The sequence below is a fragment of the Muntiacus reevesi genome, chromosome 22 (genome assembly GCF_963930625.1).
Source record: "Muntiacus reevesi chromosome 22, mMunRee1.1, whole genome shotgun sequence".
In the NCBI taxonomy this organism is placed as follows: domain Eukaryota; kingdom Metazoa; phylum Chordata; class Mammalia; order Artiodactyla; family Cervidae; genus Muntiacus; species Muntiacus reevesi.
In genome coordinates this window covers 46,565,765-46,709,943 of record NC_089270.1, presented here as the reverse complement: position 1 = coordinate 46,709,943, position 144,179 = coordinate 46,565,765, and the positions used below count along the sequence as shown (strand labels likewise).

Below are 144,179 nucleotides of genomic sequence, written 5' to 3'. Positions count from 1 at the left end.
CAAGTATCTAAACTTTAAGTTGGAGCCTACAACAACTTCTGGGTTTGTTTCTTTGACTCCCAAGAATTGAATGAATTTCGTATTCATTTTAAACAGAAATTTGGAGCTAGGAAGGAACTTAGTATTTATTCCAGCTCCTTCTATTACAGTTGGAACTGAATCCCAGAGATGCTAAATGATTTGCCCCATGGGGACACCCAGTCAATTGCTAGGCGTGGTGTGTTTGTCCCTGGGTCCCACCCCACACCAGGGCTGACTTCGAGCATTAATTCCTCTTTGGCTTCCTGTGGTGGAGACACTGACTTTGGGATCAGATTTACCTACTTCTGCTGCTAACACATAGACAACTCCATCCTGAATGCGTCATACAGATCCTGTGCTTTGTAGTTTGTACAAAAATAGCTTCCTAGTTCTAATGGCTGGCTATTTCTCACTTTTATTACCTGATATAATTACCTCTTGCCCAGTCTTCTGCGTGGTGATGTGATTCATGACTGTTATTAGCAGCAGGCCTGAGTGCACTTTGAAAGGAACATTATGACCAAATATCATCGATCAAATAACATATAATCCTATTTGATTATTTTAGTGTCTCAGGAGGGTGACAGATTTAGGGAGATAAATTTGGAAAGGATTGTTGCTTTTTTTATAGCTTCAAGTCAAGTTGGCTCTGGAGAGTATAACATTGTCCCGTGTTTCAGATTTAAGGGCAGAATTTTTAAGTGCCCACCCGCCTATTTTAGAATTGCATGATGTGACATTGAATGAAAGATCATCATATGAGATTTATGGTGATGTTTTTGAAGTTCTAGTTCTAAAATTGAGTGACTAACTCAAGATTAGGTATATTTAGTATAGAGAGATACTAAAGGAGAGAGAGAGCTCTCTTTCTCAGTTATCTGAATTGATCTGTCCTAACTGTAACTCAAGGGTTTCCGTGGTGGCTCAGACAGTACAGAAGCTGCCTGCAGTGCAGGAGACTCAGGTTCGATCCCTGGATTGGGAAGATCCCCTGGAGAAGGGAATGGCAACGCACTTCAGTATTCTTGCCTGGAGAATCCCATGGACAGAGGAGCCTGGTGGGCTACAGTCCATGAGGTTGCAACGAGTTGGATATGACTGAAATGACTTAGCACGCACGTACCTGTAACTCAGATTATTATTACTAGAAATTAGTCCTTCTCAGGCTGTGCCTTAGTGATTTCTGAACCATTCCCAAGATGCACTTCATGTTTTCTTATTTGTTCCTCCATCTGTGGCCTTGTCTGTGGCTGACCCCCATGGGATTCTTCCCTGTTGGCCGAGGTGTCTCCCGCTGCTAATTGGTTCTATTTCCACCATTGAGCATGGGTGAAGGGGCACTGCCTACACTTCTGCCTCTTCATTCCGTATACCTCCGTTTTGTGGATAGTTTCCTGAAGATTTGATAATAATGAAAGGGAGTAACAGGGACTTCCCTTGTGGTCCAGTGGCTAAGACTCCATTCTCCCAGTGCAGGGGGCCCAGGTTCGATCCCCAGTTGGGGAACTAGATCCCACAGGCCTCAACTAAGAGTCTGTATATCACAACTAAGACCCTGTACATCACAACTAAGACCCTGTACAGCCAAATAGATAAATTTTTAAAATAATTGTTAAAAAAAAAGAGGACTTCCCTGATGGTCCAGTGATTGAGAATCCACCTGCCAATGCAGGGTACGTGGATTAAATCCCTGGTCAGGGAAGATTCCACATGCTGAGGGCAACCAAGCCCAGCGCACCATAACTAGTGAAGCCCAAACTGTAGAGCTCATGCCACTGCAATGGAGAGAAGCCCGAGCATTGCAACTAGAGAGTATCTCCCACTTGCTGCAACTAGAGAAAGCCCTCATGCAGCAATAAAGACCTAGGACAGCCAAAAATAAATAAATTAATTAAAAAAGGAGGGGGGGTACAATACCTGCAGAGAAAAGCCAAGTCAGCACGCCAGTTCTCTAAAAGGTCTAAACCCCTACTAAGCCCAAATCTTGCTTTACAGGCTGTGACAGCTCACTTCTTGTTGGAAACCTCTAAATGTTTCAGGGTTTGTGTCATTTGTCCCCCGTGCCTAGAAAGAAAAACGAAAGAGGTGCTGGGAGTCTGAATGACTGTGATTTGCAGTATGCAAGGCCAGCTTTGACCCGGCACACTAGGATTATCCTTCTTAGAAGAGCCATCAGGCCAGGACTGCCCCTCATATTTGAGGGCCCCAGGGCAAACACAAGCCTGCATACCCACATGTCCAAATCTTCTGAAGTCCTTGTTCCCAACATGACCACAGCACTCCCCAAGGACTGTTCTTACAACCTGGAGGCTGAAGGAGCCACACCCTCCCCTTGCCAACCAGCAGCAGCCCAGCTCTGACCAGGAGGCCAGGACAGATGGGCCAGGGCAGACCGGGGCCTGGGGTCAGACTCCTGTGAGTGAACCCACCTGCCTGACCCAGGGACAGGGGCTGACCTGGGCCCAGCTGCCATGGGCGTTCTCAGTTCTCGGTGCCTCTACCAACAAAGCAGAAGGATTCTATTGTGGAATTGCTTTGGAAAATTCTACAGACCAACTGCGCTGCCCACCCTCTTGGAGACTCACACTTTACATTATAGTATATGGTAAAGGTTTGGAAGGATCACGTGAGAAGAAAATCTGCTTAATTTCATTTAACCCAATGATTCCCAAATGGAGCACTCTGGGGGGACCCTTAAGCCTTATTCCTATCCCAGAGTTCTCCAGCATACCTGGGGCTGCTTTTTTGGGAAGGATTTTTGGACCTCAGATGCAGAGGACCAAGTGAATCTCGCTCCTCAGTCTGAAGCCCAGGATTGCTCCTGGGTCATGACAGACCCTGTTCTTGTTCACTCTCTTGTTTATCCAGAGCTCATTATAATCAGTAAGTGTGGTGCTTTAGGGCTTAAATTACTTTTAGGGGCCCATGAAAATGTTTTAATTTCTTTTAACTCAGAAATAAAAATGTGCTTTCAGGACAAAGATGATGTTTCTCTGTATAATATTAATACATCCACCCTTATTCCAACAGTTGTAAAATATGATTTTTTAATACAGTTTAGATTGATAAAATGATTCAGGAATGCAAAAGGGCTGAGGGCCTCTGGAAATCAGAATGTAGCCCTACATTTCTATGTTCTCTTTGTCTTATATCCCAATCCTAGTGTCCCCAACAAGCAATGCTTTTAATGTGCATATTTCTGTCTATTTGAATGTTTTTGAAAACACGTATTGTTGCTCTGTGGAATGTATTTTTCATTTACATGATATGGTATTGCTCTGTGTCCTGCAGTTTTCACGGAGCACCGTGTTTTTATAATCAACCCATGCTGCTCTAAGGATGTCCAAGTCTCTATCCTTGCTTCTCCCTGCTGTGTAATACTCTGCATGTCTCACCAGTTCACTCTCCCAGTGAGGCAGGCCCAGGACTCCAACGCCATCTCCATACTGCAGCGACCACCATGTCCATGCACATTTCCCTCATGGTCCTGGGTGGGAATGTCCCCTGGAGGCTGAGCAGTCACTTTGGAGTCAGAGGGCACAAACATACTTAATTTGGCAAAGTTACACCAAAAGGCTCTCAGGAAGAAATGTTGCTTTCATATTTTTCCGTTTTTGTGAGCTGGTTATGACAAGGTTTGTTATCCATTATGTTAGCTTCATGAAATAAATTGAGTAGTTCTTATTTTATGGAGCAATTGCATTGGACTTCATCATTCATTGGCAGTGTTAAAACATGGGCAGTATGACTGCTTGTTGTTAAAGCCCACTTATAAAGGCAATTGTCTGAAAATGTTTTCAGTTTCTTCCTTGGATATGGGTTCTAATAACTTTAAGGGCTCTCAGTCTGATGTTGGCACCTAGGCAGGATAACTAGGTCTGTGTGACACCACGATGGGTCTTTCTGGTACTGATGACTGTAACTTGGTGTAGCACCTGATTCGTGAACAGTGGATGCTCGGTGATGCTAGTGATGGGTTTGAAGTCTTTACTTCCCACTGCTGAGCAGGATTTCATTCTCTGGATGTCACATAAGTCTGCCCTGATCAAGGAATTTTTTTTTTTTTTTTTCATGATCTCAAAGTTTTACGTTTAAGTTGACAGAGATGTCATGTAGCTTTTGGTGTAAGGTTTTCTCTCTTTAGGAAAAAGCCAAGGCTGGCAATTGATAACTTATAAATCATATGAATCATTCTCATTACCCAGAGAATATTTCTTTCCTTAATAGTAGACATCCAAAATTGCACTTGTATCACAAAACAGTCCTTTCCTGAATCCTCAGAAACAACTGGTTTGGTGAATGTGTCCCCACTTGCTCTCTAATTACTGCCGTTCAGATTAGCATGTTTTAAAAAAGGAAGCTACCAGTGAAAATGATTTGAGTGCATTTCATTTCTCTAGTTCACGTAGCAAGTTACATTATACAGATATCCTCCGTTTTAAATAAACCCGCTACTCTCCTGACATTAAAATTTATAGAATTATACCAAAAGAGGCTCATGTGTTTCTTAAAGAGCTTTCTCTTGATCTATCAAGAAACGACCCTCCACTCACTCAGGAAATACACCACTAATTTTGTCGGTCATTGAGTGAGTAAGACTTACTCTTCTGATACTGATGTAACTTATTTTGTTGGAATACAACTATTATATAAAAAAAAGATATTACAATTGGATTCTAGGATCCAAAGTGAATCATGGGCCAAATTTTCTTCCTTTTTCTGACATTTTCCAAAAGTAACCTAAAATCTCATAGGCTTAAAATTTTTTTTTTCCCAGAAGAGAAATCCCTGTATGAAAGCAACAGTCTAGACTTCATATCATTAATTCTGGAAAGAAAAGCACAAAGTCCATTTTCTAATCTTAATTTATTGCACTTGAGTATCTTGTGCGGACTTCTGGGATCAGTGGGAGTTCAGTGGTTTAGTCCATTAACTGATTTTATAAGCATTTACTTTATGTCAAGTATATAGTGGTGAACCCTGGGGGCTCAGATGGTGAAGAATCTGCCTGCAATGCAGGATATATGAGTTTGATCCCTGGGTCAGGAAGATCCTCTGGAGGATGGCTACCCACTCTGGTATTCTTGTCTGGAGAATCCCATGGACAGAGGAACCTGGCGGGTTATGGTCCATAGGGTCGCAAAGAGTCAGACACGACTGAAGCGACTTAGCATGGATATGCATAGCAGTGAACAGTTACAACCACAAAGAAGCAGGCCCTGCCTTCCTCAAGCTTACATTCTATGGAGGAAATAGAGAGCCAAGTAACAGAGATGGCTATAAGTCTCTGGGTTGCGTGCAGAGTGGACTGTGTTATAGGGGCGTGGGGGTGAGTCGTGGCAGCGACCGCGGCGGTGGCGGGCTAGTAGCAGGAGCAGTGGAGATGGAAACGCAAGGACAGATGGCGGATAAGGTCTGGAGTGGAGCTACAGACCTCCAGCACACTGTCCGTAAGGCCACTTTGGTCTGACTTCCTGGAAGCAGACTGAGATGGAGGTTTGGGAGCAGGAGTGTTCCTTGAGGAGTGTTCTCAGAGTGCCTGTGATGGAGTGAGGGAAGCAGGAGGGACCAATCAGAGAAGATGAACTGTGCCTACAGCAGAGGCTTTCTCAGCTGATCTCAGAAGGAGGGCTGAAGCTGGGCTGGCCCTTCTAACATGTCCCAAATTGAAGTGAGGATGGGGTGGGTGTTTGTTCTTCTCAAGGACCAGTCATTGGAAATGGGCTGCTCAAGAAGCATGCCCCTGGGCCAGACAGCCCGCTTCTGAACTTCCTGGAGAGGGACTCGGCTGGGAGTTGTCAGGATGGTGCTTTCGGCAGTTAGGCACCTAGGTCCTAATTGGGGAATCTGACGGCACATCACACCATCCACTAGAGAATATATGGCTCTGGCTCCGTAAGACACAGGTAAGATGCTGTGTTCTAACTCAGGCTGATGGTGAAATGCTAATATCTAATTTTTGAATTCTCAAATTCAAGTGAGCATCAGAATCATCTGAGAAGTAAAGTACTGATTCCTGGACCCAATCCCCCCAGTCAGAGGTTTGTGGTGTGACCAGAGATTCTTCAATTTCAATGAGTATTTTAAGTTATTCTGATGTAAGACTTCACACTTAACACTCTTAACTAATCTTGCATTAGGTACAATTCTAAGAAGATGCTGAGATATCCTGTCCCTGGTGTAAATACCCTGCATAATTTCAGGACTGTGAATTGGTGCATTTTGCTCTTGTGATTGGGCTTCCCAAATCCCTGGGAGCAGGGCATGGCAACCCACTCCAGTATTCTTGCCTGGAGAATCCCATGGACAGAGGAGCTGACAGGTTACAGTCCATGGGGGTCACAAAGAGTCAGACACAACTGAAACCACTTAGCACGCACGCCTTCTTGTGATTAGATTGTATCATGTGGCGCAGTGGGTCTTAAGGAAGGGAGACTATCCAGGTGGGCCTGACCTAATTACTTGAACTTTTTTATATCAGGGAGTCTAGCCACGTCAGGTGAAACACTTCACCTACAGAATGGTGAGATAATTCAGTTCAGTTCAGTCACTCAGTCGTGTCTGACTCATTACGACCCTATGAACCGTAGCACGCCAGGCCTCCCTGTCCATCACCAACTCCCAGAGTTTACTCAAACTCAAGTCCATCAAGTCGGTGATGCCATCCAGCCATCTCATCCTCTGTCATCCCCTTCTCCTCCTGCCCCCAGTCCTTCCCAGCATTTGGGTCTTTTCCAATGAGTCAACTCTTCACATGAGGCGGCCAAAGTATTGGAGTTTCAGCTTCAGCATCAGTCCTTCCAATGAACACCCAGGACTGATCTCCTTCAGGATGGACTGGTTGGATCTCCTTGCAGTCCAAGGGACTCTCAAGAGTCTTCTCCAACACCACAGTTCAAAAGCATCAATTCTTCTGCGCTCAGCTTTCTTCACCGTCCAACTCTCTTATCCATACATGACCACTGGAAAAACCATAGCCTTGACTAGACAGACCATTGTTGGCAAAGTAATGTCTCTGCTTTTTAATATACTATCTAGATTGGTCATAACTTTCCTCCCAAGGAGTAAGCGTCTTTTAATTTCATGGCTGCAATCACCATCTGCAGTGATTTTGGAGCCCAAACAAATAAAGTCTGTCACTGTTTCCACTGTCTCCCCATCTATTTCTCATGAAGTGATGGGACCAGTTGCCATGATCTTAGTTTTCTGAATGTTGAGCTTTAAGCCAACTTTTTCACTTTCCTCCTTCACTTTCATCAAGAGGCTTTTTAGTTCCTCTTCACTTTCTGCCATAAAGGTGGTAGTGTCTGCATATCTGAGGTTATTGATATTTCTCCCGGCAATCTTGATTCCAGCTTGTGCTTCTTCCAGCCCAGCGTTTCTCATGATGTACTCTGCATACAAGTTAAATAAACAGGATGACAATATATAGCCTAGACATACTCCTTTTCCTATCTGGAACCAGTCTGTTGTTCCATGTCCAGTTCTAACTGTTGCTTCCTGACCTGCGTACAGGTTTCTCAAGAGGCAGGTCAGGTGGTCTGGTATGCCCATCTCTTTCAGAATTTTCCACAGTTTATTGTGATCCACACAGTCAAAGGCTTTGGTATAGCCAAGCAGAAATAGATGTTTTTCTGGAACTCTCTTCCTTTTTCAATGATCCAGTGAATGTTGGCAATTTGATCTCTGGTTCCTCTGACTTTTCTAAAACCAGCTTGAACATTTGGAAGTTCACAGTTCACATATTGCTGAAGCCTGGCTTGGAGAATTTTGAGCATCACTTTACTAGTGTGTGAGATGAGTACAATTGTGCAGTAGTTTGAGCATTCTTTGGCATTGCCTTTCTTTGGGATTGGAATGAAAACTGGCCTTTTCCAGTCCTGTGGCCACTGCTGAGTTTTCCAAATTTGCTGGCATATTGAGTGCAGCACTTTCATAGCATAGTCTTTTAGGATTTGAAATAGCTTAACTGGAATTCCATCACCTCCACTAGCTTTGTTCGTAGTGATGCTTTCTAAGGCCCACTTGACCTCACATTCCAGGATGTCCGGCTGTAGGTGAGTGTGAGTGATCACACCTTCATGATTATCTGAGTCGTGAAGACCTTTTTTGTATAGTTCTTCTGTGTATTCTTGCCACCTCTTCTTAATATCTTCTGCTTCTGTTAGGTCCATACCATTTCTGTCCTTTATTGGGCCCATTCTTGCATGAAATGTTCCCCTGGTATGTCTAATTTTCTTGAAGAGATCTCTAGTCTTTCCCATTCTGTTATTTTCCTCTATTTCTTTGCATTGATCACTAGGAAGGCTTTTTTATCTCTCCTTGCTATTCTTTGGAACTCTGCATTCAGATGGGAATATCTTCCCTTTTCTTCTTTGCTTTTCGCTTCTCTTCTTTTCACAGCTATTTGTAAGGCCTCCTCAGACAGCCACTTTGCTCTTTTGCATTTCTTTTCCATGGGGATGGTCTTAATCCCTGTCTCCTGTACAATGTCACGAACCTCCGTCCATAGTTCATCAGGCACTCTGCCTATCAGGTCTAGTCCCTTAAATCTATTTCTCACTTCCACTGTATAATCATAGGGATTTGATTTAGGTGAGATAATTAAGGGGTATTTTTTTAAGCCACTGAATTTGTGGTATTTGTTATGCAGTAACAGAAAATGAATTCACAAATGATTGCATTAAGCATATCCTGGAGACATTACAGAGAAGAAATAGACTTGATCTGCTAGTAGCTGGTCCAAGTGAGAGCATGGCAGGAAAGGGAATGGCCCCTTAGAGTCTTCCTAGTTAAATGGAGAGGCTGTGCCCACCCCGCCTTCCCCAGGGGATTCCTTGGGGTGGGGGAGTCCAAATCAAGTATAACAGAGAAGAACTGAACCTTAATTACAACATGAGCTCTAGGGCTTTTATAAGATTCTTTATAGGGATTCTTTCTAATCGAATATATGGATTTTTGAATGAAAAATTTCTTGTGTACCCTAAAGATATATAGAAGGTACTTCCTCTGACTTTGAAACAAATGATAGAGCACCAAGCTACCTGCTGGCTTTCCTGCCAAGTGCCAACGGACGGTGGAAACCAGGTGAGCAGAGATTTGGGGTACACTCCTCTTCCTTGCACATTGCAGGGCTGGGTCAAAACTCTGTTAAGGGGGGGACAGGGGTGGGCAACAGAGAGTGGCATTAATCAGGACCTATCCAGGAAAACAGAAGCCACATTGGGTATTACAGAGGGACTATAACATGCAGAAGAGGTATTGGAGGGCTGATGGGGCAAAAGGGAAGATGATAACTACAGTAAGTACTGACCGCCACTTGGAACTGTGGGAAGGAAAGGAAGAAGTTAGGATTAGCAAAACCTAGAAATTTAGAGGAGGGGCCTCCTGGAGTGGCAGGCAGATCTCTGAGAAAGAAGCCCAGCGGGTGCTGGCACCACAGAAAGGGTAAAGTGAGGCTGGTTCTGGGCATGTTGAAAAAGTTGGAGTCTTGGACAGCTACTGCTGCTGGGGCAAATGCCCACTGCTGGGCTCACAGTCTCTCTAGGACTCGCTGTGGACAGAACCCAGTAGGGGAGCAAGCAGGCAAAAGGAAAAGCTTGCGTGAAGAGTCCTGCCGCAGCATCACAAAGCAGGTTATGAAACGGTGGGTTTGGAACTGAGAAGCAATACCTTAATCACCAGCATAGGTGGTTTCCAATGGGGCCAAGGAAGTCTGATCTCATTTGAAGGACTCAAGACAGTGATTGTGGATGGGAGTGGTGGGAAAGGGCTGGCTTGCTATCAAATTCTCCATTGCCCTAATAAAAGATCCCAAATCCATGATGCCTGAAAGGGACAGTTTTCTCACAATAGAAACCTTGGAATGGAGAGAGGGATGAGATGGGTGGGCAGCAGGCTAGAGAGTACCTGTCAGGGATGTTCATGTGAATGATATTCTCCATTAGAGCTTGACTGGTGGAGTAATCTCCTGATTCTCCAACAGGGTACTTGTCCCCTGCAAGGACATAGAGGAATGTCAGGAAGTGTATGAAACTATTGGGTGAGCATGGTGCATCTTCTTGGAATGTAAACTTTTCTGAAAGGTTTTTCAGGGAAAATATTTTCGCATTGAAAAGTGTACTATGGAATTGCAACCAGAAGTGGGATCCAGCTGCTCACTGCTCAGAAGCCAATAAAGAGGCAAAGTTAGTGGAAAGGAAAGTTTGCTTTATTTTGGATGTGGCAATGGGGTCCAAAAGCTGCCTCCCCTCACCCTGACAATCAGGAGGCGATAACTTTTATAGGTTGAAGGAGGGGGCTGCATGCAGAAACAGCACAGTCAGCTCTGATACTTCTCTTGAAATTGGTCATCGATGGCATGAGCAGTGTCATTTTGATTGTTTTAAGTACAATTAGTCTTTAGTTCCACAGTTGGTTTGTTCCCATTTCCTTGAGGCTGATTCTTGGAATTGTGGCATCTTATGTCATGGCTACATGTAGTTAGCTTCTTCCACTTGGTGGGGCTCTCAGTATCTGTAAGACAGCTCACAGGATATGGCTCAAAATATTATCTATAGCCCTTGAGAAGGATCTAAAGACCCTTAATTATGTTTAATAACTAATCTATTATTATTTCAGGGCTTCTCTGGTGGCTCAGTGGTAAAGAATCTGCCTGCAGTATAGGAGACCTGGGTTTGATCCCTGGATCAGAAAGATCCCCCGGAGAAGGAAATGGTAACCCACTCCAGTATTCTTGCCTGGAGAATCCTATGGACAGAAGACCAGGTGGGCTACAACCCATAGGGTGGCAAAGAGTCAGATACGACTAAGCACGATGATACAGATATATTATTATTTAGTCTTGTTAGACTGTTTTCCTTTGTTTCTGCATTTTCTCAGTTCTCTGATTAAGCTTATTCTTTTTTTTTTTTTTTTTGATTAAACTTATTCTTTGGCTAAAGTTTTTCCACAGACAAAAGGCGGGTGGAGGACATGGGGGCAGTAGATAGGATCCTGCTGTGTTTCAGGATGGTGCAAATTTTACTTCTGGCATTAATATATAAGATGTCAAAGCAAATATATGTTTGCAGTAGACAACGTCAACTGCCACCTATCCTTCCAGAGTCCTTGAAAAAGTCTGGAAAACACTCCAAGTCTTTACAATTTGTCACTTGAGTTTTTTAAAGCTCAAGGAAGGATTTCTTTTTTTTTTTTTTTGGTCCGGAAAAGACGTCTTCTTTTCTATTTGAAATTGCAGACATTTAAATTATAAAAATTAAAACAGTTTTCTTAAGTCTTAATATTAAATTTAGAAATCTTGTTAGACTTTTTACAAACCTAATAAAACAAGAACAGTCATCTTTAATTGTTCTCAGGTTAATGGTGGATTAACTCAGTTTCAGCAGATTAAATCCCCCACATACTGGTCACAGCTATAAACTTAATTAAATTCTCTTAAATATTTTAAATTGAGTTTGTATATTTAACATATTTAATTTTCTTAAGTGCCTCGAATACCCAACAAGACAAATTTATGACCTAACAAGCAAAACCTTTCCAAGTAGTTAGATAACTCATAAATTAGATTTATAAATAGAGTTACCTTTTTGTTCTCTTAAACATTTCAATACTGGTTAAATATTTCTTCAAGGTTTCTTTTGCTTTCAAATTAAAATTAGAAATAAAAAACCAATTACACTTTTCAAACTGAGGTCACAGGCTAAACCATCAGATTTTCTACTTTGCCATGTTCTCTAACCGTTTAAATAAAGTTGGTGATTACAAAATTGATTCCAAAAGTGAACATAAAGCTATTAGATGTATGAGTTCAATTTGCTTCTTCATCTCTATTCAATTCTAATTTTTTCCAGGGCTAAAAATGTATTTTCCCACCTACAAGAAAACAATTGTACCACCTTGGGTGGGTCCATATGATAAGATTAACCATCCCTGATTAAGTCATGGTTGGGATTTTGATCAGGGTACAGATCTGTGGGCTCCATGCCTCACAAATGATCATCTTGGATTATTTTTGAGGATGGAGGTTTGAAGGCCCCTTTTCTGGCTATTTCTATTCTATGTACATTTCTTTTTAAAAATGAGACATGAAAAAAAAATGAGACATGATTTACACGTAATAAGTTAAGTTATTTATATGTAATAAGTTAATGGTATACCAAGTGTTGACTCCAAACATTCATATGTGTGGAGTGTGATTACCATTGGTAGCATTGTGTAGCATTGGTAGCATTGGCTAACAGCTCTATCATGGCACAGAGTAACCATCTCTTTTTTGTGGTGGAAACAGTTAAGGTATATATTCTTTCACTTTCTCCTCTGGCCTGATATGTTAGTGCTTGTCTTGTCTGAGTCTGTTCACCACGTAAAGACATTTTCATTGCTTATCTTCTGATTCTCCCAGCAGAGCATTATTCTGCAGCAAGATGGCGGGTGTGGGTCCATAGGGAGGAGGCTTTCCATCTCTCCCTCTGGATACAACTGCAAACACAAAAAATGAACAGTTACTCAGTGATAATGAGCCAGTGCATGTATAGGAGGAGACAGGAGGAGGGGCAGTCAACTTCCCTCCTGCTCTCACTTCCCTTCTGCTGTTGCCACTGAAGGGACATAAAAGGTGTGCTGACCAGGCAGGGGGCGCTTTCAAACTCGGGGCAAGGCTTCAGACAGGTTTGGACTTGAATCTCGCCTCCACAATTGAAGAAAAGCACAGTTATTGAAAGGTTACCTGACTTCTCTGATCCCCAACTTATGAATGATGGTTATCATCCTTTGAGATTGTGTACATAAAGCAGACAGCATGGTGCTGGCACATGGCTCACTATAATTGCCCGTTTGTTGATTTGTTTGTACCGTCCATCTCTGTCTTGCTCAGTGTTCTGTCTCTCTCAGGTGCCCAGCACAGGGCCTGGCACCAGGACTGCTGGGTGGATGACTTCCTACCCATGACAGTATTTGGACCACTTCTCCTCGGCTGCTAGAACTCTGAGCATTGGACACCACGGGGACCTGAGTGACGTGCTTGGGTTGTGCATGGAGCATTGGTGTTATAGGAATGCTATGGTGATTGTTTTGTGTATTTATGCTGTTGCCTCTCAGGGTAAAGCCACAGTCATCTGCATACAGAGTTAGGTCAGACCTGAAGGATGAGAAAAATCATTGTGTCATCAATTAGGTAAGAGCCTCTATTACAGAACTGGGTGTGAGAAGTATAGGTGGGTAATAGAATGAGACTCTTTCTCTTGGACTTGACAGCTGAGATGTCAAGATGACCGGGGAGAGATTGTGAGGAGGTCCTCTTTACATGACACCCTTCACAGATAGCCACTTTCTGCGTGTCAATCCTGTCTTACTCTAATTGCCTTCCAAGATAGCTACCCTCTGCCTCCCAAAAGGCTGGGATCTCTCCTTCTCTTGGTTCTTAGCCTGTCACCAGGGATTCTTAATTTCCTCACTGTTGACACTTGGGCCTGGATAATCCTTCACTGCAGTGGCTGTCCTGAGTACCGTAGGATGACCAGCAGCATTGTATTGTAGGTACAGTAACTGGGAGCTATTTGTGACAATAACAAATGTTTGCAGACATTGCTGAATGTCTCCTAGGGAAGCTCATTTGCAAACCACTGAACTGGCCTCTCTCTTATGCTTTTGTATTTACTTCCCTTGTGTGCCCTTTGGCATCCTGCTCATTCATTGCACCTCTGCTATTTCGGATGGTTAAATGTTTCAAATATAACCCCTGGGTACATGGGTACATTTTAAAATGTTAATGGTTATATTCAACTGTGAGTTTCAAAACTGCAGTACAATACAAAAATTTCTCTTAAAATACATTTATTTAAGAAGAAAAAGTGGGTTAATTTAAAGAGAAAATTAAATAATACGTACATAAGCAAGTCCTGAAGATGTCATGTGAATGAGTGAAGTCTGGGAAACACGACCAGAGGCATGAGGGATTAGAGGCAGAGGACTGGTCAAGAGCCGTTGGACTGACTGTCTGTGCAGTCAGCTAGATCATGATCGGTATTTGACCTGTGGTATAACAGGTGTCTAGTACTGAGCCCACGCATCATTTACAGTGTTAGCCTTTTACCTTTCTACTTAACTTCATTATGTATGAAAAGTAATAGTCCAGTTAAAGGGATTTTCCAAAAAGTATATCCAAAATTTGCTAAGCCTATAATTCTACTTCTGTAAATATTTTGAGCATTTCCTTCTAATCTTTTCTCTGCTTATCCAGGCTTATATTTGATGAAGTTGGGGTCATACTTTGTATACAGTTTGTATCTTCTTTGACCATCTATGGTAACTTCTTGAACGTTTTCCCATATTCCTTTAGATTCCCTCAAAAATATTTTTTCTATTTGAAGGGATGTACCATGATTTAATCATCTTTAATGTTTGACTTTTAGCTTGTATTCAGTTGTTTGGACAGATAACAAAGCTTTGGAAATAGCCTTTTTATGGCTGTCACCAAAAAGTTTACAAATACTAAATACTGGAGAGGTTGGGGACAAAAGGAAGCCTTCCTACATTACTGGTGGGAATGTAAATGGGGTACAGCCACTATGGAGAACAGTATGGAGATTTTAAAAAAACTGAAAATAGAAATTCCCTGATAGTTCAGTGGTTAGGACACCACATTTTCACTGCCTAGCGTACGAGTTCAATCCCTGGTTGGGGAAATAAGATCCCACAAGCTGCAAGACATGGTCAAAAAAATTCCCTGAAAATAGAGTTAGCATATGATCCAGCAATTCCACTCCTAGGCACATATCTGGAAAAGACAAAAATTTGAATTTTGAAAGATACATGAACCCCAATGTTCGTAGGAGCAATATTTACAATAGCCAAGACATGGAAGCGATCTAAATGTCCATGGACAGATGAATGGATAAAGATGTATATATATTTCATTTGTACAATGGAATTTTACTCAGCTATAAAAAGAAATGAAAACTTGCCGTTTGCAGCAACATGAATGGACCTAGAGATTATCATATTAAGTGTAGTAAGTCATAAAGAAAGACAAATATTATATGATATCACTTATATGTGGAATCTTAATAAATGACACAAATGCACTTATTTATATAGCAGACAGATATAGAAAAGAAACTTATGGCTACCAAAGGAGAAGGGGGGAGGGGTAAATAGAGAGTATGGAGTTAACAGATGCACACCACTGTGTATAAAATAGATAAACAACAAGGGCCTACTGTACAGCACAAGGACCTGTATTCATCATCTTGTAATAATCTATAAAGGAAAAGGATCCAGAAAAAGAATATAGAGGTACACATACACATACACAGCTGAGTCATTTTCTGCATACCTGAAACTAAAATAGTATTTAAAATCAACCATATTTCAATGAAAAAAGGAAGAGCCTCTCCTTCTTAAAATGTACAGTTCACAGACTAGTCCAACTATCAACATTCATTCCGCAACATTTACATCACCCAAGAAAGAAACCCCGTAACCCATTTGCAGTCACGTCTATTTCCTCCTCCCTCAGCAGTCACAAACTTGGCTTCTGTCTCTACAGACACTTCATATAAACAGAATCGCATAATATGTGGCCTTTTGTGACCAGCTTCTTTCACTTACTATAATGTTTTCAAAGTTTGCCCAGACTGTAGAATATGTTAAGAAAGCACTAAAAATCCACTGTGTATAAAATATCCAGGAGAAGGCAATGGCAACCCACTCCAGTATTCTTGCCTGGAGAATCCCAGGGATGGCGGAGCCTGGTGGGCTGCCGTCTGTGGGATCACATGGAGTCGAACATGACTGAAGTGACTTAGCAGCAGCAGCAGCATAGGAACCTGGAATGTTAGGTCCATGAATCAAGGCAAATTGGAAGTGGTCAAACAGGAGATAACAAGAGTGAACATCAACATTCTAGGAATCAGAGAACTAAAATGGACTGGAATGGGTGAATTTAACTCAGATGACCATTATATCTACTACTGTGGGCAGGAATCCCTTAGAAGAAATGGAGTAGCCATCTTAGTCAACAAATGAGTCCAAAATGCAGTACTTGGATACAATCTCAAAAATGACAGAATGATCTCTGTTCATTTCCAAGGTAAACCATTCAGTATCATGGTAATCCAAGTCTATGCCCCGACCAGTAACGCTGAAGAAGCTGAAGGTGAACAGTTCTATGAAGACCTACAAGACCTTCTAGAACTAACACCCAAAAAAAGATGTCATTTTCTTTATAGGGGACTGGAATGCAAAAGTAGGAAGTCAAGAACTACCTGGAGTAACAGGCAAATTTGGCCTTGGAGTACAGAATGAAGCGGGGCAAAGGCTAATAGAGTTTTGCCAAGAGAACCCACTGGTCATAGCAAACACCCTGTTCCAACAACACAAGAGAAGACTCTACACATGGACATCACCAGATGGTCGACACTGAAATCAGATTGATTATATTCTTTGCAGCCAAAGTTGGAGAAGCTCTATACAGTCAGCAAAAACAAGGCTGGGAGCTGACTGTGGCTCAGGTCATGAACTCCTTATTGCCAAATTCAGACTGAAATTTAAGAAAGTGGGGAAAACCAATAGACGATTCAGGTATGACCTAAATCAAATCCCTATGATTATACAGTAGAAGTGAGAAATAGATTTAAGGGACTAGATCTGATAGAGTGCCTGATGAACTATGGATGGAGGTTCATGACATTGTACAGGAGACAGGAATCAAGACCATCCCCAAGAAAAAGAAATGCAAAAAAGCAAAGTGGCTGTCTGAGAAGGCCTTACAAATAGCTGTGAAAAGAAGAGAAGTGAAAAGCAAAGGAGAAAAGGAAAAATATTTCCATTTGAATGCATAGTTCCAAAGAATAGCAAGGAGAGATAAGAAAGCCTTCCTCAGTGATCAACGCAAAGAAATAGAGGAAAACAACAGAATGGGAAAGACTAGAGATCTGTTCAAGAAAATTAGAGATGTCAAGGGAACATTTCATGCAAAGATGGGTTCGATAAAGGACAGAAATGGATGGTATGGACCTAACAGAAGCAGAAGATATTAAGAAGATGTGGCAAGAATACACAGAACTGTACAAAAAAGATCTTCATGACCCAGATAATCATGATGGTGTGGTCACTCACCTAGAGCCAGACATCCTGGAATGTGAAGTCAAATGGGCCTTAGGAAGCATCACTATGAACAAAGCTAGTGGAGGTGAGGGAATTCCAGTTAAGCTATTTCAAATCCTAAAAGATGACGCTGTGAAAGTGCTGCACTCAATATGCCAGCAAATTTGGAAAACTCAGCAATGACCACAGGACTGGAAAAACTGTTATGGAAAAGATGTGCATTCCAACCAGTGCGTGTGGCACCGCCAAGTTCCTTCCCCAGCAACTACTCGCTGTATCTTGGCATCAAGCTTCATGAGTTTGAACTGTTTCTGTGATTATCTGTGCTTTATCTTTTCCACTGAAGTATAGTTGATTTACAATGTGTTAATAACTGCTGCACAGAAAATTGTTCAGTTATACATGTTAATATGTATACTTTCTTTTTTAATATACTCTCCCATTATGGCTTATCATAGGATATTGAATAAAGTTTTCTGTGTTATATAGTAAAAAAAAAATCCAGTATATTTAGTATATAAAAGTCCACTGTATATAATATACAGTCTATTGTTTACAGGTAGAAATCAGTAGAATGGGAAGATTAGAGATCTCTTCAAGAAAATTGGAGGTACCAAGGGAAATTTTCATGCAAAGATGGGCCCAATAAAGGACAGAAATCATATGGACCTAACAGAAGCAGAAGACATTAAGAAGAGGTGGCAAGAATACACAGAAGAACTATACAAAAAAGATCTTCATGACCCAGAAAACCATGTGGTATAATCACTCACTCAGAGCCAGACATCCTGGAATGCGAAGTCAAGTGGACCTTAAGAAGCATTACTACAAGCAAAGCTAGTGGAGGTGATGGAATTTCAAATTCCAAATCCTAAAAATGATGCTGTGAAAGTGCTGCACTCAATATGCCAGCAAATTCGGAAAACTCAGAAGTGGCCACAGGACTGCAGAAGGTCAGCTATCATTCCAATCCCAAAGAAAGGCAATGCCAAAAACTGTTCAAACTACTGTGCAATTGCATTCATCTCACACGCTAGCAAAGCAAAGCTCAAAATTCTCCAACCAGACTTCAACAGTACATGAACCGCGAACTTCCAGATGTTCAAATAGAATTTAGAAAATGGAGAGGAACCAGAGATCAAATTGCCAACCTCCACTGGATCATTGAAAAAGCAAGAGTTCCAGAAAAACATCTACTTCTGTTTTATTAACTATGCCAAAACCTTTGACTGTGGGTCATAACAAACTGTGGAAAATTCTTGAAGAGATGGGAATACCAGATCACCTGACATGTCTCCTGAGAAATCTGTATGCAGGTCAAGAAGCAACAGTTAGGACTGAAGATGGAACAGCAGACTGGTTCCAAATAGGGAAAGGAGTACGTCAAGGCTGTATATTTTCACCCTGCTTCAGTTCACTTCAGTCACTCAGTCATGTCTGACTCTTTGTGACCCCATGAACCACAGCACGCCAGGCCTCCCTGTCCATCACCAACTCTCAGAGTTTACCCAAACTCATGTCCATTGAGTCGGTGATGTCATCTAACCATCTCATCCTCTGTCGTCCCCTTCTCCTCCTGCCCTCAATCTTTCCCAGCATCAGGGTCTTTTGAAGTGAGTCATCTCTTTGCATCAGGTGGCCAAAATATTGGAGTTTCAGCTTCAACACCAGTCCTTCCAATGAACACCCAGGACTGATCTCCTTTAGGATGGACTGGTTGGATCTCCTTGCAGTCCAAGGGACTCTCAAGAGTCTTCTCCAACAACAGAGTTCAACAGCATCAATTCTTGGGTGCTCAGCTTTCTTTATAGTCCAACTCTCACATCCATACATGACCACTGGAAAAACAATAGCCTTGACTAGATGGACCTTTGTTGACAAAGTAATGTCTTTGCTTTTTAATATGCTGTCTAGGTTGGTCTTAACTTTCCTTCCAAGGAGTAAGTGTCTTTTAATTTCATGGTTGCAGTCACCATCTGCAGTGATTTTGGAGCCCCAAAAAATAAAGTCAGCCACTGTTTCCCCATCTATTTGCCATGAAGTGATGGGACCGGATGCCATGAACCTAGTTTTCTAAGTCATCCTGCTTATTTAACTTATATGCAGAGTATATCATGTGAAATACCAGGCTGGATGAAGCACAAGTTGGAATCAAGATTGCCGGGAGAAATATCAATAACCTGAGATAAGCAGATGACACCACCCTTATGGCAGAAAATGAAGAAGAACTAAAGAGCCTCTTGAGGAAAGTGAAAGAGGAGAGTGAAAAAGTTGGCTTAAAACTCAACATTCAGAAAACTAAGATCGTGGCCTGCAGTCCCATCACTTCATGGCAAGTAGATGGGGAAACAATGGAAACAGTGAGAGACTTTATTTGGGGGGAGCTCCAAAATTACTGCAAATGGTGACTACAGCCATGAAACTAAAAGACACCTGCTCCTTGGAAGAAAAGTTATGACCAACTTATAGAGCATATTAAAAAGCAGAGCCATTACTTTGCCAACACAGGTCCATCTAGTCAAAACTATGGTTTTTCCAGTAGTTATGTATGGATGTGAGAGTTGGACTGTAAAGAAAGCTGAGCACCGAAGAATTGATGCTTTTGAACTGTGGTGTTGGAGAAGACTCTTGAGAGTCCCTTGGACTGCAAAGAGATCGAACCAGTTCATCCTAAAGGAGATCAGTCCTGGGTGTTCATTGGAAGAACTGATGCTGAAGTTGAAACTCCAATATTTTGGCCACCTGATGCAAAGAGATGACTCATTTGAAAAGACCCTGATGCTGGGAAAGATGGAAGGCAGGAGGAGAAGGGGATGACCGAGGATGAGATGGTTTGATGGCATCACCGACTTGATGGACATGAGTTTGAATAAACTCTGGAGTTGGTGATGGACAGGGAGGCCTGGCATGCTGCAGTCCATGGGGTTGCAAAGAGTCAGACTCGCCTGAGCGACTGAACTGAACTGAATAATCCACTTATCTTCCTTATTTAAAACAAAATAAAACTTCCTATTAGCTTCTGACAGAAAGGTGTCTCCTTTCCTCTCCTTTTCTTTCCTTACGCCTTTCTCTCTCACTCATACTCTCTCTCTCTCTCTTTCCTTCTTTCTTATGGAGAATATCTGTCTGCCTGCTCTGGCTTCTCCTGATCTTAGCATATCTTAGCTGGGATGTCCTTCATCTCTTTCCCCTTTCTTCAGTCACCATTTCTTCCATTATTAAAAAAAATAAGAAGGGACAATCTCTCTCTCTTTTTTTTAGCCACAGCTTTTGCATTTGTATCTGCTGACTGATCATAAGGAAACTTACCGTATTCTGGGAATGAGAGGGGAAGACTTCCTTTCTGGACAATGTTGTATAAAGGGCAGGCAAGCACTTTTTTTACAGAATTATCTTAAACAACCTAGAAATATGCATTGTCTCAGTACATGGCACCATAGGAGTTGCTCTGTGGAATATGAAGATGGGAGGACCAAAGACCCACTTTAGGTAGCTTGTATTCTAAGAAAGGATCTGAAACATTCTTGATAATACTGCCTGATAGTCACCCACGAAATTATACTCCTTCAAGGGCTAGAACCATGTTCTGTTAACCTTCTCCAAAGCTGCAATGTTTGGCACAAAGCAGGCCTTATTTTTTGTTAGGATGTTTTAAAGGAGATATGCGTAAGATGCTGAGAAAGGTCAGGTGAGGTAGGGGTTACTTCTGGCTGGAGACCCCTAAGAAGGCTTCATGGAGAAAATAGTTTGTGTGGTGAGCAGTGAAGGATGAAAGGATTTAGGCCCGGAGTACTGGAAAGGAACTTCTAGGGAAAGAGAAAATGTATAGAGATGAAACTCTGCGAGGTGTGGAAAGGGAGTGTGAGTCAAGTGAATGAGTTAACCGTTGAAGTAGACAAAGAGGAAGTGGAGAATTTCACATCAGATGCCCCAAACTTCCAAGTAAGGAAAGAAGCAAGAGTGTCTTCAAAACAGGAAAGGAATGGGAGTGGCATCTGGGTCCAAAGGAGTGTGAAAAAGGTTTGGCTGTAGGATGTGCTTGGAAACTCAACTGGACACAAGACTTGAGACCTTGAGGTGTTTGTGGGTCATACATATGGAGATATCGACAAATACTGAATCATCTAGGTTATAATTCAACCAATATCTTAAATATATTGGTACACATATTTTACTTTTTAATAAGTTGCATTCTATTAAAATTAAAATATAGCATACATTCCTTTTCTTACCAACTAGCAACAGATGTTATTAAACACTGTTTTAGACTCCAGAAACATAGCAGTGAACAAGATAGACAAGATTCCTGCCTTTTTGGACATTTACATTCTAGTGGGAAGTGGGGAGACAGAGAAGAACAAAACAAGTAACAGAAAGGTGTGTAATAATAGCAGAGACAAGCATAGCTAAACATCATTAATTCAGAACTGTTTATTCAAAATATTACAGAAACATTAACAAAGACTGTTTTCTAGCTAACTTATCACCATTTTCTAATATAAATATTGGAAAATCCAAACATAGTTTATTTACGCATGTTTTCTCAAACACTTCGTGTGTCAAATTCACAAGGTTTTATTGTACCAAAGTGAAAAATTTATCTAGCACAATATGAAAGGCAATTTGAAAATGTCTGGGACATTTCAACACAGAGTACATCTGTAATTAATTTCCAGAAAACTGTGCTAGGAGTCATAATGTCTTGGTAACAATAGATAACACTGTAATTTTTTCCTTGTGAATGTATTTATGTACATAGTTAGATGCAAAAATACATAAGACTCCGTTCCTACTTTCAAAGAGCTCCCAGCATATAGGAGGAAAGAATCCATTAGAAAGCTAGCAAAATACATGGTAAAAAGCTGGTCCAAGTCCCCTGTGAGGTGTGCTAGGCCTTGCCTTGAACCTTCACTAATGTCACAGAACCTAACCTTGAAGGATTCGGGATGGGGATGCAAGAGGTCTGCATAGTAGAAAGAACTGCATTAACAAAGATGAGGCAGAAGCAGGTGTAGAGAAAAGAACTCATATTTATTGAGTTCCAAGCTCAGCCTTATGTACATAGTAAGTCCTTTGTAAATGTTCGGTGAATAAGTATTCTTGTTGAAAAAGGATCATTAGAGCCATTTTGAAGACAAAGAAACTGAGGCTCAGAGAGATTAAATCGTAGTCTAAAGTCACCTAGCTAAATGTGGGAGAGTTAGATATTGACCCCCTAGGCAGTCTGCCTAACAAGATTTTGTTCTTTGCCCTGTCCAGACGGATGGCTCAAGTCTACGGCATGCAGTGAGGGGGCAGAGTGGGCATTGTAGCCAGAGGGGAACTTAGACACACAGGTTTGGACTGGACTGCAGCTGTCCCTAAATGACGTTCTAGGTAACACACGCTGGTCTTAGAGAAAAGCCACCAAAGATCTTAAAGTGGAAGAGTGATGTCATCAGTCTTGATTTTAGAAACAAAGTCAGTCAGTTCAGTTGCTCAGTTGTGTCCGACTCTTTGCAACCCCATGAACCGCAACACGCCAGGCCTCCATGTCCATCAACAATTCCTGGAGTTTACTCAAACCCATGTCCATTGAGTCGGTGATGCCATTCAACCATCTCATCCTCTGTCGGCCCCTTCTCCTCCCGCCTTCAATCATTCCCAACATCAGGGTCTTTTCCAATGAGTCAGTTTTTTGCATCAGGTGGCCAAAGTATTGGAGTTTCAGCTTCAGCATCAGTCCTTCCAATGAATATTCAGGACTGATTTCCCTTAGGATGGACAGGTTGGATCTCCTTGCTATAAGTGAGATAGGGTGAAAGTAAGAGGGTGGGGATGGAAGCAATGGCTATGAAAGTAGACTAATAAGTTCAAAAATGCTATTGAACAGAGGTGATGAGGAGGAATAGATTTGAGACTGAGCAGGGGCTGTGGAAATGGAGACTCAGGGGGAAAAAGGCCTGGAAACATATCGGAGGAAGTGTAACCACCACTCACAGGCCAGATGGACTTGAGGGGCAGCAAGGGATGCAAGATGGAGTTGGGATGTCTAGCTTTAGTAAAGGGTGATGCTATGAGCTGAAACGGAGAAAATAAGAAAAGAAATGCAGTGGGTGGGCAGAAGATAATATTTTAGACGTTTCTGACTAGAGTCACCCAAAGAGAGATGTATAATGTTCAGCAGGGAATACAAGATGAACAGAAAGGAGAGTGGCCGGAACGAGAACATGTTGGAAGTCATCAGTCTGCAAGAGACAGTTAGGACCGGAAGGATGGGAGGGCCAGGGAGAGGGTTAGAAGGAGAAGAGCGGAGAGGAGCAGGGCACAAGAGGGGAGGTCACAAAGGAATGGCAGAGAGGCCATAGGAGACCCAGAGGGAGAAGACTGTGGGGGCCACGGGAAGAGTCTAGGGGAGCTGGAATTGGCTGCCTGAAGGTTCTCAGAAGAACGGATAGGGGTGAAGTCCGGGGAGGAGTGAAGAGTGAGTGAGTGAATAGGGAGAATAAGCAAGGTGGATTATTTCAGAGTTTCCCAGCAATGAGAGGAGAGACTGGGTAATTTGAAGGGAGTACAGAGGAGAGAGAAACCTTAGCGTGCTCCTGTGGGAAGTCTGTGAGCCCTCAGCTGCCTTGGTCAGCCACCAGACGAGGAAAGTGGGTGAAGCGGAGTTCTTTCTCATCTACTCTTGTGCAAAGCAGCTTTCTTAACAGGGAGGGGGAGAATCTGATTTAGTAGCAGCATCGTCTCTACCACTGTTAAAAGACCAGAGTATTGCAATATCGCTCTTCTCACAGTATAGTCTACTGATTGCTTTATAATGATGTTCTCTTTGGGAGGGGTAAAGATAGAACTGGACTTGTAGCAAAAGGTTATTGGAGGTGGCCAAGTGCTCCGATTCTTGAACCAGGTTGCCTAGACTCAAAGCCCAGCTCTATCACTAGTTATGTGAACTTATCAATTATTTAACTTCTCGGAAGCCCAGTTTCCTCATCTGAAAACAAGAATAATAATAGTGCTGCAATAGTGATGGGTTGTTGTGAGCATTATCCTAGACAATATGAAGAACTTAGAACAATGCCTGGCACACAACCAGCCTCATGGAGGTACTGGCTATTGTCCTTAATGGTTATACCAAGGATCTTGGGCATCAGTGTTGGAAATAACCCAGGGACACTGACCCTGACTTTTCCACCTACCACCAGCTCATAACAGTATAACTGAATAAATAATTATAATACTGGAGAGGAGGGGTCTACATGCTATTGAATATCTGACTCTTATTTCAACTGATTAGGGAAGCTATATTTATGCTTCATACACTTCTTAAAGCATTCTTCCTCTAAAATATTCCAAAGCTCGGAAGTAAAACATCTGGCACCAGGCAGTATGCAAAATAATCTTTTGCTGTTATTTTTCATGGCAGTGTGAGCTCTTGGAATTGTTCTACCTCACTGCCCCCTGCTGGTCGAGACTCCACAAACCAAAGCCCTGTCACCACACTGGTTGACTTTGGATTGTGTGCTCCCCACAGGCAGCAAAAAGATAGCCCAATTTCTTCCTATTAAGAAAATAAATTGCTGGGACTTGCCTGGTGGTCCAGTGGATAGGATTTTGCCTCCCAATGCAGGCGGTGAGAGTACAATCCCTGGTCAAGGAGCTAGGATCCCACATGCCTGGTGGCCAGAAAACCAAAAAACATAAAACAGAGGCAACCTTGTAACACATTCAATAAAGACTTTAAAAACGGTCCACATCAAAAATATCTTTAAAAAAATAAATGAAAAAAGAAAATAGATTGCCATTTTAACTTACATCCTGGTCAAGTACTGGTTTTGTGGAACTTGTAGTTTATTCAATTCGGGGGACCCTCTAAAAGATTGAAGAATATAAAGTAACAAATACAATGTCAAAGGTGGAAGAAAATATCTACTTTAAGAAAAGAAATGACAACGGATTACAGATTTCAAAATGCTGACAGCGGCCACAAGCATTGCACAATCCAGAAAACAAAATATTTTGTATTAACTAGCTGTCTTACACACCTCCCAACCTCTCTTTTACCTTACATTAAAAAATTCTTTGCCTCTTCTTTTTAAAAAAGGTTTTGCAATGTTTTCTGTGGTGGGAATAGAAAGATGATTCAGATTTTCCTCAATCATGGTTCATATATATATTTTTAAACTGTTGAGGGTTGAGAAAAATTTCCCTCAACTTCACAATCCATTTGCAATGTTCTGTGCATTTCAGGTTGATGGTCAAATTTGGTGGTCAGTTTCTTAATCATAAAAAGTCTATGATTCATGCATGTGGTTTCAGGACATTTTCTAGTTTTACTACTACAATATGTAATCTTGAATACTGCTTGAAATAGGTAGCACTTATTAATCAGTTTATCTCTATGTCTCCCTTGCAGTGGATACAATTTCTGTTTTTTAGATGGCAGCATTTCATGTTAAATTAGCAAGATATCTAAATACTTTTCTAATTAAGTGTATTTTCACTTCTCTTCCTTAATGAAATCATCAACCATCAATCAATCAAAAAACTGATTACTTCTGTTTGACACTTGTCTCTTCTTTTTTAAAAATTATTTTTATTTATTTATTTTGCTGTATTAGGTTTAAGTTGCAGCATGTGGGATCTAGTTCCTTGACCAGGGATTGAACCTGGGCCCCCTGCATTGGGAGTGCAGACTCCCAGCCACTGAACCACCAAGGAGGTCCCTGTCTCTTCTTCTTGAAGAATTACTGCTTTTGGTATGATCTGGAATTTTTTGGTCGCAGTTTGTTTTTCAATATCAGGCTAATTTCTCCTGATTTCATTCTTCATAATAACCACTTTTCTTTCATATTCCACTAAATTTACTACCCTAATTTTCTTTCAAAATGGTAACTGTGTGAGGTGGGTGTGTTAACTAACTTTTTGTGTTAATCATTTCACAACAGATATATATATCATCATGCTGTGCACCTTAAGTTTTGTACACAACTTTGTACATACTTTACACAACTTTGTAAAGTATGTATCAACAATGATGGAAATTATTTTTTCAGTTCTTTAATAAAATAAGTAAATGTCTATTGCTTCTCACTTATTTTTACTGAAAATTTCCAAAACAACATTCAAAATTGCAGCTGACACTTCACCCCCTCAGTTTCTTCTCAGCAGGACCCAAAACTGCCTGCCGCCACTCTAATGCCTTTGATATGAGAAAATGTGACAGACAGGACGTTGAAGTGGAAAGGGACAGTTAGCTGGCTGGACCAACTGTGTTTAAAATAGCTTACTTTTGAAAATTTAAATGGATGACCACGTGAGCACAGTGCTGGAGCCCCTCGCAGGCCCATTAACTCCACGCGGAAGCTTGCACGTCTCTCTGTGACCCCTTCTGTTTCCAGGCAGTGTCAGGGTTTGGGGACAGCTCTGTATGGCTTGTTGATTCCATTCTGCTGTTTCTGTCCTTGCAGAAGACTGTTTTAATTTAAATCAGGTGGATGGAAAGTGAAAGTCGCAGTCGTCCGACTGCAATCCTGCAAAGTTGCAAGTCCGACTCCTTGCAATCCTGAGGACTGTAGCCTGCCAGGCTCCTCAGTCCGTGGGGATTCTCCAGACAAGAATACTGGAGCAAGTAGCCGGTTCCCTTCTCCAGGAGATCTTCCCAACCCAGGGATCGAACCCAGGTCTCCTGCATTGCAGGCCAATTTTTACCATCTAAGCCACCATGGAAGGCTGCGGATGGAAAGTCAGTCTAAAAGAGAGAAAATTCAGAATTAAGAAATATTTTTAAATGTACCTTTAAAAAAATAGGCAGATCCACAATTATATTAGATGATTTCACTCTCTCAGTAATTGATAGAGCAAGCAGTCAGTAAGGATATAGTAAACTTGAACATTTTCAATAAGCTTGTCCTAATTGACGTTTGTAGAATACTGCATACTTGAATATGTACATTTTAAGGTATGAAATAGAAATAAAGAGACTGGTCTAGTTTGTCCCTTCAATAACTTGACGTTGGAGTATGTCACTTATTTGTAGAATAAGAGAACTGGGGTATCTGCTTATCTAAAAAATGGATTGTTTCTAAGATCCCTTTTAATTCTAAAACTCCATGAACTTGATGTACATATTAGACGCTAGGATGATTGCATGAAGAAAGCAAATCAGACCATTTTTGCTATTATGAAAATGTATTACTATCATGCTCACCATCAAACTTATGTTCTTGGCCTTTCCTTCTAGCCTTTGTACAAGGTCAAAGAGAGACACCGGCCACTTTGACAAGCTGAAACTGGACTCCAGGAATGTCACCAAAAGCATGACCTTTGCAACCAAATCCAGCAACCAGAACTTCATCCTTTTCCTCAATAAAATTCAAACAGCCATCATTGGTACAAAGGTTGCGATTTTTTTTTTTCCTGCCATTTCTGATTACTGAACTCTGACACACTTCCTAATGGCAGAATTTGGCTCTTTGGTTTCAACTCCTACTTTTTCAACCACAATTCCCTACGCATGAGATGCACCTCCAAAAGGGTTGGCTGTCAGAGTTGTGCACAAATTGGCTTTCTTATACTGTTTACTGGGGCTTCCCAGGTGGTGCTAGTGGTAAAGAACTCTCCTGCCAATGCAGGAGCAATGCAGGGTTGGATCCTTGAGTGGGGAAAATTCCCTGAAGGAGAGCAGGGCAACCCACCCCAGTATTCTTGCCTGGAGAATCCCACGGACAGAGGAATCTGGCAGGCTACAGTCTATAGGATCACAAAGAGTTGGACGTGACTGAAGCAACTTAGCATGCATGTCCTGTTTATCAAGTCATTTCCAGTCTTGTCTGTGGCTACGGAGCTTCCTGGCAATATGAAGACCAGGATACTTGCCCTTCATCCACAGGCCTGAGCAAGAGAGCGAAGAAGCACAGGAAGGAGCCACAGGTCGTTGCAAACCCAGACCTTAAAAAAAATAAAGAACTTGCACACTTGCAATAATTAGTTGTAATTAGTGTGACTATTTCTTGTGTGTTATTAGGCTTAAAATTCTTTTTTTCATAAATGGACTAAATGTTTGCTCTCACTATATTATTATATTGCAAATATTATATCATATATAGTATTAATTGACTTAGAACCCACATTTTTCTGTTGTAGTATACAATTTACTTAGCCCAGTTCTATGGTGATTACCACTGATTTAATATTGTCAGATTAATTTTGTATGTATATATTCTTAGGCAGAGCATCACTGGGTCATTCGACTTTTTATTGCTGAAAATGTGCACCTTCTAGGATGAAAGGCGGATATTTTAGGAAGGTGGATACTAAATGAAGGAATGCTTTAAGGAAAAAGTATTGTTTTTAAAATAATTTAAATAGAAAATAAAAGTCTTGTTGCTATAATCTGCTTTGTATTCTCAATTTTTATTTCTTCTTGGAAAGATTGATAGTATATTCATCTAGGGAGCCAGTTTGCAAGACTTCAGATTTCTAAAAACAGGTATTGAGGCCCAAAATGTTGGGATTCCAACTCATTCTCTCTCAGAAGGCTCTGGGGTCCTTATGCAAATTCCTTCTACTCCTCTCCAGCAACGAGCTTTGCATACTAGAGACCTCCAGGAGGAACAGTGCCTGGATTCCTTCTGATACACCCTCTGCCCTCCTCTTAATGCCTCCTGGACAATGCATCTATCTCATAAGTATTAATTTGGTACAGAAGTAATTGCAGTTTCGGACTGTGAATTTTAAATCATTATGACTAGGCTCAAACACATCTTTATTAATTAATAAGAACCATTATAATCAACACATTTTTGCCAATAAGAAGCGTTTGTTTATTCTTGTAGTGTAAAAATCTGCGTTTCAGGATTCAACAAACACTTGGAAAGCATTCTGCCTGCTGTGGTTATGGAAGGGTTTTCCCTGCAAACGTTGTGGAGATGCTTGAAGAAGTGGTAGTCAGTTGGCGAGAAGTCAGGTGAATATGGAGGGTGAGGCAAACCTTCATAGCCTAATTCATTCAACTTTTGATGCGTTGGTTGTGTGATGTGTGGTTGGGTATTGCCGTGGAGATGAATTGGGCCCTTTCTGTTGACCAATGCTGGCTGTAGGTGCTGCAGTTTTTGGTGCATCTCATCGATTTGCTGAGCATACTTCTCAGATGTGATGGTTTCACCAGGATTCAGAACACTGTAGTGGATAAGACCACAGCAGACCACCAAATAGTGACCATGACCTTTTTTGGTGCAAGTTTGGCTTTGGGAAGTGCTCTGGAGCTTCTTGGTTCAACAGCTAAGCTGGTCATTACTGGTTGTCATATAAAATGCACTTTTCATCACACATCACAATTCGATGGAAAATGATTCATTGTTGTTCCCTCGAATAAGAAGATGACACTTCAAAGTGATGATTTCTTTGGTTTGTGGTCAGCTCATGAGGCACCCACTTACCGAGCTTTATCACCTTTCCAATTTGCTTCAAATGCTGAATGACTGTAGAAGGGTTGACGTTGAGTTGCTTTCTTTTTTTTGGCAATTTCTTGTGTAGTTGTAAGACGATCAGCTTTGATGATGGCTCTCAATCGGTCTTTGTCAGTTTTTGACGGATGGCCACTACTCTCCTCATCTGCAAGTCTCTCGTCTCCTTGACAAAACTTCCTGAACCTCTGAGGCACTGTACCTTTGTTAGCAGCTCCTGGGCCAAACGTGCTGTTGATGTTGCAAGTTGTCTCCACTTCCTTATGACCCATTTTGAACTCGAATTAAAAGAAAAAAAAACACTTAAGTTTGCTTTTTGTCTAATGTCATGTCTATAGTCTAAAATAAATATAAAATAAACCGTAAGTAATGTCAGTAGCAAAAAACATAAAGTGAGAAATATGCATTAAAATGATGTATAACATAACCCATTTATTTAGCATGTATTCCAATATCAAATGGCAAAGTTCAACCATGTAAACCATGATTACTTGTGCACCAACCTAATAAAAGGGGCTAATCAATTGATTCTTACCAGGACAAAAAGGTGCACTTTTGGCTCCTATCACTGGACAGAGGATCTGCTAGAATAACTGAGCACTTTTGCTCAACAGACCTCCTGTTTCAATTTGGCCTTAGCAAGGTCCCCATCACATAGAAGGAGAAGGATATGGCAACCCACTCCAGTGTTCTTGCCTGGAGAATCCCAGGGATGGAGGAGCCTGGTGGGCTGCCATCTATGGGGTTGCACAGAGTCGGACACGACTGAAGTGACTTAGCAGCAGCAGCAGCAGCATCATATAGAAAACCCAGTGCACACATGGTTAGTGATGCCATATATGGGGCAGATGTCTTGGCCTCTAGGGACACGTTGTAGGATAACACATATGTCCTCTTTTGCCACCTTGCTCCAATCTGCTGCTAGGAGATGCTGGTCGTTTGGGAAGGAATTGCTGGTATACAACCCTCACACCACCTTCTTCCTTTTCTTTCTGGGGTGGCTGCAGAAAGTACCTGTCCTATTCTGCAATTAACTACCCAGTAAAAACTCTGCCCAGTAGGGTGAAGCCTGTTGTTTTCTAGGCTTGCCTGTGGCTGAGTCCCTCAAATCTTGCACAGGGGACTAATCAAGATGAAACGAATCAGTTCCTTCCCAGGACGATCTAGTAATTATGAAGATGTATACATTAGGAACTTGTGAGTCAACCTACACTCCAAACTGGGTGATCCCAACCCTTTCCCACTTAATCTACCAGCATAGGTTATTCCACCTCTGGATGAATCATCTCATAGGACTACTCCCGGCTTAACTGCATACAATGGTGTGGGTGGTGTTGCAAAAGGTTTTTTAATGCCTGTTAGAATGGGAGAGGACAGGGAGGTGAGGGAAGAGGAGGAGGAGCCAAACTGGAAACATTGCAAGCTGACTCTGGAGCTGAACTGGTTTTCACTAGCCAGGGTGCTGTGGAATGTATCATCACACCTGCCTCATCCTGTTCGTGTTAAGTCAGCAAGCTTCACTTATGCATGTCCTAAGTGGGAGGTACATTTCACATTCTTTGTCCTTGGCTTCAAGCTCCCCTCATTAGATCATGCCATCATATTTGGTGAAACTTCTGAGTTCACCTGAACCTCCAACACAGCTTCATTTTCCTGACTTTGTTTCTTTTCTAGACGTTGCTCCATTTACCTGGATGGCCTTCCCCCAGTTCCTGCCCTTTGTAATCTTCTCCATCCTCCCAAACCCACTTGCCTTGATCAACTTAGCTTTTGCTCTGTGTAAGAATGACCCATCCTTACTATTTCTGATTCGGTTTCCTTAGTGAGTCACCAGCAGAATTTGATTTTTTTTCTCCAGGTTTCTCTAGTGGGGACCATGAATTGGCTTCTCATAGTTCTGTCATGGCAGGAGTCTAATGTGTTACAGAAGCAATCTCTTCTACTTCTCAGAAAAGACACACCTCTAGATAGCTACTTGATTCATTTGTTCATGTATCTTCTTTCAGTCCAGATTATATACTTTTGGAGGGGTATATATTTTGTATCTTCTAAAATACTGTTTCAGTGAAAAGAAAAAAAAAGAGGACTGAGTTTTTCTCTTTCCCTTTCCTGAGAACAAAGAAGATAAAGAGAACAGTAAGCAGGTCTGAACATTCCTAGCTTTTAAAATTTTAACTGCTCTTAACTCTGCATGTCTGTAGCTAGGTTTGCTTTTCTGCCTCCTAACTGTACAGGTGCTACAATTGACATTTTTTCCTTTGACTCTATGCTAAATACATCCTCTATCTTGTGTTTACCCTTGCAACACCCTCCCTTGTAGTTACATATCAGAAAAAAAAGGCCAAACAGCCACCACCAAACTGCCAGACTCAATTACCGGGTTACTGACGCCAGTTTATGACTGTCTTTGAAATAATGCAAGAGGAAAAAATCAAGATCCTATCACCTTGTTCCTCATCACTGACTCCTGACTGTGAGCCCTTGGCTTATGTAAGTCCCTAGAATTCTCATGGAGCAGGGAGCATAGTTCTTGAGGCATAAGCCTTGTGTTCTCTCTGCCAGCCGAGAATCAAAGCCATCTATTTCCTCCAAACTCTGTCTTCATATTTTTTTTGATTCAGCTTTGGTGGGTAGAGAAGGCCAAGAGTTTGGCCAGCAACAATACTTATTTAACAACTCATGTTCAATTAATGGCAGAAGAGAAGGAACTAATTCCACCTGGATCCTGTAAAACATAAAGAAGTCTACCATGAGCCTGCAAAGCTTTATCCTAAAACTTTGTATGCATTTTACAGCACTGTCTGTGGCTTACCCCTGTTTGTTTTAATATGAAAATGTTATGGATTGCTTACACTAGGTAAACTTATGGGTATCTCAGATGGTGCTAGTGGTAAAGAACCCACTTGCCAATGCAGGAGACATTAGAGATGTGGGTTTGATCCCTGGCTTGGGAAGATCCCCTGGAGGAGGAAACAGCAATCCACTCCAGTATTCTTGGCTGAAGAATCCTATGGACAGAGGAGCCTGGTGGGCTACAGTCCATGGGGTCGCAAAGAGTCAGACACAACTGATGAGACTTAGCATGCACAGAGGTAAACTTAATGCTTTGAAAAGATGTGCAATATTAAATTTCTGAGTCTCTATATCCTCTTATGGGCTTCCCAGGTGGCTCAGTGTAAAGAATCTGCCTGTCAATGCAGGAGATGCAGGAAACTAAGGTTTGATCCCTGGGTCAGGAAGATCCCCTGGAGAAGTGAATGGCAACCCACTCCGGTTTTCTTGCCTGGAAAATTCCATGGACTGAAGAACCTGGTCGGCTACAGTCCACAAGGTTGCAAAGAATCAGACACAATTGAGTGACTGAGTACTGGGCACACATCCTCTGATAAACTGCTGCTCACCCTTGTTGTATATTCCAGTTAAGAAAGCATGGCAGAATGGAGAAATATACCATGGTCATGATTGGAAGTATCAATACAGTGAAAATGAGTATACTACCCAAAGCAATCTATAGATTCAATGCAATCCCTATCAAGCTACCAGCAGTATTTTTCAGAGAACTAGAACAAATAATTTCACAATTTGTATGGAAATACAAAAAAACCTTGACTAGCCAAAGCAATCTTGAGAAAGAAGAATGGAACAGGAGGAATCAACCTGCCTGACTTCAGTCTCTACTACAAAGCCACAGTCATCAAGATAGTATGATACTAGCACAAAGGCAGAAACGTAGATTAACAGAACAAAATAGAAAGCCCAGAGATAAATCCACACACCTATGGACACCTTATCTTCGACAAAGGAGGCAAGGATATACAATGGAGAAAAGACAACCTCTTTAACAAGTGGTGCTGGGAAAACTGGTCAACCACTTGTAAAAGAATGAAACTACAACACTTTCTAACACCATACACAAAAATAAACTCAAAATGGATCATAGATCTAAATGTAAGACCAGAAACTATAAAACTCCTAAAGGAGAACATAGGCAAAGCACTCTCTGACATAAATCATAGCAGGATCCTCTATGACCCACCTCCCAGAATAATGGAAATAAGAGCAAAAATAAACAAATGGGACCTAATTAAACTTAAAAGCTTTTGCACAACAAAGGAAACTATAAGCAAGGTGAAAAGACAGCCTTCAGAATGGGAGAAAATAATAGCAAATGAAGCAACTGACAAAGAATTAATTTCAAAATTATGCAAGCAACTCCTGCAGCTCAATTCCAGAAAAATAAGTGATCCAATCAAAAACTGGGCCAAATAACTAAACAGACATTTCTCCAGAGAAGACATACAGATGGCTAACAAACACATGAAAAGATGCTCAACATCACTCATTATCAGAGAAATGCAAATCAAAACACAATGAGGTACCATCTCACGCAGGTCAGAATGGCTGCTATCAAAAAGTCTACAAACAATAAATGCTGGAGAGGGTGTGCAGAAAAGGGAACCCTCTTACACTGTTGGTGGGAATGCAAACTAGTACAGCCACTATGGAGAACAGTGTGGAGATTCCATAAAAAACTGGAAATAGAACTGCCATATGACCCAGCAATCCCACTGCTGGCCATACACACTGAGGAAACCAGAATTGAAAGAGACACGTGTACTCCATTGCTCATCACAGCACTGTTTACAATAGCCAGGACATGGAAACAATCTAGATGTCCATCAGAAGATGAATAGATAAGAAAGCTATGGTACATATACACAATGGAATATTATTCAGCTATTAAAAAGAATGCATTTGAATCAGTTCTAATGAGGTGGATGAAGCTGGAGCCTATTATACAGAGTGAAGTAACTCAGAAACAAAAACACCAATATAGTATATTAACCCAAATATATGGAATTTAGAAAGATGGTAATGATGACCCTATATGCGAAACAGCAAAAGAGACACAGATGTAAAGAACAGACTTTTGGATCCTGTGGGAGAAGGTGAGGGTGGGATGATTTGAGAGAATAGCACTGAAACATGTATATGTGAAATAGATCACCAGTCCAGGTTCAATGCATGAGACAGGGTGCTCAGGGCTGGTGCACTGGGATGACTCCGAGGGATGGGATGGGGAAGGAGGGTGATGATGGGGAACACGTGTATACCCATGGCTGATTCATGTGAATGTATGGCAAAAACTACCATAATATTGTAAAGTAATTAGCCTCCAATTAAAATAAATTAAAAAAATAATAAAATGAGAAATCACAATGCACAGAACTAAATAAAAAAAAAAGAAAGAAAAGAAAGCATGGCAGGGACTTCCCCGGTGGTCCAGTGGTTGACTCTGCTATGCCAATGCAGGGGGCATGGGTTCGGATCCCTGGTCAGGGAACTAAGATGCCATGTGCCACACAAAGTGGCAAACAAAAACAAAAACAAAAACACACCCTGCACACACACAATGTAGACTAGCACAATAAAAGAGAAACATTAAAATATACATAATTTAAAAAAAGAAAAAAATTAAAGTTAAGTGTTTATGGGATGAATAAATGAATGGAAAATCTGATATTGAAACATATTTAGGCAAATTCTTGCAGAAGTTTATATATTGGCAAATATATAAACAGTCTTCCAAGGGAGTCAACTCACCAACGAGAATCTGGTCTGTATTTCTTTCAAGTCTGGCCAGCTATCGCACAGATGTGATCACTTCTTACTATAATTAGCTTCATTTCACAGGTGGGAAAGTGGAGGCTTAGGCAGGTAAATGGGCTTCCTAGGTGACTCAGTGACAAAGAATCCACCTACCAATGCAGGAGACACGATTTCCATCCCTGGGTAGGGAACACCCCCTGGAGGAAGAAATGGCAATCCACTCCATTAATCTTGCCTGGGAAATTCCATGGAGAGAAGAGCCTGGTGGGCTACAGTCTATGGAGTCTCAAAGAGTCAGATTCAAGGGAGCATGCACACACGAGGCAGGTTAACAAGCCCCACAGTAGCTGTAGCTGTAAGGAAACAGACCATACTACCAGGGCTCCCAGGCTCCCCAGGAGACTCAGGCCGCTGGGCCAGCTCCCTTCTGTAGGACTCCAGCGCCAATTCAGGACTTCACGTATAATTTTCATGCTGGGTTGAGATTATTAGAGCACTTCAGACTCCACCCCTGGGTCAAGAGCTCCTCCTTGCTGGGACTATGTCTTATTCACCTGTCTCTGTGCACTCAGCCTGCCACACAGAGGGTTCCCAGGAAGTATGAAAATGAATAAGTAAAAATGTATAAATCCAAGAAACTGATGAATGACTCTTCATTTTACAAGCCTATCTTTTTAGAAAAGTTTTTATTGGATTATCATTGCTTTACAAATGTGTTACTTTCCACTGTACAGCAAAGTGAATAACTTATACCTGGACATGTAACCCCTCCTTTTTGGGTTTCCTTCCCATTTAGATCACCACAGAGCGCTGAGTAGAGTTCCCTGTGCTGTAGGGCAGGTTCTCATTGCTTATCTATTTTATAGTTGTGTATATACATAAATCCCAATCTCCCAATTAGTCCCACCTCCCCCTTCCCCCTTTAGTATCTGTAGGTTTGTTCTCTACATCTGTGTCTCTTTTTCTGCTTTGCAAATAAGTTCATCTATATCATTTTTCTACACTCCACACATATTAGCGATATTATACGCTATTTGTTTTTCTCTTCCTTCATTCCGTATGACTGGATAGCCTCTAGGTCTATCCACGTCTCTGCAAATGTACAGGCCTGTCTTCCATAAGCCCTTTTGTGTTTAACTTGTGACAAGATTATAAGTCTAAATGAAAAAGAATCTAATGCTTACATGAGAACGTGAACTCAGTGTTTCTCAAGATTTTCTTACTCTGTTTTCACTGTATTGAAAATGTTCACGCAAGCAGATCTTCTTTACTTTGGATTGATCTCCTTTTACCTCTTTGGGAAACCCCTGTGACCCAGGACACAGTGATTGTTTCTGTCTCAGAACAGGCACTTCCTATTCTGCTACTGCAGGATCACAACTTGCCTGTCTTCTGTGGTGGTGGTTTAGTCACTAAGTCGTGTTCTACTCCTGCAACCCCATGGACTGTAGCCCGCCAGACTCCTCTGTCCATGGGATTCTCCAGGCAAGAATATTGGAGTGGGTTATTTCTTTCTCCAGGGGATCTTCCCAACCCAGAAACTGAACCTGGGTCTCTTGCACTGCAGGTGGATTCTTTACTGAGAAGCCCTATGACATATATCATCTTGGTCACCACTCTCACAGGACCCCAAGTTAAATCAGCTTCAGGTAGATACAGGAAGAATCCCTTCTTAACTATGTTACAGGTACAAATGGTAATTCTACAACTTAAAATAGTTTTTAAAAGCAGCTTTATTGAGATATAGTTCACATGCTATGAAATTCACCTATTTACCCCATTCAATGGCTTTTGGTATGCTCAGAGTTGTCTGAAGTTGTCATCACCACCTTCCACTTTGGAACTTCTCCATCACCACATAAAGAACTTCTACTCTTTGGCCATCACTTTCCAACCTCTCCCAGGGCTGGGGGTGAGGAACTAGTCATGTGTATGGGGAAAAAGCTCTGTGGCAACACAGGCATCTATTTTGCTTGGCTATGAATCAGTCAAGATCATTGTTTTCAAGAGATAGAAATATGAATCAAACTGGCTTGAGTAAAAGGGAGCATTTATTTGTTTTTTTAATGTTGATTTTTTTAATTAAAAAATTTATATTGAACTATAGTTGATTTGCAATATTGTGTTAGTTTCAAGTGTGCAGCAAAGTGATTTAGTTATACATATTTTTGACTTAAATATATGACATGAGAGTTGCAAGTTAAGTTTTATTTGGGGCAAAATTAGGATTGCAGCCCAGGCGATGGCACCTCAGATAGCTCTGAGAGGCTGCTTCAAAGATGTGAGGGGGACAAAGTCAATATATATGATTTTTGGTGAAGGAGGAATACATACAACCAAGCACATATATTTCCTTAAGGTTTCTACTAGTCTTGTGACGCTCTGCTAGTCATGAGGAGCAGTCATCACCATGAAGGATTTCAGTGCTTTTCTAGACATGAGAAGATACAAGTACTGAACTCACATAATCAGCTCCTGAAAATATCTAAGTATCTGAAGACCTGAGACCTGCCCTGCCAGCTTTTCTCTGAGCACAGAGTACCTCATTTCTGCTCTCCACCCTGAATTCCTTTCAGGGGGTATTGAAGGTCGGCAGCTTCAGCAGCACATGGCTTAATCCTTGTAGAGGTAGATAGGTAGATGGCAAGTGCCAATTTATAATTCACAATACACATATATCTATTCTATTTCAGATTCTTTTCCCATATAGGTTATCATAGAGTACTGAGGAGCGTTTCCTGTGCTATACAGCAGGTTCCTGTTGATCATCTATTTTATATGTAGTGGTATGTATATGTTAATCTCAGTCTCTTAAGGGAGCATTTATTGACCAACAGGATCCATGAAGTTTGAAGCGAGCCATGGGAAGGGCGAACAGACAGCTGGGTCTCAGAAACAGAAGAGGGGTTTGAATACTGCCAAGACTCTTCTTTCTCCTTTGCCCTTCTTTCATCTTCTTCTCTCAATGAAACCATTTTCCTCCATGTGGCAGGAAAGAGCAGCATCTCCGTTTCTTCACGTCACATGCTCTCTACCACCAAGACACTTAAAAACAACTTGGAAGCCCAAAGCCAACAACATAGGAAAATTCCCCTGGCCAAACTTCAAAAGTTATTGATTTGTGAGGTGAGTTTTCTTCTGGGGGTAGAATGACAATTCATCTATATGACAGAAAAGGTGGTTGATGACAGCTGACATCTGGTTATAAATTAAAGATAGAAAGTGATACAAATTAAGAAGCATATTTACTTCATACCATGTTCTTAAAATCCATTAATAGTCACGATGCAGATATAGGGGTACCACAAAAATCTGTGGTAGATACCATGAAAGTAAGCATAAAATAAGGATAGAATGTTAACACAATCACATGACGAAGTCCTCATCAATGGGATATAAGTGGAAGCAGTGTGTACAACTTTTAGGAAGTGTCCTTCAAGGGTGTCCTTTTTCCTTCACCTTTATTATTCTTTTTTTTTTTTTTAATTTATTTTGTAATTAGAGGAAAATTGCTTTGCAATGCTGTGTTGGTTTCTGTCATACAACAATGTGCATCAACCATAATAAGACGTATATTCCCTCCCTCCTTAACCTCCCTCCCCTCACCCTCTTTCCCCTTTCTTATTCTTGACAGTTTGAATGAGGATGCAAAGCCTGGCACTGAAGGAGTTATCTTGAATGGTGAAGTGGAATCTGTCTGTAGAGGATAGTGAGCAACAAGATTGAAATGGCCGGGGTTCCCAAAGACTGTGGGGCCATCGTAACAGCCTAGGATTACTTTATTAAAATTTTATTTAGTTATTTATTTATGGCTGTGCTGAGTCTTCATCACTGTGAAGGTTTTTCTCTAGCTCTGGAAAGTTTGAACTACTGTCTAGTTGTGTTGCATGAACTTCTCATTCCGGTGGCTTCTCTTGTGGAGTACAGGCTCTATGGCTCACGGGCCCACTAGTTGGGATTCCTGGGCTCTGGGGCACAGGATCAATAGTTGTGTCAGTTGGGCTTAGTTGCTCTGCAGCATGTGCGATCTTCCTGGCCCAGGGATTGAACCCATGTCTCCCGCAGTGGCAGGCAGATTCTTTACCACCATGGAAACCCAGCCCAGTACACATGTCAACATTATTAAGAAAAAGACAAAACCTGAATCTTGTTCAAGCCATTGTTATTTTAGAATTTCTGTCATACTTGTTCAAAGCTTAGGATAAAAGATTGAAAAAAAAATGTTTCCTATTCTAATAATTTCTCAATCTCAATGGATTGTACTGACAAGGTAAGACAATAAAATTTGCAGGTAAATCCTCAAAAAAGGAAAAATAACCAACTTTCTGGTGGCTCAGTGATAAAGAATCTGCCTGTAATGCAAGAGACCCTGGTTCATTCCTCAGCTGGGAAGATCCCCTGGAGGAGGAAATGGCAACCCACTCCAGTATTCTTGCCTGGGAAATCCTATGGACAGAGGAGCCTGGCAGGCTACAGTCCACGGGGTTGCAGAGAGTCGGACATGATTTAGAGATTAAACAACAGCAATGTACTCTTTTTTAGGAAGTCACGGGAGTAAACCAGTTAAGAGGAAGACACGGTCCTGGCAATGGAGAATCCAACACAGGAGACAGGTGAAAGTATTTCTCAAGTGGGACTCGAGGGAAGCTCCAGGACAACAGGCGTGCAGCCAAGCTGGGAAGCAGCCTGTTCAGATTAGAGAAAGAGCAGATTCTTCTCAATTATAGAGTCTTCTCCATTATAGGTTATTGTAAAATATTGACTATAGTTCCCTGTGCCATACGGTTGGACCTTGTTGTTTATTCTGCATGTAATAGCTTATATCTGCTAATCCAAAACTCCCAATCCATCCCTTCCCCCTTCCCCTCCCTATTTGGCAACACAAGTCTGTTCTTCATGTCTGTGAATCTGTTTGTTTCATAGATAGGTTCATTTGTGTTGTATTTTATAAGTAATATCATATATATTTGTCTTTCTCTATTTACTTCACTTATATTACAAGTCCATCCATGTTTCTGCAGATGGCATTATTTCTTTTGTTCCTATGGCTGAGTAGTATTCCATTGTATATATCAATACATACCACATTTTCTTTATCCATTCATCTGTCAGTGGACATTTAGGTTGCTTCATGCCTTGGCTATTGTAACTGGTGCTGCTCTGAACATGGGGGTGCATGTAACCTTTCAAATCAGAGTTTTCTCAAGATGTATGCCCAGGAGTGAGATTGCAGAATCATATTGTAACTCTATTTTCAGTTTTTTAAGCACCTCCCATACTGTTCTCACAGAGGCTGCACCAACTTACATTCCTACCAGTAGTCTAGGAGGGTTCCCTTTCTCCCCACCCTCTCCAACCTCTATTATTATAGACTTTTCGATGATGACCACGACTGGTGTGAGGTCCCCTCTTAACTTTGCTCCTCACTTTGCCAGTTCAAAAGAGCATGCTATTTCACCTGGAAGCTGAGTTTAAAATCTGAAAAAGGACTCTGGGAGTTGAGCAGATAGGCTCCCTGCCTGTACTGACCCCCTAGGTGGTGTTTACTAAACAAATATTCATTCAAGGCAGCATAACAATTTCTAGAGGAGAAATTATTTTGAGCACAACACTCATATTTTGTAACTTGAATATTCCTCTTTCTCTCTTTCCTGTGCCCAGAGGGGCATAGGAAGACTGCTGAAAGGTATTCCCTTTATTATTATTATTATTTTTTAATTTATTTTAATTGGAGGCTAATTACTTTACAGTATTGTGGTGGTTTTTGCCATACATTCACATGAATCAGCCATGGATGTACACGTGTTCCCCATCCTGAACCCCCCTCACACCTCCCTCCCCACCCCACCTCTCCGGGTCATCCCAGTGCACCAGCCCTGAGAACCCTGTCTCATGCACTGAACCTGGACTGGCGATTTATTTCACATATGATAATATACACGTTTTAATGCTATTCTCTCAAATCATCCCACCCTCGCCTTCTCCCACAGAGCTCAAAAGTCTGCTCTTTGCAGCTGTAAGGTATTCCCTTTAATTTGTATACCTTTAGCCTCTGGGGAAAGCACTGGATGGGATGTCTTGGTCAGGGCAGTGCTAGTTCAGTAATGAATAAGCCCCAATCACACAGAGCAGCCTGAGACGCGCGCCCCAGTCAAAGGGCTGGCTTTCCTCTTTGCAGTGATTCAAGGACGTAGGCTCCCTTCTTCTGGTGGCTCAGCCTTTCCCTCAGGCCTCCTTATCACAAGCAGAAAGGGAGAGACAGGAGAAATAACACTTTCTAATCTCCTTGTCTGGCTTGGTCACCTTCTGCTGGTGACAGCTAGCCACTCAGGACTCCATGAAGGTGGCAGGGGAGCTGGGAAACACAGCCCCTGTCTGGCAGCCCCCTTCCAGTAGCAACTCTACTGCGTCACAGGGAGGACCAGCAGGGACGTTTAGTAGACAGCTAACCTTCTCTGCCATAGGGAGCTTCCATTCAAGAAAAGACACTTATCTGTGGAGAAAGGCAGGCAAAGGGTATTCCTCCATTTCCCCATAGAAAGTCTAAAGTCTGATAATCGCAAACAAAACCCAGTGCCTTGAGACTTGGCTAAAACAGGGTGGAAACCCACCACCTTCTTAGAGAAGTTCATTACTTTTTCCATTTATCAAAGACAAATAACCTGTCTCTCTCTTTTTTGATATCTATTTTTTCTAATTTTATTTTTTAAATTGAAGTATAGTTGATTTACAAAGTTGTACAAGTTTCAGGCATATACATACCTGCATATATATATATGTATATATACAGCACAGTGATTCAGTGATATATATGCATATGTCCCTGGTAGTTCAGCTGATAAAGAATCCGCCTGCAATGCAGGGGACCCCAGTTCCATCCTTGAGTTGGGAAGATACCCTGGAGAAGGGATAGGCTACCCACTCTAGTATTCTTGGGCTTCCCTGGTAGCTCAGACAGTAAAGAATCTGCCTGCAATGAGGGAGACCTGGGTCGGATCCCTGTGTTGGGAAGATCCCTGGGTAAGGGACCAGCTACCCACTCCAGTACTCTTGCCTGGAGAATCCCATGGACGGAGGAGCCTGGCGGGCTACAGTCCACAGAGTCCCAAAGAGTCGGACACGACTGAGTGACTTTTCATTTTCACCTATGTATGTATCAATGTGTGTATATTCTTTGTCAGATTCTCTTCTCTTATAGGTTATTATAAAACACTGAGTATCCAACAAGGTGGGTATATATCTATTTTATATATAGTAGTATGTGTGTGTTAATCCCAACCTCTTAATAACCTCTCTCTCTTGAATAGACTGTATGAAAAAAAAAAAAGGTGTTCATGATTTCTAGGTATTGAGTCTGTCCATTTGAATGTAACCCTGAACAAAGCCACTTAAATATCAAAAGAGGAACATTAAGTAAATTAGATATAAATTAGATATAACCATGCTATGGAGTATTAACCAGCTGTTAATAGTTATTGTGCACAAGACATTTTATCAACATGAGAAAATATTCATAATATTCATATTCAAAATATTCATAATGTATTAGGTAAAAAAAAAGCAAAGAAACAAAGATAATTAAATAATTACTAATCAAAGGCTAACTAAAATTAAACAACTAACCAAACTATACATATCTTCTTCTTGTTTTTTTAAAAAAAGAGAATTGTAATAGACTGCATTATTATCCAAAAACACTTTCCACCTCCTCGAGCAGACTCTGCCCCATTGAGACTGGCTTGGCCAGTGTAGGTGGAAGTGATGTGGTCCTCCCAGGAGACCTGCAGGCAGGCACTGCTCCTAAGCTTGAGTCCCAGATGCACAATGATGGAGCATAGGTGCAGTCAACCCACTGTGGACACATGATTCGAGTGAGAAATAAACACTTGTCAATGTAAAACAGGAACTGAGCTTATCCTAAAGTCAGAGAATAATCTTTTTTTGAAAAAATTAATAAGCATAATTGAGAGCCTGAAGTAACATGGATGGTTTCTCCTTATTTCACCTCTTCAAAGAAAAACACTTCTGTTTTTTGCTAGATCAGAGCATCTTTATTATACCATAAAAGTACTATCTCTTAGTAGAGATTCTTGTCTTCTGATAAAAAGAAAAATAGTCTCAACATGTTCTGACTGAACTTGATGTGATCATGCTGCAAGAAATAGGGGAGGCAGAAGGAAGCAGTAGGCAGTGCCATAATGGGCTTCATTCATTCCCATGCAGAGTAAGAAGGCAACTGGCGATCTGAGGTCCTAGAACAGACTCCGACAAAAATGAAAAGGCCATGGCCTTTGAAATGAAATTTAAACCAGGCAGGTTGTAAACACAAAAACTGAGGTAGCAGCAATGAATTTACATATAATGGATGCATTCACAGAGCAGGGCAAACTGGATGATGCTGTTATCAGTTATATAAGTAACTCATATCCTATATGTGACGAGTAAAAAAATATACAGTAACTATTTAAATAGCAATGACATTCAATGAAGAACAAGGTAATTAAAAATTCATATGAGCTTTGACTTATGATATTTGACTTACGATATTTGGGAAATAAATTAAAAGCAACTTCATAGTTAACTGACTATAGGGACAATATAATTCAAACTAACAAGGTACAAAGGAAAGGATCTGGAATCATAAAATTTCTTGCTATGTGCCACCAAGGGACAAAATGATAAATCATAATAATTATTATAAATTAAAACATTGCCTCTTTGTAAAAAGGGAGGAGGAAAAAACCTCTGATGAGATGGCCCTTTGCATACTGAGTATGTGTCTTGTTTCTGCAGTTGGAGAAAAAAGTCAGAATGAGAGAAAATCTGAATAAGTGAAGTGAAAGTTGCTCAGTCGTGTCCGACTCTTTGCGACCCCCTTGGAATTCTCCAGGTCAGAATACTGGAGTGGGTAGCCTTTCCCTTCTCCAGGGAATCTTCCCAACCCAGGGATTGAACTCAGGTCTGCCACATTGCAGGCAGATTCTTTACCAGCTGAGCCACAAGGGAGGCTCAAGAATACTGGAATGGGTAGCCTATCCCTTCTCCAGCAAATCTGCCTGACTCAGGGATTGAACTGAGATCTACTGCATTGTTGGCAGATTCTTTACCAACTGAGCTATGAGGGAACCCCCAGAGAAAACCTCGCTAAGGCAATGATCTCAGGATGGAGAGGTAATTGATGTAATTGCCAAACAAGTTTAGCACAAAGCCCACAAGATATATAAGGTAGGTTTTTACAGCAGAAATGGATGGCTGCTCACCAAAACTTGGTTTCTTTCCTTTCTGGGCTCATAGCTAGACAGCATTTCCCAGACTCCTTTGTAGTTAGAGATGATCAACCCTATCCCCAACCCCACCACACCCTACCCCCTCCACGGTGGGGAGCAGGTAAATCTGTTGGAGATTCACCCAAAACTCCAAGACAAGAATAGCAAGACAATTAAGGGAGGAGGCTGGGCCCTGCCCAGACAACATATTTCTCATTCTTGGAGTCAGGAGACCTCCCTGACCCGCACACGTGCAGAAGGCTCCTCGGTGGTCAAAGGGGAATGATGCTAATACAAGGCTACCCACAGGCCTTTGAGGTAGAATCCATCTTGGCTAAGAGATGTGTGCACACACATGGGAGGGTCCTGACATATACCAGCTATGGACTGTGAATTGGGCAAATCGAAATGATTGGCCTTGGCCTCCCTGGTGTTCCAGTGGTTAGGAATCCACCTTACAGCATTTCCCATCTTCTCTTTCGATCCTTATAGCTGGGGGAACAAGGTCGTGAGGAAGCAGCGCCCGGTTTGCGGCCGCCATTTCTTCCGCCTTCAGTCTCTGCATCTTTTGTAGCGCTTCCAATAGCGCTATATTGGGACAGAGCATGCAGAGGTTCACAACCTCTGTGGTTCCTTGGAGCCACTACGAGGAGGGTCCAGGGAAGAATATACCATTTTCAGTGGAAAACAAGTGGAGGTTACTAGCTGTGATGACTTTGTTCTTTGGGTCTGGATTTGCTGCACCTTTCTTTATAGTAAGACACCAACTGCTTAAAAAGTAATCCATGAGACAGATAGGAAGAGGAACATACTAAGAGGTATAATCTCTTAAAAAGATCAAACCCTTGAACCCAGCATCCTAGATATGTTTGTAAATAAACTTATGGCATAAAACCTTAACGCCTCTTCTCTGAAATATAGAACATGATAACTGAACACGGGCTTACATTTTATTTGGGTAATATTGCATTATTAGTTTCTTAATTAAATATGTATTTGATTAAAAAAAAAAAAAGAATCCACCTTACAATGTAGGGGCATTTGGGGTTCTTCTGCTGTCTGGTCTCTCACCTCATTGTATGCCCAGAAATCTACTATGAGAATTTCTCTGCCTCCTGGCCTGGCCCTCAAGCCTTGAACCCCATGCCATCTTCCCTAGTTCCCGTAAGAAACATTCATGTTTAATGGTCCATTTTCAAGAATAAAGGCTAACTTAAGAATGAGGAACTATTAATAACTAGCTTGAATAATGACATTGCTGCTGTACCAACCGCAAGAGTTACAAAACTGGAAAGTCTGGGCAAACAAAGAGAAGGTGGGATACCTAGGGTTTCAGGCAGGCTCATTCTATTGGTGAATTCAAAACATAAGAACAGGAATAACTGCATGGGAAAGAGGGAAACAAGATGTTAGTGAGGGGCCAGCTCATAAGGAGGAAGGGAATAAACTTAGGCAACCTCTGGGAAGATTGTCCACCCCATAGTACTCAGCCAATGAGGAACTGGGGGAGGGACTTGCACGCTAGAGAATAAATTGTTGCTGTTACTGTCCTGGGTGTGCCTGCTCGCCAGACACCTGATCTTACAAGACAGTCACTAAAAGTCTTGCTTTCGCTGTGTTTTGTGTGTCCAAGCCCATCCTTTGGTTTTGGGCTAGCGAGCATGTTTTCTCATATGCCTATCTCCAAGTTTTCCAAGGGTTCCTCTTTGCATCTATTGGCTCCTCTTCACTCCAAGCCTTGGCAGCCTGCACATTGCTACAGACAGCCTATTTGGCTGGCAGCTAACCAGAAGCCCAAATTATAAACTTTGTGGATGCTCAGTCTCAAGAAATACACTCCAGCATAAACTGGAGGGCATAAGCTCTACAGACAAGGGATCTCTCTTCAGGAAAGTCCTGGAAACATATCCGGACTGGTTCAAAAACACTTCTCTGGCTGTACTGGGGCAGGCACCTAGTGCAAGGTCACAAGGAGGGTGTGAGACATCTGATCAGAAATCAACTGGCGCATAGAGGATGCTTGAAACCCAATCGGGTTCGAAGGGAATTTGGGGGACACCCTAAATCCCTTCAGGTTTCCTGGTCAGTGCTTCTAGGATTCCATTTTAGGAGTGCTCTCTTTTTATTCGTTGTAGAGTACTACATGGGAGAATCCCTTTCTAAGCCAGAAGAAACACCTCTGGAGTGTATCCTTAAGAATTGGAAATTCTTTGAAATCAGAGGATTAAAAAAGGAGAAACTTCAGGTCTACTACAGCAGTGCCTGGCCTTTGTATAATTTGGGGAACAGAGAAAAATGATCTGAATATGAGTTTCTAAAGTATAATGCCATTCTGCAACTGGATCTTTCATTGTGCAGAATGGGAAAGTGGAGTGAGATTCGCTATGTTCAGGCCTTTGTGCTCCTTTACCAAAATCCCACCCTATACAGCTCTTGTAATTTAAAACCTGGACAACCAGAAGACTCTCCTGACATTTTGGATGGTCCCCTTCTAGGCTTTCCTGTCTCTCAGCAGGGCAACCGAGCTCTCCCTGCTCCTGACAGTATTCCTACCTCTCCCAAGCCACCTACTTCTCCTGGCCCCTCTGACCAACTCCAAACTCCACCTCCCTACATCCCTCAAACTCCACCTCCCTATGTCCCTCAAACTCCACCTCCCTATGTCTCTCCTTACCCTCTGTTACCTTAAGAAACAGAGACTAGTCCTTCTGGGGTAACACACAGTGAAGCTTCCTATCACCCAGGACCAGAAAAATTGTACTGTCTTAGGGAAGTGGCAAATGCTGAAGGGACAACCAGAATACTTGTGCCCTTCTCTTTAACCGAGTTAGCCCAGTGCAAACAGGAACTGGGTAGATTTTCTGAAGACCCTAGTAAATTTGTTGAAAGGTTTCATGCCTTTATTCTGGTCTATGATTTAACTTGGAAGCATGTGCAAGGAGTTCTATCTACCTGCGATACTCCTGAGGAAAACAGAAAGTCTGGATAGTAGCTCAGGGATAGTACCAAGCTGACCAGCCTGCCGGAAATCAACTTGAACATGATGCTATGAGTGAAGATGCAGTCTCAAATCAGGAACCCTCTTGGAATTATAATTCCCAGAAGCACATGATCCAATTAGAAGGGATGAGAAAGTATATAAAAAAGTCAGTTAACTAGGAAAAGGGTTAAGGAGTGACCCAGGAAGAAAAGGGAAATCCAGTCCTTCTTCACGGGCTGCTTATTTAGGAAACATACCAGTAAAGAGCCCTTCAACTCTGAAGGTCAGTCCCCGCTGGGAGCATAGCCAGTCTGCCCCTGATACTAGGAAACTCCTAAAGTTACAATTTGGTTCACAAACGCCCATGCCCCACTCCTGGATGTGGCCTTTGGGTGTTTAATAGCAGAGAGCAAGCTCAGGAGAAGAGAGGACCCAGTGTGAGAAGAGACAAGCCAGGGCTCCTGTGTAACTGACAGCTGTTGCTGTCAGCCATACCTGTGACCCCAGGCCAACCCAAGGGGTCCGGGAAAGTCCAGCTATCTGTCTGGAGGTAAGACCAACAAGGAGCAACATTATAAACGCAAGTTAACTGGCCACTGGGCCTGGATTGCCAGAAAGAGCCCTCCAGACCATGCCCAACTTGCAAACAAAGAGTTCATTGGAAGAGGGACTGCCCTCAGTCCTGTAGGAGAAGGGGGCTCCTGCTCCTGAGACAGCCGTGCTGGATGACTGAGGTGGCCTGGGAATTCTGGTGGGCCCCCCCCCCCGACCTGCCAATGAGAAGTCTATCTCTATCAAGGAGCCTTGGGTAGTCCTTGACATGACAATTGATTAATTGATATGGGAACCACTTACTCTGTCTTAATTTCTCATGTTGGACTTCTCTCCTCCAAAAGCTGCACTGTGACTGTTGTCAATGGAAAGCTTTGCACCCATTGTTTCACTGGGCCTCTCACTTGTCCAGTGGTTGATTTCACACGTCTTTCTAGCTATACCTCAGTGTCCTACCCCTCTCCTTGGGAGGGACCTCCTGAGCTCCCTTGGGGTCCATTAGGAGGCCATTGAGAAGCCCCTTATTTTGACTCTAAGACAGATCAGCCATAAGAGCCATTCTATTCCCAGCTATATACTACAGGCAGTAGACTCTTCATTATGGGACAAAGGACTCCCCGGAAGGGCCATAAATGCCCAACTTCTAAGGATTAGCCTTAGGCCAGAAATTGCCTATACTAACAAGAGACAATATCCTACAAAGTTGGAAGTGAAGAAGGGTTTACAACCCCTCATGGATAAAATTCTAAACATAGCCTCTTGGTGCCCTGCCAGTCTCTGTGCGACACTCTTATTCTTCCGATTGTTAAGCCGGAGGGGGAATAGACCTGACAGCGGTGGTCCCTATACAACGCCTCCTGGCTAATCACAGCATTTTAACCCAAATCCCTGAGGACACCACTAGAATAAGGGTAAGGACTCTAGTAGTGTCCTCAGGAATTTGGATTAATATGTTATGATTGGCCAGGAGGGGATGTAAAGGGACCACTTTATTTTCTTGGGCTCCAGAATCACTGCAGATGGTGACTGCAGCCATGCAATTAAAAGACACTTGCTCCTTGGAAGAAAAACTATGGCCAACCTAGACAGCATGTTAAAGAATAGAGACATTACTTTGCCAACAAAGGTCCATCTAGTCAAAGCTACAGTTTTTCCACTAGTCATATATGGATGTGAGAGTGGGACCATAAAGAAAACTGAATGCTGAAGAATTGATGCTTTTGAATTGTGGTGTTGGAGGAGACTCTTGGACTGCAAGGAGATCCAACCAGTTAGCCCTAAAGGAAATCAGTCCTGAATCTTCATTGGAAAGACTGATGCTGGAAGCTGAAATCCAATAACTTTGGCCACCTGATGTGAAGAACTGACAACTTTTTACATGGAAAGGGCTCCTAGAGACAAAAGAGTTACTTAAGCCTGTGCCCTTTGAGCCACCCATAATCCAGGAGGCAATAAGCCTCTTCCTCTTGCTAGTCTTGTCTCGTGATATGGGATGTACCCAGGAGAAGACTGGCAAATAGATTTCACTCAGATGCTCTCTTTCCAGGGCTTCAACTACTTATTAGTCTTTATAGATACGTTTGGGGGCTTCCTTCGTAGCTAAGTCTGTAAAAAGTCTGCCTGCAATGCAGAAGACCTGGGTTCGATTCCTGAGTTGGGAAGATCCCCTGGAGAAGGAAGTGGCAACCCACTCCAGTATTCTTGCCTGGAGAATCCCATGGACAGAAGAACCTGGCAGGCTACAGTCTATGGTGTTGCAAGAGTCGGACACGACTGAGTGACTAGGCACAACATAGATACTTTTACTAGACAGATAGAGGCCTTACCCACTAGAACAGAGAAGGTAGCTGAAGTGACTAATTCACCGTTAAAGGAAATTATTCCTAGATTCAGATTGCCCCGTCACCTTCAGAGTGACCAATGGACCTTTGTTGGTAGAAAAGGTCATGCAACAGCTTTCGCAGGTTTTAGGAATTAGTACCACCTCGATTCATTCTGAAGACCTCAGTCCTCAGGAAAAGTGGAACAGGAAATCATATCTAAAGAAAATCTTGGGTAAAAACTCTGTCAGGAAGTGTCAAAGTCAGGGTATCGCCTCCTGCCAATAGCCATCTTAAGGGTCAGGGCAGCTCTTAAAACAACCACTAAGCTAAGCCCTTTTGAAGTGACCTACAGAAGGCCATTGCTTACTCTGGACATGCTAACTGACCCAGAAACTCAGGCTCATCTTAAGTATATCATAAATCTGGGCCAGGTCCAGAAGGCTATACAAGAATATGGCAGCAGAGTGCAGCCCGCTCCAGATGACAGTCCCAGCCACCCTGTTGTAAACTGTGGAGACTGGGTACTTTTAGAGACCTGGAAGAATGAGTACCCTGGCAACCAGCCACTCCCCAAATGCAAGGGTCCTTACCAAGCCTTGCTGAGCACTCTTATAGCAGTCAGACTCCAGAGGGCCACCAGCTGGGTTCATCTGTCCAGGACTGAACCTGTCCCCAGTGATAGGTTACAGGAACCTGAAGAACCACATTCCAGCCACCCCTATGAATCCACCTCTTCCTCTAAGTCTCCACAGGATCCAGAAGACCAGAACAGCCTGAAAATTCCAGGTGGATGGGTGAGTCACTAGAAGACCTGAAGCTACTATTCAAAAAGAAAATAAACACTTCTTAGACTCTAGGCTTCTCTTGTGGCTCAGCTGGTAAAGAATCTGCCTGCAATGTAGGAGACCTGGGTTCAATCCCTGGGTTGGGAAGATCCCCTGGAGAAGGAAAAGGCTACCCACTCCAGTATTCTGGCCTGGAGAATTCCATGGACTGTATAGTCCATGGGGTCACAAAGAGTCAGACACGACTGAGCGACTTTCACTTTTTACTAAAAAACCTAAAACAGACTCTAAGCTAAGTACAGGCTAAGTACCCATAGTTACTATCTTCATTTTGCCTCCTGGTACTCCAGTCCACATACAGAGGAATTGATATGCTCTGGTAACTTCAGATAAGTATTGTTTTTTCTGTTCTCATTCTTGCTCTTGGAATTCACTGAACTTCTCTGCCCATGCTGGGTGATTTAAATATGACCCTGACTGGTACTACTACGAAGCTACTAATTGCCTTAGCTTTTCTATGTGTATTTCCCTTATCTATAGGCTGGACAGAAAACTCTCTGGTTCACATTGCACAAACTCTTGCTTCCTCTACTAGGTTGACAGAATGCTGGATTTGTTTACCCAGAGCAAAGTTCATCATGGGCCATGGCGACCCCTTTATCCATCCCATAAGGAATTTTAGCCAAATTCCTGATGGAAAATGGTCTTCTACTAGAGAACCAAGTCTCCAAACAGTAATGTACAGGGTCAGAATTGTTCATTTTCCTACTGAAGAAAATCTAATGTCTCTTGCCTAACCCAACCCTCCCAGAAGGAGATCTGGGACCAACAGGTTCAGAGCTTCCATTTTGGAAACAGAGAAAGATATGCTGACCTTGTACAACCAGATTCCCACCCTTGCTTGAGCCTCTGATTATAATAGTCTTACTGATCTTTAGCCCCTGCTTCTCTAATCTAATTATTTAGTTTGTTTTCTCTAGAGCATCACAGGACAATGATGCTATGCAGGGACTCCAGTCACTCCCCATAGCAGATCCTGCTGAAACCACAACAGAAGTCACACTGAGGCCTATTTAATAAGACAGAGTGAGAGCTCTATGACCCCAACTAGGTGGGGTCTACAAGTCTCTATCTAGCCTTAAGAAGTTACAGAAGACAGACCTTCACTCTTCATTTTCCCAATAAAGTTTTTTTTGGTTTACATCTCTCAGGGGGGATTTGAGACAGGGGGTAGATGGGCACCCCCAGGGTAAAGTGATTGGAGATTTACTCCCTAAGGACCAAAACTCCAAAATAAGAATAGGAGGACAAGTAAGAGAGGAGACGGCCCTGCTCAGACCATATATTTCTCATTCTTAAAGTGAGGAGAACATCCCAACCACACATGTGCAGAAAGGCTGCTTGGAGGTCAAATGGGTGTGATGCTAACTAAGGCCAAGCCACCCATACGCCTTTGAGATAGAATCCATCTTGGCTAAGACATGCATGTACACATGCATGGGAGGATCCTGAAATACACCAAATATGGACTGTGAACCAGATAAATAATAATTGGCTCAAGGAAACCTTGAAGAAATGCCCCATATAAGTGATTTAAACTACCATGAGGGTACAACTCGCAGACTCTTCCTCTGAGTCTGCCTGTGTGTCTATCCGTATATATTGTACTCTTTCCTCCTAATAAATAAAACTTATTTCACTACTTTCCGTCTTTAGGGGAATCATTTCTGCAAAGCTGAAGGGCCAGGGCCCTTGTCGCTGACCACTGGTTTAGTGGCTAAAATTTGATGCTCTTTCCACCGTGACCCAGCCTCAGTCCCTGACTGGGAACCTAAGTCCTGCTTCAAGGTGTTGCTGGCTGAGGTCACCTGAGATCAAAATTATTAAAGATTTAAAAAAAACCCAAAAAACCACTAAGACAAAATTTGAGCTTTAAGTGGACAAGAAAACACTTGGCATCCTTAGTAGAAGCAAAGTTTTTCCTACCACTTAGCTTTGAAAAGGGACAAATTTTGAAGGGCAGCCACTAAGTATACACAGCACAGAATTAAATGCTTTTCATATAGGTGCCTGGAAAAGAAACATATTTAGGCAAAGAGAAAGGAAAATGCAATGTCTGATGTTTTCAGTCACTGAAGTCTATCACACGTTAAAGAATGGGTGATACTAAATGACTGGAATCAAGTCAAAACGTTTTTACGTGATGTAACTAGAATGACTTGCATGTTAAAAGTTGTCTGATTGAGATATAACTCACACTCCATATAATTCACCCATTCATTCAACGTGTGCAGTGCTATGTTTTTAGCATATTCACAAAGTTGTACAATCGTCACCCATCTAATTTTAGAAAATTTTCATCCCCCTTGGAAGAAACTATATACTAATTAATTCCTTTTCCTTCACTATCCATTCCCACAACCCTAAAAAATCACTCCTCTACTCTGCTGCTACTGCTAAGTCACTTCAGTCGTGTCCGACTCTGTGCAGCCCCATAGACGGCAGCCCACCAGGCTCCACCATTCCTGGGATTCTCTAGGCAAGAACACTGGAGTGGGTTGCCATTTCCTTCTCCAACGCATGAAAGTGAAAAGTGAAAGTGAAGTCGCTTAGTCGTGTCCGACTCTTAGCGACCCCATGGACTGCAGCCTACCAGGCTCCTCCATCCATGGGATTTTCCAGACAAGAGTACTAGAGTGGGGTGCCATTGCCTTCTCCGTCCTCTACTCTAGACCACTACAAATTTGCCTATTCGGAACATACAAATGGAACCATATAATATGTGATTTATTTACTGGCTGGCTCCTTTCACTTTGCTGTTGTTTAGTCGCTTACCACTATGTTTTTGAGGTTCATCTATGTCATAGTACGTGTTGGTGCTCCATCCCTTTTTATTGCTGGGTGACATTCTATTGGGTGCTTATACCACATTTTATTTATCCATTTATCGGTTGCTGAATATTTGGGTTGTTTCCATTTTTGGCTATTATGAGTAATACTACTCTTTGTCCACAAATTATGTATGTTTCATTTCTCTTCAGTATAAACACCTAGCGGGCTTCCCCGGTGGCTCAGTGGTAAAAGAATCTGCCTGCAATGCAGGAGACCTGGGTTCAATCCCTGGGTCAGGACAATCCCCTGGAGAAGGGCATGGCAATCCACTCTAGTATGCTTCCTTGGAGAATCGAATGGACAGAGGAGCCTGGCGGGCTACAGCCCACGGGGTAGCAAAGAGTTGGACAAGACTGAAGCGACTTAGTAGGAGTATTCTTGCCTGAAGAATTCCGTGGACAGAATAACCAGGTGGCCTCAGACCATGGGGTTGCAAAGAGTCAGACAAAACTGAGTGGCTAACACATACATAAACACCTAGAGGTAGAATTGACATGTCATAAGGTAATTCTATGTTTAATCATTCGAAGAATTATCAGACTGTTTTCCAAAGTGGCTGGACCATTTTACATTCCCATAAGCAATGTAAGAGTTTTCACTTTTTCCACAACCTAATCAACACTTGTTTTTTTTTTAATTTTATTTTAATTGGAGGATAATTACAATATCATGATGGTTTCTGCCATATGTCAAAATGAATCAGCCATAAGTATACATATGTTCTCAATACTTGTTATAATCTGACTTTTTGGATTACAGTCATTTCAGGGAGTGTGAAGTGGTATATCACTGTGGCTTTGATTGGTATTTCCCTAATGAAATAATGTCAAATATCCTTTCCTGAATATATTTTGCTTATCAGCTACTTGTAGATGTTCTTTGCAAAAAAGCCTATCAAGTCCTTTGTTCATCTTTAAAGTGGCTATTACTGAGTTTTAATTTTTAAAAATGTATATTGCAGATACCAGTTCCTTATCAGATGCATGAGGGCTTCCCAGGTGGTGCTAGCAGTAAAGAACCCACCTGCCAACGCAGGAGATCTAGGAAACTCGGGTTCAATTCCTGAGTCGGGAATATCCCCTGGAGGAGGGCACAGCAACCCACTACAGTATTCTTGCCTGAAAAATTCCATGGATAGAGGAACCTGGTGGGCTGCAGTCCATAGGGTCCCACAGAGTAGGAAATGACTTAAGCGACTTTGATTCAGTCCAGTTCAGTCGCTCAGTCGTATCCAACTCTGTGACCCAATGGTCTGCAGCACGCCAGGATTCCCTGTCCATCACCAACTCCCGGAGTTTACTCTAACTCATGTCCATCGAGTTGGTGATGCCATCCAACCATCTCATCTTCTGTCATCTCCTTCTCCTCCCACCTCCATTCTTTCCCAGCATCAGGGTCTTTTCCAGTGAGTCAGTTTGTATCAGGTGGCCAAAGTATTGGAGTTTCAGCTTCAGCATCAGTCCTTTCAATGAATATTCAGGACCGATTTCCTTTAGGATTGACGGGTTTGATCTCCTTGCAGTCCAAGGGACTCTTAGCATGGGCCAGATGTACGATTTTAGAATAGTTTATCCCATTCTGCACACTGTCTTTTCACTTTCTTCAACTGTCTTTTGAAGCACAAAACCTTTTAATTTCCATGACGTCTAACTATTATTTCTTTTTTCACTTGTGCTTTGCTGTTGTATCTAAGAATTCATTATGTAACTAAAGATAATGAAAATTTGCTCCTCTGTCTTGTGATTTTTAAAGTTTCATCTCTTACATTTAAGTTTTCGTCCATTTTTAATTAATTTTTATCTATTGGGTGAAAATGGGGGGAGGGTGTCCTATTTGTTCTCTTTCATGTGGATATTCAATTGTCCTAAACTGATTTGTTGAAAAGACCAATCTTTCCCTCATGTAATAGTTTTGACTAGTTTGTTGAAAATCATTTGACCTTAAACAAGCCGGTTTATTTCCAGAACTCTCAGTTCTATTCTGTTGATCTTTATCTACTGACAATGAGAACTCTGCTTAAAACTGCTATGGACTTACAGCAATAACTTCTCTTCACCTATTCTTACGCTTTTAGACAATCCATCATTGCTTAATTCCACGGTAAATCTTCCAGAAATGCTAAATGACAAACTGCCCCCCCCCCCCCCCCAAATTAAAGCGAATTAAAATACATCTGCTTTGAGAAGGTTCTAAAAAAAAATCCAAAACACTCTGGGGTGTGGTAGTATTTGAGCAAGAAATAAGCGGCCTGGTTCACTGGCTCCATTGTTTCTTAGAATGGCTCTCCCTGTCTCCTCAGGGATGGGCACTCTCAAAGATCATTATCCATAGAGAGGAGGAGGGCAGAGTTTCCACTACCATTAGTTGCTTTCTTTCCCATGAGCAAGCGTTGGGACGTCTCTGAAAGCCAAAGAAAATTCTGTAATCTGTAGAATTTTTCAACCACCCTTCCAGAATGTGATTTCTTAACTGCCAAAGCTAAGCAGGAGAGGCGCACACAGGTGCCCGTCGCAGGTGCCCGCTCGCCCGAGAGCGTCGCCGGGCCTTAGGAACGCCAAGGTCCTGTTGGCACCTGCTCGCCGGAGGCGCCAGAGCCGCTGACTGCTCAGCTCCCCATCCCGGTCTAAGCTTTGCCCCCTCGCCACGCGCCCTCGGGCCTCCTTTAAAGAGCACCGCGGGTCCAGAGTTGCCACGATGCCGCCCTCCTGCGCGCTCGCAGCGCGCCATCCCCGGGGCTGTTCCGCTGGCTGGCCGAGAGATCTGTTTTTCACCCCGGAGGCAGGTGGGAGGCCCCCGGCTCCTTCGCGTTGGCTGCGGCGGTGGCGCGGGGCACCTGGCGCTCAGAGAAGCCCCGGGGCCCGGCGGGCGGCGCCGGGCGTGGCGGGGCGGAGGCGGCGGGCCCCACCCTCGCCAGGGCCGGGCGTGCGGGCTGGCCGGGGCCGGTGGCGTGGGCGCAGACTCGGGAGGACGCGGCGGCTGGCCCGGGACTAGGGGCTGCGGCCATGACCTCGCCATGGAGAGAGGTGCTCCTGGAGAGCCTCCTGGGTAAGCCGAGGCCGCCCGCCGCGCGTTCCCGGGTCGGTCCCCCTTGCCCTGCAGGGAACCACGATGCTCGGCGGGCTTGGCTGAGCCCCGGGAGGAAGGCAGGCAAGCTCGGCGCCCGGAATAGAGATGCTTATCGTCCCCTCTCACCTTCTGCTGCTGAATGAATTTAAAAAGAGAGAAAAGCCCTAGATTGCGGTTCCGAAGATCCGGCGCTCCCCCGAGTCTTCCCGAGCTCCTACGCCACCCTGGTGTTGCGCCCAACGGGCACGACTTCTCCTGTCGGCCTCGAACCGCGAGGCTGGCACCAACCCCGAGGCCGCTCACCCATGACCTTTACCAGAATAAATTTCAGCACCGAGCTTTGGCTTCCCAAGCGGCTCAGTGGTAAAGAATCTGCCTGCCAATGCGGGGGCCTCCACTCCTGGGTCGGGAAGATCCCTTGGAGGAGGAAATGGCCCCTTTCCGAAGGGGGCTCCGTTCCCCGCTCCTCGGCGCCCCGGCTGTAACGCTCAGGGCGGTGCTGCTTGGGTTGGCCCGGCACGAGTGGGCTTGGGTGGTGGTCGCACATGTGGGCATTTGGCCAGCAATATCCGACATGGGACACGAGTCGCGTGGTGTGCTCCCTTAGCAGCTTTGCAAAAAGTACCAGGAACAGCTGCTGTTGTTAATACTGTCTGAGTTGTGTGGTTGAAATCAGAACGCCCAGACAAACGTTTGGGAGATTGGTAGTTCACAATGAAAGGAAGGGGTGCCTTCCTAAGAACTGGGTTTTCTGGGAGCTGGTAATGCTGGGAGATGGGGGGTAGCAGGGAGGCTGATTATTTGGCCCAGTCTGTATCTCACAAGTACACGATGTAAAAAGAATTGTGCGCTCAGTAGGTACCTAGGGTGCTAGGTACTCTGTGTGCTTGATCTTTTTTTAATCCTAATAACTCTGCGAAGTGGTTAAAAGTACCGTTTTCAGTGATTAAGAATAGTTTGGAACTGGATTCTTTGGTTTTCAGCTCACTGCTATTTGCTACTTTTGTGACCTTAGGCAGTTACTCAACTTTCAGGATCTCCAGAGTTTTTGTTGTTTGATTTTGCATTTGTAAAGGAGGAGTAGAAATAGTGTCAGTTTCATAGGACACAGGTTGTCTGAGGAATCAGAAAGAAGATCCCTGTGAATACTTGGAGCCTTACGTGTGTTAAATGTCCATTGGTTAATTGTCATCGCTGTAGAAGATTACAGGGTCGGCAGGTGTGACAGTAACTTCAAATCTGGTTTTTCAACTACCCCACACTGCCTCCTAAGGCTTAGGCTTAAAATAGCCTACTCACAAGAAAAGGATTATTTCCTAACTAACCTGCCTTTGGCTGTAGTCTGGAGTGGGAGGAAGGAGTCCTATTGTTTTTTGCTCTTTTTAATTTTCACCATATTTCTCATTGAAGAAAGGTCAAATTAGTTGAGGAAATTTTTTCAGGGTCCTGACGGGAAACCAGACTGAACCTAGATGGCTGAGATGAAGAGCCTTTAATAAAAGGATTGCCACCTTACAGGGCTTCCTTGGTGGCTCAGGTGGTTAAGAATCTGCCTACAATGAAGGAGACCTGGGTTTGATCCCTGATTTGGGAAGATCCCCTGAAGAAGGGAATGGCTACCCATTGTAGTATTCTGGCCTGGAGAATTCGACAGACAGAGGAGCCTAGTGGACTACAGCCCATTGAGTTGCAAAGACTCAGACACCACTGAACTACTTTCACTTTACCTACCTGTATGAACCTAGACAGCATATTAGAAAGCAGAGACATTACTTTATCAACAAAGGTCTGTCTAGTCAAGGCTATGGTTTTTCCAGTAGTCATGTATGGATGTGAGAGTTGGACTATAAAGAAAGCTGAGCATTGAAGAATTGATACTTTTGAATTGTGGTGTTGGAGAAGACTCTTGAGAGTCTCTTGGACTGCAAAGAGATCCAAGCAGTCCATCCTAGAGGAGATCAGTCTTGGGTGTTCATCGGAAGGACTGATGTTGAAGGTGAAACTCCAATACTTTGGCCTCCTGATGCGAAGAGCTGACTCATTGAAAAAGACCCTGATGCTGGGAAAGATTGAGGGCAGGAGAAGAAGGGGATGACAGAGGATGAGATGGTTGGATGGCATCACTGACTCAATGGACATGAGTTTGGGTGAACTCCAGGAGCTGGTGATGGACAGGGAGGCCTGGCGTGCTGTAGTTCTTGGATTCTCAAAGAGTCGGACATGACTGAGTGACGAAAACTGAACTGAACTGATGGATGAGGTTAAAGGGACAAACAGGGGATATTTGAGGGACTGAAAACAGCTGGAAGCCATTCTCATCCTGGGCCTGAGAAGGGGATGGAATTCTCTTATTGGAACCCAGTTAAAGCCAGAGTCATGAAGGAGGGCAGCCAGTCAGAGCAGTTGTAGTAGTCGTTGTTGTTGTTGTTTAGCTGCTAAATTGTGTTCAGCTCTTTGCAACCCCATGGACTGTAACCCGCCCGGCTCCTCTGTCCGTGGGATCCTCCAGGCAAGAATACTGGAGTGGGTAGCCATTCCATTCTGCAGGGGATCTTCCCAACCCAGGGACTGAACCCTGCATGTGTCCCCTGCATTAGGAGGTTAAGTCACCAGGAAAGTAGTCCAGTTGTAGCAGAGGGAAGGGCTGTTGTCTGAAACAGACTTGCTCTCTCTCTTAAAAACTGTTTTTTCCCTTTTTCCCTCCTAGGATATGTTTCTTGGTCTCTCTGCCATGACCTGGGCCCAATGATCTATTACTTTCCCCTGCAAACACTGGAACTCACCGGGCTGGAAGGTTTTGCTGTAGCATTTCTTTCTCCATTAGTCGTCACCATTACTCCTGTCTGGAAACTGGTTAATAAGAAATGGATGCTAGCCTTGCTGCGGATAATTACTGTTGGTAAGATTTTAAAAGTGATTCCTTAAGTTTCTTTCTTTCTTTTTTTTTTTTTTTAGTTAAAAATCCAGGGAAAATGTAGACTGTTCTTTGAATGCTAAATGATTAAGTAAAAAATAAAAGATGTCTCTTTCTCTTATTACTGCCTTGAAGAGTTTTAGTAGAATTGTAAGTCTAGACCAAGAGTCAACATATTTACATTTTTAACTTTTCTGTCAGATTGAAAAATTTTAAGGACCCCTGAACTGAAGAGGGGAAAGATACCTTGGGGAAATGTGAAAGTATTAAATATGTTTTTGTTCTTTTTTCCAACTATGATACAAAACTCATAAGTCATTAAAAAGTTGTTAAATGATAATGCATAAAATATGGAAATTATGCATGATGAACATTGTAGTAAGCAAAGGCAATCAATAAGTTAGGAAAAATATTGCAACTCTTCTAGTCGAAGGGCTAATTTCACTAATACATGGAGTTTTTACAAATCAGTAATAAAAGGACCAATAACTCAATAGAAGAGAAAGCAAAGAGTATGATCTCAGGAAGATCCACTGGAGAAGGGATAGGCTACCCACTCCAGTATTCTTGGGCTTTCCTTGTGGCTCAGCTGGTAAAGAATCCACCTGAAATGGGGGAGATCTGGGTTTGATCCCTGGGTTGAGAAGATCCCCTGGGGAAGGGAAAGGCTACCCACTCCAGTATTCTGGCCTGGAGAACTCCATGGACTGTTTAGTCTATGGGGTTGCAAAGAGTTGGACACGACTGAGCGACTTTCACTTTCAATAAAAGGACCAATAACTCAATAGAAGAGAACGCAAAGGATATGATCAGTTTACTGGAAAGGAAATATAATTGGATCTTTAAAAGATACTAAAGGGTGTAGAATACAAATCATATATATATATATATATATATTTATAGATAGTTTCTCATATCAGATTGATAAGGAACAAACTTGGATAACACTATTGTAAGCATGGGAAAACAGGCACTCATGCATTGCTGGTGGGAATGTAAATTTGCACAGTTTCTGCAAAGGATAATTTGGCAGTGTTTATCAAAATTACAAATCTGTATTTTTCACTCAGCAATTCCACCTCTGGGCATATATCCTATAGATAAACTTACGTGTGTGTCAAATGATAAAAATAAAAGGTTATTTAATCACTAGCAATATTTATAATAACAGTGTCAGAAATGATCTAAATGTCATCTATACGGGATAGGTTACGTTAAATAAATTTTGGTTATGAAACTGGGAGTACTGTAGAATACTATGCAGCTATACTAAAGAATGAGAACATTTATGTAAGGAAATGGAATGTTCTTCAATATTAAGTGAGAAAAAAAGAAGCACGAAACAGTATGTTCAGAATGCTAACTTTTGTGTTAAATGGGGTAGTTGAATTATATTTAGTAATTAATTGAACATGCATTAAATAGGTCCAAAAGTATTTTAAAAAACACTGATATAATTTTTGCTGCTTCTAAGGTGAAAAATTTGATATTGAGACAGATATAAAGATGAAACTTGGCACTGTATACCTTTCATAGTATTTGAATTCTGGATTTCAATATGTTACATTGCCAAAACCCAGTAATTAAGAACTATACACTTACTATCACAAAGACTTGATGTTATTATATTAATAAATATTGAGAGACCTTGGGAAAGTTCTGGAGGTAAAAAATAGTAAGAATGTGAGGTCATGGAGAAAAAGTTTGAAAAACAAAAATACCAGACTCCAGTCTGGTTGAATCTGTAGCTGAAGAGTACTGCCTGTCTTGCCCTTTTGCTATAACACAATTGGTTTCACTGTTTTCCAAGTGGCATTTGTTCATGAACCAACCATGCTGTGTGTAATTTCTTCTGTCTAGGAACAGTGACTGGAATCACTAGGAAATTCACCTTCTGTTTTTCTGTACATCAGTCCCTGAAGAAGGCACAACATGGTTAGTGAGTGTAGCAAGCTCCGTGGTTGCCCTCAAAGATCCGAAGCCCTAAACTGCAGTGGGAAAGACCACTGGAAAGTGCATCCTTTTAAAAGATGATGTCCGTAGGAATGAAAAGAAATGTCAAATGATCATGAAATTTTTAGCTCCAGAAATAATAAAGATGAAACTTCCTTCTTCCAGAGTATATGTAATAACTGAGTTAAACTATCCTTGGCTCACAGAATCCTTTTATGAATTCTTTTATGACCTTGGCCTCATCACACTCCCTGTCTGGGTTTATGAGGTGGATCTCATCAGGGCGCTGTTTTGTTGCCTTTGCTCAGCGCTACCTGTGACAGCTTTACCTACAGAGCCACTCACCACACAGTTTCTGGGACAGTGTTTTGTTTTTAGTCTAGTTCTGGCCCAGTAGCCTCTGGAGGCTGTGATGTAACAGGAAATAACTGGAGTGTGGTGTCTGAGATACTTCTTGTTGGTCCCTTTCATCTCCTTTCCCCCGAAAGCCCATTACTTCAGTAAGGTAGAATTGTATTTGAGAAAGAGGAGTGGGTAGGAAAGTGACTTCAGGATGAAGAAACCAGTTTGTGTCATATGCTCTTCCCAGGTGTCCATTGAGTTTGATGATGCCAAAGAGAGGCTGAAGTAAGTCATGCTTTGCCTTAAACTCCCTTTTCAGGTACTTTTTTTTTTTCTTTCTGACTTCAGATACTTCTTAAGAAGATGAAACAATGTTGTTTTTTACAGAGTCGGAAGGGATTCTTACACAACTACAAAGATGATCTGAGTGTTACATGCTGTCTCACTGCTGTTCCTTAAGATATTTTAGGTTAATCAGCACATAGTTAACTATTAAACCTTTAAACTAGTTCATACTATTGGCTTGGTCAAAAAGTTCATTTGGGTTTTCTTTAAGATCTGAAAGACCCAAATGAACTTTTTGACCAGCCCAATACAATTGATTTAGTTTAGTTTTGATCTTAATTACTTTGAGTCACTAAAATAGCCTTGATTAAAAAGATAGACAATATTAAGTGTTGACAAGAATTATGAAGAAACTGAAATCCTCACACATTGCTGATGGGAATGTAAAATGGTGCAGTTGGTTTGGAAAACAGTTTGGCAGTCCCTCAGAATGTTAAACATAGTTGTCATATGATCCAACAACTCCACCCTTTGGAGTTAGACCCAAGAAAAATGGAAACGTTCACATAAGACCTGGTACATAAATGTTCTTAGCAATATTACTCATAATACCCAAAAAGTGGAAACAATCCAAATGCTCATCAATGGGATGAATGAATAAACAAAAAGCAGTATATCCATGCAACAGAACATCACTTAGCCATAAAAAGGATTGAAGCTCTGACATGCTACAACATGAAGTTTTTTTTAAAAAAGTTTTTTATTTAAGTTTAATTGGTTTACAATGTAGTGTTCATTTCAGGTATAGTTGTGCAAATTTGTAAACATATTAAGAACCACTGAGTCATACATCTTAACACAGTGAATTTTATAGTATGAATAATACCGCGATAAAAATGCTCAAAAAGATTTATACATACACAAAATTGTACATTATCCCTACCTTCCTGAGTGTAGACATGGTATTAGACACAGCAGGCGTCAGAGGCAGATCATAACTAGAAGGGCTTGCTTACCAGAAATGTCTAGCTCTCCTTACAATTTGTTTGTAGGTAGCATCGCCTCCTTCCAGGCTCCAAATGCCAAACTTCGGCTCACGGTCCTTGCGCTTGGTCTGTCTTCCTCACTGGTGGTGCATGCTGTGACGTGGTGGACAGGAAGTGGCTTGCAAAGGTATACTTGCATCTTGTGCAACAAATGTAGTCAGTTACCAAAGGGAAGTTGGGACCGGGCATTCCAAGATATAGTATTTAGCTTTCAGGAAGGCCTTGTCGAAGTCTCATTTTTTTTCCTTTTCACAAAACCAGGATATGAGTATTTGCCATTTCTCTCAATAATGTTGTGAGAATGGAGAAATTATAATGAGCTGCCTAGGTAACGGGCTATACAAAGGCTAAGTTGTGTAGATTACCAACAAAACTACCTCATATACTCCTTCTGTGACACTGTGAAATTCACAATGGAAGGAGTACATTGAAACCACTAACAAAAAAGTTGTTAAAAATATTTCTGTACTTACAGGTACTTCAGAATCTGGGGATTTATTTTAGGACAGATTCTTCTTCTTGTTCTCCGCATTTGGTACACGTCACTAAACCCAGTCTGGACTTATCAGATGTCCAACAGAGTGATACTGACATTAAGTACCATTGCCACACTTGATCGCATTTACACAGGTAAGCATAGGCCCAGTTTATTTAGGGATTTTTCTCTCTTGCAGTTTATTTACCTTTCTTATCTGAAGGTCACGAGTCTGCTTTTCCTCCCTTTGCAGGAGTAGCTGGCCTAGGAAGTGGGCTATCATCTGGGCAGAAGGCACCTTTGCCTTGGCAGCATAGAGGGTGGTGGTAATCGTTCATCTCTGACTTGTCTCATTGTGGAGTGGGAGAGTAGACCCAGGCCTCATGTTCCCTGCTGGCCTTCAGCACTGTCTTCTCCTCTTGCCCAATGAAAGGGCTTTCCAGGATGAGATCCGTCAGTTCTCTACCTCCTTACTGACCCCAGCCCATCTGTAACGCTCTGAAAAGTTATTTGTTAGCAAGGGCTGTGAGAACTGCATCAGTTTAGTTCAGTCGCTCAGTTGTATCCAACTCTTTGCAACCCCATGGACCGCAGCACTCCAGGCTTCCCTGTCCATCACCACCTCCTGGAGCTTGCTTAGACTCATGTCTAATGAGTCAGTGATGCCATCCAACCATCTCATCCTCTGTTGTCCCCTTCTCCTCCTGCCTTTAATCTTTACCAGTGTCAGGGTCTTTTTCAATGAGTTGGCTCTTCGCATCAGGTGGCCAAAGTATTGGAGCTTCAGCTTCAGCATCAGTCCTTCCTTTGAATATTCAGGAGTGATTTCCTTTAGGATTGATGGTTTTATCTCCTTTCAGTCCAAGGGACTCTCAAGTCTTCTCCAACACTATGAGAACTGCATGGGTTTGTTTCTTTTTTTCTTGGTTTGTGTTTTCCTTTTGCTCTCCTCCCCCAACTCACCCCACCTCACCCCACCTCACCCCACCCCGCCCTGCCCTGCCCTGCCCTTAAGTCTGAAGGTATTTAAACTCCAAACCTGAAATGTAAAAATAAAGGAAATCCTGAATATTCATGTGCGGGCTAAGTCGCTTCAGTCATGTCCGGTCTGGGCAACCTTATGGACTGGAGCCCACCAGGCTCCTCTGTCTGTGGGATTCTCCAGGCAAGAATACTGGAGTGGGTTGCTGTGCCGTCCTCCAGGGGATCTTCCTAACTCAGCGATTGAACCCTTGTCTCTTACATTTTCTGCATTGGCAGGCAGGTTCTTTACCACTAACTCCATGGATATTCATACCACCTTTTGAATCACCTGTCCGGAGCTTGCAAGCAAACCTGGACGTTTGCATTACATGCTAACTCCAAACTTCTGAAGAAAAGGAAGGAGTGTTGCTAGATTCTACTTAACTTGCTCCTGGCTTTGTGTGTAACTCTTAATGAGTCACTCTACTTCTGTGAATACAAGGAGAAATCTCACAGATTAATAAAAGTTTAGAGAGTTTAGCTCACCATGAACAAAGAGTCTGTTTAACTCCTCCAATTTTGGTATGAAGTGGGAGTAGTGAGAACAGGGGAACATCATGCACGTAAATTGATCAAGAGACATTGATATTGATTAGCACATTTCAAACTCGGTTCTAGTGCCTAATACATGTTTTGTATTTTATAAAATGCTCACATGTGAAGTAGAAGCTCAGGCAGTGAACTTCACAGGGACAGCCTGGTGAGGATCTGGATTCAGGGCACCCCTTACATTTCTGGACTGGAGTTTTCTTTCTCGCTTCTGGTTTACATTTTTGTGACCCTGTTGTTAGTCCCTTCCGGTTTTTGCCCTGTGCCCCATTTACGAAGTTCCACTCCTCTCCAGCTTTCCCAGGATATCTCGTCATCCCTGGCGATGTTTTTGGGGGTAGTTTGAAGATTTGCTGCGTCTTGCGAGGAGAGGCACACACCATACTGTGCAGCAGCGTTGTTACTTGGGAAATTCAGCTTAAGCTGCTGTCTTTCCCAGAGACTGCCTCCTTGGCCTCCAGGCCCTGGTCACCATCTGTCTTCACCACCCTCTCCTTCACACCCATAGCTTTCAGCTCTGCTCCTCCTCCCCTTCACTCCTTTCTGGACAGAACGGCTTTCTTCCTGCCTGTGAAATCATGCTTTCATTCCCACAGGCAGACTCTCAGGTGTCCTTCTGTCCTGAAGCAGGCTTCCCAGTGTCATGAAGCATCCGCCCAGCAGGCTCTCTGTTCCTATAAAGGCGTTCTTTTGCCAGTATTTTCTGCAGTTGGTACATTTCTGTATGTGAAGTCACTAATGCAACAAACTGAGACCTCCCCGTTAAACAGTCCTAGGAATCATAGTAGGGTAAAGTGCACAGGTACTGTCTAGGCTCTCTCTACCAGCTGTGTGATCTTGGATCTGTCTTCTCTGGGCCTGTCAGTTTTTCAGTCTGTGAAATGGGGTTAGTAATAGAGCCTGCCTCGTAAAGTTGCTGTGAAAATTAAACGAGTTCATGTGAGGGGCTGGCCGCAGTAATTGCTCAGTCGATGCACTGTTAACACTCTGGGGGCTCAGAGGGTTAGATGAGGACCTTGTTCTTTTTGGGAGAAGCATCCTGGTGTACTGGGAACGTTCCGTTCCAGGTGGATTGCATTTGTTTCCTGAACTTACCTTTCACTTTTCATACAGATATTTTAGCTCATAACTGTTTGTTCCACATGAAGTACATACCTTTCTGCATTTTCAGTTGTCAGATTCCAAAATGATTTATTCTCCTGAAATCCTGATCTAGCTTCCCACTGCCTGCCTCCTGGCATGTTCTACTTGTTATGGGGTCTCACCTTCCCCTCTAAAGTAAGCTTCTTGAAGCCAGGTACCATTTCCTACTTGTTTAAAGTCTGCTAATATAGAGGGTAACTTTCTGTGTAACTGACCCTTTTCTGTTTTTTATTCTAGATGGTGCCTGCTGCAAACCTCAACGGAAAAAGAATGGTGAGGCAGCCAAGGCAGTGGCCTCTGGTCTGGACTGGTTGTTGGTGGGCGCTGCCTTTGGCAGCCTTGTATTCCTCACCCACTGGATTTTTGGAGAGGTGTCCCTTGTCTCCAGATGGGCAGTGAGTGGACACCCCCATCCAGGGCCAGATCCGAACCCATTTGGGTGAGTTTGGGTTTGGAAGCAATCCAGAAACTGGCTGGTGTGGTTGAAGACCTTGCTCCTCTGCATGAGCAGCTCGACAAGCAGGACATCACTGTGTACTCTGGAGATGAAGGCGCTTGAGGGCTGTTTGCCCCCGTGCTGAGGGGACGCTGGGAGGTGATAGGGGCGATCAAGGACAGTGTGTGGCCTGGTGAGCGGCTCCTCTGGACTGTGAGCATGTAAAGGCAAGGGCTTTTTGTTCAGAGATGCAGCCCAAGCCCCTGGGACAGAGCCTGGCACACAGTAAGTCCTCGTCAACGTTTGTTGTTGACTTGGAGATAGATAGTGGTCAACCGTGTCCTCTCAGGCTTTTTGCTGTCTTCTGAACAGCAGGGGCCATCCTTCACCTTAGAGGGAGGGAGCAGGCAGGAGAGTGGCTGAGAGCCTCACTCCAGAGCTGGAGGGCCTGTTTCAGATTCTTTGTCCCGCGTGGGCGGCAATGTCGAATATCCAGCAGGTTACTCAAAGTGCTCTTTTCCCCAGTGTCCTCCTCTGTGAAATGGGGATAATTACAGCGTTTACTTTGGGCTTCCCTGGTGGCTCAGACAGTAAAGAATCTATCTGCAATGAGGCAAGACCTGGTTTCGATCCCTGGTTTAGGTTATTCCCTGGAGAAGGGAATGACAACCCACTCCAGTATTCTTTTCTGGAGAATTCCATGGGTAGAAGAGCCTGGTGTTCTACAGTCCATGGGGTCGCAAAGAGTCAGACACAACTAAGCAACTAACACTTTCACTTTTTCATAGCATTTACTTTACAGACCTGTGAGAATGAGCTGAGCTAGTATATGTAAAAATCTTCAAACAGTTCCAGCTATCTAGTAAGCACTCTATATTTTTTAGTTTATTTATGTTATAGCTACTTCATTGAATGCCATGTTGTAATTTCCTGCTAAAGTTTAGTTAAATTCTTTTTTTAATATTATGTTTATTTATTTCTTAGTAAAATTTATTTGGTTGCACTGGGTCTTTGTTGCAGCATCCAGGATCTTTAGTTGCAGCATGCAGACTCTTAATTGTGACGTGCAAACTCTTAGTTCCAGCATGTGGAATCTCGTTCCCTGACCAGGGATTGAAACTGGGCTCCCTATGTTGGGAGTGTGGAGTCTTAGCCACTGGACCACCTGGGAAGTCCTGTTTAGTTCAATTCTTTTTTTCCTCCCCATCGCCTACAAGGTTTTGCCAAAGTAGTTAAAGAATGAAATAGTTTGTGGTTATTTTCAAAGACACAATTTATAATTATTTATCAAACTCACCTCAGTCCTAGGAAGGCAGAGACTATTGATAAAAGCAGGACTGAGGTTGAGAAAAGAATGAAAAGAGGTACACTAAATAGAAACTATTCCCAGTGACTTTTTCTTTTTGACTTCGGCAGAGTCATTTAAAATGTCCCATGGCCAATATGAACTATAATAGTCTGAGAAAGCTCAGTTGCTTTGTTGACATTGACCAGGAAAGACTGCAGATGTCATTCATGACAAGTCAGAGGTGCTCTTGTGTCAGTGCTCTGGACGTCTGTAATATTGTTTCCCAGTGGACTTCCGTGAGCTCATTGGTTGCTTCACACTCACGTTGTCTCTTGGATGTGCCTAGAGGTAGAAGATATGTTTCCGTTTTATATTTGGGGCAATGGAATAGTAACAGCGTCAGATGTCCTGTAACATGTCTTTTTTTTTTTTTTTTTACAGAGGTGCAGTTCTGCTGGGCTTGGCGAGTGGATTGATGCTCTCACCTTGTTCATGGTTTCCTGGTTCCAGTTTGATCTGGTGGATTACAGGTGTGTGGTTTCTCTGCAGAAATGCTTGGTTGTCCAATTTACTCACGAGTACGTGCCCCTGGGGTGGAAGGAGATGACCATACAGGCATCTGCTCTTGCGGGTGGGACAGTCTCACCAGCTGCAGCCCCTGGAACTCAGATGTCACCACCCTTACCAGGGGTTACTGGCTCCAGGTTCTTGCTTCCTCCTCCTCATTCCCCCACTCCTCCTTAGCTGCCTTATCTGCCTGATGATGCTGACATCCTCTCCCTGTCTCCTAGATGACTTATCTGGGTATAGATGTCTGTAGCAGTTTTACTGATGGTCTGCGGAGATGGGGGGTTGGACATGCCATGTGGCCAAACCGCTTCCCCTGTCTTGCTTCTCTGGTTTTCAGGAATGTGTTCCTTTGGGACTTCACAGTGAAGTTCAATTTCCCTTTCTCTTTTGCGGGTAACAGTTTCACTCTTTACTCCTCTATTCAGCCTTGGGAGGGTCCACATTTGTTTATTCAAAAGCCTGTCCCCTTTCTGCCCAGTCACATCCTTTAGGATTGTAGACTGTCGATGTAGACTATCATATTTCCAGAAAGATCTACTTTTGTTTTTAAAGGTTTTTTGGTATGGACCATTTTAAAAATCTTTATTGAATTTGTTACAATATTGCTTCTGTTTTATGTTTTGCTTTTTTGGCCCCAAGGCATGTGGGATCTTAGCTGCCCACCCAGAGATTGAACCGTCACCCTGTGCATGGGAAGGTGAAGTCTTAACCACTGGATGGCCAGGGAAGTCCCTGGTCTACTTATTTTAATGATTGTGACTGTTTTGCTACTGTGACTGAATTATGCAACTCTTTTCCCTTCCCCTTAAAAGGCGGGACTGGTTAGAGTCAGTTTTAGTGTTAAGTTAAAAAAAAATCCACTCTGTGACAGTGCAGATGCTATGTTTGGTTTATGTGAACAGAGATGTCCTTATACATTTTAATTAAGCAGGTGATTCAGAGTTTTGTACTAGATGCTGGGTATGGGTTTGTGAGATAACATATAACGATAATGGAAGATAAGGTTTAATAACCTCATAGGTGGTGGTGGTAGTGGCTGTTAAGCCGCTAAGTCACGCCCAGCTCTCTGCAACCCCATGGACTGCAGTGGTCCAGGCTCCCCTGTCCTTCACCACCTCCCAGGATGCTTCTGTACACCCTCTGTGCCGTCAGCTCTGCATGGAGGCGTGTGTCAGCCCACTGCTGCTACTGCTGCTGCTGCTAAGTCACTTCAGTCGTGTCTGACTCTGTGTGACCCCATAGATGGCAGCCCACCAAGCTCCCCCCGTCCCTGGGATTCTCCAGGCAAGAACACTGGAGTGGGTTGCCATTTCCTCCTCAAATGTGTGCAGGTGAAAAGTGAAAGTGAAGTCGCTCAGTTATGTCCGACTCTTCTCGACCCCATGAACTGCAGCCTACCAGGCTCCTCCATCCATGGGATTTTCCAGGCAAGAGTACTGGAGTGGGGTGCCATTGCCTTCTCCAGTGTCAGCCCGCAGGCCGCGCAATTCCTGAGGTTAACCAGGTCCTCATCCTCCCGGAGCTGTGTGAGCAAACTGTTGCAGTCATGTTGAGCTGATTTTACTTGTTTGTGTATTTTCAGGTAGACATTCCTTAAGGGAATACTTGGTGTGAATATAATGTTAGGAGTGACCTTTCTTCTCATCAAAGAAATCCCTCCTGTGATTGCACGCAAAAATGGCCAGAGAACCTTTCAGTGCTGAGTGTGCAGTGAGCATATATAGTTTCTTAATCTGTATGCAATTAGGAAAAAGAACATGAAATGCATTGAAGGTTGTTCAGCATTTATATCATGCCTTTTCTCGTGGCATAGGAGCAAAATGTTAGTTGGGCATGTAATTAGCAGCTTCATTTTAAACCTGGGAAAACTGAGGTCCACAGAAACATAAAGAACAGGAAGCCTTGAACTTATAGTTTTATGCTTATATTTATTTCCCCAGATAAGTAAGCAGAGCCTGACGCATTAAACCTAATCTAGTTCGATTATCTCTCTGAAGTATTAAATAAAAGGCCCTAGGGGAGAGCCAATTTAAGGCTTCTAATGGCTATTTGCACTAGAGAGGAAAGCAGAGCTGTAATGCATGAACTCTATCACCCTCTCTGCGTGCCCACCTAAAGTAAGCTGGAACTCACACTTAATTCTCTGGAGGTGCCCACTTTTCACCGTGATTCATCTCTAGAAAACATCTCAAAGTAGAGTGAAGAAAAAGAAATCATATATTTTCATTGTACAGTTTAAGTCCCAACTAGATCTGAGTATGAAATTCATTATGGCAGTGACCAATAGAATTTCCCAGATGCGAAGAGACAGGAACTTTAGATCTTGATGCCAATTAAATTAGTAAAATCAAAGTTCTATTTAAAAAGACATCTATGTCCTAAATGCACTGGTAGGACCCCAGGGTACTATACAGAATGCTTATAATTTTATTGTATGAGGAACTTGGTCAATTGAAAATGAATGTGTTGGTTATTATAAATATCATTGGAATATTCAATTATTATGAATTCTGCTTGTTGTCTTAGATATTATAAAGATTTGGGGGAGATTATTTGGTGTTGGTCCTTTAATGGACCGGAACCTGGTGGTCCGGAGTCGACGATAAGAAAGTAAGAGAGAAAAAGAGGCTGATATCCCCTGGTTTACGCGGAAAGCCAATAGAGTCCTGTTCTTAGGGCTCGCGCTGCTGCACGTGGGCACCAGGCGCCCTCTCGAGAGGGGCTTAGAAGCCAGGGCAAGAAAGTGAGCTCAGCGGGCCTCCGCGCTCCGAGGAATTAGCCTGAAAGAGAGAGAGAAGGAAAGAAAGACACGGGGACCCAAGCTCTGATGGAGCAAAGGTGTTTTAATCAACATGGTGTGGGTATATATACTGTCTTACAAGGTAGTTATTCTCAACAAAGATAAAGATTAAAATTCCAGACTTACAAAACACAAGGCGATCCCTATCAAAGAGAGAAGAGGGTACTTATCACCAAAATGAGAAACTAACAAAGGAAATGCCTGGATTCCTTAGCCCCAGGAAAGGTGTGCCTCTCCTCTTAATTCCTGAATATTCAGGAATTAATAAGAGCCAAAGGTTTCCTGACAGATCCAAAACAGCACACAGGAATCCTCCTGTTAAATGCTTCCTGACAATTTGGGAGGACTCAGCCTCAATCAAAACACCACTTAAGCTACATGGTTAAGAGAAACAGGCAAAGTAACAGTGTATCATATGCTCCCAGTGGTGCACAAAAAGGGAGGAAAATGCACACATATGCCTTTTTCTTCCTGTGTACAGACTGCCTCCCGGAGGATGGCAAAGAAAATACTAACATTGGTCGTCTTCACTAAGGGGAACTCATAGGGGACCAGAGGGACTCTTTTTCACCTTCCAGATTTTTCAGTTTTGAATTTATAACCTACTTAAAAATACAATTTTAGTGGATTGAAAATATGTAGCCTGTTTAAAAATAGAAATGAAATTAAAAATGAAAGTGATCACTGTCAAGGGTAATTTGAAGAGAGATTTTCTTTCCCTTCTTTGTAGTAAGATGGATGCAACAATGTCATAGATTAAAATATCTAATTAGGACTCATTTTTTGGGAAAACAGTCATTGTAAGCTGGTAAACTTGGAGCTTCTCTGGTCGCTCAGCTGGTAAAGAATCTGCCTGCAATGTGGGAGATCTGGTTCGATCCCTGGGTTGGGAAGATCCCCTGGAGAAGGGAAAGGCTACTCACTCCAGTATTCTGACTTGGAGAATTCCATGGACTGCATAGACCATGGAGTTGCAAAGAGTGGGACATGACTAAGTGACTTTCACTTAAATTGATAAATAGAAAAAATCCCTCTCCCTAATAATCCTGATGCTGGGAAAGATTGAAGGCAGGAGGAGAGGGGGATGACAGAGGATGAGATGGTTGGATGGAATCACCGACTCAATGGACATGAGTTTGGGTAAACTCCTGGAGTTGGTGATGGACAGGGAGGCCTGGCGTGCTGTGGTTCATGGGGTCGCAAAGAGTCAGACAAGACTGAGTGACGGAACTGAATTGAATAATCAACTAGATCAAAGTATGCTATAAATTTCATCATTAATTTGGTAAAACTTTTTAGAAAGAAATGCTTTTGGCAGTGTTTCTGGAGGAAGTGAGAACTGCTATAACCTCTCAGGAAAGCACCACAAGTATTGACTCTTTAAAATGCTTTTGTCTGTTGACGCGGTAGTTGTACTTCTAAGAATCTTTTTAAGAATTAGTTTAAGGAAATAATCAGAGATGTAGTGAGAGATAATTGACAAAGAAAGGTGTTCCTCACAGTGTTGGAAGCTTTCTAAATGTGCATCAGTAAGAAAATGATTGTTTATTTTTTGTTGTGTATTTATCCAGTGGAAGAATATATATACTTAAACATGTTTTAGAAGAAAAATATTAATGACATGAAAAAAATGTTTTTGGTATAATGTCCCACAAAAAGCAGAATATAATCCTTAATATGTGACTTGGTTTCATTTTTTTATATAAAAATACTTCTGTATATATACAGAAAATGACATAGGGGAAATATATAGGAGTATTAACGGGGATCGTCTTATCTCAGTCCTATGTGAGCCTTAATTGCTTCTTTACAGTTCTGCATTCTTAAACTTCTGTGGTGAATAGGCATTACATTTATTTCTTTCTGTCAAATTAAAAAAATTGCTCTTGAAATAACCATGTTAAAAATTTGAAGGTCTAACTATGGAATTAAACTCTGTGGGTTGTAGCGGGCCCTGGAGCCGGGTTCTCACTGCCATCTGAGCGATGTTCTTTTTGAAGCGGGGGAGGACAGTCCCATGGCCGTGTCCTGTGACGGTGCAGGGGCGCTTACCGTGGATGAGAGCCATGGGGTGCTAAGACGCTGGCTGGACCCTCTTCCTGGAATTCTCGCCCCAAGCAGTCAGAGGCTACTGTAGACATCCTTAAAGGGTGGGTCTCTATTATATATAATGTTGATGGAAAAGTCCAGCGTCTAGAAATGTCGTATTCTGTGCAAAGGCTCCAAAATGGGGTGCTGTGCTGCCATCTCAAAGCCGATTTCATAGGAATATGGAGAAAGGTCATATTCCTTCAGATCTGGCTCAGTGAATTAGCAAACATTTACTAAGTGCCTCCAGTGGATCAGGCAGATTCCACAGCCCCCAGCACTTCAGAGGCTGATGTGTGCATGAATGAACTGCCTGCAGAACTGTAAAGCAGTGAGTCCAGGAATGCAATCTCAGTCACAGCTTCCTTTAGGACTGTGAGATTGAGAAGGTCAATTTATGTATTGTGGGTTGAGGGGCAGCATTTACATGGATGGAACCTGCTTTAGAAAATTTCTTAACAAAAATGTTCAGAAACTACACTGGCTTTACCTGTTTTCTAATGTCCTAGATCTGGCTGGTTAAATTAAGTTAACATATTCTTGGTATTTCAGATAATTTCATTTTTTTTCCAGTTTTTGCTGTATGAATCTTAACACAAATAACCTAAAAATGCCTTCTTCTCTTCCACTGCTCTTCTCAAAGACCTAGCACTGAACTGAGATTTCCTGGACCTACATTCCACCTCCAGCTGTGCAAGTAACTAGCTGCGTGACCTTAAGCAAAGCATATTAACCTTGACAAGACCTTAGTTTCTCATCAGTCTAGAAATTGAACCAGCATGCCCCCTGAGGTCCCTTCTGGCTCTACATAGCATCCTATAAGTTTATTATTATTATTTTTTTAAGAAAGTGGAAGAGACTATTACTGCTTTCCTGTCTGATTGGTTTTCTTTCTGTCTCTCACAAACAGGAGCGACCTCGGCGGCAGGGCTCCTTTACCTGCCCACATGGGCAGCCGCCGTGTCTGGCTGTGTGCTTGCTCTCTTCACGGCATCCATGTGGCCTCAAGTGCTTGGACACCTTGTTAGCTCAGGCTCAAGCCCTGGGAAATCCATGACCACTGCCATGATATTTTATCTTCTAGAAATATTTTTCTGTGCCTGGTGCACGGCTTTTAAATTTGTCCCAGGAGGTGTGTACGCCCGAGAAAGATCTGATGTGCTTTTGGGTGAGTACATTTGAAAGATCTGCATTCAAGTCACTACTCAAACATTCCCTTCAGGACTGACTGGGATTTAACACTTTACATGACTGATTAAAATAGATAGGATGATTTTGTCTTTCTTATTGAAATAGACTGTTTTGGTTAAAAAAAAAAAAAAAAACACTGGAGGAATGTCTTAAATTACTATTTGAAAAGAAATTTCCTGGGACCTTCCAAGCGTTTCAGTGGTTAAGACTCCCTGCTTCCACTTCAGGGGGTGCAGATTCAATCCCCGGTTGGGGAACTAAGATCCCACATGCTGTGTGGCTTTAAAAAATGTAAGTTGAAAAAAGAAAGAAATTTCTTATTTCATTGATGACTTTAAGTGATATTTATTACTGCAAAGGCCTTGAAAGTAAATTTGTTGTTGTTTAGTTGCTGAGGCATGTCTCACTCTTTTGCAACTCCATGGACTGTAGCCCTCTGCCCGCGGAGGGCTCTAGGCAAGAATACTGGAGTGAATTGCCATTTCCTTCTCCAGGGGCTCTTCCAGGCCCAGGCACTGAGCCCAAGTCTCTTGCTTGGCAGATGACTTCTTTACCACTGAGCCACCTGGCAAGCTGTTGGAAATAAGTAACTGTGAAAAAAACAATTTAATCCATAATAAGGTATAAAAGAGGCCCATGAAACACTCTATGATATGATATGTAAGGAAAAATATGAGCATGGTGCTCACATTGCTATTTTGATGGTAGGCTTGTAAATATGTATATAGGAAGTATTTTTTTTTGGTTCTCCTGAATTTTATATATGGTTTTTATTTACCCTCTTTTTACCAATAAAATAGATTTTGCATATGTGAATCTTAGTGTAAATGATAAATGATAAGTGAAATGTAAATGATAAAATCATAGAGTACATATCTTCCATTTCAATTATTATGACCTTACATACCAAAATTAAATTTCACAGGCTTAGCTCAGTTTAATATTTCAGAAATTGTCTTCGGGCAGTAATGAAATTACTGATGTGTACCAAGCAGACACAGATCAAATGTTGCCTGTCATTTTAGTTTTAAGTAAAACATGTCCAATGCCTCCAAGATAAAATCTTTGAAAAATTGAGGAGATAAAACATATTTTAATAAGGGATTCCCTGGTGGCTCAGATGGTAAAGAATCTGCCCTCAATGCCAGAGACCTGGGTTCGATCCCTGGGTCAGGAAGATAAACCCTGGAAAAGGAAATGGCAAGCCACTCCAGTATTCTTTCCTGGAGAATTCCATGGACAGAGGAGCCTGGTGGGCTACAGTCCACGGGGGTCACAAAGAGTTGGACACGACTGAGCGACTAACACTCAGTTCTTGTTTGTTCACACATTTTTTTACTTGTTCATTTATTCATTGAAAAATTATCGCGCACCTACTGTGGTTCAGGCCTAGTGCAGGTACCGGAGATTTAAGAGACAGAATCCTGACCACCTGGAGCGTCTGTGTTGTGGGGTAAACACCAGGCATCACATTAGACAGACACTTAGGGGGCTATGCTGGGGTGAAAGCTGCACAGAAGTCTGGGCTTAACTTGTGTTTGTCTGTCGGTCCTCCCCCGTGCCCGTGGAATATATCCAACTACTCTGTGCATGTGCACATAAACTTTCCTTCTCTGTGAGCTAGACATTTGTCAGGACAGGCCCGTTTGGAAGAGGTATTTTTTAATTATGTGAAATACTTTAAAACAACTTTAGAGGATTTGCTGTTTTTGGTAGATATCAAAGCTGTGACCCAATCAGAGACATGCACTGCTGTATTTCCTCTGCGATAGTCTTGGCTTTGCGAACTTTGTGTTTCTTCTGATTTCTTTCAGGTGTGTGTGCTCTGTCCTGCTCTATCTTCCTGTCCAATGCCCTGCTTTTTTTCTTACTCCATCTTGCTTGGGGGTCTGCCATGTGGAGCAATGGAACGAAAGTAAGCCATTCTAAGCGTATGATTCTTTCTTTAGAATGTTATGAGCAACAGGCATTTTGAGTTCCTTCTAACTGCTTGTGGAATTGCAGAAATCATGCTTTATTACAGCTTCAAATAACTAAGAATTCTTTTTAGTAATAGTGACATTATGTTGATAAGGCCACAGAAACTGACGAACATCGGTAAAGTTTAGAGTATCTTTGAATAACCATTGTAAAGAATCTGTATTAGATCAGAAACTAGTTATAAATGTATTGTCTAGGTTTCTCCTGCTGTTTCCTAGCACATAACTTTTTTTTTTAGCCTTCCACCTAAGCATCTTTTACCTGACATTCCCTAATTTATATATTGCTCAATCACACCTCTAATTCTCGTTATATACCATGTTAGAAGTATGCAGACTTCACGTGTAAGCTACACAGAAATGCATCCCAGTTGAGCTCATCTTTCTCAGCTCCGTGTGAGTTCCAGCGTGCATCCTCTGCTTGGACACACAATCCAGGCCGTGAATGCTGCCATATTAAGATCCTCTTCTTGTTATCAATACTCTTCACATTAAGCATCCTCTGCTTGTGCTCCTCAACTCGGTGCATGTGGTCCCTTCGCTGGAGAAGACCAAGTCCCTGAGGCAGTCCGGAAGATGACTTTCTTTTTGTCCCACCCTTCCCTGGACGATCAATAGTCAGTAACCAAAACTACTGCCAACCTGACAACTATGAAATACTCAGGAAATTATGAGAAGCCCCTTATCAAGAAAAGATTGGGGTCTTTTAATGTACAGCTTAATTTCTAGAACCCTTCCTGATTTCTTATGATTATCCCAATCATTAAAAGTAATATTAGATTATTAGATTATTAAAAGTAATATTAGATTATCCCAATAATTAAAAGTAATATCTTAGGTACTGAGATAACTCAGTAACTGAATTTTCAGGATATATCCATTTAAATGGAATTTAGGCTCCTGAAATTTGCCGCTGGAAATAGTTTTGGATCAAAATGTAATATACTCATCTTTCTTTTTTGACAGGGACAGTGATGCTAATTATTGGGCTGAATATGCTATTGGGTCCCAAGAAAAGCATTGATTTTCATTTTCAAACAAAAGACAGTCCTAAAGTGCTTTTCAGGAAGAGTGAAAAATACGTGAAACTTTGTGAGTATAGTTTTGCTTTATTTTAAAAAGCATTTCATTATGAATATAAATTTTCAAACATGTGAGAGTAAAAGTATAATGAACCCGCATGTACCCTTTAACACAGTTCCAACAATTATTAACATTTGCCCATGTTGTTCATACCTTTTTTTTAATGAAATACTTTAAAGGAGATATCTGATTATTGAATCATTTCAACCATAAATACTCTGTGTTAGTTTTGTTTCACTTCTAACGTAGATTTAACTAGGATTTCCAGAATATTTGTTGAAATTGTTGAGACTATTTATTTTGTTTCTTGTTCTCCTTTTTTGGAAATTAAATATGTTATTGTTTGAAATACTGATGACCAGAAACAAATATCAAATTACTTTACTATTCAGTCTGACTCATCTCAGAATATACTAGATTAAATAAAAACGTTTATTGAATGTATAACATTTGCAGATAGTGTCTTAGCACACACCCATCCATACTTAGCCATGTCTCTGCGACCCCATGGACTGTAACCCACTAGGCTCCTCTGTCCACAGGATTTCCCAGGCAAGAATACTGGAGTGGGTGGTCAGGTATCTTCCCGACCCAGGGATTGAACCCACGTCTCCTGCGTTTCCTGTGTCTTCTGCATTGCAGGTGGATTCTTTATCACTGAGCCACCGGAGAAGCCCCAATACACTGCATTGTTGTTGCTGTTTAGTTGTGAAGTCGCGTCTGACTTTGTGATCCCATGGACTGCAGTGCTGCAGGCTTCCCTGTCCTTCACTATCTCCCAGAGTTGGCTCAAACTTGTGTCAATTGAGTCGGTGATACTATCCAACCATCTTATCTTGTGTCACCCCCTTCTCCTCCTGCTCTCAACTTTTCTCAGCATCAGGGTTTTTTCCCAATGAATTGGCTGTTCACATCAGCTTCATTGGAGCTTCAGTTTCAGCATCTGTCCTCCCAATGAATATTCAGGGCTGATTTCTTTTACAGTTGACTGGTTTGATCTCCTTGCAGTCCAAGAGACTCTCTAGCACCATTAGTTTGAAAGCATCAATTCTTTGACATTCAGCCTTGGATTCTAAAAATTTTAATATAAGAAATATTTTGGGCTTGATTCTGCATGGTGTTTTTGCAGTGGTTCCTGCTCGTGGAGAATTGTTTTCTTGTATATATTTATGATTTTATTTTATTTATTTGTTTTATTTTCATGGTTCTTGGAACATTTTTAGTAAAGCTTCTTTGATGTCTGAGTTTAAAGTATGGGTTACATATGCATGTCAAACATGAAAATTAACCTGAGAAATAGACACTTCCCCTTTACATAAAATCCATGGCTAATAAATTCAATAATTTCATTAAAACTATTAAAAAATAAGCTTAGTTTCTTCTTTTCTTTGATGTTAATAATTGTTTTATTAAGTGTTTTTTTTTTTCATTTATTTTTATTAGTTGGAGGCTAATTACTTTACAATATTGTAGTGGTTTTTGCCATACATTGACATGAATCAGCCATGGATTTACATGTGTTCCCCATCCCGATCCCCCCTCCTGCCTCCCTCCCCACCCCATCCCTCTGGGTCTTCCCAGTGCACCAGCCCTGAGCATTTGTCTCATGCATCCAACCTGGGCTGGTGATTTGTTTCACCCTTGATAGTATACTTGTTTCAATGCTGTTCTCTCAGAACATCCCACCCTCACCTTCTTCCACAGAGTCTAAAAGTCTGTTCTGTACATCTGTGTCCCTTTTTCTGTCCTGCATATAGGGTTATCATTACCATCTTTTTAAATTACATATATCTGCGTTAGTATACTGTATTGGTCTTTATCTTTCTGGCTTACTTCACTCTGTATAATGGGCTCCAGTTTCATCCATCTCATTAGAACTGATTCAGATGAATTCTTTTTAATGGCTGAGTAATATTCCATGGTGTATATGTACCACAACTTCCTTATCCATTTGTCTGCTGATGGGCATCTAGGTTGCTTCCATGTCCTGGCTATTATAGACAGTGCTGTGATGAACATTGGGGTGCATGTGTCTCTTTCAGATCTAGTTTCCTCGGTGTGTATGCCCAGGAGTGGGACTGCTGGGTCATATGGCAGTTCTATTTCCAGTTTTTTATGGAATCTCCACACTGTTCTCCACAGCGGCTGTACTAGTTTGCATTCCCACCAACAGTGTAAGAGGGTTCCCTTTTCTCCACACCCTCTCCAGCATTAATTGCTTGTAGACTTTTGGATAGCAGCCATCCTGACTGGCGTGTAATTGTACCTCGTTGTGGTTTTGATTTGCATTTCTCTGATAATGAGTGATGTTGAGCATCTTTTCATGTGTTTTTTAGTCATCTGTATGTCTTCTTTGGAGAAATGTCTGTTTAGTTCTTTGGCCCATTTTTTGATTGGGTCGTTTATTTTTCTGGAATCGAGCTGCAGGAGCTGCTTGTATACTTTTGAGATTAATCCTTTGTCTGTTGCTTCGTTTGCTATTATTTTCTCCCATTCTGAGGGCTGTCTTTTCACCTTGCTTATAGTTTCCTTTGTTGTGCAAAAGCTTTTAAGTTTAACTAGGTCCGATTGTGTATTTTTGCTTTTATTTCCAATATTCTGGGAGGTGGGTCATGGAGGATCCTGCTGTGATTTATGTCGGAGAGTGTTTTGCCTATGTTCTCCTCTAGGAGTTTTATAGTTTCTGGTCTTACATTTAGATCTTTAATCCATTTTGAGTTTATTTTTGTGTTTGGTGTTAGAAGGTATTCTAGTTTCATTCTTTTACAAGTGGTTGACCAGTTTTCCCAGCACCACTTGTTAAAGAGGTTGTGTTTTTTCCACTGTATATTCTTGCCTCCTTTGTCGAAGATAAGGTGTCCATAGGTACATGGATTTATCTCTGGGCTTTCTATTCTGTTCCATTGATCTATATTTCTGTCTTAGTGCCAGTACCATACTGTCTTGATGACTGTGGCTTTGTAGTAGAGCCTGAAGTCAGGCAGGTTGATTCCTCCAGTTCCATTCTTCTTTCTCAAGATTGCTTTGGCTATTCGAGGTTTTTTGTATTTCCATACAAATTGTGAAATTATTTGTTCTAGTTCTGTGAAAAATACCGTTGATAACTTGATAGGGATTGCATTGAATCTATAGATTGCTTTGGGTAGTATAGCCATTTTGACAATATTGAGTCTTCCAAACCATGAACATGGTATATTTCTCCATCTATTTGTGTCCTGTTTGATTTCTTTCATCAGTGTTTTATAGTTTTCTATATATAGGTCTTTCATTTCTTTAGGTAGATATACTCCTAAGTATTTTATTCTTTCTGTTGCAATGGTGAATGGTATTGTTTCCTTAATTTCTGTTTTCTCATTGTTAGCATATAGGAATGCAAGGGATTTCTGTGTGTTAATTTTATATTCTGCAACATTACTGTATTCATTGATTACTATAGTAATTTTCTGGTAGAGTCTTTAGGGTTTTCATGTCATCTGCAAACAGTGAGAGTTTTACTTCTTCTTTTCCTATATGGATTCCTTTTATTTCTTTTTCTGCTCTGATTGCTGTGGCCAACACTTCCGAAACTATGTTGAATAGTAGTGGTGAGAGTGGATACCCTTGTCTTGTTCCTAACTTTAAGGGAAATTCTTTCAATTTTTCACCATTGAGGATAATGTTTGCTGTGGGTTTGTCATATATAGCTTTTATTATGTTGAGGTATGTTCCTTCTATGCCTGGTTTCTGGAGAGTTTTTGTCATAAATGAATGTTGAATTTTGTCAAAGGCTTTTTCTGCATCTATTAAGATAATCATTCAATAAATTCAATAATTTCATTAAAACTATTAAAAAATAAGCTTAGTTTCTTCTAAACAATTATTTTCTGTTTTCTGTTCAGTTTTGTGGCTGCTTGTTGGTGTGGGATTGTTGGGATTAGGACTACGGCATAAAACCTATGAGAAGAAATTGGGCAAAGGGGTAAGTAATTAAAAGTTTTGATATAGAATTTTAAATGATGCCTATGTATATGCATGCATTTGTATACTTCACCATTATGACTGAACCCTACACCTGGGTCTGAGGACTTCAGGGCTCTGGATTCCACATTCTTAACCTTTGGGTTAGGCTTCCCCATTGGCTCAGTGGTAAAGAACCCTCCTGCAATGCAGGAGACAGTATTCGATCCTTGGAGAAGGAAATGACAGTACACTCCAGTATTTTTGCCTGGATAATCCCATGGACAGTGGAGCCTGGTGGTTATAGTCCATGGAGTCACAAAGAGCTGGACAGAACTGAGTGACTAACAGCAACAGAAACAGCGACTGCCACCCGTTAGACCACAGGCTGACAGCACAGTGGAACTGCTTTGTGAAGTTAGGTTCTTGGGACAGGACAGACCCGTATATTAGAGTTAAACTCATCATGATTTGTTATATAAAGTTATTTTTGTCATTCAATGACTTAACATATCCAAACTATGAGATAAAAAGCTATTTTATAGTGGAATTCTTTGAACTGTTTGGTAGATATTTCTGAAGGGAACATATATGATTCTCTGAGAAAAATCTTAAAGATAATTCTAGATTTTGTGGATTATGCTTGGTATTGATGGGTCATGGAAGTTTTCTCATCTCTTCCTTTCCTCTCTTGCCTATAGTTTAATGTTTTATTATCCTTTTCTCTTCTAGGCAGGTGGGCAGAAGCAAGAGTAAGTCATTGCAATGTGGTGCTTTCCATCTGCTCTGATTAAAAGTTTGATATGTTTCATAATGCAGTTAGAATTATAGGTTGCCAAAAATAGAATTTGAGGGTTAACTTTGAATTTTGGCAATCTGAATTATCAGGCAAATTTTCCCATTAGTTAAAAAGTTATAGTGAGTATGAAGCCCATGCTCCTTTCATTTAGCTTTGTATGTCCAGCACGTCACAGAGTACTTGGTACATACTAAGAACTCAGTAACTATTAAAAAGTAAATAGTTCATTACATGGTCTCTTTCTTTTGCCCTTCAATTGTTAATTTAGTTATTGTAACAAGATGTCAATTAGAAGAAGATCCCCAATGTCAGTAAGGGGTTCTTTTAAAAAGAAATCATTTCATTTAGATTTAATGCCTGTTTTTTAAAATTAGTTCATTCATTGATTAATTCATGTGATACATGAATGTTACTTGATAAATGCTTATTGAATGTCTCTTGTGTGCCAGGTATCAGGGATATAGAGGTAAACTAGTTGGACAAGATTCCTGCCCTCATGGTAATGTAAACCCATGGAGTTTACATTCTAACTGGGGAGAAAGACGGTATGCAGAGGAATGAGTAAATAAAGACTATCACTTTAGATCTGGTGGTTCTGAAGCATGTAAGATGATAGAGTAGAGAGTAACTGGTCTGGGTGGTTAGAGAAGGCTGCTCTGAGGACGTGACGTTTGAGTTGAGATAAGAGAGCTAGGAGTAAAAGATTCCGGTAGAAGGAACACAAGTAAAGAATGGAAAGGAAACAGACTTGGAGTGTTTGAAGGGCATCAGAGTGGGCAGTGTGGCTGAATCTTGGTGAGCAAAGGGTGGCGTGGCAGAAGATGAGGATGGGGACACAAGTGAGATGACATCATGTAGGGCCTATAGAGCACAGGAAGGAATTCCAATTTTAGTTTTCTTGCAGTGGAAGCCACCAGAATATTTCAAGCATTAGCACAAAGAGATATGATATAATATATATGTATATGTGTGTGTGTATGTGTGTGTGTGCGCGTGCGCACATGTGTGCTAAGTCAATTCAGTTGTGTCAGACTCTTTGTGACCCTATAGACTATAGTCCACCAGGTTCCCATGTCCATGTCTTCCCATCCTGGCAAGAATGCTGGGGTATTGCTGTGCCCTCCTCCAGGGAATCTTCCTGACCCAGCATCTCTTACATCTCCTGCGTTGGTGGGCAGGTTTCTTTACCGCTGGCACCACCTTGGAAGCCTGTATATATAAATTTGGCTGCTTTGTAAAGAATGGATTAACGGATTGTAGAGTGGAAGCAGGGAGATAGGTTATAAGGCTTTTTCAAGTGTCCAGGAGAGAGACCCTGGAATTTTGGATGGGTGCCATGGTACTGGAATTGGAGAGGAGTGGATAGACTTAGAATATATTTTGAAAGTAGAGCTAATAGGATTTACTGATGGGTTAGATGTAGATGGATGAAGGGAAGGGAAGAATCGAGGATGACTTCTATGCTTTTGGCTTGAGCAACTGGGTGGAGTGTGGTGACATTTACTGACATGGCAATAATGAAAGAATAACAGATTTTGGAGTGATGAAAGCCAGAGTGAATTATAGGTATGTAGTGATGTGAAAAAGTAATCATGCCTCTGGAAGTCTCTGCTGATGGCTCCATTCTCTTTATAGGACGTTGCTAAATGGACTCATCTTTCTCGTATAGAGATGAGAGGCCTGCTGCAGCACACTGAGCCGCTTGGCCCTCCTCTGCCAAAGAGGCGGCATTCATTCTTCTCTCAACCTGAACTTTTATGTTCCACTTTGTTCTTCTCAGTTGTGGTAGTATAGTTGGTCTAATCTGGCCATACTCCTTCATGGGATCCATGCTGTTGGTCAGCTGGAGTTAGTTTGAAATAGTTAGGTTTGGGTACCGCATTCTCTGACTGGGCCCATGGACTCAAAAGAGGAATTTTCAGAGGGTGCTACGCTCCTGAACCTCAGCCTTGCCAGTGCAGAATTGGCAGGCCACTCTGCAAAAATAGTAAAGGACTCTGTGTGCCCTTCTGTGATCCCTTTCTTCTCTAATGCAAGGGTAACCCCAACCCTAAATCATTCATTAGGGTTGAGTAGTATTCTAGTATATGTATGATCTTTTTTTCATTCATTTTCTCATTTTTCCTACTGAAACAACAGCCAGATTGTTTCTAATTCTTTGCTGTTATAAATATCACTTTCCAAACATTCCTCCTAACTTCCAAGCCTAACCTAGAAACTCACAAATTTATTATGATAGTACCGACTAGCAAATATCTCCTTATGATTATGCATTGCGTGCTAGTCGCTCAGTCATGTCCGACTCTTTGCGACCTCATGGACTATAGCCCACAAGGCTCCTTTGTCCATGGAATCCTCCAGGCAAGAATACTGCAGTGGGTAGCCATTCCCTTCTCCAGAGGATCTTCCCAACTTGGGGATCAAACCCAGGTCTCCTGCATTGCAGGCGGATTCTTCACTGTCTGAGCCACCAGGGAAGCCCTGATTGTGCATTAGCTGTGGGCAAATGCCTGAAAATTCCTTTGCTGAAAAATGAATTTGGTAGACAGAGGTGGAGAAAAGTGGTTCACTGAAACTGCCATTGTTCAGTCGTCCTAAATTATCATTAAAACAATTCCTCAGGCACCAGCCACAGAGGTCTCTGCTGCCATCTGGCCTTTCAGGTTTGGCTTTGACAATGACGGATGGTCTAGTCTAGAAAGATCAGCTCAACTGCTCAATCAAACGGGTAAGTTGTACTGGAATTAATTTCAGGCTTTGAGAAACTATTATTGTTATTTTCATTTTATGCAAGATCATAAGTAATCGGAGCAGGATGTTCTGAGTCATAAACTAATCTCTTAAAAAAGCTTTACTTTGGTGGGTGGCTACAGGAGATGAAGCTTCTGTAATCACATCTGTGTTTGTTTGAAAGCAATCTTTTTTTCCTTTATTTTTATTAGCTGGAGGCTAATTACTTTACAATATTGTAGTGGTTTTTGTCATACATTGACATGAATCAGCCATGGATTTACACATATTCCCCATCCCGATCCCCCCTCCCCCCTCCCTCTCCACCCGATTCCTCTGGATCTTTAAATAGTGATTCTAGGACAAGGTCTCATTCCAGGTGTCTGCAGGAGAGTCTTGTCATGCCTTTGCTCTTGGAGATGCCCCTGCTGGGGGCTCCTGTCGCTTGGGAACCTGCTGTTGAGGACCAGAAAACCGTCAGATTTAAAGGCAGAATGGGGTGCAGTGATGCTTATTTGCAAAGCAAATTGCTTTCAAGAGCCTGAGGGCCAGTTTTACTTGTTTCCATTCCCTGGGGGTGCTCATCTTTGGATGAAGCCTCCTTTAAAATATGTGGGTGTTTGGCTCTTAGATCAACTAGAGGTCTCTTGCGTGGAGTTATTCCTAGAGATAAGCTTGTCTTCTGAGAAATAGCTGAGGGTTTGTATGATTCTAATGCTGTTAAGAAATTTTTGGGGCCCTTAATCACGTAGTACTGATTACAGGCTTCTGCAGCGCATCCAACCAGGGTATCTGAATAAATTCACCTCTGTGTCAGTACCATGGAAGTGTTTGCCCAGGAATAAAACACTATTGTATGCTATTTTGTTTCCAAACATAAATCAGATATTTGAGAACGGCATTAAGCATATTTGAAATTTTGGAAAAGATGTGAATATTTGAAAATTTTAGAAAGTTATGCTTTGATCTTTCCCCCCATTTCCACAAGGTGTCCCATACATTCTAAATATGGTAAATATGTTTTTTAGCTCAGATTTGAGCCAGTTCACTTTAGTAACTCATTAGGAATTACTTGGTTTTTTGATCTATGACTAAAGGTAGGGGATTACAAGAATCAAGTTTTGATAATTGCTTTTACGTTGCTGTGGTTTATCACCACGTCCATTTTTCCCCCCGCTGAACAGGTGCAGATTTCATAACAATTTTGGAGAGTGATGCTTCTAAGCCCTATATTGGAAACAATGACTTGACCATGTGGTTAGGGGAGAAGTTGGGTTTCTACACTGACTTTGGTCCAAGTGCACGGGATCACACTTGGGGGTGAGTGTACCTTGAGAATGAATCCTGAACATATAAAAGACTAGGCAGCATAAGCTTGGAGTGGACAGTTGATATTGTTATGCCTTATCCCTAGGAGTATGTCCCAGTGATGCTTCTTGGGGGATGAGGAGGTGTTGAAGATAGGCATATTCCATCATTGTTTTAATAGTCTCTCTGTTGCCGGATATTTTCAGTTCTTCACTAGTATAAACCATTCCACGTAGGAACTGAGGTTACAGCACTAAATGTGTCTGCCCCTTATGCCGTCCTCATGGAGCTTACATTCCAGTGTGACGACAGAAAATAATCATGTACACACAGAAATAAATAAGATAATTTGAGACAGTGGTGAGTGCTGTGTAGAAAAGGAGAGTGGCAGGGTAGGCAGGGCAGTGGGTGATGATGTTGTGGTCAGGAGGGGTCTTTCTGCCCACCCCACAACGGGGAGGACTAGGATAGCTGTGGGAGGAGCCAGTGTCGACTTGAGGCAGATCACGTGTGGTGTGCCTGAGCACGGGGATTGAGGGGGAGCTAGTTAGAAAGGAAGTCAGGAATGGGCCCTTGGTCTTTAGGGTCCATAAACCATGCTTAGCACTGACTTAACTCGGTTTTGATGGAAAACCACTGGAGGATTTTAAACATGGGAGCAGTCTGACCTGGTATATGTTTTTGGAGGATCATTCCAGCTGTTCCTAGAAGACCAGATTGTTGGGGGCAAGAGTGGGAGCAGGGAGACAGGTGATGAGGCAGAGGTGCTAACACAGGTAGGAATGACAGTGGGAGTTGTGGAGATGGAGAAGAGGGCAAACTCAGGAGCTCTTTTGGAGCAGAGCTGACAAGGACTTCCTGATTTGGGGGTTTGGGGGGTTTTGTGTTTGATTTTTTGTTTTTGTTTTTTTTGGTCAAGCTTGTGAGATCTTAGTTCCCTGACCAGAGATCAAATCCAAGCCTATAGCAGTGAGAGAACCTTGTCCTAGCGCTGGACCATCAGGGCATTCCCAGCGTTTCCTGGTGCTTTGGATGCCAGGAAGGGACAAGGGCAGCTCCTGGGCTTTTTACCTGAGTCCCTGGTAGGAGGTGATGCTGTTTAATGGGATGGGAATGACCAGGGGAACAGCAAGATTGTGCTAAGCTCGAGATGCCCTGGGACAGTCAAGTGATGTCAGTGGGCAGTTGTGGGCAGCTTGGAGGGCCGAGGTGGCCAGCAGAAGCTGGGCATGTGTGTTCAGGACCATCACTGTAGAGATGGTTCTGTGTGAGAAACTTCACAAGGGGCCAGACTGTGTGCGAAGCCGGGGAGGAGAAGCCGGCTGAGGTCTGAGCTCCGGTCACCCTTTCCATGTGTAGTTCTCTGACTTAGAGTGAGGTGGGACATGTTTTCCTATCTTTATTGGACCATTTGTAATTTCTAATTTTGTAAATTGTTGCTCTGAGTCCTGGCTGGCAGGATTGTACATTCCTAAATGTGTTGATTAACATTAGAATTGTTTATGCAGATCAGTTGCCAGACGAATAATGCAAGTAACATGGAGTGTGCCCATTTGTGTGGCCCTAATCCCGCCCTTTTCGTGTCTCCATGGTACTTGTGAGACAGAGTCGATAGCGTTGTGCCTGGTGACACAGTGAGACATGCTGAATAGTCCTTTTGCAGTGAATCATTCTACAGAAGGTCCCGTTCGTCTTCACCACACTGTTGCTCTCAATGCTTCTTGTGAGATGCTTGACGTGTGCGCATCCCTGAGAACACATATTCTTAGTCCTGTTGGCGTGAGATGGTGGGGCCAATAGTGATGCACATGTTTCTTTCCATTCAAATACAGGATTATGGTTTTGTCAAGATACCCAATTGTGAAATCGGAGCATCACCTTCTTCCATCACCAGAGGGCGAGATTGCACCAGCCATCACGCTGACTGTCAACATTTCCAACAAACTGGTGGATTTTGTTGTGACCCACTTTGGCAATTACGAGTGGGTTTCTTTGGTCTTTCTCATAGTGCACAAATGCCAAAAAATATTATTAACCCATTATTTTGATTTCCATGCATTGACCTTTCTTACTTTTTTAAAAAAATTATTATTCTCAGAGTGGTTTTCTAGTGCTTTTTTTTTTTGGTTTTAAAAATCAGGCATAGAAGAAGTTCCCTGATGGCCTAATGGTTAGGATTCCAGGCTTTCACTGCTGGGGCCTGAGTTCAGTCCCTGGTCTGGGAAGTGAGATCTCACAAGTTGCACACTGTGGCCAAAAAAAAGGAAAAAAAAATCAGGCACAGAAACATTTGAGATGCGTGCAGTCCTTAATGGTGTGCAAGACAGCAGTGATGGCCATGTTAGCCAGCAATTACTGGGTAGATGCTGCGCTAAGTGCGCTGTTGTATTTAATCTACATTTTGTATAACAGTATATAGTCCCATTTAACAGAGAAACTAAACTGAGAGGTTAGATGACTTATCCAACCAGGGTCACACAGGTAGGAATCAGGTAGACCTAACTCAGAGCCTGCAGGTGCTGGAAACCCATGGTAAACCAGACTACAGAAAGATGGAATTCCCTTTTTCTAAGGATTACTCCAGTTGGAAGTACCAGAGGGATTTGAGCTACTAAATGACATTCCTTTCCCTCCCGTGTTTCCAGTCAGCTGAGAGGTAGGCAGAGGAATCTGGCAGGGAGATCAACATCTCTTTTGATTCTGATAAACCTATTTGGACAACATGGCTTAAGTGTGGCCACATGGACCTGCTAACACATCCATCCCTCTAGTAATATATGACGCCAGCTCCCCCAAAGCAGCAGAACCATGAGGCAGGGACTGAGTCCGCCCTGTCACACTCTCCCCTTAGTGAAGAGAATAACACAAGAAAACGCCCTGTTGGCAAACCGGCAGGTTCCAGGAAGAGATAGGAAGGGTTTGAGACAAGCGTTCTTAGCTCATTCTTCCAAACTTGATTTATTAGAAAAATCCTCCCAAGAAGTAAAGGATGAGAGAGAGAGGGGCCAAGATGGTTTTCTAAGTTGGTTCCCCTCCAAGGTGACATGAAGAATGGGGAATGAGTTTTATCTACAAAGAATAACACTCACAACCAGTGGCTTAGCATTGAATAAATCACAAATAATGCCAACATTATGTTATTAAAGCCAAGATAAAGGTATATAATTTATATTCTACCGTACTGAACATCTGGAGAAGGAAATGGCAACCCACTCCAGTATTCTTGCCTGGAGAATCCCATGGACAGAGGAGCCTGGCGGGCTACAGTCCATGGGGTCGCAAGAGTCAGACACGACCGGGTGACTAACAACAATACTGAACACTCTCTAATAGTCACTGAAAACACACATGCGACGTGCTCAGTGCTATAAAATATGGCAAATGGGCATTGTCTGTCTGCATGACACAAAAGGCCACAGAGCTTTACCGCGACGTAGAAAGCATTGACAAAGCACAAAGGTAACAGCCACATTTGTTTTGTTTGGATGAAGCCGACAGCACAGCAGAGGGCTGCCCTGGCGGCTCAGCGCCAACGCAGGCCATGTGGGTTTGGCCCCTGGGTCAGGAAGGTCTCCTGGAGAAGGAATGGCAACCCGCTCCAGTATTCTTGCCTGGGAAATCGCATGAACAGAGGAGGCTGGCAGGCTACAATCCATGGGTCCCAAAAGAATCAGACACGACTTGGTGACTGAAACAACAACAGTACAAAAAACCCAACATTGTTGTACGCAAGTTTCACCCAAACAAGATGAGTGTGTCTGCTCTTCTTACTTCCCATCACCTCTCTTTTTCTCAGAGTGTTATGTGCATCTCTGAAAGTGCACCTGACTTTTCTGAAATAAAGTCAGAGCATAACTAATATAAGCCAGACATTCAAATGTGATTAATGGGGACTCTTCGCTAATTGGACTCTTGCTGGTCTTTTTAGAAATGAGAACGTGTTTGGAGCACGGATGGTATAGACAGTCCATATCTCTGTAAAAAACTTTAAAGAAATGCCTTCTGTTTCTCCTAGCAATTTTCATGTCACAAGTATAGGCATTCCGCAATCACTCCACTGAGCTTAAATTGCAGTTGAATTGGGTTTATCTTTTGAAAAATAGGCATTTTTGTGTTTAAAGTTGGCAAGGTCTCAACCTAAGAAATAGTTGAACACACTCCTTCCCCTTTTCCCTTTGCTTTCCCTCCGCTGTCTCCTTTAACTCCTTCTGACCTCCTCTGAAATGTGAAGAATAGACTGGAGAGGGAAGAGAGAACAAAAGACAGCCCTCAAATTGTTTGGAAAAGAGCAGGGAAGAACTACCTTTTCTAACTCTATTAACCATGTATTTAAATCTCTGTAACTAACAATGTACCTTTGCTTGCTAGCTTACTCTCGTGATTTAATAATGATGACAACAATAGCAGTAATGATAAGAACAAACATCTATTGAGGAGTTGTCACTTCAGGGAGGGAAGTAGTCTGGTTAAATGGCAAAGAACAGGAAACTCCAGAACCTGAAATCAGACAATCTGGTCTGAATCCTAACTCAAGGTGTATCCATCACCAAATTTGTTAACTACCTTAAGTCTGAGCATTCTCTCTAAATTAGGAGCAGTAATCCTACCTATCTCATAGGATTCTTGTGGGAATGAAATAAGATATATTTATGAATAGTTTTATCATGAAAAGTATATGACTAGAGTAACTGCTCAGTTAATACTGGCCATTATTTTGAAACTAAATTGGACACCTCTAAATGTGTGGTACATTGGGCAGCTTAAAAGATTATTTATCAAACACAAATCAAGCATCTGTCATGTCCCAAGCACAGTGCTGGGTGCAGTCTTTTCCCTGAGAGCCTTGGCCTTGCCCAACAAGTGACATGAGAAAGTTCACACTTCAAATAGCTTGTAAAGCCATCATTACATATTTCTGTTGCCGTTGTTTTCTATAATACTACATAAAATTTTAAATTCTGAATAAATATTTAAAGATTTCACTTTCTAGTGATTATGGCTTATAAATATGAAATCAGATTAATATTAAGAATGAATTACAAAATGCTTATGCATGTTATCAGCTGACTCAATGGGATTTCTAAAATTACCGACTATACAAATGTCTTTACAACCAATTAACAGAAAACAGTGGCATTCCTTAATTATTTAGGTATACACCAAAACTAAAATTGGTATTATTTTAGGTAATTAACTGAGTCACCACTTAATTACTGTGTTTTTTCCCCCCCATAACAGGCAGAAATGTACAAAGAAGAACAAATATACAGATGTACAAACGCGTACAGAACCTGTAGTCTGTAGTTATAGTTTTGGTTCTGTTGTAAGGTAAACTCAGTGAGTGATAGTTCCCTTGTCTCTGAAAATCAGATAAAATTAGTTTTTTCAGCCCACGTCCACAGATGAGGAAACATAAAACATGCATTCAGTCGCCCGGTGTTTCTCCCTCTCTCCTAGTCTCTCCTTCTTTCTTTATACTATATATACATACACATTTTAATTATTATCACTGGATGAAATTTATCTCCTGAGAAAATGTAAAGCCAAATTCATAGATTATTTTCCAATAATATATTGCTAAAACGTATTTGAATGAAAACTTTCTATCTGTGGAGCAGTAACTTTGGCAGGCTCTAGACTTGATTTGAATCCCAGCTGTCAGAAGGTGTTAGAAGGAACAGAATTCACTGCAGACCTAATGAAGGGGCTACTTACAAAGATGTTGGAAGGGTCAGGGGAATAGGTAAGAGATGCTAAGGTACTCAAACACTAGTTAACAGTGGAGAATCATTATGATACTTAAGGCTGAAGGGACAGAGAGAAACAGTGTTCTCAGAGCCCTGTTTGATCTTGAACCAGAAAAGGGCCACCAGACATGAAGAATGCAGCTACTGGAGAAGAAATATCCCAACTTCTGTCTCTTCCTACCTGTTCATCTCCTGCTAGTGTCTTCACTTGGCCAGACCTCACTGGAAATTAGCAGACAAGGGAGCCCATGAGAAGAAATCTGCTGGGATCCTCCTCCAGGGCATAGAGAAGGGTTGGCAATGGATCTGGGCAAAGATGTTCAACAAATGGTCATTCTTTTACTCTTCTACTTCTTGAGACATCTTTTGATAGTGCTCAGCTGTCTGTGCATAAGAATGGATAAGTTTAGTCCTGTCTTCTACTTCAGTGAGTTTTTCCCAATCTTCTCAGTCCTTGGTGATCTCTCTCTATCTTCCTTTCCCACTGATGTTTCTTAACAGTCATGTATTAGCTGTCTCCTGCTTCCCAGGTGGCTCAGTGGTGAAGAATCTTTCTGCCAGTGTAGGAGCCACAGGAGACTTGGGGTCAATCCCTGGGTTGGGAAGATCTCCTGGATTCTTGCCAGGCTAATCCCATGGACAGAAGAGCCTGGCAGGCTATACAGTCCATGGGGTTGCGACGAGTCGGACGTGACTGAGCAACTGAGTGTGCACATTAGCTGTCTTACTCTCTGAATGCCTGTGTTGGTCTACTGCCTGTTTGCTCTTGGACCCATTCCTGGTTCATCTCCCTTCCAGCTACAGAGTGCTGGAAACCACATTTCCCAGAGTCTGTTGCCTTCTGGCTTCTGAATAGGTTGAGCCAATGGAATGCACTAACGCAAGGCTGGAGGGTTGGAGGAGGGGAGGAGATAGAGTATTTCTCATTCCCTCTCTCTGCTTTCTTTGCTGTCTGTGGCAGCAGCTGAGTCTCCGCTGTGGCTCCAACTCCTCCTTCAGTGGTAGCAGATCCTTCTCAGTAGCTTTCTCCATAGTACCATTTCCCATCAGCTAGTACTGGCTTGTGGATTCTGGGAATATCACCTCTTCCTGTCGTCCCTCTGGCCCTCGAGGTGGTAGTCATTTCTCACTCAACTCCAGTTGCCTCACTGAGTCCTATTTGGCTTCCTGTCACCTAGTAGCCAATCCGCTTATATTAAATTCACTTTGTTTGAAATGCCTAGAGTGGTTTCACTTTTCCTCTCTGGATCATACCAACTATGATGTCCCTATTTTCCCCCAGACTGACGATAACCCCCCAAAAGCTTGATGTACCTGCCTGATTGGCAGTTACACACTTAGAGTGCTCAACATAATAAAAACAGCATGCTTAGCTAGTATTTGACCAGGAGAGCTATGGAGGCTTTTAGAAAGTGTTCAGTTGAAAGAGTTGAGTAGGTTAACAAGCCTGGTGTATTCTATGAATATTAGGATTCTCCCTCTTACTCCTTGATTTTTTTAAACTACTAATCTTTAGCTCTAATATCAATGGCCAAGTCTTAAGATTATTAATATAATTTCCTCTGATGAAAAGTTGAACAAATGCTGCTTTTAGTTATTTAAGTCCACTCGATTCCAAATGATCTGTGGGGAAAGGTTATATCATTCTTAGTAAAAATGTTATCAGCTCCTCAGTTGAAGCACAATAGCTGTCTTACTCATTTGCATAACAGTCAAAGCTGTGGTTTTTCCAGTAGTCATGTATGAATGTGAGAGTTGGATCATAAAGAAAGCTGAGCGCTGAAGAATTGATGCTTTTGAACTGTGGTGTTGGAAAAGACTCTTGAGAGTCCCTTGGACTGCAAGGAATCCAACCAGTCCATCCTAAAGGAACTCAGTCCTGAATATTCATTGGAAGGACTGATGCTGAAGCTGAAACCCCTTTACTTTGGCCACCTGATGCATAGAACTGACTCCTTGGAAAAGACCCTGATGCTGGGAAAGATTGAAGGCAGAAGGAGAAGGGGACGACAGAGAATGAGATGGTTGGATGGCATCACCAACTCAATGAACATGAGTTTAAGCAAGCTCCGGGAGTTGGTGATGGACGGGGAAGCCTGGCATGCTACAGTCCATGGGGTTGCAAAGAGTCAGACATGACTAAATGACAGCTGAACTGAAGTTAATGTGTCCTAATAGGAATTATTCTGGGTTTGCGCACTGTTTGAAGATATTATTTGGAAACTTAGGTACCTAATATTTTTTTAAATTGTTTTGCACATACAATAAAGAGGTATATTTTGGCATTTTTTCAGAGATGACCTCGACAGGAAACTTCAAGCTATTGCTGTTTCGAAACTACTGAAAAATAGCTCTGAGCAAGTGATATTTCTGGGATATATCACATCAGCACCTGGTTCCAGAGATTATCTACAGCTCATTAAACATGGCAATGTGAAGGTAACACAACCTTAATAGGTGTTCCAATTTCTTAAATAAAGTGTTGCTTTTTCAGGTTTCAAAAAACCCAACCCAACATTTTAATATGTATCTTGATTATCAACTGCTGCATGGAAAACTACCAAAACATACTGGCTTTAAATAGTGTTCGTCTCTCTGCTCATGAATCTGCAAATTGGACAAGACCCAGTGGGGACAGCTCATGTCTGTGCCACATGAGGGGTGGCTTAGCTGGGGACGGAGGAGCCACTTTGCAGATGACTCGTAAGGGGCAAGTTGGTGGGGCTTTGGACTCAGAGTCCTGGTTCTTTTCTGTAGGCTTCTTGGGCTTCTTCCTTGCATGATGGCTGGGTTCTAAAAGTGAGTGTCCCAAGAGACCCAGGAAGAAGCTGTATTGTCTTGTACAACCTTCTAAGTCATATAGTATCATGTCTGTCGTCATCACAAGCCTGCTCATATTCAAGTGAACAAAACATAAACCCCATCTCTTGGTGAGGCGAGTGTCAAATTCACATAAGAATACTCTATGGAAGGTGGATTACTGTAGCCATGTTTAGAAAATACAATCTGTCACATTGTGCAAGTTAATCACGATGAGGGTAGAAGATAATATGTCATATAGAGAGGCTGGCTGATCAGGGCCTCACTAAATGACACTGAGTTTGTCCTTAACTGTTCAGGTCCCAAATGGTTGAATTTGTTGGTGTATCCAGATATAATCATGCTCTGGGAAACTGACAGTTAAATCCTTGATATATATATGTATGTATATATATATATATACACACACTAGAATGTTAAGTGCATTATTTTATTTTTATTTATTTGTTAAAAAATAGCAATGGATCTTTAAAAAAAAATTATTTATATGGCTGCACTGGGTCTTAGTTGCAGCACTCAGGATCTTTGATCTTTGCTGTGACATGTGGGATTTCATTCCCTGACCAGGAATTGAACTGGGACCCCCTGCATTGGGAGTGAGGCGCCTTAGCCACTGGATCACCAGGAAAGTCCCAAATGCATTAATTTATAAAGAGAAATGTAATTGTTATATTTGGTTAAGCCCTATGTAAATTTCTTGGTCCTTTACATGTCTCTTCTTAGTTCATTGTCTTGAGAGAATATCTGCAAACAAAAAGGCTTATCCATCTCATCAAGTGCTTAAAGAGAAGGTGAGAGAGTGTGGCATGATGCAAGTTTTCTGTATGTGAGAAAACAAAATGACAGTGGCTTAAATAAGAGAGGTATGTTTCTTTATGTGAATGTCTGCGAGGTGATTTATGGCGAGGATGGTCCTTGGGGATATTGAGAATGTGCTCCTTCTATTTTGTGGCTCCACATTACAAGGCCTCCACACCCAAGTTTGCTTCATGTTCCAAGATGGCCACATCCTTGTTCTAGTTAGCAAGATAGAGGAAGGGATCAAGAAGGGACCAGGAGCGTATACAAGTTCTCTCTAAGACAAACTCCAACACTCATACTTACATTTTGTTGATTAGAATTTAGTTGTTGGCCATATCTCACCGTTCAGGAAATTGAGAGATGCAGTGTACGTGCACGTGTGCTAAGTCGCTTCAGTTGTGTCCGAGGCTGTGTGACCCTATAGACTGTGGCCCCCCTAGGCTCCTCTGTCCATGGGGATTCTCCAGGCAGGAATATTGCAGTGGATTTCCATGCCCTCCTCCAGGGGATCTTTCCGACTCAGATCAAACCCTCGTCTCGTATGTCTCCTGCATTGGCAGGTCGGTTCTTCACCACTGGTGCCACCTGGGAAGCCTGAGAGATGCAATATTTAATTTTTTTTCTCTTTTTGTAGTTGAAGTATAGTTTATTTACAATGTTGTACTAGATTGATTCTCTTGTTTAAATTCTTTTTGTTGGAATATACTTGCTTTATTTATTTATTTATTTTTTTTCTACTGAATTCATCAGGAATTATTTTACTGCAAGTATTAAAACTGATAATTTGTTACAAAAGGAAAGCTCAGGGAAAAAAGGAGTTAGGATACCAGTGCAAATGATGTAAACTGTAACATTCTACAAATAATACTCTGGTAATTCATTTCCTTCTTCCTTCCCTCCCACCCTCTCTCCCCTCTTTCTCATTTCTCTCTTTTTTTTTCCTCTTTCTCTCCTTTTCCCTCCAAATCTTTTCTTTCTCTCTGAAAAATTCCACCCTTGCTTTAAATGTTGTGTTGGTTTCTGCTGTACAGTGAACTGAATCAGTCATATGCATACATATATCCCCTCTCTATTGGACCTCCCTCCTACCTTACCCCCATCCCACCCATCTAGGTCATCATAGAGCACCGAGATGTGCTGCAATATTGAACCTTGATACTCTTAGACCTAGCTAAAAATCCTACAACTTTGGAATGGGACAAGGCAGATATTAGGGAGATGAGTTAATCTCTGCCCCAGTGGATAAGGCCGAAGTGGAGTCAAGGTGGACTCCTAATTTTGGCTTTGGTCAGAGGGAGGGTTTATGATGGTGACACATTATTATAGAGAACACAAAAGGAACAAAGCTAGTAGATGTGATGGAATTCCAGTTGAGCTGTTTCAAATCCTGAAAGATGATGCTGTGAAAGTGCTGCACTCATAATGCCAGCAAATTTGGAAACCTCAGCAGGGGCCACAGGACTGGAAAAGGTCAGTTTTCATTCCAATTCCTAAGAAAGGCAATGCCGAAGAATGCTCAAACTACTGCACAATTTCTCTCATCTCACACGCTAGCAAAGTAATGCTCAAAATTCTCCAAGCCAGGCTTCAGCAATACGGGAACCGAGAACTTCCAGATGTTCAAGCTGGTTTTGGAAAAGGCAGAGGAACCAGAGATCAAATTGCCAACATTCACTGGATCATTGAAAAAGCAAGAAAGTTCCAGAAAAACATCTATTTCTGCTTTATTGACTATGCCAAAGCCTTCGACTGTGTGGATCACAATAAACTGTGGAAAATTCTGAAGGAGATGGGCGTACCAGACCATCTGACCTGCCTCCTGAGAAACCTGTATGCAGGTCAGGAAGCAACAGTTAGAACTGGACATGGAACAACAGACTGGTTCCAAATAGGAAAAGGAGTACGTCAAGGCTGTATATTGTCACCCTGCTGATTTAACTTACATGCAGAGTACATCATGAGAAACGCTGGGCTGGAGGAAGCACAAGCTGGAATCAAGATTTCCGGGAGAAATAGCAATAACCTGAGATATGCAGATGACACCACTTTTATGGCAGAGAGTGAAGAGGAACTAAAAAGCCTCTTGATGAAAGTGAAAGTGGAAAGTGAAAAAGTTGGCTTAAAGCTCAACATTCAGAAAACTAAGATCATGGCATCTGGTCCCATCACTTCATGGCAAATAGATGGGGAGACAGTGGAAACAGTGTCAGACTTTATTTTTTGGGGCTCCAAAATCACTGCAGATGGTGATTGCAGCCATGAAATGAAAAGACACTTACTCCTTGGAAGGAAAGTTATGACCAACCTAGATAGCATATTAAAAAGCAGAGATATTACTTTGCCAACAAAGGTCGTCTAGTCAAGGCTATGGTTTTTCCAGTGGTCATGTATGGATGTGAGAGTTGGACTGTGAAGAAAGCTGAGTGCCGAAAAATTGATACTTTGGAACTGTGGTGTTGGAGAAGACTCTTGAGAGTCCCTTGGACTGCAAGGAGATCCAACCAGTCCATCCTAAAGGAGATCAGTCCTGGGTGTTCATTGGAAGGACTGATGCTGAAGCTGAAACTCCAATACTTTGGCCACCTCATTCGAAGAGTTGACTCATTGGAAAAGACCCTGATGCTGGGAGGGACTGGGGGCAGGAGGAGAAGGGGATGACAGAGGAAGAGATGGCTGGATGGCATCACTGACTTGATGGGCATGAGTTTGAATAAACTCCGTGAGTTTGTGATGGACAGGGAGGCCTGGCGTACTGCAATTCATGGGTTCACAAAGAGTCGGACATGACTGAGCGACTGAACTGAGAGATCGAGTGTGGAGTCACAGGTGCTGCATTAGCTATTCATTGCTGTGTATCACTGTGAAAGCTACAAACCTTAGTGGCTTAAAAAGAACAGTGGCTTAATAACCTCATGACTCTGTGGGTCTGCTGAGTGGTGTTCTGTTCTTGCCTGAGTTAACTCGTGTAGTCAGCTGGTGTCTGTGGCTAGGGGTTCTGACATGTTCCCCACTCACTCGTCTGGGCCTTGGTGCTGGTTGCTGGCTGCTGGGTGGGCCTCTCTCTCCATGTAATCTCTTAGCCTACCTGGTGTCACATTTACCAGCTTTGTGACCTTGGGGCAAGTTAGTTAACCTTTCTGGTTAACCATCTGTAAAGTAGGGATAATAATACCTATCATGGGGTTGTCATGAGGATGTAAGATAAGATAATGTCTAAAAAGCCCTCAGTTTTGTATATAGGATGCACTCAGTAAGGGGTAGCTATATATTTGTATTATGTATGTCTGACTGTATAAAATCATATTAGATAAACATGGTCTGTAAAGTACAGGAGAATATTAGACAAGATGATATTTGGCAAGTTTAAGAAAGAATTGATTGTATCCTAGTAAGAGAGGGAATGTGTGTGTGTGTGTGTGTGTGTGTGTGTGTGTGTGTGCAGGGAAGAGGAATTTTATTTCATTTTAATTTAATACTCTGTTGGGTTCCACTGTCATGGTCAGAAACTGTGTCAAGATTGGCAGCAGATTCTTATATAACTTTATCTATTAGGAACTTTATTAATGCAGAGAGGAGTTTTAATCGTAAATGCTTGAGTGAATAGATATTCCTCTTTAAGAAATGAGTATTTAAATTCTGCAGTCTTAAAATTTGAGAGCATCTTTTAAAAAAAATCTAGTAAAATAAAAAGATAGTAAAACATATTCCTAATTGATTATTCCCACTACATACAAGTAAATGACTAAATTTTTATCTCTTCCCAAGGCAAGCCAGAGTAGTACTTTTAAAATATATTTGCTTTTTTCATCATTAAAATATTAAATTTTTTTTTCTTTTTTTTTTTGCCCTGCTGTGTGCCATGTGGAACTCCCCAATCAGAGATTGAACCTGTGCCCCCTGCAGTGGAAGTGCAGAGTCTTAACCATTTAAATTTAATTTTAAAAAATTTAATTTTTAAAATTTATTATAATTTTTCTACACATACAAAAGTCATATTGTATGTATGTGATATGTAAATAATAGTAAAGATTAATTAATAAGAATCCATAGTTCCCTGGTGGTCTAGTGGTTAAGGTTCCAGGCTTTCACGTCTGTGGCCCAAGGATTCAACCCCTGGTCAGGAACTGATATCTCACAAGCTACACATAGGGGCCAAAGAAAAAAAACTAGCATTTATGTGTCCACTACCAGTCTTAAGAAAAAAATTTAGACATACATAATAAATTGTGTGTATTCTTTTAGTTATTTAAAAATATATTTATATTTAATAGTAAAATTTAGTCAAAATAGTAAAAAGTAAGGTATATTTTTTAAAAGAAGAAAATGAAGTTTTCTTTAGTATAAAATCTCCATGTTTAGAGTTTTACTAATACATAATAGCAAAAAATGCTTGTGTTCTGATTTTCTATTGAAAAATAATGCTGGTCTCAAGCTTTCTACATCAGAGACTCATGGTTACTCCCCAAATGTGTGTTTTCCCAATGAGTCCATTTAACAAATACAGACTGAACTCTTGCCAGATGCCAGGCTTCATGCTAAGCACCAGGGAGCCAAGGTGATTAAGAGGCTCTCTGCTCAGGCAGGGGAGAGTGGAGACTATAGACAGTTAAGCAGAATGGTGCAGCTGGTGGACCTGTAGGACTGCACAGGATGGCCGAGGAGCAGGTACTCAGTTCCACTTGGGATGTGAGGCTCGGGAAGCTGTGGGGAGCCAGGTGCTGTGTAGTAATTACCAATTTACTTGCTTAACTCCCTCTCTAGACCACCTTCCTGTTTTACAGGGGCTAGAAGGGAAAAAGGTAGGTATTTTGGAAGTATCTGTAGAATGAATAAATAATTTGGACCTTAAAACATCAGTAGGAGTCAGGTAGAGTAAATAGCATGTACAAAGAAAGGCATATTTATTACTGCAGTCCACACATTTCCCTGGCAATTCAAAATAGAGCACTGTTGTTAATGCTTTAAACATTCTCTGCTCTCTCCATCGTTAGGATATTGACAGCACAGATCAAGACAGATGGTGTGAATACATTATGTATCGAGGGCTGATCAGGTAAGCATAGGTGTTTGAGAGTTGTTCTTCAGAATCTGTTATTACTGTGATCTTTTGGGTCTATCCTGGAAGGAAAAACTTTATGGAAGCAATTAATTAATTTTGTTACTTTTCATAAAGATTGATTCAGTTAGTTACCCAATTTAACATTTTATTCTGGGCATGGCCTAATGATTTAAGAAAGAGTTAATGGCTAAGCAAATCAACATTAATTATACAAAGAGGATACTGTGTAAGCTATTAAGCATGATGACTGTTACTGTCAAAACATGTTAGGAATGGCACCATTTTTGACTGTATGACATGGTAGAAACAGCATGAACCCTTGGCTTGAATTCCAGCTTTGCTGACTTCTAATCATGTAATCTTGGGTAAGGTAGAGTCACTGCTATGTTGTGGTGAGCTCTTTAGGTAGATTATATTTTTTAAAAAAGATCACCCCATATAAAAAAGTGAACATTATCCATATATATAAAATTCCAAAATAGTACAGCTGAAAAATCTCAAAATTCAAGCATGTAACTGTAAATCTGTTTTGAAGGCAGTGTTTCTTTAAACAAAGCAAAGGGCAGTTTAATACCAAAAAAAGAGACTGATATCTCAGATTGAAAATACTACTTCTGTTTAAATTCATATTAAAGTGGTTGCTTTAATGGGGATATTCAGTTCAGTTCAGTTCAGTCGCTCAGTTGTGTCCGACTCTTTGCGACCCCATGAATCGCAGCACTCCAGGCCTCCCTGTCCATCACCAACTCCCGGAGTTTATTCAAACTCATGCCCATCGAGTCAGTGATGCCATCCAGCCATCTCATCCTCTGTCGTCCCCTTCTCCTCCTGCCCCCAATCCCTCCCAGCATCAGGGTCTTTTCCAGTGAGTCAACTCTTCGCATGAGGTGGCCAAAGTATGGGAGTTTCAGCTTCAGCATCAGTCCTTCCAATGAACACCCAGGACTTATCTCCTTTAGGATGGACTGGTTGGATCTCCTTGCAGTCCAAGGGACTCTCAAGAGTCTTCTCCAACAACACAGTTCCAAAGCATCATTTCTTCGGTGCTCAGCTTTCTTCACAGTCCAACTGTCACATCCATACATGACCACTGGAAAAACCATAGCCTTGACCAGACGGACCTTTGTTGGCAAAGTAATGTCTCTGCTTTTTAATATGCTACTTAGGTTGGTCATAACTTTCCTTCCAAGGAGTAAGTGTCTTTTAATTTCATGGCTGCACTCACCATCTGCAGTGATTTTGGAGCCCCCAAAAAATAAAGTCTGACACTGTTTCCACTGTTTCCCCATCTATTTGCCATGAAGTGATGGGACCAGATACCATGATCTTAGTTTTCTGAATGTTGAGCTTTAAAGCCAACTTTTTCACTCTCCTCTTTCATTTTCATGAAGAAGCTTTTTAGTTCCTCTTCACTTTCTGCCATAAAGGGTGGTGTTATCTGCATATCTGAGGTTATTGTTATTTCTCCTGGCAATCTTGATTCCAGCTTGTGCTTCTTCCAGCCCAGCGTTTCTCATGATGTACTCTGCATAGAAGTTAAATCAGCAGCGTGACAATATACAGCCTTGACGTACTCCTTTTCCTGTTTCGAACCAGTCTTCTTGTTCCATGTCCAGTTCTAACTGTTTCTTCCTGACCTGCATAGAGGTTTCTCAAGAGGCAGGTCAGGTGGTCTGGTATGCCCATCCCTCTCAGAATTTTCCATAGTTTATTGTGATCCACACAGTCGAAGTCTTTGGCATAGTCAATAAAGCAGAAATAGATGTTTTTTTGGAACTCTCTTGCTTTTTCAATGATCCAGCGGATGTTGGCCATTAGAGTCTCTAGAAAACACTATGATATAGATTGAAATAGGTATAAGTTCAAAATGTAAAAATTGTTAGTTGCCAACTAACAGGGGTATTTGTAGTAGCAGTGCCCATAATAACTAATCACTGGGCTCTGTTTGTACATTTTTGGCCCCAAACGTTTTTCTCCTTAGGAGAGTGGGGTGGCAGTATTTTTGGACATATAAATACATACACATGGCTTCCCAGGTGGCACAGTGGTAAACAATCTGCCTGCCAGTGCAGGAGACTCAAGAGACGTGGGTTCAATCCCTGCATCAGGAAGATCCCCTGGAATAGGAAATGGCAACCCACTCCAGTATTCTTGCCTGGGAAATTCCATGGACAGAGGAGCCTATCGAATTACAGTCCATGGGGTGGCAAAGAGTCAGACATGACCGAGCAACTGAGCGCAATGTGTGTGCACAAACACACACACATATAGTGACTGTGACCGTGAGAGATGGTATCTTCATCTGCTCAGGTTGTCATAACAAAAATACAATAGACTGGGTGTCTTTAACAACAGAAATTAATTTTCTTACAGTTTTGGGGAGAGAGGGAAGGAGTGCGCATGTTCTGTGATCTCTTCCTTTTGTTGTTGTTAGTCACCAAGGTGTGTCCAACTCTTTGGGACCCCAGGGACTGCAGCCTGCCAGGCTCCTCTGTCCGTGGGATTTCCCAGGCAAGAATACTGGAGTGGTTTGCCATTCTCTTCTCCAGGGGATCTTCCTGACCCAGGGTTTGAACCCATGTCTCTTGCATTGGCAGGTGCATTCTTTACCACTAAGCTACCAGGGAAGCCAATACACTTCCTATAAGGACACTAATGCTATTGGGTCAGGGACCTACCCCACCTCATTTAACTTAATTACTTCCTTAGAGGTCAAAATGTGGCTGCATAGGGCAGGGGGTGGGGTTTAGGGCTTCAACATATGAATCTGGGGGGAGGAGACAGAAACATTTAGTCTGTAACAGATGAGAAGGTAATTTTGAAAATGTCAAAATTAATGCAGTTAGGGACTACTGTTATTCAGTTTCTGTCCAGAAAACCAATTCTATAAACTTTACCTGGATCATCTAATTCAATGCCGTGTTCTCAGTAGGCACTTAATAAATACTTACCGGACAACAATGAAAGATTCTCTGCTTTGGTAGAAGATTTAGATTGTCAGGTTCCTTATCTTCAATGGCTTTTTGAAGGCAGAATCTATGAAATGGGTTAAACTTTGATCTTAGAGATTTGGGAAATAAATGACCTAGATTTTAGAGAGAGAGTGACACTGAATTACAGGGAGCTGCGCAGAATTGGGACTTGAGCTTTTAGACAAATGCATTAACCTGTCAGACAGCTCAGACCCACGTCTGACGCTGAGATTGTGCTGCTCTCATCTGCCGTGTGGGCAGGCTTGCTTCTCCACTTCTTCCAGCTCTAGGTTTCTGTCTCTATTCTGGATGGAGCTACAGGTTTTAAGTGTTCCTCCCTCTGCCACTGTGGCCCAAGCCCCTGTTGGTCTTTCATCTAAATTATCTCTGTGCCCTTCTAACTGGTCTCTCTTCTTTGACTGTTACCTTGATGTCTGATCTCTGCACCATAGCCACTGCATCTCTGCACAATGCCCCATCTCACTCTCAGAGAAACTCTGAAATCTGTCAGGAAGGCTTTGCATCATCTGCTACCCCATGCAAACTCAGGTTCCCCTTAGGCCCTCCATTCCAGTCATTGTGGAGCTGGTTCTCAGAAAAATCAAGTACATTTGACCTCAGGACCTTTGCATTTGCTGTTCCCGTTCCCAAGAACACCCTTCCTCCAATACCTGTGTGGCTTGCTCCCTCACTTCATTCAGCTTTTTGCTCAAATATCACTTTGTCAGAGAGGTATGCTCTGACCATTCATTATAGAATAATAACCTTTGCCACCAGTGTTTTCTGTCCTCTGTCCTCTGCTAGTTATCCCACAGTACTTGGGTACTTATCACCATACATATATACATATATTTGTCCTCCTCAATTAGAATGGAAACACTATGAGGGCAAGAAATTTGTTTTAGTCACTGTTTGTTTCCAATACTTAGAACAATGCCTCCATGTAGTAGGGACTTGATATATATTTATTCTTTGAATAATGAACAAATGAATATATTTGTTCTTTGAATAAAAGTCAGACTGAAGCTGACTTTTAAAGAGGCAAACTATAAATAAAACTAATTCTTAGCTGTTCATGGTTCCCCCATTTTTCCATCTGAGCTTCTGATAACTATTTGGATAACATCTACAAAGTGCTTTGAAATTTCTGGAGAACTGAAAGCTTGAAGCAAAAGCAGGATGTACATTTCTTTTTCCAGACATTAAAAACGTGCAGTTTTTCAGACATTGTTGTTCAATTGCTAAGTCATTTCCGACTTCTTGCGACCCCATGGACTGCAAGCACGCCAGGCTTCCCTGTCTTTCACCATCTCCCAGAACTTCCCCATACTCATACCCACTGAATCCGTGATGCCATCCAACCATCTCATCTTCTGTAGCCCCCTTCTGATCATACCCACAATCTTTCCCAGCATCACGGTCTTCTCCAATGAGTCAGCTCTTTGCATCAGGTGGCCAAAGTATTGTAGCTTCAGCTTTAGCATCAGTCCTTCCAATGAAAATTCAGGGTTGATTTCCTTTAGGATTGACAGGTTTGATCTCCTTTCTGTTTAAGGGACTCTCAAGAGTCTTCTCCAGCACCACAGTTTGAAAGCATCAATTCTTTGGCAGTCCAGTTCTTTGGCTCATAAAGAAGACAGAGCGCTGAAGAATTGATGCTTTCAGTCATTAAAATCTTTTCTTTAGATGTTTAATTGTGAATGACAATGTGCATGTGGTCTTTGGATTTTTTTTTTAAGGTAAAAAGGAATTTAGGACTATATTCTTAAATTCTGGAGGATTTTGGTCCTAAATTCTCCAGGAATTCTGGAGAATTCCTGCTACTGACACAAAACAATTATATGAGAGGCAATTTATATATATAGAATATCCGTTAGTTACTGTAAAAAAGTAGAGTAAGGCTGCCAATTATGTTAATTAAATCTATGTGCATGTTCCTTATCCATTTATATCATAAAAGAAATATTTTGGTAAATATTTAGAGTAGTAAATCAAGTTCATTCTAGTGATATACAGAGTTAGAAATGGGAAACTGACTTATTAGTGAAGGTATTATCTGCCAGATCTCATCAGACTTCAGTATGATGATAAAATCTTTACAAACCATTTCTGTTTCTGCCACAGATTGGGTTACGCAAGAATCTCCCACGCTGAACTGAGTGACTCTGAAATTCAGGTAGCCAAATTTGGGATTCCTGATGACCCAATTAACTATAGAGACAACCAGAAAGTGGTCACAGACCATAGGGAAGTTCCAGAGAAAATTCACTTCAATCCCAGGTGAGTGAGTTCCTTTATGTGAACTAGAGCTATGAGCTCATGCATCCCCTCTAGGGTCGTAAATAGTACCTCACAGTGAGCTGCCAATTAGATGCTAGAGGTTTATTCACGTAAGGAGCTCCTGGTAAACTTTATAACATCTCACTTGGGCTGAAGTTATGGTCCCTGCTCTCTGAGACAAAGAAACGTGCTGAAGTCCCAGCCTCAGGCACAACCAACCACATGGTCCCACAACATCGCAATTGTAAATGCTAATGTTAAAGCGTTGCTGCGCCCCAGACCCTGTCCTGGGTGTGTCAGGTGCTATCTCCATGATCCTCATCGGATCGGTCTTCTCGTTATGCCCATTTTGGAGGTAAGGAAGCTCAGGCTGAGGAACATAACAGAACTTCACCAGGGTTATGTGGCTAGTCAGTGACAGAGCCAACAAATGGGAAGGAAGCCTGTTGGCATCACGGGGTTGCTGTGATTCTCAGTGTTGGCTGCACTAACACTCACTTGGAGGGCTTTTAATAACTCCCTCTGCCTGCTCCCACCCCAGACCAATTCATTAGAGCCTCTTGGTGATACCTGGGCTTTGGGTTAAAAAAAAACCTTTGCAGGTTATTCTGAAGTGCAATTATGATTGCGACTATGGAGAATGGATCTTTCATTTCCATTACAGATATTCCACCCTGTGAAACATATTGGGTGCTGTTTAGTTTTAAATAGAGGTTATCTGAGAAATTTGTTTGCCAAAAAGCATGTGATTTGGAGTAAGTACTTTGTGCTTCTCCCGTGACTGGATAATGAAAGGCAATATCTATCTCAAAGCAGGCTCAGAATGAATCATATATTCAATACATTGTTAGTATTATTTGACATTTCTACTACTTTTACCAGTTAATAGCTATAGAAACATCGCAGACCTCATTTTGTATGGGGGGAAAATGACATTTAGGTATCCTCTTTTTTTCCTTGTCTCTCCTTACAACAAGACACAACTGTACTGTAGTATAGGCAGTGAATTGAAGGAGAGCTCGAGCCCAGCCTGGATTGGCTTCAGTCGCTGTATTTGACCTTGCGCTTGTAACTGCGATGTGCTTGTGGAGAGCTCGGGCCCTGGGGTGATGCTGCCCCTTGCGAGCCTCAGCCTTATCAGTGAACAGCTGGGCAACTGTGGACAAGTTGCTTAACCTCTCATCTCAGAACTTCAAATCTCATTTGCAAAATGGGAAAAACAGTAGTGCCTGACTCTTGAGGGTTTTTGAGCTTTGAATGACACACAAAGTTCCTAAAATAGTGCCTGGTAAATGCTCCAGAGCCAGCAGCTGCAATGGTGGCAACAGTATCTGTAGCAGTAACAGTAGGAGTAAAATAGAGATCTTCCCTCCTTTTGTTGACTGAGTGAAAGCCGCTCAGTCCTGTCCGTATCTTTGCGACCCCATGGACTGTATAGTCCATGGAATTCTCCAGGCCAGAATACTGAAGTGGGTAACCTTTCTCTTCTCCAAGGGATCTTCCAAACCCAGGGATTAGAACCCAGGTTTCCTGCATTGCAGACAGATTCTTTACCAGCTGACCCACCAGGAAAGCCCAAGAATACTGCAGTGGGTAGCCTATCCCTTCTCCAGCAGATCTTCCCAACCCAGGAATCAAACCGGGGTCTACTGCATTGCAGATGAATTTTTTACCAACTGAGCCATCAGGGAAACCCTTTGTTGACTGAGGTGACTTCTTAAGTGGAAGCTCAAAGATCTGGGAAGAAAAAAAAATTCCTGTTTCCTTATTCTCATATCAGGAGTGTTAAGAAGTCCAAATAAAGGGTTTTTGGCTAATCACAACTGCAGATTGGTTCAAGCCGACTGTGAAAGGGTTTGATCTGCCTTCTCACTCAGTTTAATTATGAAAATAACAGAAGCATAAGTAGAAGGCCTGCTTTGAAATTTCTTATTATAAAAATGTGTACATATGAAAATTTATAAAATAGAAATAGCCAAAGAATACCAACTTTAAAAAAATCCCATTCCTTAATTCAGCAAATAGCCGTTGACTATCATGATGCCAATACCATGCTAGCATCAAGATATGTTGGAAACTGGGGACAGAGTGGTGAATAAGACTACATATTTGTCCTGTGGAGCTTATGTTCTAGGGGGAAATCAGCAATTCAAAGATTATCACTGGTAATATTTTTGGATACATCTTTGCTTTTTTATATGCATATGTATCTATATATATCACACAAATATATATGTATATTTATCTATATGGGCTTCCCTGGTGGCTCAGACTGTAAAGAATCTGCCTGCAATGAAGGAGAAGTGGGTTTGATCTCTGGATCAGGAAGATCCCCTGGAGAAGGGAATGGCTACCCACTCCAGTATTCTTGCCTGGAGAGTTCCATGGACAGAGGAGCCTGGAGGGCTATAGTCCATGGGGTCACAGAGTCAGAAGTGACTAACACTTTGGCTTTTTGTGTATCTGTATACCACCCAGCTTTGTAAATTTATGAAACATACGTGTGTGTATATGTTCATTCTATTTGTTAATCTAATTTTTTTCATCCAAATAGTATATGATGAACTTCCTTCTATAAAAAAGTACTCTTCTGAAAATATTATTAATGATTGCATAATATTCTTTTATATGGCTATACCAAACTTAGTTACCCAATTGGGTTTTTGTACCTTTAGTCTTTCATTATTACAGAAAGTCTCCAAGGGACTCTTTACATCTTTGGATATATCCTTGATTACTTCCTTAGTACTTGGTTTAGTTGTGGAATAGTAAAAAGGTTATGCAAAATTTTAATATTTCTTATTTTTGTTTTGTGATGACAAAGTACACAGATCTCCTATCTCCTACATTATTGAGGTTTTTTGGATATTGCAATTGCTGATGAAGAAAAGGGAGTCATGGCTTCCTTTCCAGTGCCTTTTGTATTTCATCATACCAACCAGAGTTATATAATTACCTAAGTATTCATTGGTAAAGTAAATCATCAATTTGTAGAACCTGAGCACTGTAGAAGACTTCAAAGTTGCAAATGTACCAAAATAGATTTTATAGATCCACACATGTAACATGAATAACTTCCTTTCAACTGTAAAATGGATATTATTCCAACTGAGCATAGGAGAAAATCCAGACTTATTTTTCACAAATATTATCAGCCAATAATTCTTAAACAGTTGTGTTTGTGGACTGATCTGTAATCAGGGAATTAGGACTTTGAAGGTTAAACTTAATATGCCTTTTCCAGAGGCATGAATCCTTTTTTTCCCCTCTTCATTTGCTGTTTTATAAATTAATCACATATCTGCAGGTTTTATGATAGATAAGTAAGCCACAATAGATTATGGTTGAAATTTTACATAAGAACCTATCTTTTGGATAGTTTTTACGTATCAATTACTTTTTCTTTTCTTTTTTTTTTTAGATTTGGATCCTACAAAGAGGGGCACAACTTTGAGAACAATCATCATTTTCATATGAGTACTCCCAAATACTTTCTATAAACTATTTAAAATAAGAATTCACTGACTGAATAGTCCTAAGGAAAAGAAAAATATCATACGATAAGAAGAAGAGATGAACTAAAGTGGGAAGATACACACAAAAAAACCCCTCAATTTTGGAAAAATACAGTATCTACCCAGTGGGAAATACTATCAGTAAAACGTGTGTGCTAATTCGCTTCAGTTGTGACTGACTCTTTGCAACCCCATGGACTGTAGCCCACCAGGCTCCTTTGTCCAGGCAAGAATACTGGAGTGGGTCGCCGTGCCCTCCTCCAGGGGATCTTCCCGACCGGGACTGAACCTGAATCTCTCATGTCTCCTGCAATGGCAGGCAGGTTCTTTACCACTAGCACCACCTGGAAGCCTATCAACATAACATATGTTGCTAAATACAAGCATTTCTCCAAATTGTCTTTCTTAATTTTTTAAATAAAAAAATAGAATGTGGGGTAATCTAAGAAAGTTTTACTATGAGAGAATAACAAAAATGTCTTAAGTTTTTAATGCTTAAAAATAGGAAATGGATTTTTTTTTTATAAGCCGGAAGGATTACATACAAAAATCAAGCAGCTTTAAATCCTTATTGGGACAAAGCAGGGGGAAGATGTTTAAGGATTAAGTCTAATTGTTAGAAGAATACTGTATACATACAGCTGCTGAGTCAGCAGCTGCAGCATGCCTGTCGCCATCCTGCCCTGAGCTGTGATGGGATCGTGTCTCTACTCTGTGTTTATATCACTTCCTGGCTGTACAGGGCACACTCTGTTGATGTCTCCAGTCAGGCCACCAGCTGTCAGGGAACACATCTCTGCACACAGAGGGGTCCCACAGAGAATTTTCTTTCCACCGCCAAGCAGTGGGTGTTGGGGAGAATTCAGCCCAACAGCATCATCTCCACAGGGTAAGGTGATTTGAGTGTTGCCTAGGAAGGCACACATATACCTTAGAACTGGAGAGGGCCCTGCATGTTGTTCGATCTTTGGGGGCAGAGGTAAAGATTATAAGAGAATTTCCAGAAGTTCTATGTCACAACCTAAGGAGGTTCCTTGGATCTATTTAATAGAAATGTATCGAGCACATGGCCATATGCGAAACATGATGTTGCTATGATGGTTTCAAAAATGTGTCCACAAGTGATTTGGTACTTTCTTCAAAAGGTGGGACCTAATTGGCCTCTTTGAGGGTGGGGTAAACTTGGTGACTCACTTCTTTTCTTTTAAAATTAAAAAAAATTTTTTTAAATTGGAGGATAACTACTTTACAATCTTGTATTGATTTCTGCCATACATCAACATGAATCAGCCATAGGTATACACATGTCCACTCCTTCTTGAACCTCCATCCCACCTCCTACCCCCTCCCATCCCTCTAGGATGTCACAGAGCACCAGGCTGAGCTCCCTGCACTATACAGCAACTTTCCATTAGCTGTCTTTTTTACGCATGGTAATGTATTCCACTGCTACTCTCAATTCGTCCCATCCTCTCCTGTGTCCACTGCTGTGTCTATAGGTCTATTCTCTATGTCTGAGACTCTTCCTACCCTGCAAATAGATTTATCAGTACCATATTTCTAGATTCCATATATATATGTTAATATTCGATACTTGTTTTATCTTTCTGACTAACTTCACTCTGTATAACAGGCTGTGACTCACTTCTGATGAAGAGAAGAAAGTGAAGCAGAGGGCACGTGACTTCCAAGCTTGGGTTATAAAAGACTGTGGCTTCTTCTACCTTAGTCTCAACCTCTTGGATCTGGGAGAAGCCAGGTGCCACGTTATGAGCAGCCCGGTAGAAAGGTGGGGAGGGATCAAGGTCTCTTGCCAACAGCCATGGGAATGAGTCACCTTCCACCTCCAGCCCCAGCTAACCTTCAAATTGTCTTTCAAACCCTGTTCACATCTTGACTGTAACTCAAGAGAAACCCAAGTCCAGCCACCTGGCTAAGCTGCTCCTAAGTCCCTGACAGATAATAACTGTTGTTTTAAAGCCATCTGCGCTTAGGTCTTCTTCAACTTATGATAGGGTTATGTCCCAAAAAACCCATGTAAATCAAAACTGTAGTTAATAATCTAACCTACCAAACGTCATAGCTCAGCCTAGTCTATCTTAAAGGTACTCAAGAGTTTTAGCCTACAGTTAGCCTGGAGTTGTGCAAAATCATCTAACAATGGTTAGATTCCAGACTGAGTCTGAATGTCTGAAAACCAGGAGCGCTGAGGGCTTGAAAAGGTCAGTGTCCCAGCTCAAGTAATCAGGAAGGAAGAAAAAAGGGTGAATTCCTCCTGCCTCCACCTTTTGGTCTGTGTAGGCCCTCAACTGATAGGATGATGCCCACCTACACTGGAGAGGGCAGTTTACTGTGCCAATGGGTTCAAATGCTAATCTCATTCAGAAAATGCTCAAAGATATACCCAGAAATTATATTTAACTTGGGTACCCTGTGGCCAGTTGACATGTAAAATTATGTTTATGTATCTTGACTGACATGACTGACATGACTGACATATCCCACTGACATGACTTGGGTTGTTTTTTTTTCAATTGTGGCTTCCTGAGGCTTGTCCCAATTCTACTAAGTAAGACTTTTCACTTTAACAAGATCCATAGGTGATATGTGTTCACATTAAAGTTTGAAAGTCCCTGATTTTGCTGGCCCTACAAAATCTCAAACTCTGAACTGAGATGAAGGTGATTCTTAATGGCTCATGCCCCTTGACACCTGACAATACAAGTAAATAAAGTAAAGTAAAATACAATGAACAGTCCTCTTATGAGGACGATAACAGATCTCAAATGATTTCTCTAAATAATGTTCTCATATAAAATGTCTAGCACACAATCAAAGATGACAGAGCACATAGAAGATAAGATACCATAATCCATGATCAGCAGAAATAGCAGGCAAAGGGAAACAGACTTACTGATGTGGATTCCAGCTACTGGATGAAGCACAAGCTGTGATCAAGATTGCCAGGAGAAATATCAATAACCTCAGATACGCAGATGATACCACCCTTATGGCGAAAAGCAAAGAGAAACTAAAGAGCCTCTTGATGAAAGTGAAAGAGGAGTGAAAAGTTGGCTTAAAACTCAACATTCAAAAAACTAAGATCATGGCATCCAGTCCCATCACTTCATGGCAAATAGATGGGGAAACAATGGAAACAGTGACAGACTTTATTTTCTTGGGCTCCAAAATCCCTGCAGATGGTGACTGCAGCCATGAAATTAAAAGACGCTTGCTCCTTGAAAGAAAAGCTATGACCAACCTAGATAACATATTAAATGGCAGAGACGTTACTTTGTCAACAAAGGTTCATATAGTCAAAGCTATGGTTTTTCCAGTAGTCATGTATGGATGTGAGAGTTGGACCATAAAGAAAGCTGAGCACTGAAGAACTGATGATTTTGAACTGTGATGTTGGAGAAGACTCTTGAGAATCCCTTGAACTGCAAGGAGATCAAACAAGTCAATCCTAAAGGAAATCAGTCCTGAATATCATTGGAAGGACTGATGCTGAAGCTGAAGCTCCAATAACTTTGGCCATCTGATGCGAAGAACTGACTCATTTGAAAAGACCCTGATGCTGGGAGGGATTGGGGGCAGGAGGAGAAGGGGACAACAGAGGATGAGATGGTTGGATGGCATCCGACTCAATGGACATGAGTTTGTGCAAGCTCACACATGAGTTTGTGATGGACAGGGAAGCCTGGCATGCTGTAGTCCTTGGGGTTGCCAAGAGTCAGACATGACTGAGTGACTGAACTGAACTGAAGTATGGGATTTATCAGATATAGACCACAAAGCAACTATGCTTCCTGTGTTCAAGGGCCTAAAAGCTAAGTTTGAACATTCCAGCAGGAAAACTATACTTTTGCAAAACTATACAGAGTGACAGCCCATTTGGAAAAAAAAAGAAAAGTTCTAGGCCTCTCAAAAAAACTATAAAAATACCCTACAAAAATACACTGAAATGAAGAATTCAGTAAACATCAGAAAACATCATTTGTCTTTAACATCAGAACAGACAAATATCTGAAGAGCTGGAAGATAGGTCTGAAGGCACTCAGGTTCACCAGTGGAAGGCTTCTAGGGAATAAGGATAAGGGGAAAGTTCCAGCACATCTGCTTGATATTTGCAAAGATACTATCCTTGTTCTCCATTTAAACAGACACATGTGTAATCATCTCTTTGTCCCTTCACACCAGAGAGTGCTTTGAGCAGTGTACATCTTCCACTGGTTGTAACAAAAAGTTCACAGAGCCCTGATGCCGTGTGATCCCCCTTAACCTGATGATGCTTATTCCAATGCAAGTCCAGGAATTCAGAGCACCTCTAACTAGCTCAGCCTTACAGATGCTTGCTGTTGCTGAATCCTGGGGTAAAATAAAGGCCCTAATGTTTTGACTGGGGTGAGGATGTGGCTAACCACAGTCTCTCTGATGACTGAGCCCTTCTGAGAAGACGCCTTGGAGTAGGAGGCTGATGCTGGTTGTAAACTGGGATGGGGACGGAGCGGGAAGGTTGTCATCCTCGGACTCAGGACACTGCTTTGGCGACTTTGGTAATGTGAATGCACTTGAAGTGATTGGTAAATGGGTATAATCTGTCAATCCAGCAAAATACAATATGTTTTTAGTTCTTACTTTTAGGGTTTCTGCAGAAATCTATAGACCCAGTTCCTCTTCACATTCAGCTTACTGGGTAGAGAAGGTATACAGATTCTTTATGTTTGCACTGTTTCCTAGTAGAGTAAAACACTATTTAAAGTTTTCTGGTTTTTTTCCCCCCCAATTTGTTTTTTTTTTTTTTTTTTTGCAATAACAGAAAATCTTTAAGGGTATCTCTGTAAACATTTTCTAACATTTCTGGCAATTTTCCACCTAGATTTTTTTTCTTTTTAAAAACGAGCTTGCAAGCAAGACAACAAATGTTTTTCCACCCCCCCCCCCATTCCTTTTAAATTTAAGATGAGAATATATTTGTTTCTTGAATAAGCCCTTAAGGGAACAGGTACAATGGATTGAGTGCTTTTGTCTTCCCAATTCATATGTTGAAATCACTACCCCCAATGTCATGGTATTAGAAGGTGGAGTCTTTAAGAGGTCATAAGGTTATGAAGGTGGAGCCTGCATGAAAGGGATTAGTGCCCTCATAAGAGACAAAGGAGTGTTCTCTCTCTCTCTTGCCTCCACCATGTGAGGATACAAGAAGAAAGCCACCTGCAAAACCAGAATGAGGCTGTCACCATACACTGGATCTGCTGGCACCTTGATTTTGTACTTCCCAATCTGCAGAACTGTGAGAAACATATGTTTTTTAAGTCACTCAGTCCATTGTAATTTGTTATAGCATCATTAACTGACCAAAAGAACAGGTATGATAATACAGTGACTATACAGTCTATAGATTGAAGAGGATAGAGTCCCATGGGGGGAAGGGAAACACCCAAATCTCTCCCCCTACTTTACAGTGGACATATTCTTAACAGCCAATGTCTCCTCCACTCTGGAGACCAGGCTGTTCTTTCCCCCTGCTTTCTCTCCAACTGATTTTCTCATTTCATTTTTGAATTCTAGTACACTTTTTAAATGATCAAATGGATTCTGAGGATAATGGAAGAGACAAGAAAAAAGTAAAGTGCTGATCTGCTGTATTGTAGAGTGGTGAATTTATCTTACTTTATACAGCTGGATCAGTAGTTATTTCAATTTTAGTGTATTTGGGAAGCATCCGATTATTTTAGCCATAGCTTCTTATGAACTAATATAGCAATCTCTCTCTCCCTTTCTCTCTCTCAGTTAGAACATTTTAATCAGTACCAAGGAACTCTGAGTTAATGCCTTGAGCTACCTTCATTATGTGAGTAGCTAATAGGAGCAGTAACACAGTCAAGTTATTTCAGAATAAAGACATTAAAGAAGACTCTAGAAGGGGAACCACTTAGTTAAACATTGATTGATAACACAAATAATCAGACGACCTTAATAGACGATAACTTTTCTCTGCACTCAATGTGTAGGCATAAGAGGCAATTCCTAAGAGAATATGCCCCTTTCAGAATCCTGAAATTCATAATCACAGGGCTGGAAGGGAACCTAGAGATCATGTAAATTAGTTCTCTTTCTTTTCAGATGACAAAATGAATTCAGAAGCTAGGTGCCTACACAAGGACATAGCTAAATAACAGAAAAGCTGAAACAAGAATATAGTTTTCTTGACTCCCTGGTTCAGCACTGTGTGTTCCATACAATATTGCCTCCTATAAAATTTGGGATTGAGAGGGGGAATATTTCCAGGGTATATCATGAGTATCTGATGGACAGTCCATGCTTATACACCATAAAAACTGATACACCAAATTGAGTTATGTCTGTCTGTCTGTCTGCCACACATCTCTAATCACAGATGGTGACCCAATCCTGGACTCACTACCCTACAGGGACATTCCTGACCTTCCACCTGCATCTGTTTCTCCTTCCTTTCCCCCTCCCCCCAGGCACCAGAATAGGGCCTGTATCACTGGTGGAGGAGATTCCTTTCCCAACCACTTTTTGGACCTCATTTCTTCCTTTCACTCTATTCATCCTGCTCTCAGCAACACCATGGAAACTCTGCTTGACACTCCTGCCCCCCACCCTACCCCACCATCTTGTTGAGACACTCTGAGCAAAGGTAGTCCAAACCCATTTGCTGGCTAATTTCATCACTGATGCTTTGCCTGCCTGCCTGGTTATCTGTTAGAATTCTTCCCTTCCTCTCTTACTATCCTTTACTCATCCACTCCTCCAAGGTCATCCCCTTAAGAAAGCAGGACCTTGTCTTTGTTGGAGGCTGGAGGATAGAGACTCAAGATCTCACTTGTGGCCAAGAACGTTCAGCTCCCTCTGCTCACAACTGGGCTCCTTCTTTGAGGCAAGTGTCCACGTCTGCCTGGCTTCAGATAGTCAGTTTTTTGAAGAATTAGGCCAAACCTTTACAAATATTTTGATGTATGCAGCCCTATAAGTAAAAAAAATAAATAAAATGAGCATACACTTTCAATATATTTACTTATAACTTCCATACATGTACTACAATTAACCCATATGTTAAATATAAATAAAACTTAATTGATCTCCAATATTTGGGGGAAAAAGAAATATAAATAGAAATTGTCACAAATACTCTTTGCAGATCCTCCTTCCTCCCACCACTCCCCAGAACTGCTGAAATGGGCAGTGGATGCTCTGGGAGCCACACCTGGGATGAGTCTGTGTTCAATAATAGTAATAATGATTACTGCCACATTTTGAGCCCTGACTATGTACCAGACATGACAAGTCTTTACATAAAATGTCCCATTGAATTCCCCCCCCCCCCCCACCATGCGGCATGTGGGATCTTAGTTCCCTGACCAGGGATTGAACCCAAGCTCCCTGCAGTGGCAGTTCAGAGTCTAAGCCACTGGACTGCCATGTAAGTCCCCCACTGAAATTTTGCAGGAGCTCCATGTGGTAGGCACACTCGATTCTCAGGTTAATGTTGAAGAACTGAGGCTTAGAGATGCTGAGTTGACACTAGCAAGAGGCAGGGCAGAATGAAAGCCAGGTCTCTGACTTGAGGCACGCCTTAGGCACTGTGCTGAGTTGCTTCAGGGATGACAGCAAGCTTCTGAGGTCTGTGCTCTGTGCTGAGCACAGGGAGCCAGGACACAGCCTCCGCCCTTGTGAAACTGCCATCCTACTTGGGGTCTGACATCCAGGGGGCTCCCTAGATCTTACAGAAAAGGGTTTGATCTGGCTGGGTGCATGTTATGAGGTTTAAAAAAAAGTTCACAGCATAGAATTGGTTGTGGAAATTTTAAAAAACTTTAAAATGTACAATTATGCCGTGGGGCGCAGAAGGGCTGAGAGAAGCTACCCCACGTTCAAGGTCACGAGGGGCCGCTGTGAGAAGATACCCCTCATCCAAGGTAAGGAGCAGCGGCTCCTTTGCTGGAGCATCCGTGAAGAGATACCCCACGTCCAAGGTAAGAGAAACCCAAGTAAGATGGTAGGTGTTGCGAGAGGGCATCAGAGGGCAAATACACTAAAACCATAATCACAGAAAACTAGCCAATCTGATCACACAGACCACGGTCTTGTCTAACTCAATGAAACTAAGCCATACCATGTGGGGCCACCCAAGATGGATGCATCATGGTGGAGAGGTCTGGCAGAATGTGGTCCACTAGAGAAGGGAATGGCAAACCACTTCAGTGTTCTTGCCTTGAGAACCCCATGAACAGTATGAAAAGGCAAAATGATAGGAAACTGAAAGAGGAACTCCCCAGGTGGGTAGGTACCCAATATGCTACTGGAGATCAGAGGAGAAATAACTCCAAAAAGAATGAAGGGATGGAGCCAAAGCAAAAACAACACCCAGTTGTGGATGTGACTGGTGATAGAAGTAAGGTCCAATGCTGTAAAGAGCAATATTGCATAGGAACCTGGAATGTTAGGTCCATGAATCAAGGCAAATTGGAAGTGGTCAAACAGGAGATGGCAAGAGTGAATGTCAACATTCTAGGAATCAGCGGACTAAAATGAACTGGAATGGGTGCATTTAACTCAGATGACCATTGTATCTACTACTATGGGCAGGAACCCCTTAGAAGAAATGGAGTAGCCATCATGGTCAACAAAAGAGTTCAAAATGCAGTACTTGGATGCAATCTCAAAAACAACAGAATGATCTCTGTTTGTTTCCAAGGCAAACCATTCAATATCACGGTAATCCAAGCCTATGCCCCAACCAGTAATGCTGAAGAAGCTGAAGTTGAATGGTTCTATGAAGACCTACAGAGACCTTTTAGAACTAACACCCAAAAAAGATGTCCTTTTCATTATAGGGGACTGGAATGTAAAAGTAGGAAGTCAAGAACCACCTGGAGTAACAGGCAAATTTGGCCTTGGAATATGGAATGAAGCAGGGCAAAGGCTAATAGAGTTTTGCCAAGAGAATGCACTGGCCATAGCAAACAGCCTCTTCCAACAACACAAGAGAAGACTCTACATATGGACATCACCAGATGGTCAACACTGAAATCAGACTTATTATATTCTTTGCAGCCAAGGATGGAGAAGCTCTATACAGTCAGCAAAAACAAGACCAGGAGCTGACTGTGGCTCAGATCATGAACTCCTTGTTTCAAATTCAGACTTAAAATGAAGAAAGTAGGGAAAACCACTAGACCATTCAGGTATTACCTAAATCAAATCCCTTATGACTATACAGTGGAAGTGAGAAATAGATGTAAGGGACTAGATCTGATAGACAGACAGCCTGATGAACTATGGACGGAGGTTCGTGACTTGTACAGGAGACAGGGATCAAGACCATCCCCACGGAAAAGAAATACAAAAAGGCAAAATGGTTGTCTGAGGAGGCCTTACAAATAGCTGTGAAAAGAAGCAAAAAGCAAAGGAGAAAAGGAAAGATATTCCCATTTGAATGCAGAGTTCCAAAGAATAGCCAGGAGAGATAAGAAAGCCTTCCTCAGCGATCAATGCAAGAAAATAGTTGAAAACAATAGAATGGGAAAGACTAGAGATCTCTTCAAGAAAATTAGAGATATCACGGGAAAATTTCAGGCAAAGATGGGTTCAATAAAGGACAGAAATTGTATGGACCTAACAGAAGCAGAAGATATTAAGAAGAGGTGGCAAGAATATACAGAAGAACTGTACAAAAAAGATCTTCACGACCCAGATAATCATGATGGGGTGATCACTCACCTAGAGCCAGACATCCTGGAATGTGAAGTCAAGTGGGCCTTAGAAAGCATCACTATGAACAAAGCTAGTGGGGGTGATGGAATTCCAGTTGAGCTATTTCAAATCCTGAAAAATGATGCTGTGAAAGTGCTGCAATCAATATGCCAGCAAATTTGGAAAACTCAGCAGGGGCCACAGAACTGGAAAAGGTTCTCTTTCATTCCAATCCCTAAGAAAGGCAATCCCAAAGATTGCTCAAACTACTGCACAATTGCACTCATCTCACATGCTAGTAAAGTAATGCTCAAAATTCTCCAAACCAGGCTTCAGCAATACGGGAACCGAGAACTTCCAGATGTCAAGCTAATTTTAGAAAAGGCAGAGGAACCAGATATCAAATTGCCAACATTCGCTGGATCATTGAAAAAGCAAGAGAGTTCCAGAAATACATCTATTTCTGCTTTATTGACTACACCAAAGCCTTTGACTGTGTGGATCACAATAAACTGTGGAAAATTCTGAAAGAGATGGGAATACCAGATCACCTGACCTGCTTCTTGAAAAACCTGTATGTAGGTCAGGAAGCAACAGTTAGAACTGGACGTGGAACAACAGACTGGTTCCAAATAGGAAAAGGAGTACGTCAAGGCTGTGTATTCTCACCCTGCTGATTTAACTTATATGCAGAGTACATCATGAGCAACACTGGGCTGAAAGAAGCACAAGCTGGAATCAAGATTGCTGGGAGAAATATCAATAACCTCAGATATGCAGATGACACCACCCTTATGGCAGAAAGTGAAGAGGAACTAAAAAGCCTCTTGATGAAAGTGAAAGAGGAGAGTGAAAAAGTTGGCTTAAAGCTCAACATTCAGAAAACTAAGATCATGGCATCTGGTCCCATCACTTCACGGGAAATAGATGAGGAGACAGTGGAAACACTGTCAGACTTTATTTTGGGGGGATCCAAAAATCACTGCAGATAGTGACTGCAGCCATGAAATTAAAAGACACTTACTCCTTGGAAGGAAAGTTATGACCAAGCTAGATAGCATATTAAAAAGCAGAGACATTACTTTGCCAACCAAGGTCTGTCTGGTCAAGGCTATGGTTTTTCCAGTGGTCATGTATGGATGTGACAGTTGGACTGTGAAGAAAGCTAAGCACTGAAGAAATGATGCTTTTGAACTGTGTTGTTGGAGAAGACTCTTGAGAGTCCCTTGGACTGCAAGGAGATCCAACCAGTCCATCCTAAAGGAGATCAGTCCTGGGTGTTCATTGGAAGGGCTGATGCTGAAGCTGAAACTCCAGTACTTTGGCCACCTCATGTGAAAAGTTGGCTCATTGGAAAAGACCCTGATGCTTGGAGGGATTGGGGTCAGGAGGAGAAGGGGACGACAGAGGATGAGATGGGTGGATGGCATCACCGACTCGATGGGCATGAGCTTGAATAAACTCCAGGAGCTGGTGATGGACAGGGAGGCCTGGAGTGCTGCGATTCATGGGGTCTCAAGGAGTCGGACCCGACTGAGCGACTGAACTGAACTGAACTGATAGCACATTTGGAACTCTGTTGCCTCTGAGTCTTGGAATCTTATCATTTATAGTTTTATTTCAATGGGAAAATGTACTCTTTTGAAACACTCACCTTACAAGCTTTTTAATAAATTAACTTTTCACAATTTTTTCAAGAGTTTATACTTTCCAAACAACATACTAAGACAAAGTTATAGCATTTAAGAAAGATCAACGAGAAGCATTGATGAAATTTTCAGTTAATTAGAATACCATTTTCTTTGAACACTCTGGTTAATTGAGATCATTGCTTCAAAATACTCTAAGGTGAATAAGTCATAGGAAAAGAAATCATCCCCTAAATTCCTTAATGAAATAAATAAAAGCCTGATGGCATATTCTTTTCCCAGCTGGAAATAGCATTAATACCCCTTACTCACAAAGCCCTGGCTCCCATCAAAATAAAGAACTAGAAGCTGAATGTATTTCTCTTCATTTCTACCACAGATACCTGATGGCAATTGACTTTACATCCCTCAACAGGAATGGCAAATGTCACAAAATTAATCATTGTAAACACCTGTGTTCAGAGACTGTGTTCTTTTATATACTATTGATAAAACATGTTGCTTTATAGTCTGCAAATCCTTTTGCACCTGCAATTTCTTTTTGATTATAGCAGTCACCTTTTTTAGCTGATGTCCTAATAATATATTATTGTACAATAAACTATGTCTCAAATAGACTGCCAGATATTTCTCCAGCAAAGATAGATTTATTCTGGATCAGCATACAATTGCAATTTAGGGTTTGTGACCACGACAAACCACATGGAAGTCCCCACATGGCAAGGGAAGGAGACCCCTTGTATAGAGGAGAAAAGGAAGTTGGGAGTGCTATAGTAAACACTCCAAGGCTGAGTCTTGCCAGGAAAGAAGGGGAGTCTTTCTTCTTCCTGTGGGTCTCTGCTGTTATCACAGGGCATGAGAGCACCCCCTCTGGTCTCCTCACTTTAAGTGTGTGAGTGCCTTAGTTGCTCAGTTCTGTCTGATTATTTGCCACTCCATGGACTGTAGCCTGCAAAGCTTCTCTGTCCATGGGATTTCCCATGCAAGAATACTGGAGTGGCTTGCCATTCCCTACTCCAGGGGATCTTCCCAACCCAGGGATTGAACTCGCATCATGGCAGGCAGATTCTTTATGGTCTGAGCCAGCAGGGCAGCTCCACTTTAATTGAGGTTTATTAATTTTTCATACTGGGTTAGAAACTTAGCCAGAACTTGGCTGGACAATCCTTCTGTCCCCTGTGGCACTGAGTCACTTGCTGGCATATGGATGGTAACTGGGCTGGACCAGAGATTTCTGGCTGACTTTACCCATGTGACTGTATCTTGATGAGGAAGGCTGGAGAGGAGGACTCATCTGAGTCTCTTAGCTGTCCTCTCTATGTTGAGTAGGTGAACTTTATATATGGTGGCTCAGGGCTCCTAAGCGAGTATTCCAGGGGATAGAAAATGGAAGCTTCCATAAGACTAAGATGCAGGCTTGGATAGACTAGTCACTTTTGCCATATCCTACTCAACAAGGTAGTTGCTATATTCAAGGATAGGGGACCAGGACCACACTTTCAATAGTAAAGGTATAAAAAAGTTATGTGAGTGTCTTTAATCTGCCACAGTTAGATTTCAGGAGCTTTTCTTTGCATCTTCTAGATGAGGAAGCTAATCCTCAAGCTAATTGAGTTGATTTGACCAGAAGGGCATGACTAGGAGATGGGGAAGGTGCAACATTGCCCACAACTGCTGATTCCAAGGCCAGGATACCTGTACTGCTGGAGACCCTGCTGGGCTCAAATGCGTATTTTCTGATGAACATAATAATATGCAACCCTTCTTCTTCCTCCTTTTGGCTTCTGAGCTTTTCAAGTATATTGGGGGAATTCAGGACATTTGAGGACCCAGGCATGTTACCTTAAGTGCCTGCATTTCTGATGGTGCATGAGCTCTCTTTTCCCATGTGACCTATTTTCTTCCTGAAGCAGGAATGAGATGAGGGCTGAGGGAAAAGGGGGAGTACTTTCTGTAAGAATTGGGGGTCAGGATACTTGTTGTGGCGTCAGATGCTGCTCTTAGCCTAGGCTGCCGGTCCCATTGCTTTGAGTTCTGAGCAAGCAAGGGGCTCCACCCAGGAAAGAAGTGCCATTTAGTTGAGATGAATGGGGGTGAGAAACTAGTCAGGAAGTAAACAGCTGTAGGGCAAGGGAATAAGGAGGAGTCATTTCACTGACCAATAAAAATCAGTCCTTTGGAATCTGGCTTTAAATTGAGACATTAGTTAACAAAAGTCCAAGCACACTTCACAGTACTTTTCCTGTACAGTACAAGTGATTTTTTTGAAAAGTACCACCCAGTACATGACATTTGCTCTATTGCTCAGATTTGGTCATGGGAAATTCTGGCGTTTTCTCTGGTCGAAGGCACTTTGTCTTTACTGATAAGTTATGCTTTTACTTTTCTTTATCTCAAAATACCAAAAGATGCTTCTTTACCTTTTCCAGTGAAGCAATGGCTATACTAACCCTCTTTTTTCTTACTATAGCAGAGCAGATAATATACTATATTATCCAGTATTATTTTATATTATTAATTATGTAACATTATCTAATTTATAGTATAATTATATTGCTATAATAGCCTATTGCTATGGCTTCTATGACTTTGATAGCTTATTGTTGTAGTAGCCTTTACATTTAAATTCATGCACCAAGTCTTTGCAAATACTTCATCGCTCCTCTTCCAAAGTACTGAAATTTGTTTTCTTTACTGAATAGAACCTGTCCTATTTTTTTACCAAGCAGCAAAACCACTAATGAAATCTACAAAAGCACTTCGGAAATCTACATCGGATGTAAACAGGGGAAAATTCCCTTCCAAGTGCTTCTGAATGTAACCATGCTGAACAGAATATTGCATCCCAGTAGCTCAGGACTTCAAAGTAACAGCAAAATTAAAGTTCAGTCAAAGCATCCTTCACTCAGAACATTTTTGCTTTGTGGATATCAAGTACCACATGTACTTGCAGTGGCTAGAATTTCCATAAAAGGAACAACAGGAGTGCTAGATTGCATCACCTAAAGGCAATGGTGGCTATCATCACAAAGGGAAACAAATTAAAGCAGAGGAAAGATGATAGGAGTGGCTAGCTGGAAATGAAAGGAAGAGAGCTTGAGTGCTACCGGGGAGTATTAGTGAGACCCTGAGCTGTGCCCATCTGATGTGTCCCTTTATCATCTCCTTTATCCACAGTGTCTGAGGCTTGGGAAATTTCTGTGACTTATGAAAGTGCCACCAAGCTTACCTCTCTGCCAGGGAAAGCTACTGTGGCTCAGTTTAGTGTAGTGGTTTCCAAAATGAGTTCTTTCACTCCTGGGGTGCAGGAAAAATACTAGAATTACTATTTAAAAAAATATTTATGTGTTTGAATGTGTCGGGTCTCAGTTGAAGAATGCAGGATCTTATTTGCATCGTGCAGAATCTCTTGCTGAGGTGCACAGACTCCAGTTGTGGCATGTGGGCTGTCCTTGCGGTGCTCAGCCTTAGTTGCTCTTAGTTGCATGTGGGATCTTAGTTCTCTGACCAGGGATCAAAACCGAGTCCCTTGCATTGCAAGGCAGATTCTAAATCACTGGACCACCAGGGAAGTCCCTAGAGTTACTATTTTATTCCGCTGTATTTTAGTGTTTTAGAATCTCGATTTGGGTGTTATGCCTATAGCAATGCTATTGAAAACAAGGCTCATCACAGGCAGCATCGCTGTACCCTGGGTTGTTGCTGTTCAGTTGCTCAGTCATGTCCGACTCTTTGCGACCCCATGGGTTGCAGCACACCAGGCTTCCCTGTCCTTTACTATCTTCTGGAGCTTGCTCAAACTCATGTCCATTGAGTTGGTGATGCCATCCAACCATCTCATTCTCTGTCGCCCCCTTCTCCTCCTCCCCTCAAACTTTCCCAGCATCAGGGTCTTTTCCAGTCCCCTGGGAACCTGCTAGAAGTTCAGATCCTTGGGTCTCATCTCAAACCTACTGAATCTCTGTCCCTCTCGGGGTGGGATCCCATGAGCTGTGCTTGAATAAGTTCTCTAGGTGATTCTGATACCCATGAGAGTTTGAAAAGCAAACTGGTTTCTAATGTGGATATTTATTTAAAAAATACACAGAGATGGGAGAGGCACTCAGACATATTTACTGATGGGATGCTCAAACAAAAATGTTGGAAGGCGACGCTGTAATGGAAACCTGCTAACTCAAGAGCCATATACCCTCCTCCCCACCCTTTTATCTCCCTATTTTGCTAATTAAACTTGGGTTGGGAAGAGTATAAAAATTTAGCCTCTTTCACTTTCTGGATGAACTTAAACAAGTTACTTAGTCACTCTGGAAAATGAAAATAAAGTGAGATGCTTTATCTCACAGGACTGTTAAGGAGAATTAAGTAAGCTCGTGTGTATCAGAAGCATGTAACGAACCTTGAGCACAAAACAGACCCTCAGTTCCTCTTTTCCCATATAGCTGTGGATGCCCTAGCATCAGTAGTGTAAGTTCTTCTGTCTGCTAAAATAGATCTATTAGCCCCCAAATACATCAGTATATGTACAAAAGCTAAAAACAGAAAAAAAAATCTCCTACAGTCTACAGACTATAACCTTGTATATTACATTTTGTGATACCATGCCAATACAGACGGTGGGGAGGGTAGCAAGTGAGTATACTCAACATGCTTACCCTAATCAAGAGGTGTATGTAATTTTCCACTGAAACTCCGAGCTGCAAAGAACAGCAGTGTCAGTGATGCTGCAGACCATAGCAGTTCAACATCATGCTGTTGTGAGGAACAGCTAGTAAAATCCATTACTGATCATCCTCTGGAGCAGATATCCCCAACCGTTTTGGCATTAGGGACCAGTTTTGTAGAAGACAAATTTTTCCAGACTATGCTGGGGATGGTTTTGGGATGATTTAAGTGCATTTCATTTGTTGTGCCCTTTTTATTGTCACATCAGCTCTACCTCAGATCATCAAGCATTAGATCCTGGAGGCTGGGGACCCCTGCTCTAGAAGCAAGTAGCCTCTGACTCGAGCTGTGCGTGTTTCAGCCTGGCAGCTAGATGCAGCCGAGTTAATTCATGACAGATGATAAAAAGTATTAGCCAAAGTTTTCTCAGAGACCCAGGAAATGCACTGAAACTTTTGTGCTCCTAAGAATCACCTGGAGAACTTGTGCAACTGGCACATTTCTGGGCCTCACTCCCCTCGACTTTTATTCTATCAGTATGCGGTGAGCCTAAGAATCTGTATTGTTAACAAGCTTCCTACGTGATTCTATTTCAAGTGGTCCATGCACAAGAGAATTTATATGCCCTGAATCACGATGTTTTAGAACTGATTAGCACTTCAGAGCTCATTTGGTGTAAGATTTCTTAACCTTTTTCCCTTCACGAGAGCTAAGATGATTGCCATTAAGATAAATGCATGACACTTCTCATTAATATATTCACATCTGACAAAACCACAAAGGTTTGGAACAACTAAAACATGCCATAACTATTAGCAGCAGTGATTCACAGCAGACCGAGACATCGATGAGATTGTGTTTTACTCAATTCCCTACTGTGGAATTTAACACTACCTCTCAAGAAAACTTATCAAAATATGAGGGAGAGAGAATAAGTGTTAACAAGGAGGTGACCCTGCATCTATCCTGTTGTAGAAATACTAATAATTCATTCGTAATCTTGAATACTTTGTTAGTAACAGATTTCCTGGTGATACAAATCACAATTGAGACACACCACTGTGACAGAGCCTGCTAGTTGTCTTCTGATATTTCTTCCCCTCCATCCTTTGTAAGAACCTCCAAGTTTTAGCTGGGCACATGGACAGTGAGGGAAAAAGTGGCTGTATTTCCCAACCTCCCTTGCAGTGAGGAACAACCATGGGTCTGAGTTCTCGACAACAGGATCTAAGAGGAAAGAGTGTGTGAGACTTCCAGGCAGTGTCCTTAAAGGGAGGGTGTGCCTCTTCTCCCTTCTGTGCCCAGGAATGGGAGGTGAGAGCTAAAGAGCCACTTTGGCCTATGATGGGGAAAATATGTGTGGAGGGTGGCAGAGGGAAAAAGTGAGCAGAAGGAGCTGGAGATCTGCAGTGCTAAGAAATCCAGGCACCAGCCTTGAGAGCTACCTTAGAGCATGATGTTGAGGGAGAGTCCAGGTGTAGGTAAAAATGACTGTGACTGCAATGAGGTGTTGAGGCTGATTCAGGAAGGAATGCAGTGAGATCTCCACTTCCTGTCTTTAGTCTGCTCAGGCTGCCATAGCAAAATGTCTGGCTTAAGCAGCAGACACTTATTTCTCACCCATCTGGAGGCTGGGATATCCAAGCTCAAGATGCTAGTAGATTTGGTTCTTGGTGAGGGCCCTCTGCTGGGCTTGCAGAGGGCTGACTTCTCACTGTATCCTCATGTGGCTATAAGGACACTAATCCCATCATAGGTCTGATCTTGGGATACACGATTCTGAATGGGCAGGTGTTAAAATAATTTGAGTTTAGATACTTTGTGTTGCACGTTACAGTCTGGCACAGTTAATCTATTTTGTGAATCACAATACAGGGTTTTTTTTGTTCGTGGGGTTTTGTTTTGGTTTTGTGCAAATCATGGTTTCCATTTCTCACTACAGTATCTCACATAGTGCCCTAATGGGCACTCAATATGTTCGGTTGAATGAATTAGTAAATTAATTATTAAAAGTAAATCAAGACTAAAATTAATAGCCCAAGTACCTGCATCCTCAGTCACTCAGTTGTGTCTAGCTCTTTTTGACTCTGCGGACCGTAGCCCCCCCAGGTCCCTCCGTCCATGGGGATTATCCCAGCAAGAATGCTGGAGTGGGTTGCCATTTCCTCCTTTATGGGATATTCGTGACCCAAGGATCAAACCCACATCTCCTGTGGTTCCTGCATTGGCAGCCAACTTCTTTACCCACTGAGCCATTTGGGAAGCTCAACGTCCCCCTATCTACACACAAAAAGCATATGGCAGTGGTACTTAAAGTAAAGATGCACATTCCTAAGGTCACCCCCTAGACAGTGTGAGTAAGTAGGTCTGGATTTGGGGCCAGGTGATTCCGATGCTAGTGATCCACAGTTTTCACTTTTGAGAAACACTAGTATAGTGGCATGGTGATAAAATGGGCTTAAGATGTTAACAAGAGGAAGGAAACACAACTTATAGGTACCTTTAAGACTTGGTTAAACAGGATTGATAATTGAACTAAGGGCTTCCCAGATGGCTCAGTGGTAAAAAAAAAAAAATCTGCCTGCCAAGCAGGAGACCTGGGTTCGATCCCTGGGTCATATTCAGTATGACTCAGCATGCACACACAATTGAACTAAAGAAATCAAGAGTTATGTCCCCATTCCAAATAAACTGACTGATAGAAAAGGAAGCACAATGACTTGTATGCCTACAAATACAACACACCTTCTAAAAAATCCATGCATCTTTATGTACACAGTGATGAGCACTCAGCTGAGAATTAAAGGAAAGAGAAATAGAAGTGATACGGTCATGGTAGAGCACTTCAGATTACAGTGTCTTCACAGCTTTAGCTGTGTCACTAGGTTCTTATTAGTAATAATAAAATGCCTAAATTTGAATGCTTCATTATGCTTTCTATTGAGGTGAAATTATCATAATATCAAATTAAACATTTTAGAGTGAACAATTCAGTGGCATCTAGTTCATTCACAATGTGGTACAACCACCACCTCTATCTAGTTCTAAAACATTTTTATCATTCAACAGAAAAATCCTGTACCCATTAAGCAGTTACTCCCCAACCCTTGTTTGTTTTAGGTATATACCTAGGAGGAGAATTGCTGGGTCATATGACAATTCTTGGGGCTTCCCTGGTAAAGTATCTGCCTGCAATGCAGGAGACCGGGGTTTGATCACTGGGCTGGGAAGATCCTCTGGAAAAGGGAATGGCTACCTACTCCAGTATTTTTGCCTGGAGAATCCCCATGGACAGAGGAGCCTGGCAAGCTACAGTCCATGGGGTCACAAAGAGTCAGACACAACTGGACAACTAACTTTATTATTTTTTAATGATAATTCTATGTTTAGATTTTTGAGGAACTGCCAAACTATTTCCTGCAATGACTGAACCATTTTATATCCCCACCAGAAAAAGACAAGAGCTCCAGTTTCCCCACATCCTCTTCCACATTTTTACTTATTTCTTTTTTTTTTTAATTATAGCTATCCTAGTGGATAGAAAGTAGTATCTCATTGTGGCTTTGATTTGCATTTCCCTAATGACTAATGATGTGGAGCATCTTTTGTCTTGTTGGTCTTTTGTCTTGTTTTGACTTGTTGGTCATTTGTATATCTTTTTTGGAAAAATGTCTATTTAAATTCTTTGCCCATTTTAAAATTTGGGTGACTGTGTTTTTGAATTTTAAGCATTAAAAAAATATATTCTCTATACCAACTCTTGTTAGATATGTGAATCAAAAATATCTCCCCAATCTGTAGGCCATATTTTTCTAAAAATATTAATTAATTTGATTAAAAGTTTATACTAACATAAACTTCACTCCCTTGTGTTCTGATGTGCTTTCTTGAATGGAAAACAGGGTCACCTGCATATATACAAATCTATGGTATAATATTGCCTTACTCCTGATGTTAACAAGTTTGTGGGAACAAGTTGCTGATGGGAACATATTTTTCAGGTGTATTATGGCAAAAAAAAAAAAAAGATTTAAAACTGCTTTTCTAGACCAAAGGTTCAGATTCAAGAATAGGATGATGTATACCGATTCCTGTGTACCAAAATCTGGTTCTGAGGTATGAAACAACAGCAGGATGGAGACCACCTAACATGACATGTAGGAAGTCTCCTCTGCCGTGCTAAGCTCGCTGTTCCTCAACCCTTGAGTCTTGAAACAGTGAAGAAAAGCAATCGAATTCTCTGATTCTTATTCCTAATGTTGGCTCATTCATCAGTCTCTGTAGAACAGAGTGCATCCAAGCATTAGAGTTTGGCTTATTAAAAGGAGACATGAATCTCAAAAAGCCTCAAATACCAGATTTAAAAAAGAACCACAACAACAAAGCTAATAGCAGCAGTGGTGGCATGAGCTATACCATGAAGCTGAAATGGTTCAGGCCCTGGAGTTGGAAGGGAAGGAAGAATGACTGCCCTTAGTTTGAGGATAAAACAAAGACCAACGGGAAAGCAGACTGTTCCTGACTCATAAAACCACAGAGGAACTCAAGTTTCCTGACACTTGTAGACAGGGCTCTAGCAGATATTAAGCACAGAGTGAAAACCATCTTTAACATCCGACTACAGACTTTCAGGGGTCTCCCTGGTGACCCAGTGGTAAAGAACCCACCTGTCAATGCAGGAGATGTAATACATGTGGGTTCGATCCCTGGACTGGGAAGATCCTCTGGAGGAGGGTATGGTGACCCACTCTAGTATTCTTGCCTGGGAAATCCCACGGACAGAGGAGCCTGGTGGGCCACAGTCCATAGGGCCGCAAAGAGTCGGACATGGCTGAAGCAACTTAGCATTCACATACGCATAGACTCTCATATCTGGAATGTGCTTCATCTTAAAGGTGGCCCCCTGACATGAAGCATGCAGAGACAGAATAAAGATCGCTGATTCTTCCTTGTGAAATGAATCCCACTGGCTCCCCATAGCCAAACTCTAACAGACAAATCAGAGCTCTCTATCAGTATAAGTATAACCTGGAGGCTGTATGCTCAGAGGCAGTAGAAACCATGGATGAACTTGGTGGGTGATGACAAAGGTACAGAAAAGCCTTTAGTACAGAAAGGTCCTCTAATTCTTCACCACATCTTCCAGTCCTAGTGGAAACAAAGATCACCAGCAGATTAAACAACCCTTGATGGATAAGATATTTATTGAGTTTCTCGTTATGTGCTGGAGACAGTGCTAGATCATCGAAGACAGAGCTCCTGCTCTGAAGGTGAGGCAGCCACACAGAGTGGAGGTTCTCTAGATGGGAGGGCGGGGTCTGGCAGGGCGAGGAGGCCCGCTGGACTTGGGGGGGAGGAGAGGTGGTCCAGCTTGGCTCTGAGTCAGAACTCTCCTGATTGCAAGTGACAGAAACCAAACTGAATTGCAAAGAGGGAATGTATGGTCAGGACAGCAATCCCTTGGAAGGGTAGGGGACCTCTTAGGCTTCAGAAGTGATTGGAGTCAGGGTCTAGATAGCCATCAAGACAAGGTCCGTGCACAGGCTTGTGTCTGAAAAAATTCTTCCCCCCCAACTTAGTTTATCTACTGCTCACAGGAGACCCAGGTTCAATCCCTGAGTCGGGAAGATCCCCTAGACAAGGGAATGGCAACCCACTCTCGTATTCTTGCCTGGAGAATTCCATGGACATGACTGGCGGGCTACAGCCCATGGGGTCCCAAAGAGTTGACATGACTGAATGACTTTGATTTTCACCTTCGCCTTCATTATTCATGTGTCCAGTCACTTCCTCAGGAAAGCCTCCACTCCCCCTGCTCAGCAGCCTGATTGAATCACACCCAGAAAGCCGGCTAGATTTATTCAAGCCTTTGGGGGCCAATTAGAAAAAGGTGACCCTTTTGAGGGGACAATGCCAGTGTGTGAAAAATAGGGTCTCTGGCCTCTTGGCACATACAGCTTTATACCAGGCCCTGTGGCTTGGTTAGGAGACTCCAGGTGGGGTTTCAGCAGTACAGCTTCATGCCAGGTACAAACTAGCCCATCTGCTGTGGACCCCGCAGTCCTCAGCTAGTTTGGCTGGCACTTGGAGACCCCAGTCTTTCTGTTGAGCCTCTCCTCAGAGACGGTGGCCATCCTCAGTGAGGGACGACACCACTGACCAGTCAAGCGAGAGACCGAATTGGCACTGTCTGAGAAGGAACTTGGAAAACCAAAGAAGTAAAGTGATGTGGTGCTCACACACACAAAATACAAAACCCAAACCAAAACCCTGCATTCTACTGTGTGTTCTCAGAAGACTGTTCCTTTTCTCCTTACTACTTGTCAAAATGGCAGTTTTACTTTGCTTGCATGATTACTTAAGGAATGTCTCCCCTGCAAACTTGTAAGCTCCACAAGGACAGCAGTTGGGTCTGCTTTTGCCCAACATGTGATTCCAAGGGCCCAGCAGTGTCTGGCACATGGAAAGTCCTTAATAAATAATGTTTGTTTCATGAATAAATGGATGAGCAAACGAACGAGTGTGTGTTTCTTTATTTCTCTGGGACTGGCTTTTTTTAATGAACAGGGGGCTATGGTTGCTGGTGGCTTATAAGCCCACAGAGAAGGATGCTCCTTTTTACTTCTAATTTTTAGAATTCCAGGGAAGGATGCTAGCCGGCCCACTTGAGATCGCATGTCCACTGGGAGTGGGAGCACCCTGACAGGCAATTCCTCTCCAAGCTGTTTGGTGAATGGTGGGGTGAGCAGTTCCCCAAAAGAAGAGGAGGCCCTTGCTAGCGAAAGAGGGGAAGGCTGGATAGAATCAACTCTGATGGCCCCCACACCGCTGCTGACTTGCCCTGGGCCGGTCACTTGCGTCTTTGTTTCCTCACCTGTGAAATGAGGGAATGAGCTGAGCTCACCTCTGAGATCATCCAGCCCAGTGTTCTATTCCCTTTTGTTCTGGTTCTGTTTCCTCCTGCCAAATTCTGTTCCAGTGCTACAGGTGTTAAGTGGAAAAAGATATGACTGTGGGCAGCCTCAGTCAAGGAAGGCTTAATGGAGGTGAACTTTACACTTGGGGGCAGGCAGGGGAAGGAGGGATGGCATCTCAGGGTGAGAGGCTGGCTAGGGCAGTATGTTAGGGATTGGTATTGAGTCATTTGTTTGCCAGAAGTATTTTTTTTTTTAAGAGTAAATATCTTTGTAAGGGATACCATGTTAACTCACCTATATTTTCTCCTGAATTAGCTTATCCAAGAACAGGAAGCCAGTCATCCACAAGGATCTGAGGGAATGAGACATTGGACAGGTAAGTTTTGATGATCAAAATAGATCCTAAGTATAAGCATCTCTTGCATGTATGAATTAGGCTGATCATCGTGGGGCTGATGTATATTGCTGACCCTCAAACAGCATGGTTTGAACTACACGGGTCCATTTTTATGTGGTTTTCAGTAAATATACAAAAATATACTTGTAGAACACTGTGTGCAAGATTTGTGTTGAAGTGATCAGCCTTTCTTCATGTAGCTAGGCATAAGGTGAGTGATAATATAAAATTAATAAAGTGTTAGTTGTCTTACTGTTTTATAACTTTGCTTTCAACGAATTACATTACTGTAAAGTATGCTTCTCTCTCTCATAATTGGAGACACTGCATACCAGCCTATCATCACAGGTAAATGGTTTTTAAAAAATATGTTGCAATGTTTCCAACACTGTATTATGAATATGACACTATATGCCATAGAAATTTTATAATGATTCATTCACATGAGAAGCATGTGAAGCAATGCTTCTGAGAAGGCTACTGAGAAGCAATCTAATGAATTACGGAAGCTACATGGACATGAACTTGGGCAAACTCCAGGAGACAGTGAGGGACACGGATGCCTGGTGTGTTGCAGTCCATGGGGTCACAAAGAGTCAGCCACGACTTAGCAACTGAACAACAACGGCAACAAGCTACTTTAAAGCAATCATACTGTTGCTTCTCCATTACCAATATATGAACTTATTTTTCACATTATCTCTTCCTTTTTCGATGACTAGTGTTAGTAATACATAACATTTATAGTGCTCTGTATCATATTAGACAATATTGATGTCGATACTAACAGATGACTCCTAAAGCTTAAGGTTACAGTACTGATACAGTATTGTAAATATATTTTCTCATCCTTATGATTTCCTTAATAACATTTCTTGAGCTTTCTTTATTGTAAGAATACAGTATGTTACGTATAATGTACAGATATGTTAGTCAACAGTTTATCAGTAAGGTTTCCGGTCAATAGTAGGCTATTAGTAATTAAGTATTGGGGGAGTCAAAAGTTACATGCAAACTTTTGGTGCTCCCAACCCACCCCCCTCCAATAAAGGGACAACTGTACTTTGTATGTGTGCTGGTTGGGGGTTGAGGATAGCTTTGCTCCAGGGATGAGAGTGACTCAGGGAGGCAGGGAGCAAAGAAATGTCTCCATTTCATGATGCTAAAATGCTTGAGGCTCTTATGTACACAGTTGGCCCTAAACCCTTCCCAAGTCCATGAAGTACAATAACCTGTTGGTGTCTGTCTGTTCCACTTCCAATTTTTCAAGCAACTCCTTAAGGATGTTTAAGCTAAGCTCAGTCTTTGTCAATCTTGTTCCTATTGGGGAACAGTGAGGTATGCCTTCACTCCCTAAGGATGGGTCTTGTTCTGAAAGTGGGTTTAGTCTGTCCAGAAGGGCCATCTACCAGTCACCACGATACAAGCTCCTGGCAGCTGGGAGGGAGGCTGGAAGAGGGAGAGAAGGCTTCCAAGGGGATGTGGCAAGAGGAGAATGAGTGGCACAGTCTGGAGCTGGGTTCGGTGGCAATCCTATAACATCACTGCTACTCTGGGCCCTCTCACACACCCCAACACACAGTCCTGTTGCTGCACCCAGGGCTCTGTTTAACAAGAGAATAAAATTCCATACCCTAGAACTGGGGAAACTGTGTCCCATGTTACCACTAATGATGAATGCTGAGAACACAGGACATTGCCGGGACCCCTAGAACTATACAAGGTGTGACTGCTTACAGCTTCCGCATTAGAGGTCCTGAAGTGTGTGTTGGCGGATAGGGAATTGGGTGGGTAAGCAAGCCCTTGTAAAATGCTTTACAAAGATGCAACATAGCATAGTGACTAAAAGTATAGATCCGAAGCCAGTCTGTGTCGGTGTAATTTCCTTGGTTCTGTCACTCACTAGCTGTATGACTCTGGGCAAGTTAGTTTACCCACTTATGCCTTGGTCTCCTCACCTGTAAAACGAGTTGAACAGACGTTTCTGCCTAATGAGATTGTTGGGCTTTCCAGGTGGCGCTAGTGATAAAGAATCTGGCTGTCAACATAAGAGCTGTAGGAGCCATGTGTTCAATGCCTGGGTTGGGAAGATCCCCTGGGGAAGGGCATGGCAATCCACTCCCATGGACAGAGGAGCCTGGTTAACTACAGTCCATAGGGTTGCAAAGAGTCGGACATGACTGAGCAAACACGAGCAAGCGAGCAAATGGGATTGTTGGGAAGGTTAAATGAATCCACATGAGCACTAGAATAGTACCTGGTGCCAAGTAAGTGGTATTGCAAAACTTAAGTGTTTGGCAAAATTTATATCCTTCAATCCATCGTCTGAAACTTGAAATGTTTCCCAAAGTTGAAGGTATAGGATTTGAATAGAGGCTTAGAACAGGCTGAAGTTGTGGTGATAGAGCTTAGCAGCCAGAAAAAGTGATCATGAGGATGGAAGAATGGAGAATAAAATGGAAATGGTTATAGAGCAGCAAGGCAGGGCTTACAGGATAAACCCACCAGATTGTGAGGTGGGGGGTGGAGGAGGAGGGGACTGCTGGGAGGCCTAGAGCCCAGCTGGAGCTGATGAGGACCTGGGGTTGGGGATGTGGGGAAGAAACAATTAAAGGACACAGAAGGCATGAGGCGACAGTGGGCAGGGTAGGGCTCACAGGCTGAATGTGGGTGATGCAGAAAGAGCAGTTTTGACCGCAACCCAGTTTGGAACTGGAGGTAAGCAAAATTTGTAGAGATGAAATTTATTTTTGGCATATCCTCTCCAGAGAGCCCCTCTGTGAGACACTCTCTGTGTCTGCTACATGCACACCGCCCTGAAAATGCTGCCCCTCCCCACCTGAAATTGCTCACCTCATCCTCCACTCCCCTTATCTGAATGCAGGCTCAGAAGTCAGCCTGCCTGAAGGAAAGCTAACAGAGAGGAACTCATCTCTCAATAACTAAATTACTGCTAGCCACGGACTGTCCCTAAGGTACATGGATTTTAAAAAGGAAAAACTTGTAAACTAAAATTAATTTCTCATCTAGGAATCCTTAATTTAGGGGGTGATGGGGTGGACGTAGGTAGGTTTCAGGCCTTTGACAGAGAGTCATCATTCTCAGTGATTCTTAAAGGGAGTCTGTGATTCTCAAAATGTTAAGGGCATTTGCTTTAACCTATTTTGGCTAAGGCAGTGGAACAAACTAAAATGGAAGCATTCAGATTAGTTGGAAGAACATAGTTTTCAATTCCGTTAGTGGTTTGTCTGTGTGTCAAAATTCTTTCCTGTTTCTTTTTTGGAACCATAATTTTTTGTTTTTTTTTCTTAAATGCTTGGATTCATGCTTTCTTCTTACAGACATGGCTCCCGTGGTAGCTCCGACTGGGGTTCAGGTGTGACTGTCGGGAGGTGTGGGGTGTCTGAGGCGGTGTACCCAGGTTGTAGGGGCTGGAATCTGCTCAGTCACAGGTTTTTCGACATCCTACATAGTCTTTTCTTTGTAAAACAGCAAATTCATACTTCCATAACGCGGAACCAAGGAAGTGGGCATGTCTTTTCCACAGCGTGCCTCCTCCTCTTCCCTCCCCACTTCCTGCTGCCGTCTGCAGCTCCATCCACCCTCCCGGCATGCTTTGCATGCTTCACTGTGCGTAATGAGATGCTCGGCTGCTCTGCAGCCACGACGTCTGGAGATGGATGGGGCCTCCTGTACTGCCCTGAGAGGGATGTTAAAAAGACATTGTATTCATGGCAGCGGGCTAGAAAAGGCAAGGAGAAATGAAGAGCCTCATTTCAACAACACACAGCAGCCGTTGTCCAAGTAAAATGGTTTTTCCTTCTGTCTTATCCCCTGCTTACTGGAGTAACTAAAGCTATGCTATATTTCTGAAAGTCACTCTAAAGGTCATCCATTGTTTAGATTCTATTGGAAAATTATACCTTCTGAGATTGAATTTAATGCGCCCTCATTAGGACTTGATTAGCTCAATGCGATTAAGGTGAAAACACCCAATTCAGAGAAGAACTTGTGGTAATGAATGAATACATTTTTATTCAAATATTCTGTTAAATCCCCAGACAGGTATGATTTCCATAAAATAAAAGGCTCTGGATAAAAAAGAAAGGAGTCATTTTAAGCATCTTACACTTGGGCTGGAGAAAAGATTAGTTTAAGAAAAAGGCTTATTAATGCTACCCTAATTGTCACATGTCAAGAAATCTTGCAGGTTAGAAATAGTTTTTAAAAATAAATGAAATTTTCTCTACATTGAGGACAGGCAAAAAATTTAGTGCTAAATGAAACTAAAAACTGAAACACCGATGTCAAATCTCAGTGTAATTGAAAAATTCTTAGCTTTTCTGAGAGAAGCCTAAGATGGCTGCTTCATAAAGAAACCAGGCTCTTCTAGAATTCAAAAATACAGACTCATTTTTACTTGAAATAGTCCCAAGCATAAAAATTAGCCAAATGCATCTCATAAGACTGCTTCAGGTTCACAGGGAAATATGTGATCCCATCACATAATTGGTGCTTAAGCATTCATTCATTCGTGTTTCCCTCTGACTTTTATAAAATGTTTTTATTTATTAGTCCTTGCTTCTCCCTTGAAGGTATTAATCCCATTTTTACAGTTGAAGGAACTGAGGCCCAGACAAGTTTGATGCCTGTTGAAAAGTCTAAGTGGTTCAGTTCAGTTCAGTTCAGTCGCTCAGTCATGTCTGACTCTTTGTGACCCCATGAATCGCAGCACGCCAGGCCTCCCTGTCCATCACCGGCTCCCAGAGTTTACTCAAACTCATGCCCATCGAGTCAGTGATGCCATCCAGCCATCTCATCCTCTGTCATCCCCTTCTCCTCCTGTCCCCAATCCCTCCAAGCATCAGGGTCTTTTCCAGTGAGTCAACTCTTCACATGAGGTGGCCAAAGTACTGGAGTTTCAGCTTCAGCATCAGTCCTGCCAATGAACACCCAGGACTGATCCCCTTTAGGATGGACTGGTTGGATCTCCTTGCAGTCCAAGGGACTCTCAAGAGTCTTCTCCAACACCACAGTTCAAAAGCATCAATTTTTCGGTGCTCAAATTTCTTCACAGTCCAACTCTCACATCCATACATGATCACTGGAAAAACCATAGCCTTGACCAGACAGACCTTGGTTGGCAAAGTAATGTTTCTGCTTTTTAATATGCTATCTAGGTTGGTCATAACTTTCCTTCCAAGGAGTAAGTGTCTTTTAATTTCATGGCTGCAATCACCATCTGCAGTGATTTTGGAGCCCAAAAAAATAAAGTCTGACACTGTTTCCACTGTTTCCCCATCTATTTGCCATGAAGTGATGGGACCAGATGCCATGATCTTAGTTTTCTGAATGTTGAACTTTAAGCCAACTTTTTCACTCTCCACTTTCACTTTCATCAAGAGGCTTTTTAGTTCCTCTTCACTTTCTGCCATAAGGGTGGTGTCATCTGCATATCTGAGGTTATTGATATTTCTCCTGGCAATCTTGATTCCAGCTTGTGCTTCCTCCAGCCCAGCATTTCTCATGATGTACTCTGCATATAAGTTAAATAAGCAGGGTGACAATACACAGCCTTGACGTACTCCTTTTCCTATTTGGAACCAGTCTGTTGTTCCATGTCCAGTTCTAACTATTGCTTCCTGGTCTGCATACAGGTTTCGCAAGAGGCAGATCAGGTGGTCTGGTATTCCCATCTCTTTCAGAATTTTCCACAGTTTATTGTGATCCACACAGTCGAAGGCTTTGGCATAGTCAATAAAGCAGAAATAGATGTTTTTCTGGAACTCTCTTGCTTTTTCGATGATCCAGTGGATGTTGGCAGTTTGATTTCTGGTTCCTCTGCCTTTTCTGAAGCCAGCCTGAACATCTGGCAGTCAGGTTTAAATCTTAGTTCAGGCTGGCCCAAGGGCGATACTTAAAGGCATTTGCCTTTGCCTCCAGCATGCCACTCACTGTGTCTGACTCTTTGTGACCATGGACTGTAGCCCACCAGGCTCCTCTGCCCATGGGATTCTCCAGGCAAGAATACTGTAGTGGGTTGCCATTCCCTTCTCCAGGGGATCTTCCTGACCTAAGGATTGAACCTGGGTTTCCTGCATTGCAGGCAGATTCTTTAGCATCTGAGCCACCAGGGAAGCCCTGCCTCTAATACAGAAGATTTACACTCTTTTATACCAGTTCCTGTGGCTCTCAGGAAAAGGCAGTAGTACATCAAAGTACAAGTAAGAGAAATTATTCATTACGGAACATAACCAGAGTCTCTATTCAGGCAGAATCCCTGTAACTGATGACTCCTTTGGGGTATACCATCTTTCTATAGCCACAGGAACTTCCTGTATCCATTTGAACTTCCAGTATCAATCAATTTTCATTACACAAGTTTTTAAAAAATTTGAACAATGGACATTGATGTTGGGTACTCACTTTTTATCCCTACTGTATGAAGTTTCACATGTCAGTTCAAACTAAACAATTTCACACTGGTGGTATGTCCTAGGTCCTAGTGAAGGATGTTCTTGTATACTAACTGAATGTTTGCTGTGAACTCTAGAAGGGAATAAGGAGGCCTAGCTAATAGAATGTAGTGACTGTGGAGTTAGGGACTAGATTAGATGAAAAACGAGCTTGGCGTGAAAAGCTGGACATGAAGGGGGTAAAGTTTTTTCTAGAATGTGTTGAGTCCTGGAGAGTGTCACACTGATCACAGCAGCTAATGTTTATTGAGCATTACTCTATGCCAGGTACATTTAAGTGCTTACTTGTATTTACTCATTCATTTAATCCTTACAACATTCCTATGAGGTAGGTTCTACTATTTTCACTATTTTGCAGGTAAGCAACCAACAGAATTTTAGTCCAGCCAATCTGACAGCAGAAAGCCTAAATTCTGCTTCAAAAAAAGATGGCATAAGTGCTCTGGAGGCTAAAAATGTCCAATGTAGACGTGGTTCTAGAAAGTTCCATCTGCTAAGTGTTTTTGTATATTGGGAGACATGATATAGCCCCAATGGAGGCTGCTGAAAAAATGGAAGACTCTTGAATGTGCATTATAAGCCCACATGACCAGAGCATATCAATTTTATGAAGTAATCTGTAGTCACTGTTACTTGCTTGTGTTTAATCTCCAGTGTAAGAGAGGCAGGGGAAAGGTAAGCTGATGAAGGGAAAAGTGTAGTAAAGTAAGACAGAAGGCAAATGATGCTGTGTTTTTGACTTGTCAATTACTCCCAGTTTTGAGGAGAGGCCGTCCTTTCTGGTGCCAATGAGGAAAATGTCTACTTCTATGCTTGTTCCTTTAACAACCTGATCATTGGGACCCGACTATGATGCAGGTTTGAAAAATGAAACCAACATTTTTATTATCCTAGTAGCATTGGGCAAATTGCTGTTTGCAAAACTGTTCTATGTATATATGTGAAAAGCAAAGTATCTTACTCTGACATACGTAATTAAATTAAGAGCTGAAACTGGTTCCCAATAACACAGGCCTCAGTGGTTAGAAGGTTAATTCCAGTAGGCTGAAGAGGCTTTCCTCTCTTACTGATATATTGGGAGTGCGTACTCAGTCAGAGAGTATTTATTACATTCAGCAGAACCTCATTAGCTACTCTGGATAAATAACCTCATTAATGACATAGCATGAAGTAGATAGATGCTTTTGAAATAAGATCAAAAGGAGCAAATAGATAAAAAAGATGTAGTAACCTGGATATAATTTTTCTGACTAATATTTTTCATAATATGTATCTACAAAGGCAGCTGGAGTGGTTAGATACTCTAGAAAGAGGTCAGGTTTCATACACTATTTTTGAAAATCACATTCATATCCATATTATTATATCCTTATAAATAAATCACTCAGGTATGAGGGCATATATTAACCTGATTAAGAAGAGGAAGAACTGAAGCCCAGCATGGAAACACTACAACACAAGGAGTTTGATTTCTTAGGGGCACTGTTACTTATCAGTGGCAAATTACCATGGCTCTTATTTGTCTGAGCAGGCCCAACTTTATTTCAGTCTTGAGGACTACGCTATTTTCCATTCTGTAACCCCAACCCTAAATGCAAGAAAAGCATGCTATAGTGGAATTTGGGGAGAAGTTTTAAAATTTTATTAAAGAGCATTGTTGTTCTTTCTCACTAGACTTTTCCATACCAAATTTCAATCTAGGCTTAAGGTATTTAAAAAAAATATGATTAAAATTAAGGAGGCTTCCCTGGTGGCTCAGATGGTAAAGAAGCTGATTAAAATTAATGTTGTACAACAAATAAAATAGAAAAATTCCAGTTAAATTATCATTTGAAACAAAGTAACTTGCTTTAATATTACCTTGAAGCAGTAACTGGGTGAAGCAAAATGGCAGAGACTACATTCCCAAATATCTCTACCCACCACAGTCCCAAGACTGTGGTTCTCTAAGGACATGAATATAAATGCACAGAATAACATTATTATCTCAGTAAACATCTCCACAGGAATTGAGTGATTTGGGAACACTACCAATGAGAAAAAGTGGAAATGTATTATATATTTAAAAAATTCCTTATGGAACTTCATAAAAAAGAAGGCAATATTCTAACTCTTAAGTACAGAATTTGTAGTAGACTGATAACTTTCTAATGGAAAAGGAGACTAGTTTATCCATCTTTGGAATTTGAAGATTTGCTATTAGACAGTGTGGTTTAGGAAAAGACCTGGTGTAGGAGTTGGGATACTGGAGTTTAATGCTATTAACCAGCTGAATGACTTGGAGTATATATTTAATTCTTTTGGATCTCAAGCCTCATATTCTTTTTTTTTTTTTTAGTTCTACCACTTTATTGCTACCAACCCATTCCCCTCCACCCTCGTGCACACATGCTCAGTCATGTAATCCCATGGACTTCAGCCTGCCAGACTCCTCTGTCCATGGACTTTTCCAGTCAAGAATACTGGAGTGGGTTGCCATTTCCTTCTCCACGCCTCATATTCTTAAATGAGGAAGCTGGATTTGGTCATCTTCAGGGCTCCTTCCACATCTAAAATTACACCTTAGAGTCAACTTGCAATTCACTCTGAGGAAGAGTTAATCAGTGCATCTGAATGCACTGTAGTTGGTGCTGGGGACACAAAGATTAAAAACAAGCTTTCTACCCTCAAAGGTTTACAATCTTGGGGACTGTTAAAATGACAGGGTAGTATATGCAGAATATTATGCAGTCACTTGGGCTTCCCTGGTGGCTCAGATAGTAAAGAGGTGGCTTGCAATGATTGAGACCTGGGTTCGATCCCTGGGCCAGGAAGATATCCTGGAGAAGGGAATGGCTACCTACTCCAGTATTCTTGCCTGGAGAATCCCACAGACAGGAGTGTAGCGGGCTATGGTCCCTGAGGTCGCAAAGATTCGGACACGACTAAGCAACTAACACTTCCACTATGCAGTCACTTCATTATATCTGTTTTATTATTCATAAAACTTGTGGGCCAGAGAGGCTTAGCAGACTGTGAGCTTTGCCTGCTAATCCTCAGGCTACAGCTGACTCACTATAAACATCTGTGTAAATTACTCTCTAGATCTGTTTTTTCTTTAAAAATAATCATACGAACCCGACTGAAAGTGATGCTGGAATACAACAAAGGCTTGTATATTCTGTACATTTTTATGGATAGCATGTGTCAGAGGACAATGTTGGGTGTTGGGGCAAAGCAGTTGGCAGGTGCCTCATGTAGATTAATATTAATATATCAATACATTATTATTGGCTGCAAATAAATCGATATAGTAAACGACTACCAACAACAAATTAATTTTGCTCTCATTTTAATTTAGAGGTGACAAGTAACAAGTCCATTTTTGTGCAAAAAAACATGTCTCAGCCCTTGAAGTACCATGATAAGCAGTAAAAAGCCATGCAAATATCACATATTCAACATATTAAAAACTTGGATGAACTATAAGTATTTCTTAGATGTGTAGAGTAAGTTGAAAACACAAATGGTATAAAGAATGCAGGAGCAGTTTCTTCTGCTCAGGCTAAGGACAGACGTTCTTACAATTAGATCTGCCCCAAAAGGATGTCTATTTCAGAGTCCAGAGGTACCCACCCATCTTTGCAGGGCCCAGTTGATGCTCTGTTAGGTTAAAGGTCACCAATGATGAGATTCTTATCTTGTCTGAATTGAACCTTAAGTGGATAAATTCAGGTTCAATTCTGAGAATGTATGATTAGATGGAGTGATTCATAAGTATTTGAATGATAGAAGCATGATAGATACAAAATAAGACATTAGGGATTAAGAAAGATGGAGTATATCACAAGGGGAGTGGTGTGGGATGGAGGAACTGGTTTCATTTTGTTCTTTCAAATATGCTGTTTTTGGCCTTAATACTTATGCCCTGATTTGAAACCTAAATTTCAGAACCCTGAAACTCAAAAGCTTTGGCTGTATAAGTCTAAAACCAAAACGACTCATTTGTTACCAGCTGTTTTTAGTGTCCTCCATTCTCTAAGGCGGGAGGGTGGAAGGGCCTAGCGGCAGGATGGGGCAAGGCTTCTGCACCCAGAGAAGGACTGTATGTGTGTTGCGGCTTGGATAGGAGAGGCGGTCCTCCACTAATATCTCAAAATATTATTCCGCTACAATAATACGGTGAGTGTGATGAGTTGGTTTGAAAGCCTTGCGAAAAACTCGTCGGAAATCTGGAAAATGGTGAGAATTCTTGACTGAGGAAACTCAAGGGTCAGAAGAAGTCATCTAAACTGACGCCTTCCTCTGCCAAATAACAGCCAAATAACAGTTTTCTGGACCGCTTCTTGCCGTCATTGACTTAGGTTCACTTAGCTGACGCTTACTGTCCTTCGAAGGCTGGTGACCTGAGCCCTGGACTTGCTCAGGTGCCAGCCTGAGCCCGAAGCTCAGAGAGCGGCCCTTGGTTTCCTGTGTGTGGTCTGCGGGCGCACAAATGTGTATCACCGACCATGCAGCAGTCGAAGCCTTTAGAACAGCCCATTTGTGACGAAGGAGGAGGAAATGTGTTGTCGCTGGAAAAGAAGAGCATTTCGAAAATAAGGACAGAATGGATTGCTGTGACTTGTGCAAGAAAGAATTTGTTCCTCACTAGAGGGTTTGCTGGAAATAAAGACGCGGCGATTCTTTACCAG

The 144,179-nt window shown here is 41.9% G+C and overlaps 2 protein-coding genes and 1 pseudogene across 3 annotated transcripts; 2 read left to right on the top strand and 1 right to left on the bottom strand.

Annotated features, from left to right (window-relative positions):
- Positions 1-26,659: 26,659 nt before the first annotated feature.
- On the bottom strand, positions 26,660-35,617 carry LOC136152815 (histone-lysine N-methyltransferase SETMAR-like). The gene is made up of 3 exons (XM_065914251.1): positions 35,337-35,617; positions 29,547-29,851; positions 26,660-26,857 (listed from the first exon to the last, which is right to left on the bottom strand). Exons 1-3 carry the CDS (start codon positions 35,358-35,360, stop codon positions 26,821-26,823), a joined length of 366 nt encoding a protein of 121 aa, XP_065770323.1. The 5' UTR covers positions 35,361-35,617; the 3' UTR covers positions 26,660-26,820.
- An 8,729-nt stretch (positions 35,618-44,346) lies between these two features.
- Positions 44,347-45,299, top strand: LOC136152765 (cytochrome c oxidase subunit 7C, mitochondrial pseudogene; annotated as a pseudogene).
- Positions 45,300-56,406: 11,107 nt separating this feature from the next.
- On the top strand, positions 56,407-112,130 carry CWH43 (cell wall biogenesis 43 C-terminal homolog). Of its 2 annotated transcripts, XM_065914261.1 has the most exons (17): positions 56,407-56,526; positions 59,255-59,446; positions 61,322-61,396; positions 63,094-63,214; positions 63,563-63,717; positions 66,515-66,716; positions 68,443-68,531; positions 74,370-74,627; positions 77,596-77,721; positions 81,591-81,670; positions 85,070-85,175; positions 86,362-86,497; positions 88,318-88,467; positions 94,527-94,671; positions 100,845-100,906; positions 106,009-106,164; positions 109,586-112,130. In XM_065914261.1, exons 1-17 carry the CDS (start codon positions 56,484-56,486, stop codon positions 109,662-109,664), a joined length of 2,175 nt encoding a protein of 724 aa, XP_065770333.1. In that variant the 5' UTR covers positions 56,407-56,483; the 3' UTR covers positions 109,665-112,130. The 2 variants fall into 2 exon arrangements, with proteins under 2 accessions (XP_065770333.1, XP_065770334.1); XM_065914262.1 differs by lacking the exon at positions 61,322-61,396.
- Positions 112,131-144,179: the final 32,049 nt, after the last annotated feature.

Coding starts and splice junctions, on each gene's coding strand:
- CWH43 (XM_065914261.1), top strand. CDS start 56,484: ATGACCTCGCCATGGAGAGAGGTGCTCCTGGAGAGCCTCCTGG. Junction 74,628..77,595: donor AAGATCTGATGTGCTTTTGG/GTGAGTACATTT, acceptor CTTTTTTGACAG/GGACAGTGATGCTAATTATT. Junction 94,672..100,844: donor TTAAACATGGCAATGTGAAG/GTAACACAACCT, acceptor CTCCATCGTTAG/GATATTGACAGCACAGATCA.
- LOC136152815 (XM_065914251.1), bottom strand. CDS start 35,360: ATGGAAATCGTGTCTCCTGCATTG. Junction 29,852..35,336: donor AAATCGTGTCTCCTGCATTG/GTAGGTGGATTC, acceptor TTTTAATTCGAG/TTCAAAATGGGTCATAAGGA. Junction 26,858..29,546: donor TGGAAAGGTGATAAAGCTCG/GTAAGTGGGTGC, acceptor TCTCTCTTTTAG/ACTGACTTTCCATCCGCAGC.